The sequence below is a fragment of the Camelus bactrianus genome, chromosome 27 (assembly GCF_048773025.1).
Source record: "Camelus bactrianus isolate YW-2024 breed Bactrian camel chromosome 27, ASM4877302v1, whole genome shotgun sequence".
Classification (NCBI taxonomy): Eukaryota; Metazoa; Chordata; class Mammalia; order Artiodactyla; family Camelidae; genus Camelus; species Camelus bactrianus.
In genome coordinates this window covers 33,701,533-33,845,711 of record NC_133565.1, presented here as the reverse complement: position 1 = coordinate 33,845,711, position 144,179 = coordinate 33,701,533, and the positions used below count along the sequence as shown (strand labels likewise).

Here is a 144,179-nt window from a genome sequence, read left to right as displayed (position 1 = left end):
CCCCTCGCCTCCTTGGGGTTTCTTCCACTCCTGCTGTTCTGCCGGCAGCCTGTCCCCAGAGCCAGCTGGGGCCGCGAGCCTCTCGGCTCACCTGGACACAGCTTTGTGCCTCTGTCGACTGCCCTATTTAGGAGCTGCTGAACTGGCTGCAGAAACCAGGTCTGCGTCTGCCCCCTCCAGAGGTGGCCAGGCTTTGAGGTGGGGTGTGGGCAACAGTCCTCTGAATCTCTGGGCTTACAGGAAGAAGCGTGGGTCCTGGAGTCAAAAAAGACTCGCACCTCACCCTGGATCTGTGCTGCCTCGACAAATTGGCGAACCTCCCCAAAACTCTGTTTCCTCACCTGTAACATGGGGGGGGGGGAATGCCCCCCTACAGGGGAGCTGTGAGGAGTTACTGAGGCCACAGTTAGAAAGTGCCAGGCGCCCGGTAAATGTTAGCTGTCATCTGGCACAACTGGATCCAGACATTTTCTCTCCAGTGTCTCTGGCTGGAGGTTGTCCCGCTCTGCCTGGGGAGCTGCCACCTCCTGAGGTGGCCCAGCCCCCATCTGGACAGCTCTGACTGTGAGAAAGTCCTTACGTCACTCAGGAACTCTTTGAGTTGAAGTGACAGAAATCCAGCTCAAACAGCTCACCAAAAAAGGGAATTTACTGGCCTAAGAGACCGGGAAGGGCGGGAGTGGAGGCGGCCCCGAGAGGCCCCGGAGGACCAGACAGCGTCGTCGGGGCGTTCCCTCTCCCCCTCTGCGGCTCTTGGCGCTGCCTTGCCCTGTGATTGGGGAAAAGGCAGCCAGCACCTCTCAGCAACGTATTACCACACCTTAGTGAGCCAGCAGAGAGAGCTTCTTTCTGCCAGAGACCACGTATAAATTCCCGGGGAAGGATCAGACCGGCCACCCTTGGGTCACATGCCCATCCTGAGCCAATCACTGTGGTCAGGGCCATGAACAATTAAGACTGGCCAGGCCTCGTCACATGACCGGAGGATGGGAGACAGTGTGCTGTGAGCGGCAGCCTCGTTGGAACCAGGTGGAGTGTGGGAGGGTAGGATCCTCAGAGGGAGGAGAGCTGTTTCTAGAAGCCTGTGGAAAACCAGTGGATGTTCACTACTCTTCTTCCATTCACTGGGCCTGACTCTGCCTCTCTCAAGTCGAGTGCCGGCCTTAGCTCTGTCCTTCTGGGCTGCACAAGATAAGGCTGTTCACTGAGCTGAGCCAGCCCCTCGGAGTGAGGAAGGGTCACTGTGGCCTTTCCAGTCTTCTTTTCTCCAAGTGAATTTGTTCCAGCTCCTCCAGCTCCCTGACTACAATGAGTTTCCAACCCTCTTCTCCTCCACTCCTGGGCATGTGGCAGCAATCTGGTAGAAGTAGGAATGGGGGCCAGACTTGAGAAGTATCTTTTGGAATGCTGATGAAAATAAAGGGGGGGGGCTTAAGTACCCCTTTGTGCTGGCCAAGGATTTGGTGTTTCCCTTAGCCACACAAGGGAGTTGACAGGGGGAAGGACAAGGGACGGGGAGAGTGTGGGTGAGAGGAGGAAGGAGAGTGAAGAGGAGGAAGGAGAGAAGGAGGAAGGGAGGCAGAGGAAGTAGAAGGAAAGGAGACGAGGAGGAGAATGGGGAGAAAGCTCCAGCTTTCTAGACGCTCTCAGGCCTGGAAGCGCAATTAACTACTTTAAAAGATACCCAGCTTATGTGGCACAGACTGTACGGGCAGAAGGGGCACAAGGCTGGGAGCCATTTCCTGGCTAGTCAGGGGAGACTTCCTGGAAGAGGGGGCCTTAAAGGAAGAAAGATCCCAAAGCCAGAGCCTGGGCCTGGGAGCTTGCTGCAGGAAGTGCAGAACCTCCCCTGGCCCCATTTCACTGGTAACTGTTAGGGAGAAAGGGGCAGGCTGGCAGGGGAGGGGGCTTCTGCTGCCCCCAGCCCTCCCCGCCCCCCTGTTGTTCTCCCTTTCCCAGTTGGGCTGCTCTGCAGAGGTCACCCCTAAGCTAATGAGAAATCTTCTTGAAGTTTAAAACCAATTAAGCAACAAACGGCTTCTGATTAGTTATTTCTCTTGATGTGAATTTTAATGAACAGTCTTCTCTCCCCTCCCTACCTCCCGAGCACCCTGGGGGTTAACCAGTTTTTGGTCTGCCTTGAAGATCCCTCAGGGGTGTCTGGGAAGGCTAGGCTGGAAGGGGAGAAGGGCCAGAGAGGGGTCCAAACAGCTTTCCACAGCACAGCATGCTCTGCTGGTCAGCCTGCATTTCAGAATCCCACTGTGTCCTATGGCAGGGCTGCCCCTGGAGGGGAAAGGGTGGGGGCGGGTGCCCAGAGAGACAGTGGAACACAGCCTCGCACCTCTGCCAGCTCACTCTAGTCAGAGACTGAGCATAACCTGTAAAGAGTTAGCCCACGGCAAAAGCTAGAAGTGCTGAGTGAAGATGTGTGGCCAGGTGGGGAGGGCCAAGTTGCAGGCGGCACAGGGGACAAGGCTGCAGGAGAGGGCAGAACGGTGCAGCAGGGGGACCTCGGTTCCGTGGGGATGGGCTGAGCAGCCCCGAGCAAGGGAGCCTCCCGCTTCGGCTGCTTGTCCTTCCGGGAATGTGGAGACGCTGGCTATTCTGGGCCTTCCCCTGGGGACTGTACCCACCCTCCCCTGAGAAAACACAACAGAAAGTCCAGTGTAAACCAAAAGGAGAGGTAAGGTAGTGGGTGTGTGGGTGTTGGCGGGGCACCTCTTTACTGCCCTGAACCCTCAACAGGAGAACCCTACGCAACAGCTTTTGGGCCCTATTCAGTTACACATCACCCCCATTTCACAGGTAGCAAACGGAGGCCAAATTATTCAGCTCTGTCTCCAGCATGGGCAGGAGGGCTAGCTGCAGAGCCTCAGAGGCCGGCTCTCTCCATCCTGAAACGGCTTTCTCTAGGATCGTCCCCCAGGACCTAGGGCCCTTGGGGGCAGCTGAGACCCAGAGGGGCGCTCAGGGACCTTGTTGTCCAACCCCACACTCCTGAGCACTCCTTCCAGCCAAGCAGAAAAGCTTTCTTAAAAGGAGAATAAAGTCCGTGGTGACTGATAGAGGAAGGGAAGGTGGGGAAGCACCTCGTGGGAACTACTGACAAAAGAAATAAAGATGGATTTTTCTGCAGATTCCTCTTCTCTGTCTCCCTTCTCTTCTCCCTTCCCAAAGTATCTCTTTGTCCTCTCCCTCTCCTCCCTGCCTCTCTCCCTTGCCTCCTTTCTTCACTCCCCAGTCCATGTTGGCTCTGAGGGTTGTCCAGCTGAGGAGTTCCAGAGGGATTTGACCAGGCCCTGGACTCCCAGGAAAAGCCCAGTGAGTGTCACAGTGATTCCCTGAAAGTCAGCCCTGCTGCCCAGGTCAGAGGAAGGGCACCACTTCCGGCTCAGGCATCTGAGTGATGACAGATTTACAGCCACCTCCTCTAAGCCCAGCCCCTTTGGCTTCCATTTTGGGTATCAGGAGCCAGCCTGGCCCAGAAGATTGGCTTCTGACCAGGGCTCTGCAGCCCAGAACTGGGGCCAGCTGTTCCGGGCCTGATTCCCCTGCATTTGGCCCTATGTCACCATCAAGCACCTGGGCCCTTCTGGCTGGCTTCACTGCCCCAACTTTCTGGGACATGTTGGCTGTGTCCTCCTCATGCAGTGGTGATGGATGAAGGGATGGATTGGTCAGGTCCCTTGGTGGCAAGGGACAGAACCCAGTTCATACGAACTTGCTCACAAAAAGGGACTTTTTTGGTATATGTGCTGGTCCCAGATTGTCCCTTATGAGGATCTGGCTGGGGTCAGGTACAGGATATCGGTGAATACCTCTCTACCGAAAGAAGGGTTGGACAGTCAATCTAGAGAGAGCAGGAGTACCACTGGGCCTCAGGAACATTTGAACTCAAGTCTCAAACGCTGCCAGGAATCTGTCTTCCTTCTTACATCTCCATCCCTGTCTCTGCTTCTCTCTGGCTATAGATCAGCTTTCCACACCTCCTGAGCTTCACCCCTCACAACCTCAGCTCCCAGAGAGATGGGTTCTTGATCTCAGTACCGGTTCAAAAAACCCCAGCGAAGAAGTCTGATAGGCTCAGCTTGGGTGCTCCCGCCCTGGAGCTGTCAGCTACAGCCCGTGGACAGGGTAACAAAAGGGCCGCTCCCGTGGGAGCCACATGTGTGGAAAGGGAGAAGGAGCAGTTGACTAGAAGAAGGGGGGCTCTCCCTAGAAACTGAGAGGAGGGATGGAGAGGCAGGTGTCTACTTCAGCTGCCCTTTCACCACGAGGACTGTGGAATATATTTGCAGCTCCCATTACAGAAGCTTTGTGAACATTTCTCTCACCAGCTCTGGTTTGCTAGGGCCACAGACAGCGGGTGTATTTCCTTCCCTCCGCCACAGCTCCCAACTTTGTTGACCTGCCTCACGGACTGCTCTCACCTGTCACCCCAGCTGTTAGTCCTGGTAACCCACGCCTTGCCATCTTGGCCTGGCGTCCTCTCATCTTGGTCAGCTTTACGTTGACTTTGCAGTTGGAGTAAAGTCCAAAGACTGGAGCCTGGGATTTGAAGTTTGATATACCAGAGTTTGGATTAAGTGCCACCATTTACTACCTATTGGATCTTAGACAATTTCTGAGGTCTTGATTCCTCACCTGTGAAATGAGGACGATACTAGTACCTAGCCAACAGGCTTATGGTACAGGTTATAAGAGGTAGTGTATGTAAGCCCTTGGCATATAGTAGGCACTCGATAAGTGGCGGCCTGAATAAAGCCATGCCAAGGTGTACAGTCTTCTCAGCTCCTTTTTCAAACAGCAAGATCGCTGCCTGAGAGAAGCTATTTGTGGCGGGTGGGGGAAGGGTGGTAGGGATCGTCTTCTGATCCCAGGCTCCCAGATACAGGCTGAGGGAGGGAACCTCAATCCCCCTCCCCAGCTAAGTCCACAAATATCCCTTCAGGCTAGCTCGGGCAGCCCCCTGTTTCTGGGGAGAATGCCAAAGCCATGGTGACAGCCCTAAGCCATGCCATTGGCCTTAGGGGAAAGGACTGATTCCCTGGAGCATCTCCTGATGGCAGAGTACATCACAGAAGAGGGCCCCTGCATGGGACTCTGGCCACATCTGTCAAGAGGAAGCTGGAGCTCCCAAATGTTTCAGACCACAGGGAAAACCCTGAACACAGGGTCCCGTGGGACCACAGTCTGCATCTGTTCAAATCAGCCTTGTGTATCAGCACGGGCTGTCCCTTCCAAGGAGCTGGCGTTGGCCAGGGATGGGATATTGGCAAACACATCCCAGCTTCACGCCTTCTTGCTGGGCCAACATCCCTGAGGTCCTGGCTGGTAGGCATAGTAGCAATGGATGGAAGGGGGTGCAACAAGGGGGATCAAAGATGTGGGCACACACATGTCAGACGCGCACACACCCACACATGGCTGGCCCTGTGTGCAAAGGGAAACAGATGGCCAGGACCAGAGGCCCTACCTGAAGGCTCCCAGATGCCTAATAATAGTAATTGAGCTGCATTTACGAAGCACTTACGTGCCAGGCTCTGGGCTAACCTCTTCACCTTCATGATTTCGGTGAATCCTCTCCATCACCCCTGGAAGTGAGTGTCAGTACCCCTGTTTTACAGATGGAGGAATAGAAGCTCAGCGGTTAAGAAACTTGCTCAAGGTCATACAGAATGTGGCAGAAGCCAGCATTCCATCCCAGATCTATTTGATTTCAAAGCCCTGTTATCCGGCTGCCCACCTAGTACTGCAACAGACAGTTTTAAGGAGAGATTCAAAGGGGACAGAGGATTCTCCAGTCAGATGCACTGGTTCTTAGAGGGGGGCCTGGAGAGGGCCAGCCTCAAAACCCCCTGGGGAAGTTGCTGAAAGTGCAAGTTCTTGGGCCCCATATCTTCCCTCCATGCACCCCCTTCCTCCAGGTGTCTGCTCAGTGGTTTGGGGGGCCTGGCAATATGTGTTTAAGGAAGCTGTCTAACTCCCACAAGAACGTCTTCCTTTCCTGTTATAAAATAATAATGCTGCTCGTTGTAGAATCTTAGAATCCACGCAGGGCTCAGGACTCTGCTTTTTTAATACATTCTCCAGGAGAGCTCTGTGTTTACTGAAGTTTGAAAACACTTGCTCAGGGGTTTGAAGACAGGGCCTTAGGTTGGTCAGTCCCAGGGATCTACACAAAGGACCCTGAGGACTCCACAGTTTGGAGATTGGGAAGAGCGTGCCCCCCAGGCTCCGGTAGGCAACGCGGACCCAGCCCCACAAGGAGGGCGGAAGGAGCATGAGCTTCACCCAGAGAAGGCGGCTCAAGCGGGCTTCCCCATCCGTGGTGGGGACGCATCTACAGCTGCTGCAGGAGCGCATCCCCCCTCTGCTTCTCTGCCCCGGACCCTCCCCCTGGGAAGCCTGGGGCCCCTCGGTGGATCCCACCTCACTGAGCTCCTCCCACACCATTCTGCTAGACTCACAAAGCATCTCTTCCAAGAATGTCCTCCCCTGGGTAATTGGACCCTCAGGCCATTGACATTTAAAGAAATGTTCTTGACCTTTTCAGCAGTTCCATAAAATCACAAAATAGAACTCTAAATATTACTGCAGACTCCCACTCGCCCAGACTCTGGCAGAGGATCGTTTTCCAGGCCAACTCAAGAATGAGAGAAAATAGCAAAATTGCTAGCAAAAAAAGGGCTCTTCTCAAACACCTCCTTTTTGGTAATCATCCCATTATGGACTGCTGTTATCTGCATCAGCGCTCTGCCTTCCACTACCACCACCACCACCACCACCACCACCACCACCACCAACACATCCTTCCCACCATCACCACCCGTGACCACTGTTACTCGGTTCACCATCATCACCTCATTACATCATTCCATAAAACATGCAGGATTTATGCTCTTGAATCTCCACAGTGATCCAGGACCTCTCCCCACTTCTCTTCTTCCTTCATTGGTATAGAACTAGATGAAAAACGAGATAGGGAAGGACCGGCTACTGGCTCTGGAGGGAGACGCAAGAGAGGACAGAACCTGGGAGGAGAGAATGAATGTGTTAAAGATATTTTGAGAAAATCAAGGAAATTTGAAAGTAGATTAATTATTAGATCAGGACTATCCCTTACATTTACATATCTTGGGTTAAGAGTAGAAATTTAAATTATTTTTCCCGTATGTTTCAAAAAAATTTTGTCATCTGAAAAGTCCAGACTTCAGTCTGCAGGTCCAATTCAGCTTTTGGACTGTTTTTGTATGGCCCTTGAGCTAAAAATAGTTTTTACATTTTTAAGTAACAGCTTTGTTGAGATGTAATTCACAAACCATAAAGTTCACCTTCTCAGAGTGTACAATTCTGTGGTTTTCAGTATAGGCACAGAATTATACCACCTTTACCACTATTTAATTCCAGAATATTTCATCACCTCCAAAAGAAATCCACACCCATTAGCAGTCATTTCCCATCCCCCTGTCGCCCCAAACCCTGGGAACCAGAAATCTACTTTCTGTCTCCATGAATTTACCTATTCTTAACATTTCATGTATTTATATGAATCACACACTTGTGAATCACACAATATGTGACCTGTCCTACCTGAATTCTTTTACTTGGCATGTTTAAGTTTCATCCGTGTTGTGGCATGTGCCATATATAGAGCACGTATGAATGATCTTCCATTGTGTGGATATAGATGTGGTGTTTTTTTTTAATTGAAGCACAATTACAGTGTGTCCATCTCTGGTGTTAGATGTGGTGTTTTCTGATATCACTTCTGACTGAATGCGTGGGTTTTTTCCTCTGACACTGAATACGTGTCATTTTCCCACGGCAACAACAAACGGTTCTCAGATACCAGCTGCATGTCCAGCAGTTCAGCTCAGTCCTGACACTGGCTGTCCAGAGTCAGCACAGACCTCCCAGGTGGAGGGCTCAGCCCCACAAGACTGCCCTCATTTCAGACACCAGCCACAAATGGACTGCCCAGGATACCAGCACTTCTCATTGTCTGACCACAAATTCAGGAGCTTCTGTGAGCCCCCTCATTTGTTAAACAGTTCATAAACCTCAGGAAAATGCTTTACTTACAACTACTGATTTATTTTAAAGGATACAAATGAATAGCCAAGTGGAAAAGATGCATAGGGCAAGGTATATGGAGTGAGGCTGGGCGCTTCCATGCCCTCTCTGGGGGGCACCACGTTCTCAGCGTGTCAATGCATTCACCGGCTCAGAACTCCCTGAATCTCCTTGTTTGAGAGTTTTTATACAGCAATCTCTAGCTTGCCTCTCCTTCCCAGAGTCAGGAGATGGGGCTGAAAGTTTTCATCCTCTAATCATGTGTTCGGTTTTTCTGGTGACCAGCCCCTATCCTGAAGCTATCTAGGGACCCCCACCTTGAGTCACCTCATTAGTATAAAATCAGGTGTGGTCTAAAGGGCTCTAACGGACAACAAAAGCACTGCCATCAGTCAGGACATTCCAGGAGTTTTAGGAGCTCTGTGCCAGGAATGGTGGACAAAGGCGAATGTATTTTTTAATCATACCCCAATATACCACATTTTGTGTATACATTCATCAGCTGATGGACATTTGGGTTGTTTGCACTTTTTGGCTATTATGAGTAATGCTGCTGTAAACATTCCTGCACAAGTTTTTGCGTGAACATAAGTTTTCAATTTTCTTAGGTATACACGGAGGAGTAGAGTTGCTGGCTCAATGTCTCCCTTTTTAAGGAACTGCCAAATTGTTTTCCAAAGAAGTTGTGCCTTTTTACAAATTCCCACCAGCAATGTGGGATGGTTCCAGTTTCTCCACATTCTTGTCAACACTTATGATTATCTGTCTTTCTTATTTTAGCTATGTGAGAGGCTATGAAGTGGTATCTCATTGTAGTTGGCTTTTACATTTTTAAAGTGTTATGAAAACAAACTAACAAAACCAAAGAATATGGGACAGAGACTGTATGTTCTATGTACCCTATTAAGTATCTGGATCTTTACAGAAAAGGTTTGCAACTCTCAGTCTGAAATATTCTAAATTATCTATTGAATTAAAAGGAAAAATACATATCATAATTAGTGAATATCAGGAATTTAAATCCAAATTATTTAAAGCTGAAATTTTAATTAAAAATTTTAAATTACATCTTAAGTATTTTTATTAAAATATTCACAATTTTGGCATTGTCTTTCTAGCTGCCACGGTCAAGAATCAGCATTATACTTCAGGGATAGAACGTCTAGATCTAAGAGACAAGTTTAAGGGTAACACGAATCATTAAATTTTGCAAAATGTTCCTCCGTCGCTATATACAAACTATTGCAAATACTGTGCTAACTCACGAGTGACTCCAGGACCATGAACTAGAATATGAAGAGAAAAAATGGTCCCTTGGCACTACTGAGACAGGTACTTCATTATGCAAGAATCTCCTGCATTCATGCTCTCTAAGAGAGAGGATTTGACAAGTTAATTAATTTGTCTTTTCTCTACTTAAGTGCTTCTGCTGCTAAAATCCTGCAGGTTCCCGGCAGTGGACCCATCTCCAACCTCAAGGGCAGCACCGTTCAGATGCCTACTCAGTGTCTGAATGCAGACCTTCTCCCCAGAGGCCCCAGGGAGAGGCGGGTAGATAAGCCATTCCCTGGGGGCCTGAATTGTGTTAGTTGCCAGAGCAGATGTTAGGGCTGTGGGCCACTTGTGTCAGACCTCAGAGCTGTATCCAGAGTGGTCGAGGTGCCCAAGAGTTCCTTAATGAATTTTTGTTCTGTGTATTTGAAATACGTGGAACCTCTAAAGAACAGGGACTTGCCCAGTTCTGAAAGTAATACTGTATCATTGTATTAGAAAGTATTGAAGGATGATTATTAATTTTGTTAGATGTGATAAGGGTATTATGGTAATTTTTTAAAGTCGTCTGCTAACACTGAAGTATTTGTGGATGAGATAAAATGATGTCTAGGATTTGCTTTATGATACTGTAACCAAAAAAAAAAAAAAAAAGGGAGACAGATGAAATAAGATTGGTGAAGTATTAATATTAATAATTGTTGAAACCGGGTGGTGATATAAAGGTTCACTTTACCATTCTCTCTACTTTTTATATGTTAGAAATTTTTCATAATAGAAAGTTAAAAATAGTAAAAATGAAATAAAAAAGGACAAGAAGATTGTGGGGGAGAGGAGATGGTGCAGAGATGTCCCTCACCTCCTGGGAGGGTGGCCACATGCTTCTCCCGAGAGTGGAGGATAAAGGAAGCAAGGACACGCATGAAGGGAGCTGGGGCTCAGATGCAAGAACCTTGGCTATCAACCAGCTCCATAAAAATGGGGTGTAGCACCTGAACCTGACTGAAGGGAAGGACTGATTAAGCGTTCCCGGGATTCCAGCTGTGCATGCAACCTGCTGTCTGATGGTGTGGCTGCTTTGTTGTGGACTGTTCCAACCCTCCCTTCCGCAAAGAGGGGTCTGCTTAGGGTCAGGTTATACCAGGAAGATAGGATGAGGAGGAAACCAAGCGTGCCTGGGGTGACAGAAGTCCTGAGAACATATGGGCTGACCCCCATGATAGCTCTTTCCCATGTAATTTTAAAAACTAGGAGCTAGTTCAGGAATCCACCCTCCCCAAAAGTATATAGAATAGTTCAGCCAATATCCGTGTAAATACCACTCAGCTGGTCAAATCTTAACATTTTGCCATCTTTGCTTCAGACTTCTTTAAGAAATTGGAATAATTATTATGGATACAGCTGAAGGCTTTACAAAGGCTCTGCAATTCCCTTCTCTTTCCTTTCTCCTCACTGGTAACCTCTGGCTTGAATTTGGCGTTCATCATTCCCATGAATGTTTTAATACCTGAACTACATAGGCATGTATCTGTAAATGATCATTAGCACTGGACTGCATATTTTTAAACTTTATATAAATGGCATCCTACCTAAGTATCCTTTGGCAATTTTTTTCACTCGCATTTTTCAAGATTTAGTTATGTTGATCCTGATTATATCACAATTTATGTATTCATTCGTTTTCCTGTTGATGGGCATTTAGGTTGATTGCAACATTTCTCTATTACAAACTATGCTAAAGTGAAAAATTTTGTACATGGATCTAGCTGGAATTCTATGTAGCTGGTGGTAAAATAATTGTTTATTTCTGGGGCATACACAGCTTATATTTAACAGCTCCTTTCCAAAGTGGTTGTATGAGAGTCCCCGCTGCATCAGACTCCTTAATCTTTGCTCATCTGCTGAGTGTGAGCTGGTATGTCATTTTGGTTTAATTTTGCACATCGTTCACTTATTTGTGGGGCTGTGCGTTTTTCCCATGTGCTGGCCACTGAAGCTTCCTTTTCTGTGATTTCCCTGTTTGACCAGTTTTTCTCCTTTGCATTGCTGGTCTTTCTCTCGTTGACCTGCGGGAATTCTTTGTGTGTCCTCTACACTGACCCTTTGTTGGCTTTATGCATCACATAGGTCTTCTCCCAGTCAGCAACTTGACTTGTCAATAGTCATGTCTATTTTGTATAAAAGGTTTTATTTTTAATGTAGTTGAATTTATCTAATTTCTATCATTTTTGATGCTTTTTACCCCCTAACTTAAGACATACTTTCCTACTCCAAGGTCACATAGATATTCTTTTATATTTTCCTCTGAAAGTTTTAAGGTTTTGCCGTTCGTAATTAGGTCTTTAATCCATCTGGAATTTATTTTTGTGTATGGTATGAGCTACAGTTCTAACCTTTTACGTGTGGATAACCAATGTTTTCAGCACCACTTACTTCTGATTCAAAAATTCTACTTCCGTCACATGTCAGACATTCACGTCGGCATAGACATGTTGGTGGGTTCGCTAGTATGCAGGGCTTCCAGTTTGTCAGCGTTTATTCCGATAACATACTCTCTTGGCTACCATAGCCTTGTACTAAATCCCATCATCTCACTGGGGGAGTCTCTCCTTCAAATTTTTCTTGGTTGTTTTTCTTTCTTCACTATTCTATGTAAATGTGAGAATCAGATTATTCAGTGCCACAGAAAACCTTATTGAGATTTTGCCTGAAAATCTATTGACTGTAGATATTAATTTGAGCATAACTGCCATCTTTAAAATTTTGGGTTTACCCAAATATAAATATTATATGTATGTATATGTATGTATGTGTGTGTACACACACACACTTATTTAGGTCTGTTTTAAAATCTTTCAATAGTGTTTTGTAATTTTCTACATTAAAGGCTCTGAATATTTTGGTTAGGTTTATTTTTAGTTAATTATTAGTCTTGTTTTTGTTTTGTTTTGCTGTTTTACTTATATTTTTAAATTACATTTTATAAGAATTAATGCTACTGTATATGATTGAAATTGATATTTGAGTATTTTCATCTTCCCCTATTCTTAATTCTAGTAATTTTTTTTTTGTGGATTGTCTTGGGTTTTCCTATGCAAATAATTTTCTAATGCAAACTTCTCTGTAAGTAATGATGGTTTTGCTTCTTTACTTTTAATACATTTTTGACAACTCTGTACTAATTTCTTTATGCTTTATTAGAGGTTTTTTTTTTTCTTTCCCACATCTTTTTTTCCTTTTGTGCTGACTAGGACCTCACATTACCTTATTGAAAAGAAGCGGGCATCCTTGTCTTTTTCCTAATTCTAAAGGGAATGCTTCTAACACATTTGCTATAGGTTTTGACTGGTGTCCTTTATTGGGTTGGAGACGCTCCCTCCTAGGCTTACTGTGCTACAAGGTTTTTCTGGTTTTGTTTTTGTTTTTGTTTTTGTTTTTGTTTTTGTTTTTATCATGAGTGGATGTTGAATGAACTGCTTTTTCTGCATCTCTTAAGAATCTGCATCTCTTAAGAAGGGCACATGGACTTTCCCCTTTACTGTGTGATGGTTCTGAGTTTCAGCTTTCAGCGTAGTCTTGTCTGCAGGCTACTTTCATCAAGAGAGGAAGCAGCAGAATGGCGACCCCCACATCAGCACAGGGTGCGCTTCCTCTTCATCCAGCTGCAGGTAGAACTCAGGATGACACGGACCAGACCCCAGTGAGGCAGTGACCTCTGGCTGTATGGCTGCCTCTCTGATGAGCCGTTTTCCCTCTTTCTCTGAGGAACACCCACAAGCCGAAGACCCTCATCTGGGGGTCCTTCTGCAAGTGGAAAGCCCCGCCATGTCACAGGAGGTGTGCACCTTCGAGACAGTAGAGCAAACTGAGTTGGAGGAAGGCTGGAATGGTGCAAGAGTGGTGGTCAGTAGGTGGATGGCTATGATGGGCGAGTCAACACGCCACCAAGAACAGCAGTGCAGGAGGCATGGACAGAAGAAGTGAGAAGAACCCTGTTAACCACATGGGGCTAAGGACCAGGCCCCAGGTAACCCTTGGGATCCAAGTATGGCCCTATAGAGAGGACAACGGGATCTTTAAGGTAGACATGGTAAGCACTTCTTTATATGTTAAAGGGTTGTGGTGCTCAGACAGTGATTTACTTTGGCCTATGAGAATAAATGTGAAAATTCCCGCATTTGAGGGTCATGACTCTCATTTATATCGATCACAAGGGCAGGTATTTTGTTTCCTTTGTTCACCTAGACTGGCGTCTTAACACACAAAGGGCACTCTACCTTTCCGATGTTTGTTAAATGAATATTTGTTGACAACTGAGTGAAACCCATACACAAAGCAGGTAGCACAGGGCCCAGCACACAGTGATGCAGAAGCCACAATGGTGACTCTGGGCGCTGGTGGGAGAGATGCCAGGTGAGTAGAGGCCTGCACAGACCCTCCAGCCGAGTCTCAGATGGACAGTGTCCCCCTGACCAAGCCCGGGATGGGAAAGCGTGGTGAAAGGGCAGCTCCAGCCTCCCTCCCCTCTCCTGCTTCTCTTACGCACACCCTCCAAAGTGCGCTGGAGCCAGACAAAGGAGAAGCGACAGGAACATGTCAGCTCGCAGAGGCTGCTCTCCCTGGTGTGGCTTCTCCCAGCGCATCCTTATTTGTGCCTGTTTCACTGAGAGAATGAGACTCATATGAGCATGTGGTCCGCGTTACTCCTTTCCCAGCAGCTGTCAGCTTGCTTGTCAGAACTTATTCTTGCAAAACCATCAGTGATTAGAAAATACCATGGTTGGTGCTCTTTCTTTGGCACCTCCAACAGAACTGCAGGAAGAGCACAGATCTCATCTTTCCCTCCCTCCGCTCCTATTACCCATCTCCTCTGCTCCCTTCCCTCCTCCTCTCTGCCCCATGTCCCTTCTGGGGAAGAGTGGCCTCTCAACTTCCAGTCTACCTTCTAGTCAAAGAGGTAAAAATGCTAAGAGATTTGTTTCTTAGACTCCTTTGCAGCCAAGCTCCTGGATTCAAAGTAGCTTTCACCAGTAAATGCACTCAAATTATATTTGGAAATAAGAAGTGAGGGGGAGGCCATCTTACTGCTGCTGGTGGTAAGGAAGGTTGAGAGGGTTTGAAGGCTATGTTGGCAGCTAGACTCAGAGTTCCAGTGTCCAGTGTCCAGCTTTGTGAGATGAAAGTCCAGTCGTGGTGTCTGTAGAGGTGGCATCAGTAGCGGGTTCCTGATAGCTTCAGTGATGCGGTGTTTGTTTATTCAACAGCCTACTGGCAGAACCCTGCCTGCCAAACCACAAATCTCTTCCCCAGACATTCCTAATTCATCCTATTAAATCTCCCTCTGCACAGAATCCTCAGATGATTTCTGTTGACTGCACTGAACTGACTGATGCATCCGCCTCGGCTAGACCCCCTAAGTACAGGCACCCCTTAGAGACACTGCGGGTTCGATTCCAGACCACTGCCATAAAGCGAATACCACAATAAAGTGAGTCACACGAATCTTTTTGCACTATACTGTAGTCTATTAATCATGCAATAGCTCTGTGTCTTAAAAAATGTGCCTACCTTAATTAAAAATACTTTATTGCTAAAAATGCCAACTATCATCTGAGCCATCAGCACGTCATGATCTTTTTGCAACAGTAACATCAAAGATCACTGAACACAGATTACCATCATGAATATGATAATGATGAAAAAGTTTGAAATATTGCAAGAATTACCAAAATGCGACACAGAGACATGAAGGGAGCAAATGCTGTTGGAAAAGTGATCCCAATAGACTTGCTCAATGCAGGGTTGCTACAAACTTTCAATTTGTAAAAAAAGCATTAAAGCAAAGCCAAAAACAGGAATGCTTGTAAGTAACATTTTGCCCAGGAGAGACGTCATTTCGATTCAGTTCAACTCGGTCTGTACTGACTTCCGCTGTGGGCCAAGACCATTTTCTTGGGCTTTGTCCTCAGGAAGTTTCTAGTCTCTCTAGACCAGCAACAGACTCACACACAGGGGTCTGTAATAAAGCTGCTATTTACTGAACAACCAGCAAAGCAAAAGGTACTATTGGGGCTTTACATACACTGACTTTATTTTTTATCAAACCCTGTGGTGTAAGAGTAATAAGAGTGCTTTTGGCCATGAGCATTCGAAAACCCTACTGCTTACTCAGACAAGTAAGGGGTTCATTTTTTCCACATAAATAGGTATTCAGGTTAGAGAATTCAGGACTGTGTGGCTGGTCAAGGTCGTTACGAAGAACCAGATTTCTTCTAGCACCTGTTTCATCACCACTCGTGTGTTTTTCTTCCTTGAATAGGGTAGAATGGGTGCCGTACCTCCAGACATCCCATCTCCACTTTCCAAGCAGACAACAAAGGGGAAGGAGGGAGGCAAAAAGTAAAGGGGAAAAGCAACAGCCTCCTCCTTGTCAGGTGCTGCCTATTATTCTGGAATGGAGGGCCTCCCTGTGGACTTCTGCCTGCATCTCATCAGCTAGATGTGTCATACAGTGGCCACTTCTCTCTGAAAAACGAAAATGTTAAGCACTTCACCTGCCAGCCTCTGCAGTGAAGTAAGGTGGGAGACCATATGGCTGGAATGGGTGCTGAGTCAGCTAAACAGATGAGGAAGCTAAGGAGCAGTCACGTGATCCGCCCAAGTTTCCTAAGGGAATGAGGACCACAGACAGTATGTCAGTCTGCTCTGTGGAGAATTTGTGCATTGCACAAAGAGAGGTGAAGGAGTGCCCTTCATCAGCCCCAGCTCCGTGGCTTCAACGCCTCCTGCAGGCAGCCCCACACCTCGGCAGGAAATGTAGACGAGGCGACTGAATGTAGAGATTGAGAAGCTGACTTTTCTGATGCTGGAGGATTGCCCTGGTGATGCAGCAGCCACTGCAAGAAGGAAGAGAGGACTTAAGGGGCGCTCCCGCAGCAAGTACGGCTAACGTGTCAGGGCCACTTGCCGGCAGTTTCACGTTGCACCAGCAGGGAGCAGTGAGGCTCACAGAGAATGGTGCTCACGGTTGAGTTGGGGTAGAGATGGATTATAGCATCTGGGATAGCTTAAAAGAGAAATGGTGAAAAGCTAAAGGCCTTGGGAAGATGGAGAAGCTCAGGCTTGAGGGGAGAGTGGACCTGTGGACTGAGACGTGGTGGGAACGGCGGAACCAGGGAGGAGCACTGATAGTTCTGAGGTCAGCAGCTGTGGCGGCTGGTTCACTGCAAGACCTCAGTGAAGATAACTATCAGTGTTCGAAAGACTTAAGGAAGGCCTAAACAAACAGAGAGATATGCCATGTTCATGGACTGGAAGCCAATACTGTAAACATATAAACTCTCCCTAAATTGATCCATAGGTTCAGTGCAACCTTGATTAAAATCACAGGATACTTTTATGGAACATGGCAAGCTGATTCTAAAATTTATATGGAAATGTAAAGATAATCCATGACATTCTTATAAAAGAACAAGATAAGAGAGCTTTTTCTAGCAGAGACCAAGATTTACTATGAAATTACAGCAATTAAGCCAGGGTAGTCTTGGTGCAAAGACAGAAAACTGAGCCAGTGGAGTAAAATAGAGAAGTCAGAAATAGCTTGTGCATAGACAGACACTTAATATATGACGACAATAACATGGCAGGGGTCAGGGTATAGCTCAAGTGGTAGAGCTCATGCTTAGCATGCATGAGGTCCTGGGTTCAATCCCTAGTATGTCCTTTAAAAATAAATAAATAAACCTAATTACATCCCCTCCCTGCCCTGCCAAAATAAAATAATTTAAAAAAATAATAACATGGCAGATTACTGGGGAAAAGATATGAGAAATGAGAGGTGACCTTACATGGGTATCCATGTGGAAAAATAATCTGACCCTTAGGCCCACATCATCTAAAACAAATAAATTTTGGGTGGATTGGAACATTCTGGATAAATTGGAATCGTAAAAATTACAGCTAGAATCATAAAGTCTTTAAAAGATAATACAGGAGAACACCCTAGGACTTCAGGGCAGGAGACATTTTCATAAGACACACAAAGTGTAGCAGCCATAAAAGAGAAGACTGTTCTGCATTAAAGACCTTTGATTACCAAAAACACTATTAAAAGAGTAAAAAGGCAAGACACAGAGTAAGACACTCTTATATTTGACAACAAAGACCTACAAATCAATAAGAAAGCAACAGCATAATTTAAAAAATGGTAAAAGTACTCGAACAGACACATCGTTAAAAAAGGAAGTCAAAAGAGTGAATATACTTAAGGAAAAGGATTCAATTTTATTAGTAATCAAGGAAATGCAAATTAAAGCCACAATGAGATTCTATTACACACCCATCAGATGGGCAAAAAATTTTTTTAGTCTGGCAGCACTAGGCATTGGCTAGGGTGTGATGCAAGAGGAAATCTCTTACGCTGATGATGGGAGTGTAATTTGGCTCAACGACTGTGGGAAATGAGCACTTTCAAATAAAGTTGAAGATTTGCTAACCCCATGACTCAGAAACTCCTGAATAAGAATGTACGTGAGCAAGAATATTCATAGCAGCATTGCCAGCAAGAGCATCAAACTGGAAACAATGTCCATCAACAGTAGAATGGATAAACTGTGGCATATTCATACAATGGAATATTACATAGAAACAAAAATGAATCCAGCTACATTCAACAACATAGATGAATCTCACAAACACAATTTTGACCAAAAGAAACCAGAAACAAAGGAATAAACACTACATGATTCCACCCATATGACATTTAAAAACCAGCAACACTGAACTGCCTCACCTAGGCTCACGCTCTGAGGTGGGATATGATTACTGTACGTATCGGGATAGGGTACACCTCTTGGGGAGGATGGGGGTTGTGGTTAGAAAAGGGCACGTAGAGGTGCTTCAGTGGTGCTAGAAATACTCTTTCCTGACCTGTGTTGACTGAGTGGTCACTGTAGGAGAATGATTAAACCCTACATTCATGTTTTACATATTCCCCTGGGTATTGTATTCCAGAATTTCATTTGGAAGGGACTTTGACACCTTCTGATTTAGGCCTACTCCATCAAGTTTTTTTTAATTGAAGTATAGTCAGTTTTACAATGTTGTGGATTTCTGGATAGAAGTAGATGTGTTTTATCCCCATTTTTAGATAAAGCAACTGAATCTGAGAGCCTTAAATGACTCATCCAAGGCCATTCATTGGTAATCATCAGAACCAGGAATAGCACCCAGACCTCCTGCCTCCAGTGTAAGGACTCTTTTCAATCTACTTTATACTTCTCTCAGCCCAGACCTTGGCAGTTTGGTTCAGAAAGGGTTAACACAGCAGAGAGAAGACCTTTTCCGTGTTACCTGGGTCATCACTAGGGCAGGTAAAAAAGCCTCATCCTCTCCCTAGGGTCCCAGCCTTATGCTGATGGTCCAGGCAGTGTTAGGAGCGGGGGCTGGAGGCTTGACTCTGGTGTTCTTTAGGACTGAGTTCCTCTTGTTTTCCGGCTCTGCTCCGCATTCCCTGGAAGGCCCTTCTGGACCTAAAAGTCTTGGCTGGTGTGAGCAGCTCTTGTGATTTGTATGCTTTACTATGTCTCAGTCAAGAAGAGAACTACCTGAAAGATGTAGAATGTAAGCCCTGAGAGGACAAGAACCATACGGGTCTTGTCCCCTAAGCACTGTAATCCCGCTGCCCAGCACAAGGGCTGGCACAGAGAAACAGCTCAAGCAGTACTGATTGGTCAGTTGTTGAATGAAGGTTAGGTACTTACTAATTGAATGGCCAGCCCAGGAGGTTAAGAGGGACCTGGGATGAGATGGGGAAGGGGGGAGCTGAGTGGAGGTCCCCTTCCTCACCCAAGGCAGTCCGTGATCAGCACACGGACTTTGTAAGCCACCAAGGCTTGGGAAGGGAGAGATCAATGTGGGCTGTCTGGTGCAAGAAATCACACTGGAACTGAGTCTTGAACGATCAACAGGAACTGATAAGTGGGGAAATGATGGAAGCTATTATAGCAGGGGCAGTGGCAGTGATGTGGGGGACTCCACCCAGTTTGGGGGACAACAATTGGTTTGCCTTCAGCAAGTCATTCGGGTGGGAGGGTATCAGTTCAGTCAGTGTGTCTCTGCCTTTCCTGATGTGGCATTCGGCAGGGCTTTGCCCCGCAGGTCTCCCCATCACTGTGGGGGCTCCTGCAGGGCGAGGTCCTGCCTCCTCTGTGGAGCCCGGCCCAGAGAGCCACACTCAGTGGCTTTGCCAAACCCCCCTTTGATCCTCAGGCCCACTGTCAGCAGTGTTCTTCCCCGTGACCGTCTGGGTTCCAGGTTACAGTTCTCCCAGATACCCTGGCTTGCATTTTTTTATAAGCTGAAGTACACTATTCATCCTGGCTACCCCCAAAGCCCCAGTCCTTCAGCAGTTGGCCCCGTTGGCCTTCTATATTTTCAGCAACCAATGTAATTAATGTGCTGTCTAATTTGTTTTCCTGGAACAGTGATTATGCTCAAGGTATCTCAAAGCTTTTTACAGTAATTACTGGGAAAAGGCTTGGAGAGTATGAACTGTGCATGTGGAGTGAGCTGTAATCTGGCCCTTGGACACTTAGATATTAAAAATCTCTCCGACTGTGTCTGCCTTCATTTGCATTTCCAAATTTTTAGGTTAGAGGGCCTCTCAGTTGATTGAATAATGGGTTAATGGCGTCCTCTCTCTAATTAAATCCAGATTGTCTCTTTGTGAAAGTGCACACTTGATAGTCTCTATCTGGATCATTCTAATTGTGCTGTGAGAGGGTGTCATGGGGGCTTTGAAGAAGCGACTGTCTGGAGTGAGGGCAGAAACTCTGTAAGAAGGAGAGGAGCTGGTCCAGGAAGCTCTCTAGTTCCGTACGTTCAGTGTTGCTATAATGTAAGACTCAGGAGAGCGGGGTCCTGCTCTGTCTCGTTGACTCCCATATATCCTGAGCCTGGAACAACGGCTGTCACTGTCCTCAGTGCTGGTCCTCGATGCACGATAACTGGTTCTTGAACAAATGAATGAATGAGTGAATGCATGGATGAGCAATTTGCAGTGTTGTCATACTGACAATCCAGTGGGGGTAGTCTGGGCGGTCACTGGGACAGAGTTTTAATTCCCTATGTCATAACATGGTTTTAGGATACATTGAATCTACAGCACGAGCTGGCTCTGGCCATGGGAGAAGCTGGCTTTGAGCAGTCTCACGTGTCTCCAAACATATGCGCCCATAATGAGGGTTCTCTTGTGACTAGGGGAGGCCAGCTCCTCCACATCCTCTTGCCCTGCTAATAGCCGTCTCATTTCTATGCCAGTCATTCTGTAGGTCAAAAAATGTTACATGAAATTCTCTTCTGATACTAATTCTAACTAGTCTAAACATACTGCTCCCTCTAGACATGTATCTCTATGCTTAACTCTAATCTTTTTTTCCCTTAACCCTAATTATCCTTGACTGCAGAGAAAGACCAGTGTTGTGATGGGAAAAGTATTCTGGGTATGTGCACTACAAACACTGAGACATAAAATATAACAGCCATTATTTTTTTAAATGCATGCTCAAGCTTATAAGAAAGAAAAGTGAATCTTTCATTAGCCATCAGGGGAATTCAAATTAAAACCACAATGAGATACCATTTCACACCCACTAGAATGACTGTTAAAAAAACAAACACAAAATAACAAGTGCTGGTAAGAATGTGGAGAAATCAGAACTCTCCTACGTTACTGGTGAGAAGGTAAGATGGTGCTGCCACTGTGGGAAATTTGGCAGTTCGCCCAAAAGTTAAACATAGAATTATTATACGACCTAGCATTTGCATCTGAGAGAACTGAAAAACACATGTTCAAACAAAAACTTGTACACAAATGTTCATAACAGCATTACTTACAATAGTCAAAAAGTAGGAACAACCTAAATGTCCATGAACTCATGAGTGGATGAACAATGGCTAGTCACACAGTGAAGCATGCATACACTTATCTCAGGCTGCTTTTCCCTCCACGAAGGTTCACGATTAGAGCTCTCTCTACGAAGAGGTTTATGGCCTTGAGTGGAGCTGTAGTGGGTCAGTGGTACATTTTTGGCCCACAGCAAAAAATCAATGCTTTCCATACATGAACCAGACCCAGCTTTTTCTTTCTTCCTTTTTTTTTTTTAATTAGCTGGTCGTGCAGAACTCCCCATGAGGTCTTAGGTCTGAGCTGAGGGAGAGGTATTGGAGCAACAGAGGGAGGTGGTGTGGCGATTTGGAATACTGGGTAGTGTAAATTATTTGAACTCTCCAGTCTTGTCTGAGCTCAGTTCCACCATGCGATTGATTGCTGCAGTGCCTCTCAAGCTTCCGACTTGGCGGATGTGACAGGATCTGACTTATGAAGGTCAGATCCAGTTACATAGTCACCTGATGCCCCATGGTCATACAGTCATTTTCTACCAGGGCTCAGCGACATGCCAGGAGCGTTGCTGAATGATGGTCCTCTCCGCTCAGACAGCATAGCTTGCTCCGGAACCTCAAGGGTATGCGTTGCTCCCCCCGCCCATAGAGCTCCCCAGAGACTCCGCCCAGCACCTTTATCTACCTCAGATCCTCTAGCCCCACTGACTCTGTTGGGTTATGTGGCCCTGGAGTCTTTCGCAGTGGCCTGGACGTGCTGAAAGAGCCCTGTCTGACTCCAGGCCCCCCTGGAAACCCACAGCCTTCTGATCCATCTGATAAATGGGCTTGAACTACATTCCCAATCATGGTATGTGTCGTCTCTAAAATCCAAAAAGGCCTGCCAAGCATTGTGCCCTCTTCTTAATGCTAGGGGTTACGCGGCGCAATAGCCTCTCCTTTACTGTGGAATGGGAACGTTCCAGCACGCCCCAGGCTACGGGACGCCTGAGCACGTCACAGTGCGCTAGGCCCCCTAGACGTCTGTGGGATTTATCTGCCACTTCCCCGCACTCAGGTGTTTCTCTAGGGCTTCCAGGGCCCTTACCGTTCCCACTCACCAGCTCCGGTAAATATGACTTCGTCGGTAGAGCGGACCGTCATGAAGTTCCGCGGGAGGTCAAGAGGATCCAGGTCCCGCGGGGCTCCGTCGTGCCAGGGAGCAGCGGGTTCACCCGGCGCCGGGGCAGGGCCGTGGCTGTGCCCTGCTCTCCGCGCGCGCTGGGTAAACGCAGGCTGCTGCTGAGCTGCTTCCCTGACGGAGAGTAAAAGCAGCACATTCGCCAGCTCAGGCGACGTGTGCCACGTATGACAGGCTGTGCTGATCTTCTCAGTAAGGAGACCGTCTCTGGGACGACGGCTGGGGTTGGGATTAGAACCCGTTCAGGTTTGTGGTAGCCCACCGTCATTTGCCTTGATTCACTTGGCTTTTAGGTCCTTCAGCATGGCTCTAGTCTCTGCTGTCCCACTCAGATGCAGTAGTACTTCTGATCTACTATCTTGGTTGGGGGTAGGAGTTAAAGCCTTCCTTGCCATGATGACTCTTACTCCCTAGGCCAGGGAGCCAGCTATGCAATCAGAGACTGAGAAAATGAACCCGGACCAAGACTCCATGCGACACCTGGCCTCCGCATACCCCATCCCTAAGCATGGGGACCATCATGGCATTTTTGGGTCCCCATGGTATTAGTGTCAACTAAAACCCTGTATCCAGCAGCCTTTAGACCTCTGGCTGTTCCCCTGCACTCAGTGTACAACGGCACTAGTGAATGACTGGCGGTTCCTTTGAGGGAAGGGCTGGGAAAATACCCGCTGCACACACTTGACGTGACATTGCAAGGTTCTTCTTCAAGGGGGCTCCGCCCCTCCGATCACGTGCTCTAAAAACTGGCTCAGGTTTGGGAACTAGGTGAGAAAGCACATGTTCCCACTGCAATCAAACTGCTGCTCACTCTTTTGATCTCTTTTGAGCATAGTGGTTAAGCCACAGCTTCACTGGCTGTCCACTTTCTTGCCCTTTGAAACATCTTTGTCTATTAGCCATTGCCCTGATCTTCGTGGATCAAGGCTCTTGATTTCCATCTGGCTTTGACGTTCATTACGGTAATTACACCCACATTGTCTCTGGACTTAAGTGCTGGCCTCCTAACCTCTCTGTCCCAAAATTCTATCATCTCTCTGTCACCAGGGATCCCAGTTCTGCAGGAGCGCCCCTTGCCATCAACCCTGGCCTACAGAAGACAGATAGCAATGAGCTCCTCACTATCATATTCCTCATCGCCTTAATGAAGGAAGTGTCCTCTGGGCCTCCCCAGGGAACACAGTCAGCTGGAGAGCTCTCTTATTACATAATAAATCCGCTCTAACGTGTTTTTCTCTTTGAGATTTTTGACCTCTTCCTTAACACTCTGCTAAGGCAACTGCACCTTATTTCCTATGGACCATCTTTGCTTCCAAGCTTCAAGGAGCCATTCCAGCATATTAGGGCCAGCTCCAGGCATCCTTGCCATGATATTAAACTCCAAGTAAAGGAAGTATCTCCATATCATGAAATCTTCCACACCAGCCTTACGTTCAAGCATCTTTGTTTAGTAACCTTGAGATCCATCCCCACGTTTCCCCCCCACATATTTGCCATATTCTGTAGTTCTTTGGGGAATAATCTCTTTTATTCCTTAGAAAGGGCAATATTTCCCCATTAAAGTGAGGCTGAAACCTGACCCCGGTTATCAGTCTAGGGGTGGCAATGGAAGGCTGAGCTCCTGGAAGTGGGGAGGCCCCTGCTGGCCCAGAAGACTTCAGGTTCTCAAAGACGTCTACCCAAGTGCCCCTACCGCGTGTGGCAGGGTCCTGACTTTAGCATAGACTCGTTAGGGCTGTGAAGTCATCTTCCTTTGCAATCAAACCTTGGCCTGCCTTTTAGCACAATCTGTCCTCTAGCTGAAGGAGATGAGGGTCGATTTAAACATTGTCGTGCAGGCCCGATGGCTTTCACGATATGATTTGACAGCAGGCTGACATGAGTTTGCTATTTTATTTTTCTTCTAGGTTCTATGGCAGTTAACCAACCAACTCTGCTTTTAGTTGTAAGAAATGGAAGCCCCAGTTCAAACTGGCCTGAAAAATAAAAGGGACTTACGGGCTCACGTAACTGAAAAGGACAGAGGGGAGGCGAGCTTCAGAGCTGATTTCACTCAGAAGTTCAGCGATGCCATTCTCCCTCAGGGACCAGTTCCCTCCCCTCTTTCTGCTCTGCCTTCTGAGGCTTTGCCCCACGTCCGGCCCTCTTCATGGTCCCGAAACGGCTGCAGAAGTTCCGAGCTTTGCAGCTACTTACCGTGGTGTCCCAGGGAGACGACCCTCTCCTGGTAGCTCTTTCAGAAGAAGAGGAGATTCCTTTCTCGTGTGGTCCAGGCGGATGAGATTCGCATTTCCTTCGTCATATTGCGTCACAACTTCATCTCTGAAACATCTTGATTATCTCAGATCAAGCAGGGCCCACCCAAAGCAAATGGGCTACGATGGGGACGGGTAGATTTCTGACAAACAGCCTGGTTATTGCTAGAGTGCTGGCTAGACAGCTAACAGATAGCTGCGTTTCAGTGTATTCCACATGTTTACGATGAATTTGTATTTCTTTGGGAACTTTAAACACCATAAATGTAAAAATATTTAATATTCATAATACTACTACTCTATATGCAACAAAAAGTAGCAAACTCCTTTCACTAGACTTTTCTGTAGTAGAATGAGGCCAGCATTCTGAAATCTTCCTTAATAATTAAATTAACCTTAATAACACAATAATACAAAATAATTCAAAATATTTAATGAGCAGTATGGCACAATTATCAGTCAATCTGAGTGGTCACCCAACACTGCATCAGTAACCACTGCCACGTTGCTAGTCATTATTCCGCAGCCGTCACCGCCAACTCAGAGTACCCCACACAGCTGTCCAGTCTACTTTCAGCCACCAGTGCTGGGCACCCTGTAGCCAAGGGGTCCTCAGCCCATCACTGTCCCTGGACCGGGGATCCCCACCACCAGACTCACAGCTTCCAGGGAGGTCAGGACTGTCATCGTCAAACGCCAAGGGAAGCATGGACGAAACAGAACAAAAATAAAACTCAGCAAAAGCCTTCCTGGCCCTCTGTTGCTCTTAGTGAAGAGAGTCAGCTTAGGAGTCAAGACAAGCCAGTGTCAAAGTGAGCTTGGTCATGGGAGCTGTGTCATCTTGGGCAAGCCGATCCACCTCGCCAAGCTTCAGTGCTCACATCTGAAAACCGCCTTGAAAATTGGTTATGAACATTTTAGATGTAGTGTTAATAAAATGTTTAGCTCAGTGCTAGACACTTTAGGTAATCATTAGTTAATCGCTGAGTTAATCAGTAAGTATCCGTTACGACCATCTCGAAAATGAAAAGCTTCAGACAACCCAAGGGCTTACACACGTCCTTGTAGGAAGATTGGCTCTCTGATTTCTGAAGTAAAGAAACTCAGCCACAGGCTTCTCCATAATTTCACCCCCATTTTGGGCTTGAACCATCCATCCATCCATGCTGCCCCTGTCTATAAATATAATGGGCTGACAGCCACTAGTGCTGGAAACAGCTCTTCCTGAACTGGAATTTCTGACAGCTAACTTCCACAAGCTGTTCATGAGTTATTTCAAGGGACATTTTGCTGTCAATCACTTACCCCTGAAGTGGACTGCACAGGCCTGCTCTGCACTCAGGATCATGAAAAGGGTGGGAGCAACATTTGCTTCTTGGAAATTAACATACTAATTCATGACCCATAAAATAAAGTTGAGAAAAGGACTACGATGCTGAACAAGGAAAGGAAGCTATCCTCGCTGAGAACTCCATATATGTGAGGCATTACGTTACCTTGCAGAATCCTCGTAAGAATCCTGGGAGGCAGGTAATAGATTCTCATCTTACAAGTAGAGAAACTGAGGCTCAGAAACCCTAATTTGCCCCATCTGGTGAAGGAAGGAGCTGAGTTTCAAACCTAGGGCTCTTCAAACCTACGAAGTTCTTCCTGCATTTCTCTGAGGTATTGCTGTCAATATATGGAGTGAGATAGCTTTTTATTGCACAATGTTTAGCAGTTCTGATCACTGGGCATTAACGGTCAACAGCATGTCCAGGTCGTTGTAACAAGTAAAACTGCCTCCACACATTTTCAAACCTCCCCCCATGGAGAGGTGGGACGCCCCCGGCTGGGAACCACACAGACAGATAGACAGATCCATGACAGATCTGTCTGGAACAACACCCTGTTTCAGAATGGGATCCTGACAGAGAGTAAGGGGAGAAAGGGAGCTTTGCAGAGGTGGCTGTGAGGGCCCTCACCTAGTGTGGAAACGGATTTGTGAATCTGAGTGTGTGTCTTCCTACCCAGAGTTAATAATGCTCCTCCGTACATAGTATGTGCACAGAGATGAATGTGCGTGTGCGTGAGCTGTGCCCTTGAGTATGGAGTGTCAGGTCCCAGCCACCCGGGCCCCCTACTCATTTCCTCCACATTCGATCTCTTCCTAAAGAGTGGAGTCCACCTCCTAAATGCATTGCACACCATTCCTGCTGCAGTGCCCTCCATCACACCGCTTCATCTCTCACCTGGACCACTGCAACCACCAATGCATTCTCCGTGCCGCCGCCAGCTTGATCTTTCTAAAAGGCAAGTCAGACCACGTCACTCTCTAGCTCAAACTTCCTCAGTCACTGCCATTTTCTTTGCAGTTTTAGAAGCAGACCCTGTATCTAAATGAAATCTCCAAGTGGAAGTGCAATGTGTAGAACAGAGAAATGCAGGACTTCTCTGTTGAATTACGTAGACTCCTCAGCAAGGCGTACAAGGTCTTTCAGGATCTGTCCCCTGCCTCTCTCTCCAGCAACATCTCTTAGTACTGCAGAATGGGTGTGGCTTGGTGGCTAGCATCCATTGCCGCTTACTAGCTGTGCAAACCTAGGCACGTTGTTTCACACCTCTGTGCCTGGGTTTCCTTACTGGTAAAATGGGGGTGATAGCACTTCATGGAGTTCTTTTAAGAATTAGATTGGTTTGTATTTGTGAAGTATTTACAGCAGTCCTGGCACATAGTAAGCACTCAGTAAATGTTAACTCTTATGACCTTCCTTACATCCTGCCCAGAGTTGCCCTAAACTTCTACCAGTTCCCTGAAATGTCAGGCTTCCCACTCTACCACTTTGCACACTGTCTACGTGTGCGGGCAGTTGCACAGGGAATGGCTGCAAGACCTGGAGTCATGAAGCCACTCGAGAAAGGAAGGGGCTTTATTGCAAGGACACATGTGGGCTGAATCTAGCAGCAAAAAGCTGTCTAGGATCCAAGGGGACTCTAGGCACCAGGGGCTCTGATCATGTCCCCTCGTCTCTCTCAGCACTGGCTTCATCATCCTTCTACTCTGGCTGGACAGTTCACTCTGTATTCTCCAAACTTTTAAGAGATTCCATCTGATTGGCTAAATTCAGTTTCCAGTGCCTCCTAATTGGGTAAAGCCCTTTGTGCCCAGCTACTTTTTAAGACACTACCTACCTGTCAGGAGGCCACCTTCCATCCAGTCAGGTGTCACTGTACTGCAGAGGATGACTTTGCTTTTCCTCTCTGAGTCAGGTGTGTGGATGAGGCAGGGCTCCAGAAGGGGTGTTATGATCAGGCCTGTAACATGACATCTTTGCGACTTCTACTGGAAGAGATTTTTCTCGAATATTTGGAAATATTGTGAGTTTTTATTTGAAAGTGAGGCACTAGAAAGATCGACTGGCTGTGTAATAGGCTGGGCTCTAAAATGGGTGCACTTTGCTTTAGGTGATCAGAAAGGAAGTTTGCTTTTACTCCAAGTGGCCCCCAAATACAGGACACACGGGAGCTCTCTAATTTCTCCACGAAAGAACCTTCTGCTTGAGGAGAGACACCCGTGGCTACAGTGTTTCACATTCAAGTTGTGAGAAGGTGTTCCATTCACAGACGTTCAATTCATCCATCTGTTTTCTGCCCACATTTTACTCTGCCTTCTGGGGATGCATGCCAGCTCTGCCAGGCACGTTGGCTTTCTTCTAGGTTAAACCACCCTCCTGGTATTCTCCAGGCTGCAGCTGGCCCAACCCTCTCAGTTACCCGTCCTCGCGTAATGTTTTCTCTTCAGAGACTTGTTGAAGTCTCTCCTCTACTTTGCTTTGAGATAGTCTTCTTTCCCCCAGGTGAATTTGGATCTACATTTATTAACATGACAATACATTTGGTCTTTTAAGTTATTTCTTTGTTTTTAATACTTCTTTTTTGATGTTCTGCTATATCAATATTTCACCTTATAATCTGATTACTTTTCTGTGGGTGTACCTGTGAGGGTAGTATTTCCATGTGATAATCTGAACATTGTATATAGTCTCCTGTTCCAGTTGATAATCTTACAACTTTATATAATTAATTATAGCATACAGCCAGACTTAAAAGTACACAATCTGAACATCTGTGTTTTTAATGGGAGTATAATCTATTTACATTTTTGTGAATGTGTTTATGTTTCAATTTTCAGTACCAGGTTAGGCGTGATTTCTGTTTATTATTTTTTCTTTTTCTTTCTTTCTGTTGATAGATTTCTCTTTATTCTTGCTATAGTCTACTTTTTTTAGCCTGTTCATTTGGAAGCTATAGAATATACTTCTATTTCTCAGTAGTTTCTCCAATTTTTTGAACATATAATGCCTCACTTTTATAATAAAGTTAATGTTATTAAATATTTTAACCCTACCTTTGAACATTGCCATAATTTAACTAGTTTTTGGACACCTCCTGTCTGCCATCTTGTACTTCTTTAGTTTCAATTTTACATTTTTACAAAAAAATAATTAAATTTCTTTGCATTTTAAACAAATTTCCATGCTAGCATTAAATACATCCTCTAGTAATTATTTTGGTGAGTGTCTAGAAGTACAGACTCTTAGTTGTTATTACATTGAAAATGTCTGGATTGCTTAATACTGAATTAGTAAATACTGAACCATTGCTCCTAGGGGACATACAGGGTTAGGTTCCTGAGAGCCTCTGGCCACATCATTTCATCAGCTGATCAAAACATAACCTTGTTTCATGTGTGTTTCCATTTAAAGATACCATATTTAATCTACATTGTTAATTCATTCAAATAGAATTCAGAGCCAACAGCACTGTAACTCGTGTCTGGAGGAAGCTTGCCTAACACACACATTTTCTCCATAAGGCACATCAGAGCTTCTTGAGCTTAGGAACCCCAGCCAGCACGTCTGCATCATGCTTGGGAGCCATTTTAAACAGTGAAATCACCAACAAACAGCACAAAAATGTGAAAAACATAACACCAGGTAGACTACAAAAAGCACCCTTGTATGTAATGTGAGAGCTGCAACAGGAAGGCTGAACATCGCCTTGCTCCACCTCACCTGGGACCACAGTTCTGACGACTCGGAATTTCCCCCTCAAAGCATGTCTATGAAGCAGCACAAAGAGGTGGCATGTGTTGATTTGGGGGGTTACAAATAAATTTTAGTGAGTAGGCAAATTTGCAAATATGGAATCTGAAGATAAAGAGGATTGACTATACATGGAACACAGTGACTTTTCACAAAGTGAAGGCATCCGTGTAACAAGCACTTAAGGCACTCAAGTCAAGAAGTGAAAGATTTCTAGCAACCCTTTGGGCCCTCTTCCAAGGACAACCTCTGTCCTGACTTCCAACATTGTATATTAGTTTGTTTTTCTCGTATTACGTCACTATAAGCATGTGTTATGGACTGTGTCCAGCCTCTTTCGTTCAATATATTATCTGTACTGTTATGTTTGTAACATATAATCCATAGGTTATAGTCATCCATGTTGTAGGTCATGACAGTATTGGTCACTTTTAGGCATTTTTGTATTTTTGTCTATTTCATACAATTAATCTTTTCAGAAGCGAATTTGTATTCCTGTTGTTTTTGTTGTGTTTCTAGAATTATATTTCCTCATGTGTTTTTAGATTTTTGATTTTTAAGATCATTTTAAGCGGAAATCTCTCTGCTTTTTCCTCTTTACTTTACTTTCTTGTAGTGGAGAGGTGTGTTCTTTACCCTCCCAGGCCCCAGTCCAGAACCAAGTCTCATAGGGATGTTTCAGCACCCTTCTTCCACCACAACATTGGGGCTCTCCAGCCTCAGAGCCTGCAGAAGACTTGGCTCAGGTCCTGCTTGTGAGGCTGTGTCTGTCCAGCTGCCTCCTTAGGTTCCTATCAGCCTAAAAACAGTTACACGAAGTAGCAGAGTAGCAGCCTTGCTAAGCCCCCTTCGAAGGAGGGACACAGACTCCCACTCTTGACTTCACGCAGGGAGCCTGACTCTGTTCTGTGCCTGGTGTGGAGCTGTTTGGTCCCTATTTCTCTGTTGCAGTGAGTCTCCTTCCACCCCTGTCTGGGTCCAGACCTAGAGCCCACGTGCCCCTGGCCTCATCCTTGCTCACTGTTGTAGATTTCCAGTCCTAGGGATGCTTGCCTCGTCCTGGATCCCAGCCATTTCTTTTTGGTTATCTCTTCTTCTATTTGACTTGTCCTTGTTATGTGTCTGGAGATGGGAGAAGCTTCAGAGGAGTGAACTTAACTATATACTATGGTGCCTGGAAATCTGTATTGCTTTGTTTTACAAGGATAGCAAAGCCGTTTTTATTCAGAAATAAATAAACCACTGTTCTTGAGTTTCCATCTAGGTGGCGACAATGCAAATATCCATTATCCATTAAAAAGAGTGAGGTACCAACACATGCTATTACATGGATGAACCTTGACAACATTACGCTAAGTAAAAGAAACCAAATGTGAAAGGCCGTCTATCAGCTGATTCCATTTATATGAAATATCTAGAACAGACAAGGCCACAGAGACAGAAAGCAGGCTGATGGTTTCCAGGAGCACGGGAGGAGGAAAGGGGGTGTGACTATAATAGGTGTGCGGCTTCCTTTGCGGGTGATGAAAATGTTCTGGGACTAGACAGCGGCGTGTTTTCACAACACTGTAAACGCACTATATGCCATCGAGTTGTACACTTTAAAATACTTAAAATCATGGGTTTTCTCTTAGGTGAATTTTACCACTAGACAAAAGAGAGTCTCTACCCTTCTGCACACCTTTCCTACTGCTCCCCTTTGAATGTATCGCTCCCTTTTTGCACCAACACAATACCTAGTCTGTGCCTTTGGTGAGCATCTTCCAATCTTCTGCAAATTATACTGCAAATTATTTGTATTTGTGTCTGTCCCTTTGCCAGACTACAATCGTGTTCAAGAGAAGAGCTGTGTCCTGTTCAGATTTGTTTCTCCCTTACCTTGCTTAGTGACTGGCAAAGAGTAAGCCCAGCAAATACTTGCTGAATAAATGAATGAACAAATTAGTTGAACTCACGTGACATCCCCCCAACCCCCAACTTCCCCCCCACCCCCCACCTCAAATGCACTCTCTCTGGGTCTCTCAATTTATTGTTAGAATGATCCCCTGCGGAAAGGATTTTCATTTGGAAACACTCAGGGCTGAAGCCTTTAGCGTGAGAAAACTGCAAGCAGCCCTGACCATTCCCTGGGGTCCCCCTAAAACTTTGACCTGGCTTCTGCCAGTTCTAACCCACCGTCTGTTGGAGGTGCAGTTGCAATGGCTGCAGGCTCAATTATTCAAAATACTCCCAACAACTAAGCTCAAAAACGCTTGTGCTGAGTCACCCTCCGGCACAAAGCGTTTTCTTTACGATGCTCTCATCTGTCCTCTGAGGCGTAGATTGCAAATATCTCCGCCTCACTCTGCGGAGGTGAGTTGAGTGACTTCTCCTGGGTCAGGCAACAAACGATGGAGTAAGTGATGCATCAAACTGGAAGAGACTTCGAGGGGGCCTTCCTGTCCACGCGCCTGTATTTGACTGCATGTTTGTAGGCTTCAGGGTTGTAAATTTCCTGAACAGGCAGCTCTGAGGTTACGATTTTGAGATACAAAAATTTCTTCTTTAGCTTTAGTACCAATTCTTTATGATATGGCTGAAGGTGTTTCTTCTTGTTCCAACTTGTGTGGTGATAAAGACAGGAAAGAGTCGTTAACCATTTCCCCCATGTCAGTCCTTTGTACCCTCAAAATGATTTTTTCAATTATCCCTTTCACTCTTCCATATTAAATTTACAATCCTTTTGTCAAAAATAACTGAGGACCTACCACGCACCAGGAACTCTGAATTCCGACATAAGTAAAATATAACCCGTCCCTTCAAGGTGTGAGTTCATGGTCTTTCTTTAGGGTTTGCTTGAAATTCTTACTTCTGACTCTAATCCAGCTTCGTAAAAAGTGCCTCCAAATTTATCAGCAGGCAAACACTTTTACTAGCTTATTATTATTCTGTATGCTTTCAATAAATGGGAAAAGTCCATGTTAATCTCTTTTCCTGTTGTGCCCATGATCAGCGCAGGTTGGGGTTGTCTTTGCCCAGTCACACTGAAATCCTTCAGTTACCTGAAATGGAGCAGTTAGTTTTTGCAGATGAGAGAAACGGAGGAGAAACTTGAAAATAACTGCTTTCTAGCAGTGAGCGTAGAGTTCCATTGAAACATCCCCTTCTTACACAGCATCCCCAGGTCTGACATCATGGAGACACCTCACCTGGCTTAATGATGCACACAGGGCTTTTCTGGGAAACCCCACAGCCACCAGCAGAGCCCTGCAGTTTCCAGTCAGCCTGTGTGGTCCCTGGAGCTGTTGCTGAGGGACATGGCGGGCAGACTAAGGGTGCGTATTTCTCTATCATCTAGGAGAACCAAGGAGACGGAAGCCATCACTTCATTTACTGACTCAACATCCTAGGGAGAGAGGATGTATGGGGTCCCTGGCCTGCTCTGAAAGAGACATGCTAGGATTCCACAACTAGCCCTGCAGCCTGCCTCCAACAATGATGCTGACCACTCTTGCAGCAGCATTTCTCTGTCATCTGTGCCACCTGTGAAATAGATTTGAGATCAAAAAATGCTCAGTGAAATAAATGACCATTTTTTTTATACTTTAGGGCTAGGTTTAAAAAAAACTGGTAACAGTCTCCTAAGAGGGGGATGTAGTAACTCATAGCCACCTGTCACTCATTAGTCCTGATCACAATTGCAGTTCTGCTGCCGCTGGTCAGCACGGCACTGGAGGGTCTCTCTCCTCTCAGTGCTTTTCGTGCCATCTTCTTGTATGTGGACTACCTTATAGCTAAATATATGAAGGCAGGGAACTCTCTGCCTTGCTTGTCACTGTCTTTGTTTGGGTTCCCCCAGAAGCAGACCCTGGGACAAAAATACCAGTGGTAGTAACTCTGAGAGGTGATCCCAGGAAACACTGGTAGGGTATGGAGACAGGGAAGGGAAATTAGCCAAAAAAGAATCATTACCAAGCAAGTTACATCATGGGTGACTGCAACCTGATCCCATGAGTGAACTGTGGGAAAATGGGGTTTTACACAAATCTCAGATGTTGTCCCACTCGAGGGGTGAGGGAATTGGGGTATTTTTTTTTAACATTTTTTATTGATTTATAATAATTTTAAATGTTGTGTCAAATTTCATTGTAGAGCCCAATTTTTCAGTTATACATGAACATATATATATATATTCATTGTCACTTTTTTTCCTCTGTGAACTACCATAAGATCTTGTGTATATTTCCCTGTGCTATACAGTATAATCTTGTTTATCTATTCTGCATTTTGAAATCCCAGTCTATCCCTTGCCACCCCCCACCCCCTTGGTAACCACAAGTTTGTATTCTATGTCTATGAGTCTATTTCTGTTTTGTATTTACGCTTTGTTTTTTGTTTGCTTGTTTGTTTGTTTTTGTTTTTGTTTTTTAGATTCCACATATGAGCGATCTCATATGGTATTTTTCTTTCTCTTTCTGGCTTACTTCACTTAGAATGACATTCTCCAGGAGCATCCATGTTGCTGCAAATGGCGTTATGTTGTCGGTTTTTATGGCTGAATAGTATTCCATTGTATAAATATACCACATCTTCTTTATCCAGTCATCTGTTGATGGACATTTAGGTTGTTTCCATGTCTTGGCTATTGTAAACAGTGCTGCTGTGAACATTCAGGTGCAGGTGTCATTTTGAAGTAGGGTTCCTTCTGGATATATGCCCAGGAGTGGGATTCCTGGGTCATATGGTAAGTCTATTCCTAGTCTTTTGAGGAATCTCCATACTGTTTTCCACAGTGGCTGCACCAAGCTACAGGAAATTGGGGTGTTTATGTGCTAATTTCCATCAGTCATTGGTTGAGGGCTGTTCCTGTGCAACATCAATTGTATATCCATATGGAAAAAATGAACCTTAATTCCTACTTCACACAATTTAATACAAGAAGGATCATATGCCTAGATGTAAAAGACAAAACTATTAAAGTTTCTAGAAGAAAACATAGGAGAATATGTGTACAACCTTAGAGCAGGCAAAGATTTGTCAGGCAGGACACACACACACACAAACACATAAAAACCACCTGAAAAGTTAATAAACTGGACTTTATTCAAAATTAAGTACTTCTGCTCTTTCAAAAACATTGTTAAGAAAATGAAAAGGCAAGTCATAGAATGGGAAGAATATTTTCAATACATATATATTTGACAAAAGACTTGTATCTAGAATATGTAAAGAACTCCTACAACTCAATCATGGCAAAAGATTTGAACAGACACTTCATGGAATTAGATACACAAATGGCCAGTAAACCATTTGAAATGGGGCTCAACATTATTCATCATCAGGGAAATGCAAATTAAAACCACAATGAGACACCACGATATAGCCACTCGAGTTGCTAAAACTGAAAGGACTTGACAATGCAGATGTCAGCAAGGACAACGGGAACTCTCATATTTTGCTGGTGGGAGCACAAAATGGTACAACCATCATGAAGAACTCTTTGGCAGTTTTTTACAGGGTTAAACATCTCTCTCTCTCTCTCAACCAGCAATTCCACTCCTAGGTATTTATTGAATATAAATGACAGCACATCTCTACAAAAGAGACTGGTACAAAAATGTTCATAACAGCTTAAAAAGCCAAACAGAAAACAATTCAAATGTCCATCAACAAGTGAGAAACAAACCGTGATATAATTATACAACAGAATGCTATTCATCACTTAAAAGGAATGAACAACTGATACATACAACATGGATGAAGCTAAAAGACAAAATCACACTGAATAAAAGAAGCAGATATAAAAGAGTATATTTTGTATGGTTTCATATATATTAAGTCCAGAAACAGGAAAGCTAAGACACAGTGATTAAAATCAGATCAATGGTTGCCCTTGGGAGTAGGAGACTGACTGGAAGGAGGCACTTCGAAGGGAACTTGGGGCTTTTGGAAATGTTCTGTATCTTGTTTTGAATGGTGGTTACATGAATGTATATAGGTGTCAAAACTTGCCTAGCTGAACATATAAGATCCGTGCTTTTTATTGTATAAAATTATACCTTATTAGGAACAGGAAATGGGTGGAAGAAAAGCTTTTGAGTGATAAAGCCTCATGCAAGTTTGTGAGTCATTAAAAAAAAGAATGTATGTATATATACGCATGACTGGGACATTATGCGGTACACCAGAAACTTACACATTATAACTGTCTATATATGCGGTACACCAGAAACTGACACATTATAACTGTCTATACTTCAATTTAAAAAGGTAAATAAATTAATTAAATTAAAGCTTAGGAGAAAAAATTATACCTTATTAAGGTATATTACAGATTTATCTTTAAAAAAGAAAACACAATCGGCATTTAAAAAAACACGGAGTAATTCACACATCCACCCCGCCCCCTCCAGCACCAGACCGTAAGCTTCAGGAGGGCAGACGTCTCATCTGTTTTGTTCTCTACTGCATCCCCAGCACACAGTAAGGTGTCTGGGACCTCCTGAATGCTCAAATCACCTCTGTTAATATCATAGGTTTTTAGGAGCCTCTGTGCACTGAGCTGTGGCTTTATATCTCCCTTTGCAGACATGATCTGTTCTTGGCAGACGCTGGTGGCCCCAGGAGCTTGAGCACAGGTGCATTGTCTAGGAAGGGAGCTTGCAGGTGGGAGCCCAGCAGGGCTCTGGGTGTCCTTGGGCACTGACAGGGTCCCAACTGTGAGCACCATCTGCTCCTGTGAAGGGTGTCTGACAGCATCTGCAGCTCTGGACCTGGAAGGTGAGCGCCTCTGAGACTGAATGTCAGGCTCCCATTCCCATCCTCCTGCCTGTAGGGAGCCCACAGAAAGTCACTCTAACTCTGCAAATAGAAACCACCAGCACGTGCACCGCTGTGTAATTTATCAAGTATTTTCCCACATACGATCTTATTTTGTCCTCCCTAAAGCCCTGTAAGGTAGGTATTTGCTAACCCTATTTCACAGAGAGGTTAAGTGACATCCCAAGGTTACACAGCTGGCAAGGGGTGGAACTGGGATTCAAACCAAGTTTCTAACCATTTACTACTATATTAAATGCAGTACTGCTGTGTCATTTGAGGACCTTCAGAAGCCGTTTCTGAAATCTGACTCCTTCAAGCTCTGTTGGAATGTAAAGATAACAAATACCTCTTGCCTTGAATGCAATGTAGTCTATACGCCCCTGAGAGATCAGCCTGCCTGGACCACCATTATGATAGTGTCACTCTCCTATGCCAATTTTCCATGCTCCTCACCACCTACCAAGTAAAATTCATTCTCCTTAACTTCTGTTCAGTGCCCTTCTGCCTAACTCTCCTTTGCGGCTTCATCTTCTTTAAAAACCCTTGCATTCTGGCTGGTTATGTCAGTATCCTCATCTCTGCAACTCTGCTCCTCAACCTGCCCTCCATATGGAATAGTAGTTTCTTGCATCTTCCCTTTGGACACTTTCTCATCCTTCAAGTCGGGACTGAAATGCCACTGCCATTCCTGTTTGTAGATTTTTACTTCATCTGAATCCCTAGAGCATATGGTTTGTACCTTTCACTTGGCATTAACTGTCAGGTATCATGGGTACCTCTCCTTGTCTTTTTTTATTAGATTCTGAGGTCCTAGAAAGCAAATGCATGCCTTACCCATTTCTGTTACCGGTATTGTAACTAACATAGCTACTTACTGTATTTAATGGTGCTTGGTTGAGCGAATATATTACCACCTCTCCAACCATTGTCTATACATTTAATACCCTTTGACATGCATGGCTTTAAAAATTGTTTGCATTTTAACTTTATTTTATGTGTTTGGTTAACATAGCTTCCATCCTCCTGCACATTGCTTCTGATTTGAAACGGATGGATGGATACCCAGATTCTTTGCCAGCTGGGCAGACAGACACGTGAAGAGATTGTGGAATCTATAGTTCTATTCTGGCTGTTCAACCTTGTATAAATTGTTTCTATTCTCAGAACTTAATTTTGCCTCCATTTATTCAGTGGGGGTAATAACCTCTACTTTGCTTCCTTAAGTCACCGCAAGGTCATTGGGAGGACAGGTGAAATAACACGCAGAAGTGCTTTGTCCATTATAAACCACCCAGACCCGTCACTGAGTTGCACCTGCTGTTTGATTGAGGCACACCTTTCATTGTCAGCCCACCCATTTGCTCCTCTCTTTTAAAGAGAACTTGACTGGAGGAAATACGCCTCGGGACCCACAGGAAGATGGAGACAACCCCATTTCCTGAATGGTGTGTGGAACTGGGGCTTTGTCGTGGTGGGTTTGATGTGGACAGGGATGTTGTCATTTGAAAGGCTGCTATGAGGAAGGGAAACACAGTGCCCAGGCGGCCTCCAAGAGCCGGCCCGGACCCAGGCTGTAGAAGTCACAGGGAGTCGGTCAGTTTTCGGAAATGTCTCAGTGAGGGTGGCTGTACGATGACCTGGGCTGCCTGAGGGAACGTGAGGGCCCCAACGTGGCAGAAGCAAGGCCAACTACCACTTAGAAGCCTCAGAGCCGCAGTGCAGGTGGGAGTCACCACTTCGTCTACCAAGATGAGGGCGAGCTCGACGTCCAGAGCGACGCCCATCACCCGAGGCCCCGCTTCGCCCCGCTTCGCCCCGCTTCGCCCCGCTTCGCCCCGCTTCGCCCCGCTTCGCCCCGCTTCGCCCCGTGCTTCGGGACCTGTCCATTGGCTCCCACTCTGGGGGAGGGTGGGCCTTGCGTCATCTCGCTTCCTGATTGGTTAGCTGCCCTGATTGGCGGGTGCCGCGGCTGCGCGAGCCTGGACGCCCAACATGGCAGAGGCGGGAAGAGAGCATGCGGGCCTCGGGCTCTTCGGAAGAGACGCGACTCAGTGGCCTCTCCAGCGGTATGGCCGCTTCATGCCCTCGGGCACCGGAGAACCGCCTGGGCCTGGCCTGGAAGCTGGGACAGCCTCTTCCCCGACATGGAAGGTGAGGCCCGAAGGTGGGAAGGGCCACAGGGCGCTCACCCCTCAGGGAGGATGGGAAGACTGCAGCCGGTCTCTAGCGAAGAGCAGGCACGAATGAGGGGTGTCAGTTGGATTGAGCAACGTGAAGGTCGTTACAGTCTTTGCCAAGAGAAGTTTCAGTGAGTGAAGCGGGTGGAAGCCGGGTGGGGTGGGCCGAAGAGTGACTGGGCGGTGAGGAAGTGGAACCGGTGTGCGCGGTCAGTTCTTCCGGGAGACTTGGCTGTGGGTAGAGTTGGGGCATAATGAGTTGTTCACCAAATTCTAGAATATTAGAGCTAAGACCATAACAAATGCGTTAAATACTTCGTTGTACTCTTGTGGAACACCGTATCTTGAGAAATTATATAGGCTGCAAATGCAAAATGGGATGTATAATAGAATCTTGTAAAAAAAAATAATTGGAGATTCTTGACATAGTTTTTGAAACCACCCAACAGGTTCCTTGATACCTTCTCTTAACACCCTTTAAACCCTTTCTCCTAAGGCATCTTCGTTGGGTGCATTGCCTCAGGTGCAGCTGAGTAACTATTAGACTCCTGTCTTGTAACCCAGAGGCCAGGGACGTTGACCATGCTAAGGAGTTGTTATTACACTTTTCCCCCTTCTCTTTGCAAAGCTCTTCATAATTGCTTATAAGGAAGGGTACTTTTCAACAATTCTCAAATGTTTGGCATACAGCCATTGCTACAGCGACAAGAGATGAGGTTGGCTTTTGCAGTGCTTTTGAAAACTGAACATTTGTACCTTCCTTTGAATCCGTGCCGAACCACCCTACCTGCTGTGATCAGTTTCAGCCTAGGTCTGTCATTTTGGGGGGGGGGGGGATAAACGAAAGAGAAAACAAGATTTGTTCTATTTTATGTGCACTGTGACTACTGTGCAATAGTAATAAAAGATGAGCCATCTAAAGAACTGCCCTAAGTCCCTTGTGAATTTCTTATTTTAAAAATATGTGGTACCTGCAGTAGAAATATGTTGGGTAAAGCATAAAAATATATTATTGTGGCGAATAGAGTCACTCTGGTCTTTTTTTCTCTAGGGCACTTTCAAGTTCAACCTTGGTTGAATCTATATTGAGTTTTTTCACTTTTTCCTGAAATTATGGGGGAGAATCTGATTTCCTGGTACAGTTCTATATGGTAGTTTAATTACAGAGAAGACGTTCCTCTCAATGGCTACATGCTAAGGCAAAAATGTTGAGAAAAAAATGAATAGTACAATGAGACTTCTAAGACTTGAGGTCTTAGTTGAGAGGTATGGTCAAGTCTGAGACATCTTATATATAGAATACAGAATGTGTATGTATATTGATTTATTTGAACTGAATTATTGTTATGAAAAGTTAAGATCTGGAGATAAATTAACAACAATTTGGAAGCAAATAAACTTTGTAACACTGTTTTTAAAAAGTGTGGAAAAAATCAACAGTTGAGAGCTATGCTCCTCAGACTTCAGTGTGCACAGAAATCACTTGGGGATTTTTTTTTTTTTTAAATGCAAATTCTGACTTAGTAGATTGGGTGTGGGCAGTGGAGTTCTGTGATTCTGACAGGCGTCCAGGCAATGCTGGAGCTGTTTGTGCAAGGCCCACCCTTTGCGAGACAAGAGTTTAGAAGACCTTGAATGAAATGGGAAGCCTTATAGTAAAATTAATAAAATGAATTTGTGGAGTTATGAGGTAAGGCAATCAGATTCACAATGAATATGCAAACGTTTTATTAATAGGGTTAATATTTAAGCCATCTGTCACATAAGTAGAATTAGCAAATGAAATACATCTTGAATTTGATTTTAATTCCTTACATCTGTTAGCCCAGCCTTTCTGAAAGGATTATCATAATAACAGATTGGTCTGTTTTATGTATTTTATGTCTGAATGCAATTTAGTCTGCTAATTTGAGAATAATTTTGAAAGGTGATGTTAATTGCAGGTTGCTTTTAAATTAAAGTTTTACCACACTTTGCAGATTCCAAGGATTTCTCAGACATGCCCTAATTGGTTGAACCTGACAACTTCTTATTTTTTTCCTTTCAAAGGGGAAAAAAATCCTTTAATTTTTATGGAAGGAACTTAAAATAATTGCCCTACTTAGAAATTAAGAAATAGAATATGAAGTTTGTACTTGAAATGAACTTTTAAATGCATGTTCAGCATAAGATATACTTTGAGTCCTCTTAACAGTGTCCTTTTTTCGGTCTTTCCCTTGTGCCTACATACTTATTAGCATATGATAGGTGCTCAGTAAATGTTTGAGTGTGTGGTAACTTTTCTAAACTTTTCTTATGATAATGTGATAATTATGACATGATAGCTACTATTTATTATTTACTTTGGTATATTTGTTACAGCAGCCCTGTGAAGCAACCATTTTGTAGATAAGAGAACTAAAAGAGAGGTTCAGTGGCTTGCTCAGGAACACAGAGATGAGAGAGAATTCAGACCCTGTTTTTCATGTCTCTAAAGCTTTAACCACTTAATCACCAAGGTTAAAGCTTTTAACCACTATGTTGTTTGTCTTAGAAGTGTTAATATTTCATATGGGGAATAGCAATTCAGTTATATAGATGAGGAATTTTGAGATTAACACACAGGGTCAAAATGATAAAAATTACAGTAGGTGGGTTTTTGTTTTTGTTTTTGTTTTTGTTTTTGAGGAAAATTTAAGATACCCAGTAAAACCCCAGGAAAATTGTTTTTGAAAATAGTAAAGTAGTAGTTCATCTTTGCATGCCTGGTAATTTTTGATTGGATGCCTGATGTTGTGAATTTTAGCCAGTGGGGTGCTGGATATTTTTGGGTTCCTATAAATATTCTTGAGCTTTTTGCTGGGATAAGTCACTTGGAAACAGTTTGATCCTTTCAAGTCTTGCTCTTGAGTTTTGTTAGATTGGACCAGAGCAGCATTTAATCTAGGGATCAGTTTTCCTACTCCTGAGGCCAGACTCTTCAGCATACGTACTCTACCCAGTGCCCTGTAAATTAGGAGGTTTCTTACAGTGGCTGATGAGAGCAGGTGCTATTCGCTGCCCTGTGTGAGCTCTCTGGATTGTTCCCTTTTAAGCCCTTTCAGGTGGTTCTTTGCCCAGCCTCTAGTTGTTTGCTCGCACACAGGAACTTGGGGATTTGAGAAGGGGTCTCTGCAGGTGTCAGGGGTCCTCTCTTCAAGCAACACTCTCCTCTGTGGTATTCTGGCCCCCAAACTCTAGCCACACTGACCTTCCTGGGCTTGCAGTTCTCTCCCCTCCACTCAAGGACACCTCATCAGATTCTGCCTGGGCTCCTTCTCCTTGTACTTTGGCCTGGAAACTTTCTCCAAGAAGTAATCTAGGGCAAAGGTAAGGCTCACCTCCTTTGTTTCCATTATTTCTCGGGAATCATGTCCTTTATTACTTGATATCCATTGTCTTGAAAACTGTTGTTTCCTCTGATTGTCCAATTTTTTAGTTGTTTCAGGCACCAGGGCGAATTTAGTCCCTGGTACATTGTGTTGGCCAGAAGTGGAAGTCCACAGTGGGTCATTTGATTCAATTCCATTCTGCTGTATTCGGCTGCTTCCTACAGTGGTGTCTTCTATTAGGAAGATGTAGGGTATCATCAAGAGAGATTATTCTTTCATGCAGCTTGCTTTTTAAAGAGTTAACAGGCTATGTTTTTTATTAATTAGGATTAAGATTGGCTCTGAATAACAGAAAATGCAAAATAACAGTGGATTAAATAAGATGAACGTTTATTATTATTCACATAATGAATTGTACAGGGCTGGTATGACACTCCACAGCGTCAGGAAATGAGGATCCTAGTTTGTGCCTCTGCCATGCATGGCCATGGTCTCAGAGTCCAAGGTAGAACTGATATTCCAGACAGCCTGATAGAGGAAGGAATGAAGAAGTAGACAAAGGATGCACACTTAAGAAAGTTTCCAGTAAGTTGCACATGCTACTTCCTCTTGTAGCACAGTGGCCAGAACTAGGACCTGTGGTCATCTTAACTGCATGGATAGCTGACATATGTAGCCTGAATTCCATGAGACATGTGTCCAGATGAAAATCAGGGCTTCTATTACCATATAAGAAGGAAAGTGGTGATTTGAGAACAAGGAGAAGTCTCTTCTGAATCTGGAGACTGCTAAGTGAAATTCCTGGGGTCCCTGGTTGGAACTCAAAAGGCATTTCTAATAACAATAGCAACAAATTAAAAAAGTTATTTAGTGCATAGTTACTATCTGTCGGTACCTGGAATAGTGCTTGAGAAATGCCGCCCCAAGCTTTTTAAAGAGTCAAGGTCAGGCATTCTTCTAAGTATCTGATCTTGCATTATCCCATTTAATCTTTTGGATGATCTTATAAGGTAATCATTACTATTTTTATTTTATAGATGAAGAAATTATACTTCTAAGTGGCAAAACTAGGATTTGACCCTAGATCTATCTGACTCCAGATAATGTCTTGTATAAAGTAGTAGTCATTAGCATTGTTCACCAAAAGTACTAAGGTTGCATATCCTTGCTGTGAAGTTAGTTGTGTGTCATGTGACTGGTTTTAGCCAAAGAAATGTGAGCAGAAATGACCTATGTCATGGGCAGGAGTTTTAAAGGCCAGTGTATGGGCGGAGGTGGTGGTGGTATGACTCGGTGGTAGAGTGTGTGCTTAACATTCACAAGGTCCTGAGTTCAGTCTCCAGAACCTCCATTAAAAATAAATAAACCTAATTACCTCCCCCCAAAAAAAATTTAAAAGAAAAGAGCCAGTGTATGATTAATCATTTTCTTTCCCTTTGCTACAGTGTGGGCTACCCTGTCAGCACAGGTCTTACAGTGAGAATGACAGGCAGTGTGAGGTAGAACATGAAAACAGGTAGAAAGAGGATGAATAGATCGTGTGAGCGAGAAATAAAACCATTGCTCTTGGGGGTTGTTAATTTCTACAGCAGACTCTAGCTTATATCTGATTGATACAGAGATGATTTTTACAGTTAGGGTTATGTTTAATTGAATTATATGTCACATACATTGTACTTTGTAGATTGCTTGGCTTTTGAGAAGACCTTTCTGATAGTCTAACATGTTTTTCTGGGACAAAATCATTACTTGTTTCATAGCCCCAGATTATAAATACATATTTCCAACTCTGTTTTCCTTCAGTAAACAAAAGCTTAATTTTACTGTGTAACATAGTTTTCATAGAGGCTATGGCTTGACTTAAGGTAGAATTTATCTAAATAAATACAGCAAACATTTTTTTTTCAGTTTAATGGTTGAAGGAGTCTAAGAAATTATAGTCTAAAATGAGGCCCAAGAAAATTAAAAATCATTCACGTTTAGGATTTGTTCCCTGTCTACTATGTGCCAGACACTATTCAGGGCTCTGTTTAGAGATGATTAAGTCGTCACCACTGGAAGATTTAGCCAAGTAAGCTCAAATACCTGCTTATTTGGAATTTAGGGTGCTTTTCACCTAAAAAAATGACAACATGGCATCTGAGAAGTAAGTTAAGGTGTTTCTTGAACTCAGATTTAGAAATACAGTTTGGATATTGGAACTGTCACGGGCTTAAACAAGCCTTGGTTTTGAGTAAATAGATAGCACCTGTGAAGATAGCAAAGGCAAGGGCTTGAGTTGCAGAGTCCTCAGAGGGGTGTACCAATGGGAGGCACCACTTTCTGGTATGTTCAGTGGTTTTTATAAGAGTTATTAGTTTGGGAAATATTCAAGGGTTTTTTAGTTAGGATTGTGTTTTATAGAAAAAATAATAACCAGAGGGGCCTGGTTGATTGGTAATCAGGACATAAAGAACTTATTCCTCTGTAGCATGGGAGGTATTTTGAGTAAATATATTCTGCTTATGACTACGAATCAAGGTGATCAAGTTAGCTCCAATAGCTAGGTTTAGAAGAACTAGATAATTTCATGATCATTAATCTTATTTGGGATATATGTGGTAAAAGAAGGGAATCACATCTCATGCTTTGATGCATGAGATGATTTTTTTTTCCCCTTTGGTTCTAAAGAAAAAACAAATTCCCCCAGGTATATATCATTACATTTTTATTTTTTGATCTGGGTGCTATGCTCTTGGAATTGTGTTTATTATTATGGTTACTGTTAGCACTTTGCATTTCTGTGAAACATGAAAAGCAAAATACTGAATTTTAGAGTGTGGTAATGGGTATGTAGCGGGACCATTTTCATTAGCATAATACACCCTACAAGTTTGTTGAAATAATTTATGAGGCTCTTTAACTACCAAGAATAAGTGAGGAGGCACCTAATAGCCTACTTAGCAATTTTGCACATTTTTCACGTTTTATAATGCATAAATCAGCAGTTTGGGCCAATATGTAGAGCTATGACACTTCCTGAGCAGTCTTAAAAGCAGAGAAAAACTCTTTAAGTACATAATTTAATTTGTCACATCTGAAGAATAATGCTATTTTATTTTAGCCTTTCATATAGATGTAATTTATAAGTTCATTTGAAATACTTTACTATAGTTCTTTTAACCTTTTTTTCTAATTAATTTAATATTAGTCTTACAGTAAAGTCTTGCACAAATACATGAATATAAAACAGGAGGAGGCTCTCTGATCACTTAACCAGCGTATAACCTATGCTTGAAGCCAGTTGTGATAGGCAGGCTCTGTATCTCAATGTGTGCTGCTTTGTTGATGACAAGATACTACAATAGCCAGAGGTCAGGTTGATGTAAATCTTTCTTTCCCCAGTTTATTGAGATATAATTGACATGTAACTTTGTATGAGTTTAAGGTGTACAACATGATTTGGTATATGTATATATTTTAAAATGATTGCCACAGTAAGTTTAGTTAACGTCCACCACCTCACATAGTTACAATATTTTCCCTTGTGATGAGAACTTTTGAAATCTGTCAGCAACTTTCAAATATACAATACAGTATTGTTAGCTATAGTCTCATGTTGTACATTACATCCCCAGAACTTATTTATCATTTGTCTGGAAGTTTGTACCTTTTGACCACCTCCACCCATTTTACCCACCCCTACCTGTGTTCTTCACCAATCTGTTCTGTTTCTGTGAATTCATTTTTCAAAATTGCACATATGATCCAGTACTTGCCTTTCTCTGACTTGTTTTACTTAGCGTAATGCCCTCAATGTTCATCTGCATTACCCCAATTGGCAGGATTTTCTCGCTTTTTTATGACTCAGTAATATTCTATCACGTATGTGTATACATCATGTTTTCTTTATCATTCTTCTGTTGATGGACACCTAGATTGTTTCCATGTCTTGGCTTTTGTAAATAATGTTGCAGTGTACCTGTTGGCCATTTGAACATCTTCTTTAGAAAAATGTCTTTTCAGGTCCTTTGCCCATTTTAAAATTGGGTTATTTGCTTTTTTGCTATTGATTTGTAAGAATTCCTTATATTTTTTGGATATTAACCCCACGTAAGATATGTAGTTTACAAATATTTTCTCTCCTTCTGTAGGTTGTCTTTTCATTTTGTTGATCATTTCTTTTGATATGCAGAAATTTGTTAGTTTGATGTAGTCCCAAAGAGGCGACGAGAGCAGAGAGGTAATGGAGGGCTAACATCTTGCATGAATTCTCTAGATGAGATGGAAAGCTGTTGTAGGACTTTGAGCTAGAAATTACATGACCTGATTTAGGTTTTAAAAGGATCACTCTGGCTACTGTATTGAGAATAAACTGTGTAGAAAAGGGGGAACAAGAACAGAAACTGGAAAGCCAGATAGGAGGTTATTAAAATAAACCAACTAGAGATTATGATGACATGACTCAGACCAGACCTGTGAGAAGCAGTTAGGTTCTGAATACTTTGAAGGCAGTTATGAAGGATTTGCTGATGATTGTGGGCATGCAGAAGGGAGAGGACTCAAGAACGATTCCACAGTTTGGGCCTAACAAAATGGAATGATAGAATTATATTCTGAGATGGGAAAACTGTGGGAGTCAAAACCTGCAGCAGCCTGGTACACGGCAGGTGCTTTGCGTTGGGAAAGGTAGTCTGGTGCATGTAGTCTTGCAGCCCCGTCTTGGCCTCGGCTACGTAAGAATGGGCCTTGGGCCTGGAACGCTTATTTAGCAAGAGAGAGTTCTCACAGCCTGTGCTCCCTTGTTCTGCTCAAGCATCATATGACTTCTGGCCAGCCCCATTGCTGTATCTGTCTCCTGGGGAGAAGAAAAGGGGTCCTTGTGCTGCAGCCATGAGGGATAAATGCAGGCCAGCTGCCCTTCATGGCTGCCAAGAGGGGCCTGCTGGCTGTGGGGGAGCCGGCCGCCACTACTGATGCTGATCTTGCCTTGTTTCTTCTCCGTGTGAGTCAAGAGCTGTTCCCTCTAGTGCTTCACAGCGTTGTTTTCTATAGTAACTCCGGTACTGAGATGCAGTGGGCCGATGTGTTTGGACTTCTACTCCTGGTGACAGGCAACAGATGCCACTTGCCTGACACTTTGTAAATACTGAATGAATGAATGGGAAAGTTCAGATTTCAAGTTGGGGCTGTTAATTTTGAGATGACTGTTAAGTGGAGATGTTGAGTGAGCAATTAGATGTAAAGTGTGGAGGTCAGGGGAGAAAAATTACAAAGTAATTTGGAAAGAATTGGCATCTCCATAATGAGTGTTTCTACCCAACAAGGGACATATGTAAGAATGTTCATAACAACATTATTTGTAGTAGACTCACACTGGAAAACAGTATTCTTGAACAGAAGAATGAAAAAATAAATGGTAGTATTATCATAGAATGTTATTTTTCAGTAATGAAAACAAACAGAAGAATGAAAAAATAGTGGTATAGTCATAGGATGGTATTCTACAGTAATGAAAATGAATGAACTCAGGTACATGCAACACCATTGATGAAGTCAGACATGAATTCTTTTCTGTATGAGTCTATTCATATAGCTAAAACTATAGTGTTTGAAGTCAGGATGGAGGTTATCTTACAGGGAGGAGAGAGCAGGTAGTAATTGGGAGATAGCACTGGGGTGCCTTCTAGAAGGCTTCTGTTTCTTCAGCTGAGTGGTGATTATATGTTTGCTTTATCATCAGTCATTGAATTGTACATTTAAGTGTTGTGTATTATTTGGAATATATGTTATATTTCTAAAAAAAAAAATTGACCATTACGTTGCCTCCCAAAGAATTCAACAGACTCTAGATTTGATAGGTGTGCTTGACTCCTAGATATCCTTGTGGTTTTAAGTGGTTATGAAACATAGAAGACAATTTATTCAAACTATGATGGGAAGAGTGGCATACAAATAACTGAAATCCTACTATTGGGAAAGAGGCTGGATAACAACCACTGAAGGAAACAGTGCAGGGCTTAGTATGCCCTCCTTGACATCCAAAATGTTATTTGATTTTTAAGTTTGAAATTTAACGTGAATTAGGGAAGACTCATTAGGAAATCTGGAGTTTAAATATAGCATTAAAACTCCAAACCTCACATATGAAATTGTAAGATAGAACATTATTTCTCAATAGACTGCAGTAACCTTATAAAAATATACTTGAGTTAGGTATGTGTTAATTATTTTGAGCTTGAGCATTAAGATGAGTCTGTAATTTCATCTTATTATTTATACATGGATGTTTACCTTTACAATGTTTATTAATGATATTAAAGACACATCTACAGTGTTGTCACTTATTAAGACCCAAATCCCACTCTTAAGAGTCATGTCTTCCTTGACACTTTGATTTAATTGCCTCAACTCCCCACCACAACTATAGACCAAATCTAACAAGGTAAAATATAATGGGGATAAATGCAAGGTTTTACATTTAGGTTCAGATGAGGAAAGTAAAAGTATGATTTATCAACATAGGTGATGAAGGTTCAGGAGGTTTTATTGATACAAGATCACTCTTCAATGGGACTGCTCCCTCTAAAGGTTAACGTGATTGTAGGCTTCATTACTGCAAATAAAAGGAGGTTCTGGAGCATACCAAGAGTATTATGGTCAGTTTTGGGCACCCTATTTTTAAGAGTGACGTTACAAATTAAAGCTCATCCAAAGGAGAGCACCAGATTTTGAGGCTTTATGAATGGAGTAAATGGCTAAGTAACTGTGAGTCTGAAGTCTGACAGAAGTCCTGTAAGGCATCATCCCCATTGTGCAGAAAGGAAATTGAGGCTCAAAGATAATGATTTATTAAAATATAAGTGAAAAGTGGTTGGCTCAGGCCCCAAATCTTTGATTTTCATCTAGTATTCTTGTTTCAAAATACTGGTTTTAGTTACATATTTTAAAAGCTTGGCTGTTAACCCCTATTTGAGGAGAAACTTGAAAGTATAAGGGAATGACTATAGGTTAAATGGAGAGAAAGGGAACATTCAGAGTGTGAAGATCTGTATGAGAGAAAGTTTAGTCATAAGTTTGTTAGTATTACAGAAATGAATTGTCTTATACACATTTCTCTCGCTCTTTTTCAAGGTTTTTGACTCCAATGAAGAATCTGGGCACCTTGTTCTCACCATAGTTATATCAGGTCATTTCTTCATTTCCCAAGGACAGACGCTACTGGTAGGTTTTATGCGTATAGTTTAGTATGTAGCTATATTTCCTCATCTTTGTAGTCTTACATTAATTTTTTATGTTGAAGGTTCTCACTAAAATTCATCAGATTCTACAAATAAAGAATTTTTCGAAAGTTCTGTTAACAGTGGGAAATAAAAAACATACTGAATATTTCCTGCCCTAAAGGGGTTTAGGGTTTTGTTGGGAGTCGGATTGGATCAAAGGATAGAGATTAACAAGTATTATAAAGGATTTCTCATTGGGGAGATTGGGTTGAAGATAGGCTAGATTTGTAGAGAAATGGGTGGAGGGTTTTCCAGATAAAGAGCATATGCAGAGAGGAATAGATTTGAGGAATAGCTAAAATAAAACTTGAAGCATGCTATTATCAATCGATACGGCCCTCTATAAAACTCTAATTTTATAAAAATGCATGTTTTTTATTCTGAATACACACAAATTGTAGGAAACTTTGAAATGAAGAAATATATAAAGAATCAATTGCTTGAAAGTTAATTTTTTTAATTGAAGTGTAGTTGATTTACAATATTATATTAATTTCAGGTATACAGCAAGATGATTCAGTTATATATTTTTTCAGATTATTTTCCCTTACAGGTTATTATAAGATATTGAATATAGTGCTATACAGTAAATCCTTATTACGTATCTATTTTATATATAGTGGTGTGTATCTGTTAATCCCATTCTCCTAATTTATCCTTCCCCTGCCTTTTCTCCTTTAGTAACCGGTTGTAAGTTTTTTTCTATGTGAGTCTGTTTCTGTTTTGTAAATAAATTTATGTGTTATTTTTAGATTCCACATATAAGTTATAAATTCTAGTGTTTATCTTTCTCTGTCAGACTTCACTTAATATGATAATCTCTGTGTCCATCCATGTTGCTGCGAATGGCAATAATTCACTCTTTTTTCTGGCTGAGCAATATTCCATTGTATGTATATATGTGTATGTATATATGTTTGTGTATATCTATATATCTGTATCTATATATCTCACAACTTCTTTTTCCATTTCTCTGTTGACGGACACTTAGGTAGCTTCCATGTCTTGGCAATTATAAATAGTGCTGCTATGAGTGTTGGAGTGCATGTGTCTTTTCGAATTAGAATTTCTGTCTTTTCCAGGTATATGCCCAGAAGTGAAATTGCTGGATCATATGGTAGCTCTCTTTGTAGCTTTTTAAGGAACCTGCATACTGTTTTCTATAGTGGCTGCACCAATTTACACTCCTACCAACAGAGCAGGAGGTTCCCTTTTCTCCACACCCTCTCCAGCATTTATTATTTGTATATTGAAACCTTATGTTTGAATTGGTACTTAGAAGCAAATGAATGAAGAAACAATATAATCATCTTCTGATCAAAGAAACCGTACAAGAAAGGAAATGTAAGGGAAGGCTATTATGTCATTTAGCTGTGACTGATATCTACTAGACATAATAAATTTGTGCAAGTATTTACTGAATATGTAGGCATAATTTATTCATTTAACAATTGTTTATTGAGCAATTACTGTATGCTAGGCATTATTCTAGGTACTAGGGGTATAGCAGTGAACAGGAAAGACAGAAATCGCTGTCATTGTGGAGTGTCATCATTCCAGTGGAGAGAAACAGCAATAAACAAATAATATACATGAAATATATTTAAAAGACATGAATTTTCGGTGAACCCTTACACATTCTATTACAATATGATGGCAGCACCCCACAGCTGTGTATTGTGATGATTCATCTTTCCACATAAGTGGAATGTAAACTTATCTTGGAAGATGAGGTGACCTGCGAAGTTATTTTTGTGTTCCTTGTGACTTTTAAAACGGTCAGTTGTGCTTAATCTGCCACTGTTAGGGCTTGTATCAGTTGCCAGGAGATAAGATTTCTTCTTCAGCTTCAAATGTGGAGTATTCCAGATGGTAGACTGAGGGATGCCTAATGCACAGCTAATTCTCCCTGTCAGTGTTATGGGTCTTTGCTGAATGGTGGCATTAATGCAGTTCAGCTTCCTTAAACATAGGGGCTGACCCTGTACCTTGTCTCTGCTTCATTCTTTTGCATCAGTGGTAGATGTTGTTACAAACTTGGTATCATATGTGAAAAGATTTTTGCACTGCAGTTACAAAACCAAGTTTACCAAATTCCAAGACACCACTATTGAAAAATATTGTAGCTTCACAATTTGGTGCATGTTGTGTATACATATATAACTTGAGTAATATTTTTTAAATCTTTAAACTCTTGAAAAATCACCTTGTTGAGGTATAATTTACATAAAATAAAATTCACTAATTTTAAGTTTTCAGTTTGATGTGTTTTGATAAATGTGTGCAGTCATAAAACTACCACACATTCATGATATAGAACATTTCAATTAACCCAAAAACTTCCCTTGTGCTCCTTTGTCGTCAGTCCCATCTGTCCACCCTAGGCACCTAGCAAAACCACTGATCTGCTTTCTGTCATCATAATTTTGCCTTTTCTAGAATTTCATATAAATGAAATTATATAATAGTCCTTTTGTGTCTAGCTTCTTCCACTTAGCATAATTCAAATGTTGAGATTCAAATGTTGAGGAACTGTTGCTGGGTTATATGGTACATCTGTGTTTAACCTTATAAGAAACTGCAGAGCTGTTTCCCAAAGTTACAGTCCCACAAGCAATGTGTGAGGATTCCAATTATTCTGCGTCCTCACCAGCACTTAGTATTGTCAGTCTTTTTAAGTTTAATTGTTCTTGTGGATATGTAGTGGTATCTCATGGTGGTTTTAATTTGCATTCCCTTAATGACTAATGATATTGAACATCATTTCGTGTGATTTTTTTTTTGCCATTTGTGTATCTTGTTGGTGAAGTGTCTGTTTATATTTTTTAACCATGTTTGAGTTGTCTTTTTATATTTGAATTGTAGGAGTTCTTATTCTGCTTACAGCTCTTCTATCAGACATGCGTTCTGCGAATATTTCACCCAGTCTGTGGCTTGCCTTTTTGTTTCTTAGCAGTGTCTTTTGATGAGCAGAAGCCTAAAATTTTGATGAAGTCCAATTTTTTTCTCTTTATATGCTATTTAAGAAATTTTTGTCTACTCTTAAGATGGCAGTGATTATTTTTCTGCATTTTCTTCGAGAAGTTTTATAGTTTTAGCTCTTAACATTTAGGCCTATGGTTCATTATGAATTTATAGTGGTATTGAATAACATTAATATTATTTTGTATATAGTCCCTTCTCCGCTTCAATTAAAGTGATGCATTATTGAAAAATCACTGTATTATAGAATATAATCATGGATCTTCGGGATTCTACTTCTGGAACCATTTAATTGATTTTTAATGTATAGTGAGGGTTAAGGGTCTGGGTTAATTTTTTGGCATGTACTTAACAATTGTTCCAGCACTGTTTAGTGAAAAGACTAGCTTTTCATTGATGAATTACCTTCGCTCCTTTGTTAAAAATCAATTTGCTATGTATGTGTGGGTCTATTTCTAAACTCTTTTCTGTTCTGTTGACCTAAATGTCTATCCTTACTCCAATAACACACTGTCTTGCTTACTTTAGTTTTTTAATATATTTTTTTATTGAAGTATTGTCAGTTTACAATGTTGTCTCAATTTCTGGTATATAGCACAATACTTCAGTCACATAGGAACATACATAAATTCATTTTCATATTCTTTCACCATAAGTTACTACAAGATATTGAATATAGTTCACTGTGCCATACAGTATAAACTTGTTGTTTATCTATATTTTATATATTAGTTAATATCTGAAAATCTCAAACTCCCGAATTATTCCTTCCCACCCTCTTCTCCCCCTGGTAACCATAGATTTGTTTTCTATGTCTGTGAGTCTGTTTCTGTTTTGTAAATAAGTTCGTTTGTCTTTTTTTTTTTTTTTTTTTGATTCCACATGTAAGTGATTTCATATGGTATTTTTCTTTCTCTTTCTGGCTTATTTCACTTAGAATAACATTCTCCAGGTCCATCCATGTTGCTGCAAATGGCATTATTTTATTTTTTATGGCTGAGTAGTATTCCATTGTGTAAATATGCCACAACTTCTTCATCTAGTCATCTGTCAGTGGACATTTAGGTTGTTTCCATGGCTTGGCTATTGTAAATAGTGCTGCTATGAACATTGGGGTGCATGTGTCTTTTTGAATTAAGGTTCCCTCTGGATATATCCCTAGGAGTTTGCTGTAGTTTTTGAAATCGTAAGTTAATTCCTGCATGGTCTTTTTCAAAGTTGTTCTGGCTGTTCTAGGTCATTTGCATTTCCACATAAATTTTAGTGTCAGCTTTCCTACAAAAAAAATCTGCTGAGATTTCTGGGATTTTGATTGGGATTCTTTTGAATTTGTTAATCATTTTAGGAGAATTGACATCTTAATATTGTCTTGTGATCCATGAACGTGTTATGACTCCAGTTATTTATATCTTTTATCTATTATATTTATTTAAATACTTTCAGCAGTGTTTTGTAGTTTTCACAATAGGTCTTGTACATATTTAGCTAACTTTATTCACAAATACTTCATAGTTAAGTGATTGTAAATAGAATTTTATAAATCTCAATGTCTAATAGTTAGTTACTAGTATGTAGAAATACAATTGATTTTTTTTTTCATGTTGACCTTGTATCCTGGGATCATCTTGCTAAACTCATGTATTAGTTCTACAGCTTTTTTGTAGGTGTTTTGTAGGATTTTCTACATAGGCGATCTGCTGTCTGAATAGACAGTTTTATATTCCTCCTTTCCAAGCTGTATACTCTGCCCACCTCTCTGCTTCTTTTTCCCCAGGATTGCCCTGGCTCAGACATCCTTTACAACGTTGAGTAAAAATAGTGGGAATTGACATCCTTGCTTGGGTTCCTGATCTTAGGGGGAAAGCATTTGGTCCTTCTGCCAATAACTATAATATTAGCTGTAGGGTTTTTGTAGGTACCCTTTATGAGATTGAGGAAGTTACCTTCTATTCTAGTTACCTGAGAGTTTTTAATCATGAATACGAGTTGAATTTTATTGAATGCTGTTTCTGCATCTATTGAGATGATTTTTCCTTTTTTTTTAGTTTTGATGATGTAATAAACCTTAAAAATATTCAGTTCTTACTGAGTCAGTGTTTATTATAGGAATATTTTATTTTTAAAATTACATATATGTGTGTGATAAAAATAAGAATACATATTTAAAAAAAATTTTCCCCCCTAAATCAAAGAACAATTTTGTTAGTTTATGCAGTATATTCACAATATTTTCTGGGTTTCACAAGAACCAACATGTAGAAGAGGAAACATATTTGGATTATAGCACATTGCGGTTGTAATTTTATGTTGGTATTATATTTACACACCCTCTCCCTCCATACTAATCTGGCTTGTGATATATTTTTAGAATTTTTCCCATAAAAGGTAGTGACAGGACAGCCATGGAAAATTTTACCCACTTTGTTTTAGTATGAGAACCTTATTGTTGGCGTGGATTAAAATGTGCTATATTTGTACTATCAAATTTTGTGGAAGCTGCACAACCAAAAAAAAAAAAAAGTGCGGTTCTTTCTTTCAGAGAAACTGATTACTAGGCCCCCAAAACAGCTCCCTCTGTGATATTTTTGTAGAAACCCAAACAGGGTTTGGGCCCTCTGCTTGAATCTGGGCAGCTATTTAAACTTGATTTCCCTTAAACTTCTTAGTTCTCTGACTGCCACCTCCTATGAGGTCCACGGGATATTTTTAAACTGTAGAGTTCATAACTCCTTTGGGGATATTTCTCTGAATTTAAAAGCATTCCATTTATAATTGTAAATCTACAAAGATCTACCTTTTATCAGCATCTCCCTTCTCAACTCAGAAGTTACAGAATCCAGTCTTAAGCCAAGATTCTTAAAGATACCCAAATGGGGGAAATTACTTTCTCAGACTTTGGCCTCTATTTCCAGGCACTCCTTTTTGTCTCAGTTGGCTCTGATCCAGTACAAGCGTCTTCACCTAAATAAAATTATGTCTGAAACACAGAAGTTAAATGGCCTTGAGAAAATTTTAATTCTATTTTCTTGGGAAACAAGGGTCATCCTGGAAATGGAATTCATAGTTTCTGATTTGTCTTTCTTTTCACTTTTCACACCCAGCCCAAATATTTTTCCAAAATGATTAGTCTATTTACCAGTGAAAATGTTATATTCCTATTTAAGTGAACTCTAGAACACTAATTTTAAACACTGATTTTAATTCAGATTAAAAAATTTTGTCCCAATCATCATCTCAGTTTCAGAATTTAGCACAAACTTTATAAATTAAACTCTTCAGACTAGAACCAGTGTTTTCTTTGGCCACTTATTCAAGAAGCATCAAGGAAGACAAAGCTCTTCGTAACTTTATTATCACCACCTTCCCACATTTAAAACCCCAGGTATCAATTAATACCACTTTTCTGTGTTTTGTTGTCTCTTCTACAGAGCGTTGGGTTAGTGATATATAAGCATTTTGCTGCTCTATTTTTATACTTTCCCACATCTAGATAAACCTCAGCTTTTATGCATTCCTGGCATGAGAGGTTGCTGACTGCCCATCTGAGAAGCGTATGAGGGGGTCTTCTACCATTTCTCCTCTGTCTCCCCTGGCCTTTCAGCTCCCTTTGAGAACCTGTGATCATCATCCTCACCTTAGTGAGGTACAGTGAACTGTGTCTTAGACTGTCTTGTCTCTCCGCTTTTAAATCATCCGTTGGGCTCAACTTTTCAGAAATAAGAGAATAGTCTGTGAACTCCACTCTTAAGACTACTCCAGGAAAGAAGCTCACAGAACTGCTCTAAGCTCTCTCACCTCCACCCACGCTTCGTCAGGCAGCAGTCCTCTCACTTGCCTTCCCAGCACTCCTTCCAAACCTGTTTAACAAGCGTGGTGGGATGTCTGTGCCAGTCTCACTTTTGATGCAAGCTGATGCATTTCGGGTGGGTGGCAGGAGAAAGCGCATTCACACACAGTGGGGTTGGATTAACTTCCTTGCTTAATTGGCAAAGGCAACAGAATCTTATGAGAAGTGAGGTGATCACACATGGACGCAGTAGATACAGTGAATCTCAGCAGGGCTTTCCCTAACCCTGTTGTCTGATGACACTATTTTTGCCTGGCTCTGGAAAGGACCCCTTTTTCCTGAGCCATAAACTTTTATACCTAGGACTTATGTTATCATCCCAGAAGACTTTTCTCAGTTATCTTCTGACTAAGGAAATGTTTACAGGCATTGGATTCATATCTGCATCTTTTTCTGAAATCAAAAGTTGTCAGTCCTCAGGTGTTTCTGCAAGTTTCTCAGCATTCTGGAAATCCAGTGTGCTTCACGGTTTTTAATGGAATAGTGGGGTTTTGCTGTTGGTATTATCGGCATTCTCTCTCTGGAGGAAGACTATTAAACCTTTGAATGCATGTTGAATTGTATTTTTTCTCGATTTGTCATTGGCTTATTTGAAAATGAGTTATATTGGAGTATAACTTACACACAGTAAAATGTGCTTATTGAGTTCACTACATTTTGATAAATGTATACAATTGTGTAAGCCACCATCGCAATTATGGTAGGAAGCATTTCCCTTATCCCCAAAAGCTCCTTCGTGCCCACCCACTGCCATTCCCAGGCAACCACTTTTTCTTTCTGCTCTGCTTTCTGTCACCACAGATTAGTTTTGCCTTTGCTAGCAATTGCTATAAATGGAATTATATAGTACATACTCTTTTGTGTCTGGCTGCTTCTACACAGCATAGTGTTTCTGAGACTTGTCCACATTGCTGTGTGTATCATGTTCTCTTTTATTTCTGAGTAGAATGTCATTTTGTGGATGGTACCATATTTGTCTTATTTCCTCATGTATTGATAGATATTTGGGTTATTTCTGGTTTGGGACAACTTGAATAAAGCTGCTATGAACATTTGTATACAAGTCTTTGTGTGGACATATGTATTAATTTCTCTTGGGTAATACCCACAAGGGGAATTTCTGGGTTGCATAGTAAGTGGAGATTTAACTTTATAATAAACTGTTGTTCTCTTTTTCAAAGTGATTGTACTATTCTGCTTTCCTACCAGCTCTGTTTGATAGTCCATGTTGTTCTGTATTCTCGCTAACACTTGGTATTGTCAGTTTTTGTAACTTTAGGTATTCTAGTGTCTGGGTAATGGTTTGTCATTGTGGTTTAATTTTCATTTCCTGGATGACTAATGAAACACATCTTTCATATGTTTACTGGTCAGGTTAAGAAATAGAACATTTTATTGAGGTATAGTTGACCTATAACGTTGTATTAGTTTCAGCCATACAACATAATGATTCGATATATGTATATATTGTGAAATAATCACAGTAAGTGTAGTTAACATCCATCACCATAAATAGTTATCAATTTTTTCTTGCAGTGAAAACTTTCAAGATCTACTCTCTTAGCAACTTTCAAATATGCAGTGTGCTGTTATTAACTATAGTCATCATGCTGTACGTGACATCTCTATGACTTATTTTATAACTGGAAATTTTACCTGAGAAACAGAGCATTTGAGTACCCCTAAAACCTCTCTCATGTTCCTATCCAGTCACTGCTGTAGGACCACTGCTCTCCCGAAGGCCAACCACCATCCTGACTTCCAGCACTACAAGTTAGCTTTGCTTGTTTTTGGACTTTATGTAAAATGAGTAATACAGGCCTGTCCTCTGTATGACTTCTTTCACTCATTGTTCTATGTATAAGACTTGTATGTATTATTGTGTGCAGTTACATATTGTTCATTCTCATTTTGGAATATATCACAATTGCTTGTCCATTGTCCTGTTGTTGGGTGTTTGGATAATTTCTAATTTTTAGCTATTAGGAATGGTGCTGCTGTAAACATTCTAGTAGATACCTTCTGGTGAACACTTGTATCTATCTTTGTTGAGCATATAACCAGGAGTGGAATGGATGAGTTTGAAGCAAAATGGATGAGTTGTAGGGCAGCACTTCTCAAACTTCAATGTGCATATGAATTATTTAGGCTGTTAGTGAAATACTGATTGTGAATTACAGCTGTTGAGTGTGTTCTGAGATTTTGCATTTCTGATGGATTCCTAGGGATGTGTTGCTACTAATCCATGGACACTCTGAAAGGCAGGTCAGAGGGTACGCCCATGTTCAGCTTTGGTAGATACTGCGAAAGAGTTTTCCAAAGTGATTATACGCAGTTTACACTCCCGCTAGTAATGTATGAGAGCACTCCACGTTCTTGACAAAACTTGGTATTTTCTTTTTATTTTTGCATTTTGAATAGGTGTGTGGTGATATCTCATTTTGGTTTTAATTTATATTTTTCTAATTACTAATGAAATTGTTTACTTTTTCTTATATTTATTGGCCATCTGGATATCCTCTTTTGAGAAGTGTCTGTTGAAATCTGCTCATTTTTTTGTTAGGTAATCACTAATGTAATTTTTACTTCCGTTACTACGTTTTTTATTCTCCTGTAATGTTGTTCATTCTATTACATCCTTTCTTATTTCTTAGCTAAACCTCAGTCTGTTACCCAATATCTGATCTTTTATCTCTTGTTTCAAAATCCTGTTTTTTTAAAAAAAATTATTAAATTTCATACAGGCAGTTTTAATTAAAATTTGCTTCTGTTTCTAGGGTTGTTGTTGGTTTGTTTTTTTTTTTCAAAACTGTATCTTGAGTGTTGTATTTTCCTCTTTCATTTTTGTTGCAGAATGATTTCATAAGTGCAGTATGGTGACTTCTTTTTTTCTCCTCCTCCTCTTGTTCCCCACTTCCCATCCTTTCTCCTTTTAACCCTTCCTCCTCCGATTCCCCACCCCCACTTTCTTCTCCTCCTCTTTCATCTCCCTTTTTCTATGCTTATGCTTAGAGAAGCCTCATCTAGAGACCTGTGGGTGGATTCATCTGCAATAACCTCAGTGTCTTTGGATACTCATAGATTTTCCTTTGAAATATTTCATAACAGACCTGGTTAATAGAAACCTACATTTCTGTTCATCTACCCAAAAGCCTAAGAGGAATAGGTTAGGAGCCTGTCCTAGCAGGGGAATGATGTCTCTAATTTTTTCTATGAGGAATGGGTATTTTGCTAGCCACAGACCAGTTGAATGCTGTTATTCATCCACCTTCCTGTGACTTCTGCCCACTGTTTCTGGGAGAAATTCTTAAATCTCCTAGATCATCGTTTGGTGTACTGCAGCGCATGTCCTGGGGCACAGTTGGTTCCAGTGCTCTTAATTTAGTGGTAAAACGGATTCCAGATGGAGGGTTTCTTTTTTTTTCCCCCTGTGGCCCACCCATTCCCTAGCTCTTGCCCTTCCTATTAATGATTATTTTTGTCACTATCTCCTCTGCTTTCTGTCTGAGTCACAGCGAGGAAGATAAAGTCACTAGTTGGCTCTTGACATCTTTCTTCCATCCAGATCTACCTTACATGTCTTGCAGAAATTCTCCAACCGTTTTGTCATATGAATGGCATTCATTCCCAGTCTCTAGGATCACTATAGCACTCTCCTATTTTAGACTTGTTTTGGCATTGTAATTGTAATGGGATGAAGGTGTAAGTTAAATGCCTGCATTCAAGATACTCTCATTCCTGGAAGTATAAAACCTATTAGATTATTTTTCTGATTTTCCCCCCACTAAAAACACTTCCAGTATTCTACCAAAATGTACCTTTTCTCTCCATAGGGTAACAAACAGTTAAAGTTCTGCAGTGTTCTGTGAGGTTTGGTTGTTCATGGTATCTCAGATGAGATTATGTTTTAGCAGTTGGGTGATCTGCTGGCAGTGAGCTAGAATATCCAAATACAAATCAAGAGCATTTATGAAGATGAAAGTAATTCCCTTATTATAGTGGATCAAACAAATGAGGCCCTCTATTTGGGTGATCTTTGACCTAAGCCTGAGCTACTTTGTTATGCTAAGTGTTCTGTGGAAAGTGAGTGTATGTATCCAGCTTCACTGATATGGTAATGGCTCTGATAGGGAATTTAAGGGCTTATCTAGCCTGCTTTGCTTTTAAAACTATAATTATACTTTTGTTCTGTTGCATATCATTGTGGCCTTTCAGTATATTTCTTATCCTTTCTTCAGGGACTAATTACTGACAATAATTTTTCTATTTTGCATTTAGTATGAAAATCCTAAGCTATGAGGCTAGTATTATTGACCATTTAATTTCTTCTTTTTCTCATCTTTTCTCTGAAGTGAGTCATAACTTGGGAATAATGCTTTTGAAAGGGTATTAGCTACTCACAAAGAGAGTAGTTTTGACACTTAAAACCCAAGTGCCTCCCCCCACTCCTTTTTTCATTTCCTAACATCTTAGAGTCAAATGTATTTGCCAGATTCTTTAGATTGTGTCTTTATTTTTAGAGCTCCTATTTAGTTTACTGGACTTGTAGTTTGGAAGAAAAAGTGCCTTTTTGGGGCTAAACTTTGGTTGATTCTTATTGCCTGTGTGGAAAGTTTGCATCCCTATGTAGCTCACCAGTTATCTGTGCTGTTTTGCCATCAATGTTATAACTAAAACATTGTAAATACCATGGTTTTAAAATTTTTTACAGTACAAATATTTTAAAAAAAAGTTTTCTTCTCTTACTCTATTTTGAATGCCACAAACTAATTCTTGGTTTAATTTACGTCCCAATTTACCCTCTTAATCAAACTGACATGGCACAAGTTTAGTCATAGTTCTCAGCCAGGCTTCTAGATCCCTTCTCTTGTTCAGATGTTCTGAAATTTAAAGTCTTTCTGAAAACACACCTTTGGTATAAGATTTTTCCCACAGTCTTCAAGTCTATACTAGTTTCAATTGAATCAACTTTACTTGGATTCTTTTAAAATAGGAGATCTTTTACTATTATTGGAGAAAAGTCATTTTTTTAGATCATTAATACTAACGAAGGGGAAATGAGCAGATTTTACTTTGACTATAACTACTTGAACTCTTCTTTTTAAACTGATTTAACCCTTATGAACGTTTAATACTTCAGTGAGCTTATTGAGGATACAAAATTTATATACTTGAAGCCAAGAAAATGCAGTTCCAAATAATGAGGTTTAGATTATAAGCAAAGATCTTTTTATTTGGAAATAATTTCAGACTTACAGAAAAGTTGCAAAAATAGTACAAGGAATTCCCATATACCCTTCACCCAACTTCCCCAAACGTTAACACTGAGTGTAGAACAGTGATCAAAGCTGGAAGTTGACCTTGACACAATACCGTTGATGGACAGACCTTATTCTTACGTCATCAGGTATCCACTGTTCTTTTGTTTGTCCAGGATCTAACCCACGGCCCCACATGGCATTTAGTTGTCGTATCTCCTTGAGCTCCTCCGGTCCAGACAGTTCCTTAGTCTGTCATGTGTGACTTTGACACTTGTGCTGGCCAGTTACTCTGTAGAAGGTCTCTGAGAGAGATGTTCTCCATTTCTCAGTTCAGCCTCAGGAAGCACATGGTGTTGATATGTCTCATTACTGGTGATGATAGCCTTGAGCACTTGGTTAAGGTGGTACCTACCAGCTTACTCCATTGTAACGTAGTTGTAACATCACTGTTTTTCCTTTCGTAGTCGGTATCTTGTGGGGAGATATTCGGAGGTATGCCAGTTTCCTGTTTCTCATCTTGTTTTTGCCTACTCACGTTAGCATTCACTGGTGATTCTTGCCTACAACAATTTATTGCTCTGGTGTTTGTCAAATGGTAATTTTCTATTTCTATGATTCTTTCTACATTTATTAATTGGAATTCTGTTTAAAAAAGGGTTTCTCTTATTTCTGTATTCATTTATTTGATTATATCCATGTGAACTCATGGATATTTACTTTATTCTGTAGATTGTCATCCATTACTATTATTATTTATTTTGCCACTAGCACCATTTTATGAGTTAGAATCTCAGGGTTTTTTGTTTTTTAACTTCTTGAGTACCGTGAAATTTGACTTTAGACAAAATATCCAGCTATTCTTACCCTCAGTGCCCTTAGTTGTAAAATGTAAATAATATCTGCTCTGTTGTATATAAGGTAGATTTGCAAACTATAAAATGTGATACAAATAGTAACATTGCCACTATTTTGTTGTTAAATACTCATGGGTTTTTAGAGAACAGAGGCTGTTTTCAGGGGCAGGCCTGAGAATTAATTTTTTTAGACTGTTGAGGTATTTCTATGGAGAGAACCAAGAATGGAGGTGACCAGAAGAAAGCCAATAATAAATCATAGAAATACAGATCAGCATTCTCACATTCTGCTGTGTACAATGAATACTTTCTGAATTCCCTAGAATATTATGCAATATAAATGTATTTCTTTGACAATTAGTTTTGAAAACTCCCTTGTTTCAGGTAACAAAATATGTTACCAAATTAAGTGTGGCTTATAAAAACAACATTAACTTAATTTTTTCCTGCACCTCAAACTGTTGTTTGGTTTGGAAACCTTACCTCTGGCGTCCTTTATTAATGGATGGGTGACGCAGAGAGAACCAGAAGGGGCCGTGAATGTTACTGCTCTTGCCTTTTTTTCCATTTTGGTTTTGAGTCTTTTTAGGTACAGGTGACAACCCTGTGTGCGGTAGTCCTTGCTGTGACTTTCTCTTACTAAGTTTCTGAATCAAGACATACGTCCAGTGACCAGGATCATTTGTTCCTCCATCCTGTTTGCTCTAGGCATTTGGAGAGTCTATTGAACGCTAAATTTGTGATTTAAGATTTTATTTTTCTTTTGTCTTTGGGGATGGAGGTATTATTTCTTCCTGTCACAACGATCAGGCAAAAAATAGTAGACTAAGCTGCTAAGTAGGTTGACCTGCCTGAGCACGGTGAGGTGGCAAATTCTAATGAGATTCCCTGACTTCAGCAGTTACTAGTGATGGGAACAGGGAGTAGAAATAGCAGTGTCTGAACTGCAAATAGTCAAGGAAGAATAAATGAGTTTCCACTTTGTTCAGCGTTTGTAACTGAGGAAGATTTCACACCATAGAGTATTTTTTTCTATTTCATGTTAACAAATACGGCCAAAGAAAGGTGTGGAACCAGAATGGACTAAAGAACAGGTCACAGTAAATGATTATATTAATGGACGTAGGCTATTTTGGTTGGCATCTTCTGTGTTCTCATACAGTAAAAGATTAGACTTGCCTCATTGTTGTATATATATGTTTATAAAAGCTAAAGTGAGGTATTGAAGCTATCACAGGTTGCTGTTTTATGCCAGTTATTTGGGGATTTTGTAAAATCCAGAGACCTCAAAATGAACAAATTCTGTGAACTTCAAACTTTGGGGTTTAGCTTTAGCTTTTGGGTTTAGCTTGAAATTTCATCATTTTTGTTGGTCTTTGTTGACTTCTTTGCACGGTGACACTCAGCTGAACTTTCCCGTTGTCACTGCTGTTCTAATCTAATTTACCAAGTACCTAAAACTCTGCCCTTGACAGTGAGGACGTCGGCACTTGAGGAACACCTGCCCTGGCGTTAGCGCTTCAGAGTCAATTACTCTGATTCCTTCTGTTTAGTCCAACTGAAACCCATTATGAGGGGAAGAACTATGGAAAAATGTTTTTAATTGCTGCAAGGCCATGTGGAGAATTTTTAAATAGACAAATCAAATATTCACCAGAATTCAGTTTGACCGTTGCTGTATCGAATGCAGCCCCTTTTGCTAAATTACTCAGCTTGCTTGACAGAGAACCACAAGCTAATTTTTAGTAAATTATATTTAACAAAATACCTTTAACACTCGTGTTCCCTTCACCTTAATTACCATTACCTCAGGTTAGGCCCTCTTTATTGCACTTCCTTTTTTTTTTTTAAATAAAAATTTATTTTGAAGGAATTAATAGATTTTAGGCCTCCCTTATCTCCTGCCAGGGTTACTTCAGTAACTTCCCACTGGTCACTTTTCTTCTCTTAATTGTGTCTGTTCTGGTATCTGAGTGATCATTCTAAAGCTCAAGTCTAATCAGATCATCCTCTTTCAGGGGTTGCTTCAGTGGCTACCTTAGGACAAAGCTAAACTCTCTTAGTGGAGTGCAGGGGCATCGATAGTCTAGCCCCGTGGCCGGGCTTTTCTGTCTTTAATTCCTACACTTTCCCAGGTGACTTGTGGTTTCCTGAAGACTCTGTAGTTTTTCCTTCTCATTACTTTTAAAATTTCTCTTGTCTCATTGTCATATTGATTAGCTCCTATGCATGTTTCAAGACACAATGTAAACTTTTAATTATATTGTCAAACATACACAGAAGTGGAGAGAATAATGTAATGAACTCCCATGCACCTGTCATCCAACTGTAGATTATAAAGTTAGCAAATCTTTTTTTTTCCTACTCAGTCTTGAGTTTTCAATTTTTAACCAAGTCTTTATTGAGTCTTCCATGACCTCCCTAGGCAAAGTAAGCCACTCCTGTGCTATGTTTTCCTTGGCGCCATGGCCATCCTGCTCGTAGCATGCTTGTCACTGATGTAATGACTCGTTTATGTGTCTCCCCTCTAGATTATCAGTCTCTTAAGGTAGATACCAAGCTCTCTTTACCTGGTGTTCTCTGTTCCTGATGTAGATACTGACACATAATAGGTGTTTAATAAATGTGACAAATAATAAACCAACCTCATAGCTTCCTCATCCCCTGTGCCATTATCCCATCCTCCCCTGCTTCTCAGAAATACATACGTAAAAATAAACTTTCCCACCAAAGGAGCCAAATACAAAAGAGTACTTAAATTCAAGAAGAGGCAAAACTGATCTATGGTGACAGAAGTCAGAATAGTGGTTGCCTTTGGCAGCAGGTGCGGTGGGGACATTTTTGACTGAGAGAGGTCATATGTGAGCGAGATCTCTAGATATATTCTGTCTTGAATGGATGATGGTTAAATATGTATGTGTATAAAATGTATCAAACGGTAAACTTGTGTGCTTTGCTCTATGTAAGTTTCACCTCAATTTAAGAATTTAAAAAACCCTGCTCTCTTCAATTATTTCTTTTCTTTCCTGGTACCACCATTTTTTTGATTATTCAAATTGGAAAACTGGGAGTTTCTCCAGATTCCTCCTACTCCCTCCTCTGAATGAATAGCGTTTGAATCCTTCCCTTCCTGTTCATCCCCACCACCTCCATCCCCTAGCATGCAGGACGGCCTGTGATGGGCCCACTTTGTGTTGGGTGTCTTGAGGGAGGGAGTCATGGACTCACTGCCCATTAACAGGAGTTGTAGTTGGGGAGGAAATGATTCACTAGCCAGTACAGATCATGTGGGAATTTAAGGCATGTCCTTGAAGCCATTTTCAGTACTTAGATAAGAGTATCCATGAAAATGAGGTATGATGTTTGAAGTGAAAAAAAAAAAATCCCAACCACTCCTTTTACTAAGAGTGTATCTTATTGCAACACAACTACAAGGGTGTATAATATTCAGTCTAGTTGAGTAAATGTTAATTGAAGTTTTAAAAAAGTTTTTATTATATATAGTGTGAAGTATATAGTAGAATTTGAGGCAAGGTACATTTTACAGAAGTATTCCTTGTCCTTTTTCTTCTTTTGGACGAAGGATGGTGAAAATGAAAATCCATAGGAAGGTGCAAAAGAAATGGTGAGAGCTTATCCTGTGGGTCTTTGGCAGGTTTATTATTGAGAAAGGACAAAATTGATTCACTCTTAAGCAAGCTGATTTCATGTTTTATTTTTCATAATAGATGTTTCATCAGATAATCAGGTGCAAAGATGCAGAGCAACCATCGGAGCAGTAAATACTTAAATATGTACAGTTCAGGAATAGAATTTATTTTCTTGTGAAATGAGTTTTATTAAGATTATGTTTTGTAAATATACTCAGGATTTAAGAGAGTTCTGTTGTGAAAAGTACAACTCTTAAGAGTGATCTTAGTAAGGAGAGGAAGTAATCTTGGTCTGTACAGAATGCAACGCTTATATACGATGTGGTCTCCATGTCATTATTAAGTAAGAAATATGGAAAAAATGAAAATAAAATCAAGCTGAAGACTAAATCATCTTTAGTATTGAAAATTTGTAAAGGCATAAAAAGTTGAAAATTTCGTGTTGATTTGTGAAATTCTGGCCTGTTTTTAGATTACCATTACCTTCCCCTAAAATCTGTTTGCAGACTGTTATTTGCAAAAAGGATGATCTGTCTCTTTAAGGCATATATTGATACTAAAGTTAAATAAGTTTGTTTTTGCCATTTATAAGGAATTATAAATGAAGATTTAAAGGCTATTTAAAGGTACTTTATTGTGAAAATATTTCAAATAGAAACAAGTAGGGAATAAACAAACACCCTAACATCTACCACCTAACTTAAACCAATCATTAATATTTTTCTACATTTGCATCAGTTCTTACTGAAATCTGTTGCATTGATTAGAGAAAATGCAAATTAAAACTCCAATGAGGTGTCATTAATGTCTATTAGAATGGCCAAGATTAAACAAACAAAAACTACAATACTGTTTGCAAGGATGCAGAGTGGACGGAGTTCTCACACTTCGCTGTTGGGAATGCAAAATGATGCAGACACGTAGGCAGAGGGTTTGGCGATTTCTTGTAAAGTTAAATATATGCTTACCAGCAATATGTATGACCCAGCAATAAAGGCCCTAAATATTTACTCAAGTGAAATGAAAACCTATTTTCACATGAATAAATGCTTACAGCAAATGCTTTTACAGTACATTTTACAAATGCTTACAGCAGCTTTATTCAACACTGCAAACTGGAAATAACCCGGAGTCTTTAGATCAGTGAATATATAAATGAACTGTAGTACATTCATGCAGTACTCTTAGCAATACAAACATATGACTGCTGATGCACACAGCAGATTGGATGGATCTTAAATGCATTTTGCAAGTAAAAGAAGCCAACGCAGGACAGTGCCTACTGTGTCATTCCCTCTCCCTGGCATTCTGGAAAAGGGAAAACTATAGAGGCGGAAAAAAGACTCACGATTGCCAAGGGCTAAGGGTGTGCGTCAGGGTTTACTGTAGGCAGGCAGGAGATCATTTGAGTGGGGGAATGATGAAAGTATTATTTATCTTGATTATGGTGAGTACACGACTGTGGTGGTTTGTCAGATTCATAGAACTGTGCATTAAAAAGGTAGATTTTCCTGTATGTAAATTATACATCAATAAATCTGACTTAAAAATTTCCCCCATCTTTTAAGGATGTAACAAAAATGTCTGCAGAAAAAAAGTATTGTGATGCCTGGGATTCACTTCAGAATTATTTGGCGGTTGAACTGGAGATGAAATAAGATTGGCTATGAATGGATGGTGGTTGGATTGCGGGACGGGTTGCATGGGTGTCCATTTTGCTGCTCTACTTTCATATATGCTTGAAATGCCCGGTAATAAAAATTTTTAATGTTGATAATCTGTGGATGTGGAATGAGATCTCATGTTTTAAAATTTTATTTTCCTGATTATAATGAACTTTAGCCTTTTTTCATATTGGCGACTCTGAGTTGCTTTTTTGTTCCATGCCCGTTCTCCCATTAGTTACTTGTCTTACGCTTGTCAGTTCTAGACCTTTGTGTATTCTTGAACCTAGTCCTTTGCCGTTGACTAGTAGGTGGGTTGCAAATCTCTTTTCCCAGTGTGTGATTGGATTTTTCTAATTAGTTTATAATAGCTTTAGCTGTCCTTAAGTTTCTAATTTTTATGTATATGAATTTATCAGTGTATTTATTTGTGTTTTGTGCTTTTTATATCTTGTTTCAGAAATTCTTCCATAGAAATGTTTTCATATTCCTTTTTTTTTTTTACATTCATGTCTCTAATCTTCCTGGAATGTATCTTTGTGTACAGTGTGATGTAGGAACCCAGTATTACTTTTTTCCGTATGGGTGACCAGTTGTCCTAACACTATCCTTTTCTCACCGATTTGGAAAGCAACCTGCACTTCCTCCCTGGGCTGCCGGCTGACATAGGTTCCCTTCCTGAGCTGTGGTCCTGTTGGCAAGAAGAATCCGAGCCTTACTTCCTGCCCACCACTAGCAGTTGTTTCCCCTTCCCTTGAGTTCTTCAGGTAATGCAAGAGTCATACTCTTTAATTTTGCTTCCCTCCACTTTGGAAATGGGTCACTTAAAATTATTCCTCAGTAATATGCTTGGGGAGGTGGGCAGGGAGGAGCAGACTACTGCTGACTTCACATGTTGGGCTGGCCTGAAATGAGCTGTTTACGTTTTTGTTGTTATTTATTAAAGTGTAACATATGCTGTGTTTTGTTTTGATGGATTTTGTTAGAGAATATGAGCTTTGTATTGGATTCCGTTTTCATTTGGATTGAGAAACCCTGGACCTTGTGTTGTCTAAGTTTCTGCGACAACCAAATTGCATCTTTTTTTCTAGCCAGACTAAATGACACTCTATTCCTTGTTCGTGTCATGTTCCGCTACTCCTCTGTACATTTGTGTTTGCTCTCCTCTCTCCTAGAATGACTCCCCCTCTTCTCTGGGGGTGGGGAAGCTCCTTCATGTTTATCTTCCTCGCTAGTCTGTGAGTTCCCACTGTGTCATCTTTATCTTTTAATCCTGTTTGCCTTGCACAGCTCCTGCAATGTAGAGGGAGCCCTGTAAATGTTCATGAGTGGTCCTGCATTCACTGTGTTTGTGGTATTCTTCCCGTATCAAAGTTTTAAAATGTCTCTGTAATTTGATTTGACATTGGTTGATCTGAGTAAGTTAAATATGTGTGTCATATTGGTCAGGTCCTGCCTTGTGTACTCAGCCTGTTTGTCTCAAATTTTCTAAATCCACCAAGCTTCTTATGAAAATAGTTTTTTGTCCTATTGTTGTATATGTAAATTTTCTAACCATCTCTTTGGTACAGGCTAGTTGGGACCCTTTTATTATTATTATTTTTAACCAATGCCCTTTGCCCTAAATAGAGCATTTTCTTTTCTTATCCAGTGTTCAGCTCTGGTTCTTCTTAACCTGGTTATGGTTCATTGAAAATTCCAATTATACTTTGCTCTTTGTAGCTCTTTAAAATTGTACTCTTAATTTGAAAAGGCTTTCTTTTTATTTTTATCCTTACTGATGGAGCATTAGAGGAGGGCATGCCTGGGAAATGTGGTTTGTGCAGAGAACATCCTTTCCAAACTGACAAAGAATTAGCATCCACTGCTTTTTTCTTTTTTAAAATTAATGTTTTCATACTGATCTAGTCATTGTACACAGAAAACTTATAGTAGACCCTATAAATTAAAGGTAAAAAAAATTTTGTTATTTCTTAGAAGCTAAAAGCTTTCCTTTTTGCATTTGGTCTTTTGTCACATATATTTTCTAATAATGGAAGATAGAGAACTGAGAATTGGGACTCTGAATTATGACGCTTCTCTTTTTAAAAAGCTTTACCACGTTTTCTTGTTTGTACTTTTAATGTCACTTATTGTTGTCTAGGCTGTACTGAAATAGCAAGAGGTGGCATTATACCCAGCTCAGCTGGTTCACTGCACTGTTACAATCACTGCTACACATGAAACTAAAACTTAAAAGCTTGAAAAGATGCCTGTGGTGCTGATACAACATGGCTGAAGTGCCACTAGAAATGAATGCAGGTGGAAGTGCTGTATTTAAAATTCAGGAGTTAGATCAGAAATTGATATTAACTGTGAACAGTGTGAACGTACATGGTTTGATAAGGATTATAGTTCAATTCAGCCATACGTATTTCTTTATCAAAACTAAATTCAGTCATTTTTAGAAACGTTGTTATAAGTGTAAATCTTTGGGGTAGTAAATGTAAATGAATGAATGGGTTTTATAAATCCTGTCTTACAGAAGCCAGTGACCACATCACACTTAGATGCCCCTTGGAAGACCAAAGCAATACAGGTCTGAGAGAAGGTACTTATATAAAGTTATGTACTAACTTCATGAAAACCTAGAAAGGATTTTCTAAATTACCAAGGAGAAGATCAAGAGTTACTGACTTAATAAAAGCAGAAAACTTTGGTGTGTCCAATAAAATCCATAACCAAGCTAGAAAAATTTAAAGTGGAGTGAAGAAGGCCTTTCTAAATCAAATATAAAAACTGAGAAACCCAGAATCTATAAAAGAAAAGATTGATAAGTTTTGCTGCATAAAAAAATCAGTATTTTCTGCATGGAGAAAATACCATAAACAAAGTTTAAGAAAAAGAAGAAGGAAAAAAAAGATGACAAGTCAAAAAAAAAATTTCAAGTCAAGACGAAGTGTTCATTTCTTGAATATATAAAGAATGTCTACAATGCAATTAATAAAAATAAATTATAACTGAATTAAAAATGGGCAAGGGTTATAAAAAGATTATCCACAGAAATGGAGACTATGTGTGTAATTTAGATAAAAATACATCACGTGTGCATATCTGCTTGTTTGTGCACAGCGTGTGAGTAGAGGCTTCTCAGGAACATGGTGACAGTGATTGCCCCGGGAGGGGGCTGGGCGGCTGAGGGCAGAGAGGACTTAGTCTTTACTTTGAAATATTTTTATCTTTTGATTTTTCCATACATATTAAATAGATACTCTATCTATATGTATATGTACACATTTGTATATTTTTTATAAAAGTAGAGATATGGAAAAGTTTCCCGGGGAGGTAAGCTTGCCCCCAGGCTGAATCCTGAGGAAACATAAATTAAGGTAGATGAGCAAAACTTTGGAGATGATATTGATGCAGTACCCCATGCCATGAAAATGAGACCAAATTCTGGGCTAAGGCTTTCTCAAAGAGATGTTATGAAAGATGTTGATAGGCTCCAAAATTGCAGTCTTTTTCTGAGAATGCACCTGTGGATTCCACTGCTCCCAGCACCCATATTGGGGGAGAAGGTTGAGAGAACGTCACCAGAACAAAGGCTTCTTCTGTGTCTTTAGACTTTTGTCTTAAGAGATTTCAGGTCCTTAATTGTCCTTATGATTTCTTGGCAGCTTGTGATCTTCAGAAGTCTTCTATTTATAAACTAGAATACAGAGGTTCATAAACTTCACCCTTCCCGCTTACTCCTCTGCAGACTGTATGAAAAATTTGGTTTTTATCCTGAGAGAAATAGGACACTATTGAAGGATTCTAAGCAGGAGGGTGACAGGGTCAGCTGTGTTTTTTAGATAAAAAACATCTTCTCACAGTAGTGTAGAGATGAGGTGGGGCGGGCAAGAGGATACTTTAGGGATACAAGAAAGATGGTGGCTTTTACCAGGATGGAGAGAAACGGATTGATTGGAGAGATTTTAAAGCTAAATCAGTCACGAGTGGTAGTGTGCAGATTGGAGGAGGGGAGTGTGAAGGGAGACTTCTAGGTTTCCGGCTTACACAGCTCAGTTGAAGGTGGCGTCATTGACTGAGGTTGGGAACTCTAGAGAAGAGCCAGCCTGGCAGCAGGTGTGTGTGATGCCCACGGCTCTGTTTCTGGACAGTTGGAATCTGAGATGTCTTTGAGACACTCGAGCTGAGATGTCAGTTCCACAAGTTTTCGTTTACTGTTTAATAGTTACCCTCCCGGTTCTTTGAAGGTCAGAGAGAGGTCTGCACTAGAGATATGATTTGGGAATCGTAGGTATTTAAATAGTAATTGAGACTGGATGTGGTGAGGACAGCCTGGGGAGGGGATCAAAAAATGAGCAAGGGAAAGAGGAGGTTGAGCAGAATAAGATAGCAAAGGAGGTGGCAGAAAAGGAGCTGTCAGAGGAGGAAGAAAGCTAGGAGAGTGTGGGGCCATAGAAGCCAAAGTGAATGCATTTCAAAAAGGAAAAAGTGGTCATCTCTCGTTAACCTTCTTCAGCCTCAGAGGGCTCTTCAGTCCTCCTTTGACCTTCTTTACCTTGATACTTTTGAAGACTACAGGCCAGGTACTTTGTAGAATTCCCTCAGTTTGGATTTGTTTGATGCCACCTCCTCCTGATTAGGCTCACGTTGTGCATTTGGCAGGAATGCCACACAAGTGAGGGTGTCGTCTTCTCGTTGGATCTACCAGGTGGCGCATGACTTCCACGTGTCCCATTTCTGCCAGTGGTCACTTGATCACTTGATTAAGGAGGTGTCTGCCAGGTTTCTCCCTTGTAAAGTTACTCTTTTTCTATTAATAAGTGTTCATGAGAAAGATACTTTGAGACTATCTAAATTTCCTGTTTTTTCATTGAACTTTTGATTTATTCCATTGTTTACTTGTATCTATACAAACTCATGATTTTCAGTTTTATTCAGTAGGTTTTTTAGAATTTATTTTTATTGAGGTATAAGAAGCATTAACATTATATTAGTTTCAGGTGTACAACAAAGTGATTCAATATTTGTATACATTGAGACATGATCACAATAATCTAGTTAATATCTGTCGTCTTACATAGTTACAATTTTTTTCCTGTGATGAGAACTTTCAAAATCTATTGCATTAGCAGCTTTAAAATGTATCATTAATTATACAGTATCATTAATTATAGTCACCATGGTGTACATTACATCTCCATGACTTGTTTGTTTTAAACTGGAAATTTGTACCTTTTGACCCCCTTCACCTGTTTGAATGTCATCCTTGAGCTAAGAGACAGAGGTATACAGTATGGCCTTTGCTCTCAGGGGCTTCATAAATGAGGCAACCGCACAGTACAGAGTGGAATGCGCTATAGCAATGGTGTACACAAGATAGGGGAACACAGAGCATCAGTATCTCTTTCGGGATGGGCCAAGGTATAAAGAAAGTCTCCTTAGCAGAGGTACGACTGGAGTAAACTTTTTTTTTAAAACATATTAAAAAGTGCTCAAGAAGATCTAGACAAATCCACAGTCATAGCGGGAGACTTTAACATACCCCTCTTAATAGCCAGTAGTAGAGCAGACAAAATCAGCAAGCACATAGAAGCTGAAACAAAACAATGAACAGTGTTGGCCTAATCGACACATAGAGCACTGTACCCAAAATGACTTGACATTTTTTCAAGTGCATATAGTGTATGTGCCAAAATTGAGTATTTGTTGGCCTAAGCCGTGCTTAGAGAAAATTCTGTAGTCGTTATAAAAGCATATTAGAAAAGTTGAAAGACTGAAAATCAGTGATTTGAACATATCTTGAAAAGATGGAAAAATAGTAATAGCAAATGAAGCCTATAGGAAACAAAAATCAATGAATTAGAAAACAAATGTGCAATAGAAAAAAAATCAGCAAAGCCCAAAACCAGTGCTTTGAAAAGATTAATAAAGTTGGTGAACCCTTACAAAGACTGATTTTTTTAAAAATAGGGAAAATTTAATATTAGGAATAAAAAGAGGGATATCACTATGGAGCCTTCAGACGTTGAAGAGATGAAAGAGGACGTATTTAACATCTTTATATCCTGCAATTTGATTGGATGAAATGCACAAATTTCTTGAAAAAAAATCTTACCGAAACAGAAAAAGGAATAGAAAATCTAAATAATATGATGTTTATTAAGAAATTTAATTCCAGGGGAGGGGCGGGAAATAGCTCAGTGGTAGAGTGCATGCTTAGTATGCACGAAGTCCTGGGTTCAATTCCCCATACCTCCATTAAAAAAAAGAAAGAAAGAAAGAGAAAACTAATTCCATTATTGAAGACCTTCCCGCAGAGAAAACCTCAAAGTGTATAAATTGTCTGGTGAATTCTTTCAGATATTTAAGGAAGAAACAACACTAATTTTACACAAACTATTCCCAGACAATAGAAGAGGAAACTTCCTGACTTCTCTTGTAGGAAAGAAATTATGAGAATAATTTACAAAAAAAGGAAAATTATAGAACAGTTTCTCTTATTAACCTTTTTATGGATGTAAAAATTTTAACATAATATTAGCAAATTGAATACATAAAAAGGACAATATGTTAAAACAAAGGTTTATTTCAAGTATGCAAGGGTACCTTAATATGAAAAGATTGATGTATTTCACCACATTGACAGAAACTGGAAGAATTATATTCTTACTTTGATGGGTACAGACATTTTAGCCTAGCAGAAAAGGCCCTTTTCAAGGACTTTACCCATCTCTCTAGCCTCCTATCCTTGCCTGTTGTATACGCACGTGTTCCTTCAGCTGTATGTGAAACGTGTTATTTTTTGACTCTGCCTTTGCTCGTGTTGTACCACTTGCTTCTTTACCCAATAACTAAGACTTGTCCTTCCAAAGTCATTCTAGGATTCTGGGAAGACGTCGGCAGCAGTCTCCTGTCCCCAAATTATAATAAAAGGCATCTGCGTGACTGCTGCCTCCACATTCAATATGCAGAACGTTTTCTTACCCTCAGAAGGAGGACCCTTTTCTGTAAATACCACCCACATCTAACCCTAGACGACTACTGCTGTATCTGCTTTCTGTTAGTATAGATTCAGTTTGTATTTTCTAGAATTTCACATAATCAGAATTGTATAATATGAACTTACGTGTTTGGCTTTTTCCACTTAGTATGTTTTTGAGATCTGCCATCTAAAAAAATTTTTTTTCCTTCTTTTTTTCAAAAAAGAACCAGAAGTAAAAGTACGCAGCTCAGATAAACGATGAAAGAGCCTCTGGAGAGCAAAGCTTTTGGGAAGACCTTATTCAGACATCTTACGGCCAAGGGCAGCCACTCTTGGCAACCCAGGTTTTGAGAGTTGACCAGGGAGTAGCCTCGGCCATGATCTCGCAGTCCACAGGAGATTGGGCTGGTCTCCTCCTGTCCTAATGAGATCCTCCCTTTAGGGGAAAGTTGGGAAGAATAAAAAGGAAGTAGAAGTGGAAATGGCAGGGTTTAGAGAGGAAGGGGGTGCAGATACAGAAGGACAGGCAGAAGGTCAGAAAGAGCAAATAGAGCCGCCAAATGCTTACCTGGTCCAGTACCCCCGATCGATGAGCCGCGTCAGGAGGGAACGAAGAGGACAGAATGGAGTCCTAAGGGCGGCCGCACTGTTCTGTCCCATTTGCAGTGTCCGGTCCTGGGGAACCTTGAGCAAGCAGTACCCACAAATGTCCTGTCTAGGGTCCTGCCAGATTCACCATTTGTTGGCAGATAGAGGGACTCCTAAATTAGGAAGCCTACCACAGGGTGGGTCCTTGCCACCGGCTGTGAAGGAATTTGCACAGCAGAGGCAGAGGGACAAAGTGAACAGCTGCCTTATTGCTCAGAAGAGGAGAAGGAGAGAAAAGCCATCTAGTGGGGCGCTATCAGCCAGGCTGGCTGGGAGAGATAGCTCTCTGGTTTATCCTTGTGGTAACCCTTAATTATGACAACAGGGGCCAAGGTGAACATGGATAACTAAAATCTGGAAATGAAGTTCATAATTTATAATACTTGAAAACCAAAGCTTGAGGCTCTCTATGTAAAAGTGTGGTGTGGCGCTCCACCTTGGAGTCACATGGCATTCTGACCACTGCACCTCAGGGAGACTGTCCCAGGGCTGGAGAGCATGGGGTGAGGGATGAGTCAAAGGATGACTGGAGGAAATGGGGAGTGGTGGTGTCAGAGGTTGGCATTCTTTTTTTATTCAGTAGACATGCAAGATACAGAGATAAATGAAACACTCTTGCTCTCATGGAGTTTGCAATCAAGTGGAAACTAGAAAGGGAGTGATAGAATGGCAGTCACGCACACAGATGTCACAGTGCGTAGCACCCCCGACTGCTGAATTCAGCGCAGACTTTTAGCCCTTAGTTTTACTCCAAACCTTGGCACAGTACTGTTGACCATTCACTACTTGAAAGTCTCTCTCCTCTAGGCTTCCACACGCCTCTGTCCTGGACGTGATTTCTTGGTGGTTGGCTGCTCTTCTTTTTGTCTGATGGTCTACTTGGTATTTCCTAGAGTTCCCTCTTTTCCTTCCCACCAGATACTGCCAGTGCCCAGCCCCCCCCCCCCCCCGCAGCGCTTCCAAGGGATACGGTGGATTCTCATCAGTGAGCAGTGGGTTTTGACCAGGTCGGGGAACAGCTTCCCAGCAGCAGGGCAGGCGCTCCGTGGGGAGTCTGATGCTTACTGTTTTCTCCTTGGGCAGATTCTGTGTCTTTTTAAACACCTAGCATTTTGAGAAATAGGAACTCAGTGATGTTAAGTGAGTGGCAGCAGGTGCAGTATGCTGTGGGAGCACAGAGCAGGTCGCTTAACTGTCTGAGAAAGTTAGAAAAGGCTGCAGAGAGGAGCCGTCAGTTGAGCTAAACTGAATTTACCAGAAGGATACGCCTTGAAGGAGTTTCAGAGAGCTGGATTTTCAAAGATAGGGAGGTCAATTATTAAAATGCAGGAATATATGAATGACAAGTGGTTAGGTACACAGACTTTTTTTTTTTTTTTACTAAATCCCGAAACATTAGGATGAGAAAGCTCTTTCTGAATCTTGAACGAGATTAGTGTAAGTAAAAAAAAAGAAAAGAAAAAAATGTTCTGCATCACTGGACAGGTAATAAATTTGTGGATCTCTTTGTTCCCAAGAAATGATATTGGCATGAAATACTTTGTTAATTTTTATGAAGAGTTTTATTCTTTCATTCACTCAACTTACTGAAGCATCGTCTAAGTATCAAAGACAGTAACAGGTATTGTATGTACAGTAGTAAGCAAGACAGAGCCCCTGCCTGATGGGGTTATAGTCTGGTGAAAAAACAGACATTAAGCAAATACTCACTACAGACACATGTACAAACTGCGATAAATGCTATGAAAGAAAAAAAGTAGAATACTCTGGAGAAATGAAATAGGTGGCCCAGTTGAGATGAGGGGTGAAATGAACAGTGGTCAGAAGTTACTTAGGTGAAAAGCCAGTGGGAAGAGGCAGAGAGAAGAGATGTACAGAGTTCTAAGGCAAGACGGTCTGGACAAATTGAGGAGGCAGAGCCATGAAGCGGCTTAACTCAGATGCCGTAAGGAGGAAGGCCATACCGCTCCCGCGTGGCTGCTGCAGATCCTGAGCGGAGGGGCTGAAACCGACCCGGTGGCCTCTGGTGAACACTGTGGTAGTTGCCAAGGACACATCCTAGAACCTGCCTGGCCTTGCCGAGGGCTTCCTCCTCATTCTGATCAGGGAGAAAGAGATGTAACTAGTCTTGATAGGATGTGGTAAGTACAGCAAGGTCCTGAGAGCACAGAGCTCTGAGAGCCCGCCAGCCTTGCCTTGTGGGGAGTGCTGGAGATAAAGCAAGGTTTTAAAAGATGAGTGAAAGTGGAAGGCATTTCAGGAACAAGTGATACAACGAAATCAAGGTGTGAGGAGCGGCCTGATGCAGCAGTGACAGTGCGGGTGGGGAGAGTGGTCAGACGAGAAAGCTTTCTGGGGACAGGATCTGTAAGACTTGGGGACTGACTGCTGTGGAGGGGGGAGTGAACAGAGGGGCCAGCATGATACCAGGTTGATCACTAGGGGTGACTGGCTGGCGTGTGTGATGCCATTCACGGAGGCAGCACACATCAGTATGGCAGTGTGTGTGAGGGACAACTGTTGCGTCCCAGCCTGGGCAAGTTGACATGGAGAGAGCTGTGAACTGGCCACGTGGAGAGGGCTGAGGACTAGAGGGAGGAAGAGGTAAGATCAGGCCAGGACCAGGGGCTGTTCATTTCTTGTCTTTTTAATAAACTTTTTATTCTAGAATAGTTTGGGGTTTACAGAAAAGCTGTGAAGATAGTACGGAGTTAGTTCCCATAGTCATACCATTTATTTAGGTCCTGCTTTCACCTCCTTCTTGAGTTTATGCCATATTGGGATGGGTATCTTTGCACAAATATTCCCATGTACATGCACACGTGAGGCTTCATGTGGTTCAAAACCAAAGCAGTATAAAAAGACATATAGTAGAAAATCTTACTTGAACCCCTGCCTCCACCCCCACTGTTCATTCGCACCCCCTCCAGGTAACTGTCTGTTAGTCTCTTGTGTATTGATCTTTCCAGTTTTTAAAATGTAAATACAGGCAGCTAGTAAGAATGTACATTGTATGTTCCCTCCTTTTCTTATATAAAGGTACTGTGTTCTGGATGCTGTTCTGTAGCTTGCTCTTCTGCTGAACGACACACTCTGGAGCTCAGTACAGAACCGCACTGTCTGGGAAGGAGCTGCAGGCCATGTGTGGCTACTGAGCACTTGAAATCTGGCTCCTGCAGTTGAAAATCAGAATCTTAAATTTTGTTTAATTTAAATTTAGGTTTAAAGATGGAAGCATTAAACTCAACCCTGTTGTTTTAGTAGGATTACATTTCAGTTTAACCATTTAAAATACAACATCCAAATTGAGATGTGGTACAAGTGTAAATCACACACCAGATTTCAAAGACTTGGTACAAAAAAAAAGAATGTAAACTATCTTAATAATGTTTTGCAGTGTTTACATGTTGAAATAATGTTTTGATATATTAAGTATTCAAATTTTACTAATTTCTTTTTGTTTTCAAAATGTGACTCTTTGAAAATTTTAAATTACGTATGTGGTTCAAATTATACTTTTGCTGGACAACACTGATACAGAGCATCTTTTTTACAGTTGTGTGGTATTTCGTTGCATAGAGCGACATACTTTAATTAACCAGTCTACTGTTGGTGTGTACTTGAGTTGTTTCCAATCTCTTACTGTTAAAAATACAGAAATGCTTAACCTTGTCCATGCGTCACTTCGTATGTGTGCAGGGTGATCTGTGAAATGAATCCCCAGTTCTGAGGTTGCTGGATTAAAGAGTAAAAGCACTCATAATTTTGATACTGCAGTGTTGCCCTCTGTGCGTAAGAGTTGTACCTATTTGCACTCCTGCTAGCAGTCTGTGTGTGTGCACCAGTTTCCCCATATACTGCCATTTTAAACCACAGTATCTGCATGTTGGGGATATAATAGTGACTATGTTTCTTTTTGCTAATTCTGAGAGAGTTGTAAGAAGAAATCACAAATGATTTACTTAACTTCATTTTCTGTTTTTTTTTTTTAAGAAAAAACCTTTCCTATTGATGATAAAACTCATAGAATCAACATTTTAGAATGGACTCTTTTTTTTTTTTTAATGAAAATTTCAAGGAATTAACCCAGTTTTCCTAGACTACAAATTTCTATGAAGGTTGCAGCTTTCATCATGTTCAGATCTAGGAAGAGAGATTTTGTGAGGGTTCAAGTGGATAAGGATCTTTTTTTTTTTTTTTAAGAGCTGTTGCCTTCTCAGATCCCTCCAGCAGCCTAACACTACAAGGCAGAGGGCAGTCGCATGATTTTGCGTACTGTCAGCTTATCAGTTCCCTGGATGAGTGCTGAACACATTCTAACTAAATGGGCTACTTAATTGAAGAGGTCTGACAATGTAACTGGAGCTTATGAGTGGCCATAATCGTTAGAGCGTCCGTTCTGTTTACTTTATTCATAAGCTGCGGATAAAGTTTATCTTTCCACCTTCAGGATCCAGCTGCTGTCCCTCTTCTGAGACATGTGTGCCCTCTACTGTCCTCTTTGCCTTTTTTGTTTTTTTTAAATTGAAATGAAGAACTAAACATTCACCATCCAAAACCACATTGCTTCAATTTTTCCATTCATGAGAGTCTGAAAATGAGATTCTCATGAAGAGAATTCTCACTGTGTAGTGAGGGATATGGCAGGTAAGTTAATAAATTAGTGTAATATAAACTCATTTTGGCAAATCCTGGAGGCATAGAAATGTATTTTTATAGTATATATGACGATGGGCATTTTTACTATCTTTAGTATTTGATTGATTTTTCCAATATGAGCATGTTAAGCAAAGGAATAAAAGCTGAAACTGCTGACAACGATGCAGGAAGAACACTAGGACACAGGGACTCACTGGAAGGGTCATCATTGGCAGTTGGTGATACTGAGTCATTTCTGTTGTGCTTACGTTACAGAATAAATAGTCAGCTTTCTAATAGGAAGCAGCTGTGCCATAGGGATTCTTCATGTCCCTGTTTGCTTCTGTTGCTAATCTTGCTTAATTATTTTGTTTCAGGAAGGGTTTTCACTCATTGGTAGCAAGAACTGGTTGAAGATTGTAAGACGCGTGGATTGCCTGTTATTTGGAACAACGATAAAGGCAAGATGCTATGTGGCCAACTGTTTTTAAGCAACTGATCATACTCTTCTCATCTTCTGGGTGGGGGCGGGGGTGGGAGCTTCTCTTTGCAGGTGAAATGGTCCTGGGAAGAATACACATGTTTAAGAAAGGTTTGCATCATGAGCAGAACATGACACAAGGACTGCCGAGAGGCAGAGGGTAGTTAGCAGGAGGGTGTTGCAGAAGAGCCAGGGCTTTGATTGGTCTGTCAGTACCTGTCTGACAGAGCCGTGCAGCCATTCTCCATCCCCCAAGTGCAAGTTGCGAGGAGGTGAAGTTTCATCGTTTGTCTTGCTATTTAGATGATAAAAAGGTGTGTATTTTCAAGTGCTTCACTGAATGTCTCTTCTTTTTTTTCTCTTTAATATTAAAAAATAGAGTTTTATTTGCTTTCTAGCTGTATTAGACATAAAGAATAATCCTCATCAAAGAAATATGAAGATTAATCACCTGGCTTATTTTCTTTCAGAAGTAACTCTAAAAACCAGTCTATTAATACTCACTAAGTAGATAATATTGAAATTTAGGTAAAAGATCCTAATTTTTAATGGACTTATAGACTGAGAATTGAAAGAGGTCTTCCAGGGCATCTAACAGGAGAGTCTTTATTAAACCCTCCAGAGGGCCCTCAGAGAATTCAGAGGGTCCATAAGCTGCATGGATTTGCACTGACCTCGAACTGAAATTTACCATTTCCCTCGACTATGAATGCTGGCATCAGACCACAGTAATTTCAGACCTTTGCACCTGTGGAAATCACAGGTATTTTCGTATCGTTTCAGTTGTTTCAGACCTTCAGGTGTTACTCATGCTCATCACTGCCCCCAAGCTGTGGTGGCTGTTAGTCCTGCTGCTAGATCGTTTTATTGAGTACGTTAATAAGGGCATGTATACATTATTAGTTCATAAATTAGTGTTTTAATATTGTAATAAACTATTTCATTATAATTGGTTGCCTTTGTTCTCTTACGTATTTTGTATTAAAAACATGGTTCTGAGAAGGAGTCGTCTGGCTTCACCAGATTGCCAGAGGGGTCTGGAGCACATACTGAAGACATTCAGGAGCCCCGGTTTTCATTTTGCATGTGAGGAAACTGAATGCAACATAGGCCAACGGCCGCATTTGCAGCTAGCTAGCAGAAAACTGGGCCACCCACTGGTCTTCTGACTCCCAGCCCAGGACTGTGTCATGCTGAAGGAATGTGCATGTCTTTTAAAAAGTTGCACAAGGCCATGTCTGATATTTGAGTCTTAATTTTTCCTGATTATGTGTTATTATTAAAATCTTAACTAACTATAAAGAGAAAAATAAAAATCAAATAACTTGACCATTCAAAAATAATCATTATTAATATTTTGAAGTTTTTATTAGGCATGTATATTGCATCAGTTAAAGACAGTATTCAGATGCATGTGACAGAAAATCCAGGTATACTAGCCCCAAAATATAAGGGTTATTTTTTTTCCCACTAAATAAGAAATCCAGAAGCAGGCGGTTGCTGTTGTTGGCTCAGCAAGTCCCCTGGCCGAGCTCAGAGCCTCTGCGGTTCCCTGGGCCTCTCCCTCACATTTTCGGAATGGATGCTGCAGCTCTGTTACATTTCCATTCATGGGAGGCCAGCTTCATCTGTTCCTTTTATAAGGAAAGCATAAGCTTTCCTGTTAGGCCCTCCACCTCCCACAACCCCTGGAAGATGTCTGCTTGTGTCTCATGGACCGAAACAGTGTAATGTGACCATCCCAACCTGCCAGGGCCAGCAAAATGAGTGTTTGACTTTTCCAGCCTCTGATGTGGATTGGCTTCTGGCAATGAACAGTGTCTGCCATATAGATAATTCATAAATTTGGGATTGTGGTATACAGAGTGCTTTGCATCCTGCTCACATTTGGAACATCGTATGAAGTCATTTCTTAGTCTTTGAAAACATGATTTTTCATGACTACCTAGAATTTTTATTGTTTGGATGCGCCATGATTCAGTTACCTAATTCCCAGTCTTTCACTGTTGTAAAAGTGTTTTGATTTTCATATGAATTTATTTACAGGTTGCTTGAGATAGAAGTGCTAGAAGTATGAATATTTATTTTGTAAAGGTGCCCTCTAGATAAGCTGTCCCTGTTTCTGCAGCAGTAACAATATGTAAAAATGGTCACTCCAGATCCTCTCCAAGAGGGTGTTACAGTTTAAATTTAAAAACTAGTTTCCAGTTTGATAGGCAAAAATGAGCATCTTCCTTTATTTGCGTTTGGTAACTGATGAGGGTGAACATTGTGTGTGTGTTAGCCATCTGTATTCCTTCTGTGAATCACGTGTCTACTGCTGTTGCCTAATTTTCCTCCTCAGAGTCCTTAGACACTCTGTATAGAGATTGCATGTTAAATGCATGTATAGATTACGTGTTATATAGAAAAAAACGTATTTTATGTAGTTAAATAATTTTATCGATGTTGTGTACATACATCTTTCATACATAGATTTTTAAATACTTAGTTTAGGGACCTTTTGCCTATTGTGATTGTAAATGGTATTCTTTTATTTATTTATTTATTATTTTTTAATGGAGGTACTGGGGATTGAACCCAGGACCTCATGCATGCTAAGCATACACTCTCCCACTAAGCTGTACCCTACCCCTGTGAATGATATTCTTTATCCCAAAGATATTTCTAGCTGCTTATTACTGGATTTTTTTCTGAATTATTTTTAATTAGCTTTCTTATTAAACTTTTATTAGCTTTTATAATTTAATTTTTTAATTTTTAGGAAAGTAATTTTATAATCTGCAATGATAATTTATTTTCCATGGTTTATACTTTTTACTTTTCTCACCTTACTGAATTGTCTAGACTTTCCAGAACACTGTAATGGGATGGATATACAGCCATCCTTGACATCTTGCTGACTTGAACGAGAAGTAGTGTTTTGACATTAAGAATATTTCTGGCTGTTGATTGGATATTCTTTACCATGTAAGGGAGAAATTCTTTTAGTTACAGTTTATTAATACATTTATTAGAATCACATACTAAATTTTGACATTGTCAACATCATGGGTTTTTTTAATCCTTTGATTTGTTGATTTGATGTATTAATACCAAGCCAACAGGTTCTCTTTTGCTTTACCTGGGAAGGGTACACGTCTTTGGTCTTTCTTGCTTTGGATAATTTTTAGTTAACCAAGTATTATGTAACAAACATCACTGTTTAAATTGACGAAAAGAAGTGTTTTGAAATAAAACTTTCATTCCTCTAACAGAAACTTAAATTCTATGGGTAAAAAAGATTATATGTCTTTTCTCTCTGGCCGGAATAAATAGATTGTGTAAGTTCTGCCTACTTGTAAGTTGGGCTTCTTCTTTTCCAGCAATTGTAACCAAAATGCTCTTGGCTGATCGGCTGGCAGTGGACGTATAATTCCCTTTCGTTCAGAGAAGTAAACCTAAACCGCGGCCTCATCCCCAGGAACTCACTGAAGACTTTTTTCATGGTTGTGTTTGGCCTCAACCTGAGTATCACCTCTTCGTTTCAAAGCAGAGAATCAAAGAAAATGCTGAAGTCCCTTCTCTGGTTGTCCTTTTTCCGTATCCCTCCACCCCAGTTTCTGCAGCAGAGGAATTCACTACTAGTGGTGGGGGGCACTGTGTCAGGTGGGGGCCTAGTGATGATGGGACACTTCTTACAGCTCTGGGAGATGCATCTAAAACCAGCAGGGAAATGTGGCCATGTTGTGGGGCTTCTCATGTGTCCTGGCTGCCTTGCCATGTGGTGCTGACTGGGCGCCACTCTGCCATGTGCGCTTGCAACGTTAGCTCTAAAGCCTGCGGCTTAAGGTACCTGCATGGAGATGCTGTTCACCTGAGAGTCAGCATTTGGTGGGACCAGTGCTTCCCCGAAGGTGAAGCCTGATTTTTGTGTGTGTGTACACGAAGATTAGTGTGAAGAGACACGCGCTTGTCCTTAACTTTTCTTTTCCCAAGGAGTCATTGTAAAAGGGAGTTTTCTAGTAGTTGTAATAACTTTAAATTGTTTTGAAGTAGGGTAGGCACAATTTAGCATATAAGCCACCATTTAAAATATAGTAATTTTGAACTAATCTCCTTAGATGGTAGAAACTGGAGACTATATATTTGGGACAGTTCATGGCTGTTGGTATATCCTTGAAAACTTTTCATAATTAGGAGCTCTTTCTGACTTTTAATCAGGGCATAAAATAAATCTCATCAAGATTTTTAACCTGGGAGTCCTTTTTGTTAACCTGGTGGCAGGTTTTCTACTGTGGTGCACCACGACACTGAGGATATAGGATGAAAATGTAACCCATTTTCAGACTTTTCCTGGTGTACCTTGGCTTTATCTTGAGTCCACATGCATTGAAGTGGTATTTCTGTTTTCAGATGATAAGCTCAAATTCTGTCTGAGAATTTTACAGAAGCAAACATAGAGCAAGACAGCAGTTAACGCTACCAGACATATAACCTTCTCCGTCGTTTCTTGAAACTACATTCCAAAGAAACCCTAACTATCCAAACTCATTCTTATGTACACTTACATATGTATAAATACTTCTAGACAAGTGGTCTGAGATTTGTGCCCGACTTACACACTTAATAATTATGTTTCTACATACAGCTTTCCTCTAGCTATGAGGCACAATTTTTTATGTGACTGCTTCTCAAAAGATAATTATAGGACCATCATGAAAACAGCGAATGCAGAGGTACTTCGCATAGAGGTCCTCGTGTACAGTGTAAACCAGGGGGATTTGGAAACAGCTAATTAATTGTAAACAAGAAATCAGCTCGTTTTTACAGAAGAAGATTCATAGAATTACCAAAAACTAAATGTAGAGTTCTCCTCTCGGTTCTTTCCCCTTCCTCCAGGAAGGCTAGCTTTCAGGGACCCTTGATAATTTGGGGAGTACTCATCCAAGAGAAAAATGGCTAAGGAAATGAGTAGGCAGTATACAAAAGGAAAAATACAAATGACTAATACACATAATAAAAGTAGTCAACCTCACTTACAATCAAAGAAATAAAATTCTCGGATATAAATCTGTATTAGCCTGGTAGATTAAAAAAAAAATTAAGAGTAAGAATCTCCAGTGTTGGAGGGTGCTGGGAAACGGGTAGATAGACTCTTAGGAGCAAATTGGTACTTTCTTGCCCCAGGGCGGTTTGGCATTAGGTAGCAGCATACACGAATCCTTTGAGCAGGTCAGTCTGCTTTTAGGCATTAATGAACAAAAATGTATGTATAAGAGTGATATCAAAGCTTTGGGGTTTATAATAGGGAAAAAAAGAGGTTGGAAATAATTATTTCTCAGTAGGGAGCTAGTTAAAGGGAACATTCTTTAGTCATTAAAAGTAATGACGTATACTATTTTTATACTTATTGTGAAGTTAAAGATTGTGACAAAACAGCAGTGTAGTTTAAATTGTATACATGTAACACATATGGTCTATATATTTTTATATACTATATATGTATATAACCTATAATATACATATATTTATCAGTGTATGTATAGGTTCTAATAGACATATATATGAAAAATATTTCCTTTTCATATTTTTCATTGTTGGAGTGGGCAGTAATAATAGATTACTTTTACACTCAGGGAAAAAATGTAAATGAATTAAAAAATGAAGAGAAGCCAACAGAGGCCGTAAAGGGGCAATGGTGTCTCTTCTAAATGTGATGTCTCACCAGTGCTTAGCCATGCCAAGTTCTCTGTAACCTAAAGATGTGGCTTTGCCTGGTGGTGGCTTTATCTAAAAATTTAAATAGTGTAAATTGTGAACAGGAAAATCAAGAATTTTTGCTTATCGGAATTTACAGGATTTTCTTAACTGTGCTTAGAAGCATTTTCCAGTTAGCAGGGTGATTTATGTACTTAATAAATGAAAAGTGTTGTTACTATGTTAGGTTAGCATGTAAATTTCTTCACAGAAGAAATTGAAGGCAGGTACACAAGGCATGGCGCCCCTGGCTTCCGTGTCCACTGACAGCGCTGAACCGGGCAGAACAGCCGACTAGAAAGAGAGGGAGCTGCTTCCATTCAAATAATGGGCTTGTTGTTATTGTTACAATTCAGTTTTATTTTTAAACTCACAACCAAATAAATTTGATGTTGTTGCCACATTTAAAAACTTTAATTCCATCTCTCCCACATTTGCTGATTTGCCAGGGATTGTAACTCACACAGTAGATTAAAGGCAGCATATGATCTGTGTGTGTGATTTGCACAGGCGTCTGACCTCTTGACGGATTAAAGGGCACTACAGAGATACATTAGCTCTTAGCATCTGCCTGTCGCCTGATCCCCAGTTTTGGTTTTCAAATTCGCTGGCTTGTTTAATGCGGCATGTCCCTGGTTAGCTCTTATTTATACTCAGGTTTGGAAAATCTTGTTGAGCCAGGATTGTGCTCTGTTGTTTTCACTGATTTTCTACCTGAGGAATTAGACAATATGAAATCTTTGTTCCAAAGACAGAACATGGATCTTTTACTGCAATCAGTGTAGCAGCCGTCCTGGTCTTATGATGTGGGCTGTTCCATTTTTTCTCATGGCAGTTCCTTTAAGGAAATGAATTCCGTGTGAGGAACTGCTCCCAAAAGGAGGAAGAAAACTAGTTGTTGGCTTTTCTTTACCCGCATCAACAATCTGGGGTAACTGCTCCCCTGTGTGTACCTCTTTCCCTGCAAACAAAGGGAAGACCCCCAGTAAGTAAAGGTAAAGTGATACGACAAGGCTCACTGAGGATAACTTTCGACTTGTCAAACAGAACAAGAGCCGTATGTTCCGGGTGCAGTTTGGTGGAGACTCGAAGGCGCGGGCGCTGGAACACTGCTGCGGCTGCGTGCAGGCCCTGGCCCAGTACGTGCCCGTCCAGGCGCCGGACGGAGTCGGCCCGCGGCTCGGGCCGCATCCTGACCCCCTGAGGGCAGGCCCGGGCCCGAGGGAGGGCTGTGTGTGGAGCGTCCCACTGCAGCATGGGGTAAGTAGGCAAGGGTGCTGGCGGGGTGAGGCATCTGGTGGCATCATGCTCTGTGGGGGCCCAGATCACCCCATTTAGTAGGTTAAAAGATATCTAATGTTGGTTATTTTTAGGAAGTATAATTGACTTACAGTACTGGTTTCAGGTGTTTCTGTACACTACAGAATCACCACCACAATGTGTAGTCACCACCTGTCACCACACGGCTATCACGGTGTCTCTGACTACTTCCTGTGCTGTGCCCTGTTTCCTGGTGCCTTGCTTTTTGCAGGTGGAAGTCGGTGCCTCTTAGTCCTTTCACCTGGTTTGCCTGTCTCCCCCCGGCTCCGGTGCAACCACCGGTTTGTTCTCTGTATCTCTGAGTCTGTTTTATGTTTGTTTTGTTTTTTAGATTCCACATACTTCATTGTGCGTGTGTGTACCTCATTTCTGTATATATTCCGTTATGTGTGTAGACACACACACACACACCCATCTTTATCCATTCATCTGTCAGTGGACGCTTAGGTTGCTTCTGTAGTCTGGCTGCTGTAAATAATAATGCAGTGAATACAGGGTTGCATATATCTTTTTGAAATGGCGTTTTTGTTTTCTTTGGAAGAATACCCAGGAGTGGAATTGCTACATCGTATGCTAGTTGTTTTTACTTTCTCTTCAATAAGTGGCGTTGGGGAAGCTGGACCACTTTCTCATACGATATACAAAAATAAAATCAAAATGGATTTAAGACTTAAATGTAAGACGTGAAACCGTAAAACTCCTAGAAGAAAACACAGACAGTATACTTTTTGACATGGTCTTAGCAATAAGTTTGTGGGTCTGTCTGCTCAGGCAAGGGAAACAAAAGCAAAACCAAACAAATGGGATGGCATCAAACCAAAAAGCTTTTGCACGGCAAAGGAAACTGGTTACAGAACGAAAAGGCCCCCCCCGGTGAATGGGCCAAGATACTTGATGACGATATATCTGAAAAGGGGTTCATATCTAAAATATACAAAGGGCTCATATCACTTGACATCAAAACAAACAAACAGTTAAAAGGATGGGCAGAGGACCTGAGTAGCCATTTTTCTGAAGACGGCATGCAGACGGCCAACAGACACAGCTTAGCGTCACTCATCATCAGGGCAGTGCAGATCAAAGCAACGAGGTGGCACCTCACGGCTGTCAGAAGGGCCGTCATCAAGAAGACAAGGTGTGGAGGGAAGAGGACCCTTGTGCACTCTTGGTAGGAATGTAGGAGTGTTGCAGCCACTGTGGAGAACAGTGTGGAGATCCCTTGGGTCAAAGGACTTTAATGCGACAGTGTGAAGGGTTCATTGCTGCAATCTCATGTTCGGTGTTGCAGGTAACCTTTAAGAAATGACCGCTTGCTGAGTTGTGGTGTCGTATCAAAGAATTCCTGCAGTAACCTGGAGACACTCTTCAAAGAACTCTGCCTTTTCCATCTGTATTATCTATGAGCAGCCAGGTTTTCTTCATGTGCTGCAGCCAGAGCAACATGTGTCAGCAGCTTGAATGCAGAGTGGACAGGAGAGTCAGCTGGACATTAAAGAGATTTGTAAAAATGAGGACACTTTTGTGTTAGGAAATAGTTGTTCTTCAAAAAAAAAGTTTTCACTATTGACCTATATAATGGGTTTATTAATTTTTAAATGAATTAATATTTAAATTTTTTGTTTTAATTTCTAACATATAAATATCAGATGTAACTCAAACAAAAGCTGTTTTAGAGCCTCAGTAATTTATGAGAATGTCAAGGGGTCTTGTGATAAAAGTCTGAGAATCGCTGTTACAGAATTGCTCCTGGAAGCACACACTCCAGCCTGCCTTTGGCATTGTTCCTAACGACGTTAGCATGAGCATCTGCGTCCGCTCTGGGGCGAAATTCCCCAGTTTCAAGCTGGGTTTTTTATTTTCTACTTTAAGCAGTGATTTTCCAAACCCAGCTTCCGTCACTTCATCCTGTTAGTCCCCCGTCACCTGCTGGGCCAGGACAGTTCGTTTTTGCTGTTTCATCACCAGGTTTCTTGTCGTTTGTAGTTGACCTAGGGCGAACACGGATTTTACATCATTTATGATGAGATATTTTTATTTAAACAAGTGCTAGATGATTTCTTCTAGACTATGTTTATTTGCCAAATCCGATTTTAATGTTTTAGAATGCTTTTCCTTCATCTGTTTCTGTGTGGTTTTTTGTGACGATGTCTTAACACGAAAGCTGCTTGCTTACGAAACCCTAGGTCTAGTTTAAAACATTTTCGCCTCATCAGCTCCTGCTGTGTTCTCTAAGAGTCCCCTCTCTGCAAGTGAGGTGGAGTGGTTTATGACAAGGTGCTTCGTTGCCTATGATGATGTGCGCCTTAAATGGATCTCCTTTCTCTGTGGTTTCATCGACTAGTTGTTAGATTCAGGTTATAGTGCCCAGTGCATGGGGTGCCACAGGAGCCACAAAGGCCCCAGGATTTGGGAGCTGGGTTTGGAGTGCCTCATAAAGGTAATGGTGACACACCAGGCTAGAACTAGACACGGTTACCCGAGTACGAAAAGAAGAAGAGGTGTACTAGGCGGTACCAGGTACAGCCTGGGGGCTGTGAGCTGCAGTGGCCGATGAAGGCTCCAGTTCTCTGAAGAGCTGGTCGCAAGAACTGAGGTAGAAATAGCCCCACAGTGGCTGGAAACCTGCCGTGTCTGTTCCCAGTTCCGTATCGAGGGCTGCTCTGACCTTTGGTTGGGCGTTCTGAGTGGGCGAGAGCATGGTGGTGTCCACAGACGGCCGGCTTTGAAATCAGAACAGACCTAGGTTTGAACCTTGGCCTGTGAGTAGCTACCTGATGTCATGCAAGTCACTGAATGTCATCTGTGAAATGGGGAGACTGCGGTTCTGCCCGTAAAGCCCCTGGCGCGGCCCCTGGCAAACATCTAAATAACACGGGCCTTTATTACTGGGTCGCCAGTGCCGTCCCCTTTCAGGTCCGCCCTCCCCTGCAAATGAACACATGTGCATCCTGGTCAGTTCCAAGCAAGGGTCAGGGCCCCAGAGCCAGCAGGGCCGTGACAGGACGGAGTGGCTGCGGCTGCAGAGCAGAGGGCAGGGCAAGGCTCCTGCGTTGACTCCTCGGAGTGCAGGCGTGGTGAAGCGCACTGAGAACGCCTGGTCCGTCCCCCCCCCCCCCCCCCCCCCCCCCCGGTGACAGCGTGCGCCCAGGGTCCCCTGGCTGCGGCCGCGCGAACCTGGTATCGTGCTCCCGTCCCCGGACTCCAGCTCAAGGGGCGCACGCTCTGCCAAGTTCTCATCAGCTTGCTGCTCTCCTAATTCAGGTGTATCTTTTCCCCAATACCTGTCTTTTTTGGGTCTAAAACAGTTCTCTTCTTGGCAAATAGAATTCTGTGTCTTTCTATTTCAAGTTGAGTCATTTCCTGGCTCGTATTTTGTTTTTACTTCTCTTCAGCCTTGTAATTTTCCTCACTGTGGCCTAACCTGGTGCTTCTCTACCTGAGGGCTCCTAAGGCAACCCAGCCCACCCGGGGACGGGGGCAGCGCCTGTGAGCACCGGAAGGCCAGAAGCAGCAAGCCGCCGGGAGCTCACTCCTGTGCGCCTGGAACCTTCCGTGTCTGAGCATTGGGGCGGAGGACCGTCTGTCCAGGAGCCGCCCCGCCAGCCTCCGGCGCTCCTGTTGCGCTTTGCTATAGCGCAGCGTGAGCGGCACGCGGATTTGGTTGATGTCTCCCTCAGTTGTGTATAGAACGCGGTGTGAGCTGGGCTGACGCGCACCCTAGGGGAGACACCAGACACCAGAGCTGGAAGCGGCACTGGCAGCGGAGCCTGACCCCTCTAGGTGAGGGAACTGGAGACGTGGGCTTGCCTAAGGGCTCCGCGCTCATTAGCGCCCCTCCTTTCGCTCATGTTTATTTTGGTATCTTGACTGGTTTTCTCTTCTCTTTGTTCTTTCCCTCCTCTCTGCTCCCCCCCCCAAGTTTTTGATGCTTCCAGGTCTGCATTTCTGCTAATACCCACTAACTAGCAACAGCCAGCCTCCGTGTGGGACAGGACTTCTGGCAGGCAGAACTTGGCTCACGATAGACACACCTTCCCAGGAGGGCCTTGGTTCCTCCCTGTGCGACAGGACCAGCTCACACTTGGGGTGGGAACACCTGTCGGAGGATCAGCACCACGTCAGCTGCGGGCACCCAAGACGGCCAGGCCTGCAGCCCTGCAGCTAGGACGAGGGGTGGGGGAGCGGCTGTGGAAGTTGTGCTTTCAGGCAGAAGCAGCCCTCAGAGCCCTTTACGCCTCCAGGCCTCCTCCTCCACCTTGTTCACCATATCTGCCTAGAAAATAGACCGTGCTCTGCCCGAGAACCACCCCTCCTGTAACTGGTTCCTCTGATACCGCGTGGGCTCCGGGGCATCCCTGCACGTGGTGCTCGGCACGTGCACCCCTCCTGCCTCCCTCCCTGTGACCTGAAGCCCCACCTGCATTCCAGCACCTTCTGGGTTGCATTCTCATCGTCGTCTTGCTTTCTGGGTTCTTTCTGGGCTGTGGGTTCTTGAGGGCTAGACCTCTACTTTGTTCTCTGTGGCCCCTTCCCTTTATCACCCCAGTGTTTAGTATGTAGTAGCAGAAATATTGTTGAATGAAGATATCCAGGAATTTTACGAACAGAACTCATTCCCTCAGAATGTCGAAAACGAGGTTTTAAGTTTTACCAAAAACATATGGTTCATCTTGCAACTATAGGGTTTTTTTTTTCCCATTTTGCTTTTCTGCAATGAACATGTATTACTTGAGTAATAATTTTCAGGAGGTGACAAATCATGACCATCAGAAGCTCGGCACTGCCCCCCAGTACTAGCACATGGTCCTGGGCTGGGCCTCTGAGGACAGAAGTTAACACTGCGGTGCCAGCCTGTCGGACACCGACCAGGTACAGGGCAGGCGCCTCTGATTTAAATTCTGTCTGTACCTTGACTGTGGTAAGTCCAGTAACAGCCAAGCTTAAAGTAGGATATATTACACCGATGATGATTTTCCCAGCTTTACCAATTTTTTCTTACTGTGAACATGAGTGCCTGTGTCTCCATGCCTGTAATGTGTACGATCATGTTCAGCCAGTCTCCTGATTCGGTTGTTTCACTGCAGTCACACGGGCACCCGGAGCAGCAGCAGGGGGCACCGGCCGGCTCGAGCACTCCAGGAGGAAGGACCTCGCTCACCTGGTTGGCTCAGGTAAGGCCTGTTTCCATGTTCAGTTTTATCAGGAAAAACAGTGATTCTAAAGAATCTGTATCCCTGTGTCCGCTCCTTTGTTCTGGAGCAGTGACTTCCAGTGTTCCCTAGAAGGCGGTTAGAGATGGACAGGCACTTGGCTACCCTCGTGTGGGCTGCGGTGGCACACGCTGGAGCGCCGGTCTCCCGAGGAAGTGAAAGAGAAAGAGTGGTCTGCAGCGTCGGCCTCTAAGTGTGAGAGAAGGAATTTATTCACCACTTTCCCAGAAAGAGGAATAAAGGGAAGAGTTTCTATTTACTTTTGGAAATGAAATTTGGGAACTAGCCTAAGACAAGTATCAATTTGAATTTGGAGCCGGATCACTGCCTAGGCACATAGTCAGTGGGAGGCTCTCAGCTAAGGCTGTGGGCAGACCCGAGAGGATTCAGCTCTGTCGCTGCAGACCCGGTTTCAGGCATGCCCCCCCGCCCCCTGCAGCCCGCCGTTTCCAGAGAATCCTGCAAAACTGTCCACTCAGGCTCAGGGTGCCGAGGCCTGCCCTGCCGGGAGCGCCTCCACGGTGGCCTCCCCCTCACTGTGTTCCCTGCAGACTCACAGTAGTTTATGCTTTCCACAGAACTCTGTGGAATTCCTCAGTATTCAAGGATGAATTGCCTTTTAAATTACCTACTAAACTGTGCCAACAGTGGTGTAATTAAGAAAGGAAATATGGGTGTTTTCTTCTGGCTCACCACTCACTCAAAATAAATGGACAATCATAGATTAAAACCTTGAGAGGTAAGAAGACTAAGAATTCATGTCCGTTTCTTTAATAACTCAGCAACTATGACAGAAAAAATTTTAAAGCCTCCTTGTCCAGCAGCAGGGCAGACTTCATAGTGCCCAGTCCTTAGCTTCGTATCTGCACTGGGGTTAGAGGTTAACTGAATCAGAGTGGCTCAGCCACAAACAACATGAGCAAGGCAGGGTGTGATGTCCTTATTCAGGAAGTGTCCGTTGCTATAAAAGGTATACCTTAGCCCAGCTTACTAACATCCTACAGAATCATGGATCAACAAGAAAAAGCACCAGGCTAGGAGCTCAAGTCATTCTATGAATATAAATTGGTAAACCTCTGAAAGCAATTTAGCAATACAGATAAAATTTAATGTTGTATCTTATTACCTATAATTCCATTTCATCTGCACAAATACACATATAAGGATGTCTTCCCGTGTTCTTTATAGGAACAAAATTGGAAACAACCTAATTGTTCACTTGATTGGATGCTGAGTGGTTAAAGAGCGCTGTGACCACAGTAGGATAAACATGCAGCCAGTAAAAGTGACACGTCTCCACCTGTTGACATGGAAAGATGCTCATAGTACATTAAGTTTTCAAAAGGCTACAAAGCATGTATGCTTTGATTTCCGTAGTAAACACACACACACAAAGTAAGTTTGGCAGGAAATCCACTAACACGGTAACTTTGGCTCTCACTGGGGAACAGGGCTCAATTTCACTTCATTTTCCTCTTTCTACCTTTAGATAGAGTCTGAAAAGCTGGCTTGAGTTTAGAAAAGTCAGTTCTATTCTATTCTATTGTAGATCCCAGAGAAAGGTCAGTTGTATACACACACACCAAACCGTGCCGTCCACAGGAAGGTTAGAAAACCGCCCACCTGACAGTTACTGGGAAGGCTGGACAGGATGACTGGAGTCACAGCCCCACACAAGGTGGGCCACACAGCCGGAGGCCGCCTCCCTCACGGCAGACTGTGGGCCCGGTGCCGCAGTATCTTCCAAAGTGCCAGGCGCAGTCGGACTTCTGTTTGGACTCCCCTAATATTTAAATACTGGACTTTAAAATACTACTGGTTACCAGAGCAGACAGACAGATGGCAAAGAAGCTTGTGAAAAATGCTATTATGTGACTTCATTTATATGACACGCTGGAAAAGGCAAAACAATAAAATGTGGAGAACAGATCATGGCTGCCAGGGGTTGAGGGTTCAACAACAGGAGCACGCAGCACGAGGGGATTTCCGGGGGATGATGGAAATGTTCTGTCTCGACTGTGGTGGTGATTCTGTGCCTCTGTGTGTCACACCTCACGGACAGGACCAGAACAAGGCCTGGTGAGCGAGTCATGTCCTTGGGATGGTCAGTTTGTGACTCTCTTTATTACATTCAGAGCCCAGTTTCCATGTGGTAAACTGCTCACATCCCTTCCCCCACCTATGAGGTGGGAAAGCGGACTGAGAGAGGGGAGTTCATTCACTTGATAGGCTTATCAATCACAGACTTTCCAGCACCGCATTCTTCATTAAAGCAGGATCTTAACCGTGCAAATTATTTCACTAACATACTTGTATCCTTAAGTATTTCAAATCTTTCTCACTTCCTGGATGTACCTAGAAACATCATGTAGCGGGACTCTGAAAAGCCAGCACTAATTTCGGTGTCTGTTTCTTCCTTCTGTCTCCCGCTGTTCGGGCTGTTCGGGCTTCCTCCTGTACCTCTGATGACCAACTCTTCTGCAATCCCCACAGTCGCTGCTGGCGTCAGAGGAGCCGGCGCTCGGTTGTGCGCTGTCTGCATGGAATGCAGAAGAGTTGGGCCCCTTTCTCCGCTTGTGCCTCTTGGATCAGAACTTCCCAGCATTTGTGGAAGAGGTGGAAAAGGAACTAAAAAAGCTGATGGGCTGAGGAACTAACGTTCTGTGTACATACGGGACTGAGGAACTTGAGAGCATTGGAAAAATGCTTCCTCCTAAGGTTAAAGAAGATACCAGAATAAAGAGAATTATTCCAACACCTTTTATCAATGGTTTATTTTTAAAAACAGGTGAATCCACTTTATTATACATCATTGCACTTCAACAATTACACAGAACACAGTACATGCATCTACCGTTACGTACCGCGTGTGAGCACCCTGCCGGGTGAGAAAATCTACACTCAGCCGTTAAATTAATGAAAAAAATACAGTGTCAACTCCAAAGTGTAACTAGTTGCATAGAATACCATGCTATATAACATTTCAAGGTCATTGAAAACAGAAGGTAAATTATAAAAGTTTGCCTTAATTGAATGTACAGTAAGATTCAACACATCAGTGCAAAAGGATTTAGGAATTTACATGATTTAACAAAAGAAAAAAAATCACTTAAAAAGCAATCATACATATATATTGCAATTCATTATATCCATTCAGTGGACTGTTCCAGCTTATCAAAGTCATAGGTTAAGCCCTTAAAATTAGATTTCAGTTTATATTACTCATCTCTACGTACCAGAACTGCACAATTTCCTCATCTGACAACATACAATAAGGAATGAGTATCAGCAGCTTAAAAATGAAACAAGCATCATTTTATTTTGGATTTCTCCCATCCCAAAAATATAAATATATATATATATATATTTATATACTGTATATATCTGTAGGTTTTGCTGTACTTTACAAAAATGTATCACTAGATGGCAGCAGTGCATTTTAGAGCTTTGCCAATTGAACAGCTGCATTAAGTAAAAAATGGCGCATGCATGATCTGATGATCCTCAGAGGAACTTTTCACTTCTATTTAAATATTTTAACAAAGGGGGAAAAAAAGCAACATTCACAGCACATCAAGCCCAAAATAGTTTACACCTTCTACACCGAAGCATTGTTTAAAATGTACCTGGCTAGGTCACCCTTACAGGAGAGGCTAAATAAGGCATGCTTTAGACAGTCGTCATGGTGCTGCTCACTTGAAAGGGGAAAGAACCAAAGAGTGGTCCAAGCAGAAAATTTAGCAGGTCATGTTGCCACCAATTTCAGGAACCTAAAGACCTGAAAAGAAATAGTACTTAGAAATTAAAAGAGAAAATGCAGTGCCATTTTAAGACTCTGCCAAGTACCACATAAAACCAAAGCCCTGGTTCAAACAGCATGCTCAGGGATGTGGTGTGAAATTCTGATCTCCATGTGCCTGACCAGAAGGTGCTCTGGCCCGGCGCTGCCTGGCCACCATCTTGCTTTGCCCTCAGAAGTAAAGTGGGACCAAGTGGTCTCTGGGGACAATCCACCTAAGAAGGTGACAATTTAATTTTTACCTCTTTTTAAAGATACGTTAGAACTGGTACAAAATATTTATTTTGAAACATACATATTCTGAAATCGCATTTATATAAATAAGTGAAACTCAGCTGAAAATGTTCCTTTCCAGCTGCTACAACTGGACAGACAGAACTCGTTCCATCATTATCAGCTGCTCTGAAATGAACTAAAAGATCTCACAACGTAACACCAACTATCAAAGAATTTGTAACAAGGTCAACAGGGCACATTCATTTGAATATAATTTTTAAAACTTCTAAAGGCCATACTTACATTACGAGCAGTACTTAGTTTGTGTTTCTCTGGCGCAAGTTTTTATCTTTGTGATTGTTGGTAGAGTTGGTTTTCCTTTGGAGGAAGAATTGTATTACGAGAGTGAAACTCAAGGGCAGCAGCAGCTTTTGAAAGTACAACCCACGGAAATACAGCGACTCTCACTTACTGCCACCCCTGGTGTAGTCAGCAACTCTACTGCACAAGATTTACGCGTAAAACTATTCCCGCTGTGAAGTGCCTGCGCACCTGAAACCAGCAGGCCCTTCTGACTCCCAAGGCAGATGATACACAGGTAGCTTGACTATAAAGGTGAGACAGTAGTTTCTCTACTAACCACCACTGTCGAATGATGATGAATTGTATACAGACAGTGCTGTGCCCTCTGGCATTTAACTAATGTGGGCACTGTTTGCTTGCCTCTGACTCCTTAGTCCCGAGCTCTCAGATTCTGCTAATCTTGGATTGATTCAAACTTTGCAGTCTCGGATACATGCGATTGTTAACGGAGCCAGTTTATCCAGCTTGGTATTAACTTTAACAAAACCTGAAGTCTCAAATATACTGGTCGTATCCCCAATTTAAGCAATATGGGATGTGCAAAATTTTAAACTTTTTTTTTGCATGGTATTCCACTTTATATTGCTGCTGAAAACAAAACTGTACAGCCTGTCCTGGGAATCAAATGGCCGTCAGTCAGCTCCATGTTTGGCTACAAAGTCTACGCTGCAGCATTCATTTCCACTGTCCTCCCCTACAATCTCAGCTCCTCCCTTTGATTAAACTGCAAATACAAAATAACTCTACTCAATCAACATCCAATAAAGTACTTACATTGGCCCAGCTGGTTCATCGTCTACACAGGTGTTCAGTTTTTTAATAATCCATTGAGAGACAGGAGGAGAAAGGAGAAAACTGTGAGACTCTGCATAAGGATTAATAGAAGAGCATACAGCAAGTGGCAAACATGGCTACTCATAGCATTTATTCAAGGCCATTCCGTCTGGAGGTGCAAAACACTCATGGAGTTATTTCTAGGTTCAAGTTTTTAATGGCAGGTATGTTGTTTCAATGGTTTTAGTTAACACTTTGAATGCTTGTCATGAAAAACTGCAACTGTAGCGGACAGATCGGCTGCAACGTCATTATACTCATCCTGTCCCCAAGTTCCAGTGGTTCACTCTTAAATAGATGAGAAGACAAACCAACATTTCAGTTGTAAAATCCTGCTGTTTGTTTTCTTGTGGTGAATGCATGCAGTTTTGGCTCAGCCCTGCAGTGTAGATGGATGTGTATGTTCTATACATTTAGCTACACATCCTCACTTCCCCAAAGGACACTGTTCTTGCTGTTTTGTAATGTTTAGGAGAGTCTTTCGTCTGGAGAATGAGACAGAGGAAGCCACAATAGTTCAACCTAATGCTGGGTCAGCCAGGCTGGGCTACACCAGCCACAAGTGTACACATACCAGAGGATGTTCTGGGACAGACTGGGGAAAGCTGAACAGTGGTGTCATCCCTCCAGAAAAGACTTCAGACAGAAAGACAGGCTCACTCTTGGGCCTTGGCCAAAACCAGAACCCAAACCCTGATGAGCCACAAGTTCTCTCTCTTTTTTTTTAATCAAAAAGCTTATGTTATCTGAGTTTAGGTGCCTTCTTAAATTGATTATTTTATGATTCTGATTTGTAAGTTTTTCTTTCCTGTTTCAACTAAGGGCAACTTGGTCCCCTTTAATCAGGGGATTAAATTTAATATATATATATTTAGAATGTTGGGTTTTTTAAGAGCCCACAAAAGGGAGGGAACAAGTAAGTGCTCTTAGTTCCTTTTTATTTTATGGAAGTCAGGTGGACTAAATGATTCAGAACGGTTTGATTTTACTGAAGGCTTCTAGAAAAACTCTCAGCAGGATTCCACAAGGGGCTTGGTGCACATGAAGCAGTCATGGAGATCACAGCCTCGTGTAGGCATCCGCGGGGCACGCGTCAGGAGTAATGTCTGTCAGAGGGAGACATTGCTCCACCTGTTCCTTCGAGGCAACGGAGAGGCAAAGCCACCACCAGCACACACAAGTGACTGGAGCAAAATAAGATTTCAAAAACAAAAACAAAACAAAAACAAACTAACCACGAACCAACGACTTCTCAGCCAAAACAACAGGCTAGCGACACACCAGTGTCCACAGGATTCTACTACCAACGACAGTGCACTGTCACACAGCACAGAGGGCAAGCTAGGACTCGGGGACACCCACGACACCTGTGCGCTGTGCACACAGTGCAGGTACACGAGGACATCGGGCACCGAGACACACGAGCCCAGCCTGCATCGTCCCTCACCGCAACACCCTAATGCTCTCAGCGTCCCAGCCAAGCCAGCTCAGCTACATGCTAGCAACTAAGCACTTCAGGGACTTAAAGGAAAACACACAGGAGCAAACTAGAATATTTTTAGTGCTCCGAAAATACAAAATTCTAAAACAAGATAGTAGATTCAAGAATATCATCAATCTACTCCCAACTTGATGAGAAAAAGCAGGGGAGGGGGAATCGCAATAGCCAAGCTAATCTTTTCAAAGCTTAACGCGGTCAGCACCAACCCAAGCACTTGGCACCGCGAGCTTTCCTTTCTTCGGTAGTGGGGGGACATGTACGCCCTGGCGCCTGGCGGGTCACATCATCTTCCAGCCCAAAGAGCCAGTAACGTGCAAAGGGCTATACGTGAGGGTCTGAGCGACACTGGCCCTGGTGTAGCTGCCATGCCTGCAGGTGGGAGCGGCTGCTCTTCACGCTGGGGTCTGCACCCCAAGAGCCACAAGCCCCTTCCTCTCTCTCCCCAAATCCATTTTCACATTTACAAGGAACAAAGAAAAGAGCCTGGCGTTTCCCACTCTCCTGGCCTGCATCGCCATCTGCATCAGCACTCTCCCTTTACGGGTCAAACAAAAAACAACTTGACCTCCAACGGGGAAATCAGGAGAGAGAGAGAGAACAGAACTACAGAAAAAAGGTACGAAAATCAAAGTAAATGAGGATTAAACAGCAAACTGAAATCCAAATTAGTTGTGAAAGTGAATGAAGTAAACTTGAAGAAAAGTGTTAACATTATGAACTGTGCATCGTATAGACTGAAGCGGAGATTAAACAAACTCCAAAAGCATGCATATCGCTCACTTACCACCATGTTTTAAGGGTTTGATGCAATTGAGGGGGAAAAAAAAGAAGTCATAGTAACCGACAGGTATCAACATACTCCCAAACCCTCAGGCCACAAGACAGCCACTTAAACGATGACTGTTCTCTCCACTGGGTATTGCTCACAGCCACTGGCTCGGTGAGAGGAAGAGGGCTGGGGGAGAGTGGGGACAAGATGCTCTGGAATCTGTCTATGAGTGAAGTTCCTGGTGGAGCTGCTGCACACCCTGATCCACCTGAATGTTTGTCTTCCCAACCGAAGGCACTAGCGCCCTCACTCCACTGAGCTGCCTCAGACTCTGGAAGGGCGCTCTGCGATGCCTTTAAGTAACAGGATACCTGATACAATACCACCTCCAAAGAGATGGCTTTGAAGTCAAAATGAGTTGTCTGGTCAAAGCTCCTCCTTCTCTGCCTTATCCTACTTAGGGTGGGGTTTTATGGTTTCTAAACCCACTTAAATTTTGCCTGATCTCAGCAGAGAAGCAGTAAACCCAAAAGAGATTAGCAGTTACTTCCTATTACCTTCCTTGTTTGGTCCTACTGTATTTTCTTCATAAGGTAACTTGTTACTGACGCAGAATGACCCCTGGTTAAGAAACAACAAATGTGTGTTTTGCTTGTCATTTTAAAAAGTCACATTTCTTTCCCAACATTCCTAGCCTGTTGTAAAGCTTCATCTACTACCGATGTGTTGACCAGCTAATCGGTTTTGGACTATTGAGAATAGCTCTTAATTCTAAAGCGTCTAAATCAGGCTGGAAACATCAGAGCTACTAAGAATGGTTCCCACAAAACCTCAGATGCTTCTCCACCAGCAACTTGAAGAGTCCCCTTACTTGCTCTCAGAAGTTACTCCCCTAGCACGAAGGCAGAAAGCTCTTTGATGCCACTGCTTCTTTTCTTAAATCAGCGCCTGTTGTTTTCATTCAGGGTCACTAAAATGTACAGAACTGAAGGCCCCAGCAACTCAGCAGGTTTACGCCCCATCTCCCCGGGGGCTCAGTCAGCAGGGAACCAACACTGACGGTGTGCTCCAAGCATTACGTCCGGCAGTGAGATGGACGGGAAGGCTAGAGGGATCTGAATCTTGGTCTTTTTAGAGAATTACCTATCTAACATTTTCAGTGTATGCAGTCAGGAGGTGAGTAAAGTGAAAAAACAAAAAAAAAGTGAAGCCCTTACTTGGCTCCTGTTACTGAAAACACTGAAGGTAAAAGGTGTTATGCAGATGACCTGCCTACAAGACAACTCCCCGGGGCACGATCCTCAGAGACCGGAACAGAGGCCTAAACGGTCTGGATGTGAATTTCACTGACAAGATGTCCTGAGTATAGGCCGGGAGACAAAAAAGTCAAGGGCCTTTTTTTTAAATCCTGGAAGCAGCTAGCCCTTAACCCTAAGTACCATCTGTGTGAGAAAGCTACAGCAGTACGTGCTTTGCCAGTAGAACACGCTCAGGCTGAATCACACTGTTTCCGTTCGTACGTTCTGATACCTTTGCACTGTCCCCGTAGGGCTTTGTTGGAGTAAGGGGCTGAGTTACCAGAAACTCACAGGGTGCCTGAACATGAACACGGTGGGTTTTATGTGCAACTTTTTCATTAAAAAAAGTTCAAGGATTCAGAAATAAATCACTGGTGTATCTTGATAACAGAATACTCATTTGGCAGAGAAAAAGCATGTCAGACCCATAAAACCACTAGTTTTCACAGTGGTATAAAGAAATCAACACAGAGCCATAAATGGTTATCTGACAGATAAAAATCATCACCTCTAAAGCTCCAAACTTGCATCAGATACAATGTGCTGCTTCGTCCATTCCAAAAAGGAGAGTACACGTTACACCTGTGTGTAAACCTGGGGACGGGCACGTGGGAGGAAAGCCTGTGAGGTGAGTCTGCTCCTAGGGGGCCTGCGCAGGCGCTGAAGGGAAACTGGCTAAAGGAAAAAAAAGACGCTGCATAAGGAAAACTCACAGAAGAACAATCAACTTTTTAAAAAGTTACTTCCAGGAGAGGAGAAGCAAAAAGGGCAGGTTGGAGCGGGGCACAGGAGTCCAGAAGAGTCTGAGAGAAGGAGGTGGAGAGACAAAGGAGCAAACTATGGGATGGACTGCTCGAGCAGGAGCAGGGATGTGGTGAAGAGTGGCTCCTGGACCATGCTGGCTGTCAGGAGGGGCGGAGAGAAGGCAGACACTGCAGTGACTCCAGCATCCCCGGTCGGTCACCTCGATTCAACAACAACAGCAAAGTGGAAGCTGCCTGCAGTACAGTATTCTTCTAAGACACTAAAGCATGGAGGCTCTACTTCGCACTTACCCTGCAGTCATCTCTTTTACGTAGGATTCATTCACTGTCTATGATAATTTAGCTCAAAAGAGGTATTTTTCCTCCAGGAAGCTGTTCAGATTTGCTGGCCACAGATGTCTCCTGTAACAAACTGGTCTCCATTTGTGTTCAACAGCCTTGGGATTCTTGAAAAAAAAAGACAGCTGCTTCCCGGGGCAGGTGCCTGCGCTTGCCAGACAGAACCAATACTAACCAGACCTAACTTGATGGCATTCCACATACACTGGGATAGCAGCCTGGTCAATGAAGAAGCTTCTACAAAGACCGAAACCTCCAACAGGGACAGGCTAAGCCAGTGGGTCACTCTGCCAAGAGAGGGACAGGCAGCCTTGTCTTAAAATAAATCAGGTTTTGAAGCGCATCCGACCTTTTCCTGACTTTTTGCATCTCAACCTTTCCAAAGGGAAAGCTAAGAAAGGTGGTATTTAGCAAAGCAAAAGCATTCAGAGGGGATGGAAAAGCTCTTTTCAGAAGTGAGGCATAACTGCTCCTAAAAAACATACACAGGAAACACTGACAGGCAACTCTTCTCCTTTACTCTCAGATCTAAACATAGGTCCTCTGCCTTGGGAACCAATTTGTAGCAGGAAAGAGAAATTTAGAGAAAAAAATGTTATGCATATAGTGGAAATCTTAAGAAAGCAGTTTCGCTCCATAGGATAGCAGTTCTGTGGACCGAGGAGGAGGAAAGTAAGAATCCCAGGATGCGCTCACGTTTCAGGGAATGAGCCCACTTATCTACAAAGGCCCACCTGCTTCCAGCTGACGTCCATCCCATTCCTGTCTAGTTCATTGCTGACCTGCACATTTGGATGGAAATCCACCAGGTCTCCCCAAATACATCGTTCGTTTCAACAAAAAACCTTTTCACCAGCCTCACTACAGCACTCCCTCTACCTAGTACAGACAAAAGATTTAGGAGCGGCTGAAGGAAAGGAAAAGAAGGGGAAGTGACTGCTGCTCTCAAACACGTCCTTCCGGAGAATCTGAAGCCACCGTCACGGCTTCCGGGCTGCACCCTTTCTGCGGGAGCACCAGACCTCCCTTAGCGTTCTCCACGGACACACACAGCTGGCGCTGCCATCCTGCTGGCCAGCCACAGGCACACAGGCAGCTCACTGGGGCAGGGCCCGGCACCACAGTGCACAACACAGGCCCAGGACGGTCAGACTGGAGCTGGCATCCTCCCATCTCCCAAGATTGGCCTCCACGGAGCTTAGGTGCACACCCTTCTAGACCAGTCAGTGACAGGCAAGTGGCCGTAATGGTCAGCTGACCAATTAACTTGTTTTTGCTGATGACGTCCTAAGGCGGGAGGTGGGGAGTGGGGCCCGGTTAGGGATCTGAAGGACTACTGACGCAGGGCTCCATTAGTAGCTTCCCCAGTTGCAATCACAGGGTTAGAAACGGGCCATCCGTAACAAAAACACAGAAAACTTCCAGGACCTCTTCTAACTCTTAAGCACGTCCAACAGCCTGAGACTCCTGTTCTTCCCAGCGCCTCACAGTTCACGGTGGTGCTGCTGCTGCTGTCAGCTGCTTCTCTGACCCTCGGCCAGCCTGGGGGTGCCGCCGTGGGGCATGGACTCCAGACGCTAGTGCTGGGCCATCTGTCTTAAACTGGGCGTGGTGGACCCATCAGGTGCTCTCCACCATTCTTGTCTGTGAGACAGGCAAAAAAGCCAGACGGCCGGGGCCTGCTTCACCAAGACCCTTCAAAACCTTTTGATCGGACCAACCAAGGGAACCAAAGGCTGACTTTTGTTCCAATGGCTTTTCCCAATAACACTCTGGGATGGGAAAGTTACCTACAGGGGCTACACCAGGCAACCATGTGACAACCAGTCAGATACCTTAAATCTGCCTGAAAGGCCAGGCGGCCTGCGATCTCGGGGTGGCTTCTAGGCTTGACTTGGATTCTCCTCAAGCTCAATCTGCCTGATGATCTGTATTGAAGGAGGACAGAGCTGAACAAAGAGACTTGACAGCTGCCCATTCCCCACAAGGGGCCTGAAGGGCAGATGGGACTGGGGTTTGGAGGACACCCACATGGAGGGACTGAGCTAGTAATTATAGCTCAAGGTGGCTAATCTTAGGGGGAGAGGGTGAGGAACCAGTGTAAGAGTATTCCTTCTCTCCTTCTGGGCCTGAATCCCAGCACCCTTACAGTCCCCTCTGGGCGCCTGGGAACCAGCCCAAGGAGCCGGCCCAGCAGAACAGCTGTTCTGTAGGGATGCTCTTACCGTCAGGAACTTCATCTGGTCTCTTTCTCTTCTCATACACGACAATGATCACCACGAGGATGATGATTTCAGCCAGAATTCCCAAGAAAGGCCAGAGTGGGGCCAGGTGGCTCCGTACCCTGAGGACGGTGACAAAGGAGGCAGAGCCAACGGAGTTGGTAGCATTACATTCATACTCGCCAGGGTCTTCTGTGATCTGCAGGTTCATGATGCTCAGCTCCGTGTAATTGTCCTTGTTGATGATGAAGAAGCGGCCAGAGCTGTTGACAATCTCCTGTGCAGGAGCAGAGAAAGCGAGAGAACACAAAGGTCAGAGCAGGCAAATCCGTGCCCGAGACGGGGTAACAGGGTGCTTGTCCATCCTCAGCAGGTTACTGGCTGGGACCAAGGAGCAATGTCTAACACCGTCTTTGTCCAAGGAACTTTAAGTACTTCATCACTCACTTCCCTTCAATCTCAAAAACAGCAAATCAACAAGCTTCTAATAAAGCCAGGGCAGAAGCCTCCCCTACTATTGATCCTCTGAACTCCGCAAACTTCTGTGAAGTGAAGGGAGGTCCTACCCTATGGACCCGGAAAGGAACGACTCAATCTAGAAAATGCTGCTCCAAACACCAGGGAAGAAACTGTAACAGGGAAGGATGGAGAAGGAGGGCGCAGGACCGCCTTGGTCAGGCACATATCTGGTAGCAGCAGGCCTATCGATGACTCCGGAGTCAGCACATCTACACGACACGCGGTGAACTCTGGGAAGTCTCCCTGAACTTCTTCTAGAAGCAATGCTGAGAAGTCAGAGTGGGGAAAATTCATACCTTTCACTTCCTTTCAGAATGACAGGGTTAAAGGAAAGTTCATCCAGTCAGTTAGCAAATATTTCCTAATGTATGCCACATGTTTTCTGTCCTGCTGAGGGGGAGGTGAGACAGAAGGGGAGAAGTATGGCACAAAAATGAACAAGGAGACTGGCCTCGAGGGGAAAGCAGAGCTCCAGAGGGGTCATCAGAGGGATGTGGTAGAAAGCCCCAAGGTGTGAACGGAGCACTCTGGGCCATGGAGTGAGTGGCCACAGCTGGAAGGAGTCTGGGAAATCTCCATAGAAGAGCTAACTTTCAACTAGACTGTGGGGGAGGAGAGCTGACAAAGCAGGACAGGAAAGCTCCAGGCACACGTGGGAGGCAGAGGTGAGACGATGACCAGGGCCTGGGTGGAGCGGGGACAGGCTTGCAGCACTGATCTCAGGGGACACTAGCAGGGGAAAAAGTGACTCATGGGCCAGTCCACATGCAACGACTAAAGCGTAATTGGAAATAGTAGAGGGGAAAGGGAAGGACAGTCCCCAGAATGATGCCTGACTATGCCAGAAATCCTGTCCACATCTGCATGAGAGCATGGCTGAAATGCGAAACTCACGGCTTTCAAAATTAGAGTCATTCTGTGAAGCTTCAACTCTAGGACTTGGGAAGCTGCCAGTTTCTCTAACCCATGCTCTGCTTGCTCACTAATTTTATGTTTTTCACTTATGACCTGAGGTGACTGGTGTCATCTTTGGTCCACAAGGCTTCAATGGGTATTTTTAAAATACCATCATACGTAAGAGACTTCCACCTTTCCAATCAATGCATAATAAGATACTGGGTGGGATCTGTCCTACTGTCACAGAACTGATGAGGTATCAAAAGTACCCCATATTCCAAAAAAGAAAAAATGGCTCAAACAAAGATGGGGACAGAGTCCTTCCAAGGGCTTATGGAAAGGGAGCCCCATAAGGCTATCTCATCCCCAGTCATCACCTAAACTACATTACCCCAGTCAGGCTCTAAGGCAGAAGGCAGGATTGTAGATGACAGGAAGAGAGTTAACACTTGGCACTGTATCCTTCCACCTGGCAGCCAAGAGAATCACTCAAAGTTTGGGGGCGCCAAAAAGAAAACATCTCTTTCCACTGGGTGTCTGTTCAGGCAGGCGACTGGCTGGTGCGCCCTGTGCCCCTGTCTTGGGAAGGAGTTACCTGGAGTTGAGAGGCCACAGCAGCCTACACTCCCACCACCTGAAAGCCATGATGTTCAAGCTCCCTCCACTCCAGAGGGTCGCCTTCAGGCGAGCAGACTCCAGCGGTGAGAAGCTCAGGACAAGATCACCCACGGCTAGAGCTCAGCGGGCATCGGAGAGGTCCACTCGGCAGACCTCTCATACTGAGGGCTGGCACCCGGAAGAGCTCACACAGCTCCCAAGAGACTGAGCACCTGGATACCTGCTGCACAGAGGCCAGTCTCTTGAGGCCACAGAAGAAGCAACAACCAAGAATGGACTACAAAAGCCAGAGAAGTGAATACTTGTCCCTTCTTCCCTCCCCACACAGGAGAGAGAAGCAGCCAGAGGACAGAGCAAGGACACTCCTCTGCTCTCTTTGCAGGCTGCAGGAGAGGGGGCAGAAGATAAACTGGAATGTTGGATTGGACTCAACTCTTTAACAACAGAGAGGTCCGAGGAAGCTGTAGGGCCTGTCCAGAAGAGGAAGTCAGAGAACTGCTGAAACCAGCGTCTAGGAAGACATGAAAGCATTTACCTCAGCACTCAACCAAGCTGAGGCTGTTCAGAAACTGGCTTTCAAAAGCATCAACCTAGAAATAGCTTTTCTTCGTCCTGTCCCTCTTTCGTTAAGTCTTCTGTCTACCGGGGGAAGAGCAGCTCGGTGGCAGAGCACATGGTCAGCACACACACGGCCCTGGGTTCAAGCCCCAGTCCCTCCACAAAAAACAGATAAATAAAAACCTACCTACCTCCCCCCACCAAAAAAAAAAAAAGTCTTCTGTCTTTCAAATGATATATAGCTTGAAAACAAGAGGAAGTAATAATGTTTTATTTTCAATGTCTTCCAGAATACAACAGATAATTAGAAGTCTGTGGGCATGAGAACAGGAGAACTGATAACACCCACTGAGGACTCCCAACCGGCCCTGGCAGAAGCTCCAGGGCCCCCCACCAGGACCAGTAGAGAGAAACGGGCAGTTCCTTGCTGGCACCTTAGAGGCCCGCTCTGAAAATGCCAGCCAGCAGCAGTTTCGCCTCTCCATTCCACCCTCATCCCCTCATGAAGGGTTCCTCAAACCTGGTCCTCACTGTTCGTGTGAGCGTCCTTCTCACCACTTGACATGTTATTACTGGGAGGCCACCGAGTGGGAATAATAACGTACTTGAAATAAAAAAAACCGGAACTGACCCTTTAGTGGGCTGGCCATCTGCCTTGGTTAGTAGGTAGGTGATGGACTAGATGCTCTCCAGGGTCCCTCCGATTCCAAAGGCTGCCCGTCAGGAGGACGCCTGAAGGGGGCGGTGCTGGGCTCACAGCACCGGGGAGGGCTGTGTGACCCCCCCCACCCCCGGCAGACATCCATCGGGGGGGAAGCAGGAATCTAAGGCTCTGACTCCGCCAGTTTCATCAAGAATCATGCCACGGATTAGAAGAGCTGTTCCTTTGACCTCTTGTGAAGCAAACACTGTCGGATTCCCAACGTCTACGTTGCCCGTGGGCCCCGTCAGACTGTCCACTTCTAACGGGTGTTTCGTGTGCTCCAGGAATATACTAGTAACCGCCTCACTGCCTTGCCGTCCCCAAAACGAGAAAGGTGCATTAAGACCACTTCAAGACCAGCATTTTCTTTAGAACAAATGGACTGGAATAATAATTAAAGTTTAAGATTGGCACAGGCTCTCCTGGTGTCCTGTCTTGAAGGCAAGCAGCCCTACAGCTTTACTAAATCACATATAGGGCTCCGTGCTGCTCAGAGTCCGTCAGTGACTTCCAGGTTCATGACGCAGCCGTCCATGACTCTGGAAAGGGTGACCCAAGCCACACCAGCCAACGTGGCATGCTGCGGAAACTGGTCTAGATGTCCAACCCCCCCACCCAGGAGAAACTCCAGCAGCCACGGGGACCAGGTCCGGAGAGCCAGCGCTGCCTCCTACTCACCACGAGCATACCGTTCTCCTTCTTGCGCCAGATCCACTCTGGGTGGGGGTAGCCAACCGACTTGCAGTACATCATGGCATCCTGCCCTTCGTTCTTGTTCTCGCTCCGTTTATGGCCAGTGATGTCAGGAGCAGCTGTGAGAAAGAGCATTGAATATAGTTACCATGGGAGCCTATGCTGAACAGAATACAAAGCCCCCACCTACTGGCTCAGAGCCCTGCTTCTAATATACTCTGGCTTTAGACTCACCCTCCCATTCAGCTTTGATAGCATGCATTTCAAGTCAGAACAGAGCAATGGAACCAACCCTATCCCCTACCTCCAGGCCACCAAAGCAGCCCAAGCAGACCCCAGGATTACAATGTGTGAAGTTCAACTAATAATACAGGGGGTCCTCCAACCGACTGTTAAGAGGGCACAGGCTCAACTGCCTTAAAGCAAGCCATCCTTTGAAGAAAATGCAAACAGCAGTTGTTATCATCTCTTCTACTAGTCATGATATTTTCTTAAAACACATGAACAATAATTCTGGACTGTGAAATATCATACATGCCCGTAAGGAAATGAGAGATCCCTGAGAGCAAACAAAACAGGACTAAAAATCAAGTCCTACTGCAAGGTGTGGAGGAGCAGCAAGTGCGTGGAGAAGCTGTGTGATGAGCCCCATCGGCCAAGGCTCTCCCAGGAAAGGGGATCCAGCAAGCGGGTCCTCACAAGGGAAGAAAGGAATGAACGGGAAATTCAGCCAGTGTCCCAAGAGGTTTTATTAGCAGCTTAAGAATCTGACTTGTACATGTGAGATGCAGTCATCTCAATGAACTCAGTCCTGGGGGAGTTTCTAGACATGCTTAAGGCGACTGGTCTTCTCCACTTTCAAGAATCCTTCAGGAAGAAATAGACAGTGCCCATGGTTTAAATGTTAGTTAAGTTTAGAGGATTCAAGACGCCTGAGGTAAGGGCTAACTCTTGGAATCTGGCCTTCTTTGCTCTTAACTGGATTTCCCACCACGCCTCACCAGCTGCACTGATGGGAAAGCAGTGAAACTCGAAGTAGGCCGGACGTCACCTGGCTAAGTCGAGAAGGGGAAGTGACCCGGTAAGCCTGGTCCAGGCCCCACTGTTGCCGGTTCCTCAGTTATCCCGTGCTTCAGTTCTGTACTTATCATCAAAGGGAGTAATCCTAGCCACTGCCTACATCCAGTGTGCTTGGACAGAGAGAAAAGTGAGAGGTCGAGACGTACGAGCCTATGTAACTGTTACATCGTGGGCTGACCGCATGCTTCCCCTACGACTGGCAGGCTTGGTGTGGCTTCAAAATACTCCAAAGTCCTGCTACTCTCAGACCGTGCATCCCAGACCACCTCCTAGGGCACCTGGATAGTAATGGAATGAGCCAAGATGCAAGCTGCCTTTATAGCCACTGCCTACCAGACTAAGGCCTGCTTAGTACTGCTCAGTGTGAGGTGTTTTCTGCGTAGCACGTTATAAAGGAAATGTCTTTTTGCTTTTCCAGGCATAATTCCTCACTCCAGAAAGGAGTGGGTCACGCTGGCTCAAGTTCCCATCACAGTCACTCAGACTCTTCTCAGGCCTACTGTTCAACCTGGTCACCCTTCCTCGGGGCTTTCTCCACTCAGTAAATCACGAAGGACCACGTTAAGCATGCCAAGGAGTAAGCTCCAGAGCCGCAGCCCAAAACAGCAGCCAGGGTTGGGGAGACACACAAGCAGAGGAGCTGCCATGTCTGCCCCTGGCTCGGTCCCCTTCACCTAACAAGCATTTGCTGAGCTCTCACCACCCACCGCGTACGTCCCAGGGTAGGGGTGGGGGCCCATTCTGGTGAGGGGAATTTCAGCAGTCGTGGAGATAAGGGAGCAGGCCACTCATCTGCAGGAAGAGCACTCCAAGCAGAGGGAAAGGCAAAGGCCTTGAGGCAGAAGCGTGCTTGTTATGCACAAGAACAGCATGGAGGACTTTAGTTGAAACACAGTAAGCAAGGGGGAGATGGGAGAAGATGAAATCAGAGAATGTGCCCAGATTGGATAGGACTTTACAGGCCAATGAAATTACTTTGGCATTTACTCTTAAGTCAGCTGGGAAGCCACTGGTGAATACTAGGTGCAGGTATGAAATTATCTGTGTGCTTTGACCGGCTCCCTCTGGCTACTGTGTGGACAACAATTACAGAGAGACAACAGCGGAAGCAAGGCCAATTAGGAGGCTTTCAGAGCAACCCAGGCACAGGAGAGGGTAGTGTGGACAAGGGCAGGGGCAGTAGAAGTGAGGAGATTCTGGATGTATTTTAGAGGTTAAGTTAATGTATTTGTTAATGCACTGAATGTGGGATGTGAGAGAAAAAGGCAGTCAAAGATGATGCCAAAGTTTCTGGCCTGAGTAACTAAGAACAGAGTTGCCAGTTACGGAGATGAGGAAGACCACAGAAGAACTAGCACGTTTGCTTGCCTGCTTGCTTGTTTTTACTTTGTTTTGTTTGAGGGTGGAGCAATGCTGGTAGTAAAATCCAGTTCAAAGGTTAGGACATGTTAAGTTTAAGAGACTTATTTATTTAACATCCAAGTGAAACTGTCAAGTAGGCAGTAGAATATCAGGCCTGGAGCTCAGGGGAGTGGTCTAGGGTAGAGATGCAACTTTCAGAAATCAGCCTGTAGGTGATACGTTTTTGCACTTTCATTCTCCTTTGCCCCACAGAGAATACCCAGTCTGTTTACTCTGGTCCAGTTATCCGACTAATTCCAACAGTACTGTGAATTCACTAACATTAGTTTTTGCTTTAGAAGACTCATCCCTAAGAATACACATGAGAACCATGTAGAGGCTTAAGGCTGAGTTGGTTTATGGTTCCAGAGCCTCTAAAACGCTACTGCTCTTGGAGGCCACGACCTGGGGAGAGGGGTGGGGATGGCCTTCACCACTGCCTTGGTGCTCGGGCCGAGGAGAACACTTCTTTCCCCTTCCATTCATCTGCTCCAGATTCTAGAGGCTTCTACTTACAGTGCAAAGGTGCCTTAGAGGCTACTGTGTGCAGACACTGCACAGGAACCGAGGCCCCCCCGCCGACCCCCCGCCCCACTTTACTGGCTGTAGTGAAGCCTACAGGAAAGCCCTGTCCATCTTCTAAGTTAGATCTACTGCTGCTTTCTCCTCAGCCCAGCAAAGAACACGGAGTGAAGCTTAGGAGTAATATCCTTTCTACCTAATGTACTCAAAAGAATATTGCCCTGACTCTTCACCCCTGGGACGGTGGAAGTATGGCTAGTGTACTAGGCAGGGAGGTGATTAACCCAAGCCACACACCCAGCTCTTACAGGGAGTGATTACAATGATCACTTTAGCCTCTGGGTCATTGAGAAGTTTTCCCACTTCTATCTTTATGGCCACTGCTCAATCAGAAAGTCTGTTCCTGCCCCACCAGCTGAGCAGGACAGCCAACCCCCAGCACGAAAGGTATAGGCTCTCAGAGCACGTGTCAGTAGTGGCCAGGGAGGGCGCCCCTCAGGGGTCAGAGTCCACCTCTTAAATAGCCCACAAATTCTGGTTGTTATTCTCTCCAAAAGGTGGAGCCTAATTTCCCTCCCCTTGAGTATGGGCTGGACTTAGTGGCTTGATTCTAAAGAATAAAATATAGCACATATTTTACATATACATATAAATATGTATTTATAAAATGTATTTTACACATAGAAAATATATGTAAATTTATATACATAAAAATAGAGGTGTGGAACTTTGGAAACTAGCACACAAAATACAATGTGGCTTCCTCCTTACACACACATGTGCACTCTCTGTCTCTTGTCTCTCTCTGAGATCACACACTCTGAAGGAGGCTAGCTGCCACGCTGGGAAGGCACTCAGCCTATGGCTAGGCCCACATCATGAGGAATGAAGGCCTTCTACCACCAGCCACTGAGGCGGCCATCTAGGAAATACATCTTCCAGCCCTCATCAAGTTTTCAGATGACTGCAGACCCAGCCAACAGCTTGAGAGACCCTGAGCCAGAACCACTCCACTAATCTGCTAATTCCTGCCCCACAGAAACTATGCTGTAAAAAGTATCTGTTGTTTTAAGCCGGTAAGTTTTGGGGCAAATTATTATGCAGCAACAGATAACAAATACAACCACCCAATGAAGCAGACATCACCCCATTTTTATAGACCAGAAAACTCATGTTTGGTAAAGTTACTTAACATCTAAAATTACACTGGGAGTACTGGAATCCAGATTCAGGGCTGACTCTGGAGATCATGCTTTTTGTACTTCATCATATAGAAGAGGAAATAAGCCAAACTGGAACAGAGTCCATAAACAATAAAAAATATACAACATGCATTACTGGTAATTGCCTAAATGGCCTCTCTGCTTGTGGATGTACTAGAACACTCTAGGCCTGAGGTGGGACTGATCCACCTGCCAGAGTTTAAGTACTTCACGTACTATAATGTAAAGAGCTCTGAACTTTAGGTCACAGAAACGCAGCTCTGTTGCGACTTCTTGCTCATCAGCTGAGTAAGCTAAGGCAGGTCATTCCCCGTCCTCTGAGTTTCAGTATTACTTTTGTAAAATGGGAACAAAATACCCACCTACATCATAGAGGTCTTATGGGGATTAACTTATATCTATCAATCTAGCACTTGATTGGAGCACAGGGTCAAAAATAAAAATTTACACTGCGCTATGAGGGAAAGGAAAGGTTGGGCTAAGGCATTACTGAGTTCAGAGAAATCAGAGATACTGATTATTATGTTTCTCCTGGCTTGCTGCTACAGACAGGACCTCTGTAACTCTAGTAAGGTTTACTCAGGTCAGATACTGACAAATTATAACGATTAATGGCCTATTTATATTGGTTTCAGTGCCTCGCCTCGCATGGGCTTGCCATTTAATAAGGAAGTGCTTAATCAGATCCTGCTGGTCTGCAGGCAGGTCTGAGGAGTAGGTCTGAGGAGCGGGACAGAGCAAATACTGCCTACTTCCACTGACATTCTCAAGGAGGCACAGACTGGGCAGCAAGGAAGTAACAAAGAGATTCTTAAAAGAGATCACAGACCCACTTTAGAATTAACTGACCTTGTTAGCCACATACTCTAATCACATGAGTTAATGGATAGATCCCTCCAGTAAACTAGTGAATGGCCGAAGCCAGGGTTCCAGAAGAGTCTCAGTTGCTCGCCAACACCTGACCCAATTTCACTGCCTGGGCCTTTGGCTGAGGACAAAGACATGTTCCTCAGCACCCTCTGCTGCCTGACCTGCAGGCACTCAGAGCGGAGCCTCCAGCTCCTGTGTGGCTGCTGGCTACACCAAGTGTCACCTTGGGCAATGGAGACATGTTCAGCTGAAGCGGACATTAAATAAAGTTAATGCCACAGAGTTGAGACAGGGATCAAAGTATGGGGCCTCTTACCTGGACTGCTTATTTGGTGCTCACTTTTCAAAGCAGATTCATAACCTTTTCAAATTTTCAAAGAAACTCCATCCTTGAAGATACTGTACAATGTCTCATCGTACAATATATTGAGACTGCAGAGGAGGTCTCTTTGCTTCCTTTATGCAACCCATCAAATCCCAGAGACGTCTCTGCTACAGCAAAATAGAGGCCTGGCTTAAGGCAGAGGAGAGCTAAGGCCTGCTGCTAGCCAAGGGCCGCGCGAGCAGCAGCACGAGCAGCAGCACGAGCCTGGCCAACGCGGAAGCAAGCAAGCTGCTGGCCCCCGGCTCAGGAATTAAACTGAGGAGACGCATCAGTGGCTGTGAAGAGCAGAGCAGCCTGTACTCTGCAGACGAGGCTCGCCCTCTCCTGCAGGTGGAGCTACTGAGTAGGACGCGCTGAAGTCTCCCCTAAGACAGCGATTCTAACCCTGGCTGTAGACTGTCATTGTCCCGAGTGCTTTTAATAAGCCTGATGCCCAGGCCACATTTCACACACATTAAATCAAGTTTGAGAACCACTGCTCTAACACCTTTCCTGGTGTGAGTGTCCGAGATCAGTGGACTATGAGGAGGGAAGGCCCCTTAAGACAGGGAGGTGAATGAGTGGAGGTGTGGGGGGCACTAAGGTGACATTCCCGAAGCTGAAACACTGACAGTCACTACCACTAGGAACAGAAGCTTAGAAATCATTTCCTTCAATAACCCAGCCTCTCATCTGTGTCCATATACGGGAACCACAGCCCTTCAGCGCCTTACAGAGCCTTCAAGACCAGCTGCCTCGACCTGCTTCGTCACACATCTGGGGCATCTGAGGCCCAAGGGAGGAAAGTGACTAGTCAGGGTCATGGTGAGTTTTTAATGGGAGGGCTGGGAGTAGAAGCCATTTCTTCTAACTCTCAATCCAACACGTTTTAATTGTTACATGCTAAACACAGGGGTGTGGCTCAGTGCCTGGGAGCACAGGCCCTGGCACTGGAGTGCCTGGGTGAGAACTCTGGCTCCACTGGTTAACTCTAGTCACACTGAACAACTCATTCAACTTCCTCAAGCTTCAGCTTTCTCACCTGGAAAGTGGAGATAATAATGGCATTTCCCTCAGAGAGTCGTGAAGACTACAGGAAAGGGACAGGTAACGAACGCATCCAGCACGGTGCCCGCACACAGTACATGTGCAATGACGTTCGCTGTTCTTATTCTTACTAAGGGAGGGCAGGGTAGCACCCTGAAGAGAGGAGAATAAAGAACAGGTGGTTACTTGGGCTAAGGTTGATGTTCAGAATGATCAAAAGCAGCTTCAAGACATTACTGTTATGCTTTCAAAGACTTTTCAAATTGGGGCAATTCTGACTCAGAATCAGCTTTGACATCAGCTCTGACCTAAACTATGTCACAACCTCTAAACATCTTCACCTGTCAAACTAGCTGCCTGCTGAACGAATAAATGAGTGTAATACTGCATGCTGCGGGTGCTGCCCAAATGCGAGATGCGTGTTATCACTCTTACTAATCATGTTTGTCACCATCACCAGTTTGACTCAACCGGGTGACTTTTGATACATCGCTTGTAAGGCCGTGCAACAGAGTATGAAACAGGGATGCAGGGCAAGGTCACTTCTAGAAATCCTAACACTTCATCATAATATTCAAATAGAAAGAAAGCTAGGAAGTGGGGAGGAGAAAAACAAGATCAATCTTGGCTCTCACAGCCACCAAAAGACTGAAACTCACCTGAAATGTCCAGCGAGAGGGGGTGATAATGACAGGCCCAAGAGGACACCAGATCCAGCCCTTCGTGGGGCTGGGATGTGCCTTTCACAAGAGGCAGTGGCATTTTTGGTGCAGAGGATTTGACGACCTCCAAAATCCTTGTCTAAAAAGAGCAATAAAACTCAAACTCTCTGTTTCTTGGATTAATCAGAACGGCTGAGGAGTAAAGATAGGATCTGGGAGTCATGAGGGGGACTTTCTCTTTATAACTTCATAAATTACACAGAAAATTTTAATTTGCTTTATGAGCACTTTTTTTAATTTCAGAAAAGGAAGAAGGGAAGAAGGAGGAAGTAAGGATTAGAAAGGTTGAATAATTACAGAGAGAGAAAATTCAACACTATTCATTCAAGAATGCTGTATAGTAAAGTGTGGAGTCTCTGAAAGACACAACCTCTGAAGAATCAAAAAGCTCAAAAAGGAAAGAGATGCCTCCCTAGAGTGACCTAAGCTGCCCCCAGAGAGGCCGGGCTGTGGGGCAGAGGTCCCATGAGGTCTAGTCATTGCCGTCTCCTGTCCCCTAGCCAGCCCTGCCCCGCCTTCCACCCCCAGTGTCTGCTCAGGTCACCTGCCTAATACCTAAGAAATGTAATCCTCAACAGTAATAGTATCTTCCTGTTTACACTGTGCCTCATTCTTGTCCTTGAAAAAAAAATAAAACCCTCCTTCAGCGGCAAGGCCTTCCCTAATACATGTACATATGACATCCTCAAAATTCCTTTCTTGACAGGGATCCATAGGTTAGGCTGGAAAAGCACTGCCGCCTTAGGTCTGCTCCCAGACATGTCTCCCTCCCTCCAATTCCTTCAGCCTTCTTTTCTTTCGTACACTGCAAGTAACTCAAGATTTGTCACCAGACACAGACTAGCCAGGGAGTGGGCAAGTCCTGCATTCCCAACAGTGTTGAGCCCAGAAAGCAGCTTGGGGAAGTTCTCAACTGCAGGGAAAGCCAGATGGGGAAGAAAAGGGCTGAGTGTAGAGTTAAGTGCTAAGGGGTGTGTGTGTGTGTCTCTCTACGTACACGTACGTACACGGTCTGAATTACACCACGCTGGAATGCCGATTTACTTAAAGCCACTCCTTTCAGCAGAGGTCACTTGTTTCCTGAATCCCCTGAATGTGTCTGTTCTTGAGTACAAACCATCTCTTACCTCTCATTACTCAGCCGAGTTTTCAGATCATTACAGCTATAAAAAGATAACTGTCTCTTACCTGGCCCTAGGGGCACTGAGGAAATAAAATGAGAATTTATGTGAAAATGCTTTGGGAATAACACACACACAGCACTCTAAATTCAAGGCAGTTTTCTACCCCAACCACGACTGGGAGCCAGCTTAGAACATGATCCTGGGCCTATGGCAAACCTTTTTAAGCTTATACAGGAAAAGCCAAATGTTCAGTTTTTACCAGACCAAACTCTCTCTAACCTGAAAGACACTAAGCATTCAGCTGTCTTTATCCAGGTGTTAGGGGCTAGAGGGAAAAGACAACTAGAATTTCTAGAAGTCTATATGAATTTTCTTGAAAGACTAACATATCTGTGTAAGCTAGACCCAGAATATGTTTTAGGATTATATAAAACAGAATTCTCTTAAGGTCTACTTCTTTAAAACCAGGGTACTGCCGCCTGCCCAGTCCTCCTCGCCGGGCGCCTTCGTTATGGTGAGAGAACTGTGAGCATGTACCTTCCTCGGAGGACGCTCCTGCCTGTGCCCACCAGACCACCTTAGCTGGTAAAGAGGGTGTCAGGAAAGATGCCTCTGGAGCCAGTGAACCAACCTCACCTTCTCTAGTAGCCAAACCAATGGAAAAATGACCTCTGATTCCCCTCCTGAAAACGCTTCTCAGAAATCATTAACACCAAATCAATGACGAGTAGGGTTAGTCAGGACTTGCAATTGTCCGTAATTATCCTTCAGGCTTTGGAGAGCTGACTAACTAGACACACCACTTTCCCTCCCTCATCCGTCCTGTTCCCTCTGCACTTGGACTTTGCACCAGAGGCTCAGCCTGGAAGCGCTGCAGGGCCTCAGGTCTCACAGGGAGGAGTGAGACGTCGCTGTAGCTCAGCTCACCCAGGCGGGAGGGGCCTCAGCTGGCTTAGAGACGATGTGTTCTCACACCTTCACCCTCATCCTGAGCAACTGTGGCATTCTTCAAGAACAGACAGAAACCCAGATCTCTCCAAGAAAAGCTACTGAATTAATCAAACCCCAGGTCCTCTGGCCTGTGTGGACTGTAACCTTGCCATCATGACTCAGCGCCCTCGGGCATTAAGAATTCAAACTGGCAGCCGGGAGGCACTGGCCGTCCTTTCGTCAGCTCACAAGTTAGGGCTGTGTCACCAAGACATTACTTTCATTTAATAACATCATATATCAGAAACTTTGAATGTATCAAAGCTTTCCTTGAATCTGAATTTTCAGTCTTCCAAATATTTTAAGAAAAACCTGCATACCTGCTATAGAGGCTGTTCCCATTTCCTAAATTTATCCTTCCAGCTTCTAGGGAGCTAGAGGACAAGTCTGTGTCCTTTCTAAGTAAAATGAAAAGGACTGGAAAAACCCCTCCTCTCTCCAGTCTAACCTCAAACAGTAGCCCTGCCTCCCCATGATCATTTTATAAAATGGAGAAACACGGGAATGGGAGTCAGGACCCGGGTTCTGTGCTAAGTCGGCCACAAACTGTGTGACACAGAGCCAGTGGTTTCACTGTTTTGGGTTTTGGCTGCTTCTTTGACATGATACAGGAAAGCTAGGTTAAATGATGTTAAGTGGCTCTGACCCTACTGGCCTGTCCTGGAACTTCCAGCTACACCCTCATCTGTAAGGTGCCATGCCCCCAGAGTTCCTGTTAAAATTCTAATGAATTATCCACAAACAGCTAATGTTCACACTGTCCTTTGCCAAATCCTGCTGGTCCACTGGAGACACCTGCGTAATAACACCTGTAAGGCACTGTTCTACGAGCTCTATGTAAGGCCAAACCATGTGAAGCTGCCAACATTCAAACATTTTTTAAACTACAAAAACAGCAACTGCATATGGCTCAACCTACTATATTAATTTATTTACTCTCCCTAACTAACCCATGTGCCATGCAGTAGGTTTTACAAGTGAGGAAATGGAAGCACAGAGAAGTTCACAGCTCGCCACGTCACGTAGCTAGATGACGGGGTGTGGATTTAAACCCGGGGAGTTGGACTCCTGAGCCTGTGGTTCTAACCACAGCATTATATTGCCTCCCGTAACGGAAACAAGAAGAGCTTGAAGACTGAAGTCCAGACCAAGGCAGTGTCTTGGAAAGAAAGTGAGAGGCTCACGCTGCAGCCTCTGTTGGGTTGTACCTTTCACTTCAATTGTGGCATTTGCTTTAGGAGCACTGACAAAGTGATATACACAGTGGTATTCGCCTGAATCCTCAGCTCTCGGCTTATTGATCCTGCAGAGATGAGAAGAAAAATCAAGTGAGGAAGCTGGGAACAGTCAAAATATACAACAAAAGGAGAATCGAAGGGGCAACCAGGGACCCTGCTCTACAAATTAATGCATGAATACAACTCACCTCCTCCTAACTAAAAGCAAAAACCTCCCTCTGTATATCCCAAAACATTAATGTTTTACTCCTTACTGGGTGTCAGGAATACAAAGATGGTCCCTAATCTTCAGGTGCTCCAGTCTGTTGGGAGAAATAAGCTGCAAAATAAGTGATCAAAACGGCAGGCTCTACAAAGTACTATAATCTATATTTAGACGCGCAGGACGGAGCCGTCACCAAAACTTCTTGCTCATCTGGTGGTTCCAGACAAATAAATGAGAACAAAAAAAAAGCAAATCTTTTCCTGTGCGTAAGACTTTGTTTTGGTAGTACTGTTCTTCCCACCCTGTATTTTAGCAGCATGCCTTTCAGTAAGTCTACTCACTAGCAGGACACAGGAATAGTTAAAAAAAAAAAAAAAAATCTGCCATCAGAGCATCAGCCACAGAGATGCAAAGAAGCCTTAAACTTTTAAAGCTTTTAGCTGCACCTAGAACTCCAGGGCCCTGCGTGATCTGGCCCCTCCCTGGCCTCATCTCAGCCACTTTCCAGCCCTGCTGGTCTCCAGTTTTTCAATGTGCTGAGCTTATTCCTTTCTCAAAACCCTGACACAAGACGTTCCTTTATACACAGTGCTCTTCCCGTCACTCAGCCTAACGCCCTTCCATCAGCCTTGGCTTGTGTGTTACTTCCTCCCACCCCTAATCCAAGTGCCAGCCCCCTCCCTGACGTTCTCTCTCAGAGTACACTGAAATTCTTCACGGTACTCATCACAATGTGTAATTATGTATTTGTGGGACTGCTTGATGAATGTCTGTTTTCTCAACAGACCAAGTTCTGTGTGGACAGGAACTGTTTATTTGGTGCACAGTTCTATACTCAGCACACAGCCTGGTGCCTGGAATATAGCAGAAAAATGAGCAAACAAGTGAATGAACACAAACTTAAGAGTGCACATCTGTGCACAGATCTAAACCAAGTCAAGCAGAGTGAAAGGAAGGACTGTAAGAAGTATGTATGACCAGAACAGCATTTCCTCTGAATCCCACAGCGCGATCTTGAACAAGCTTTCTTGCCCCTGAAGATCAGCTTCAAGTCAGCTCAGTTCACTCTGGTGCAGACACACCCCACACAAATACATGCAGAAAGACTTGTGTGTAAATACAGAAAATAGAGAAAAACAGCTTCCAGATCAAAAAACAAGCTTACTCAGCTCCTGCTCTTTTGCTCAGTGGTTAAAATATGATACTTATGATGGTCAAAATCTCCACTGTATTAGTTAATGTCTGAGAAAAACTCCTAACCTCAAACACTGACTGGCTAAATGCAGGTATCCATCTTACCGTTCATCTTAAAAAAGAAACAAGAGACTATGGCTCAGGAGACACAGCCCATCCTCAGGACTGTCTCAGCATATCCACGGCAGCATAATATTCTGAGGAGCTGTCAAGAGTCTTCTCAACTTGACACAAGTGCTGCTTCTTACATCAGTATGCTCCCAATAGGAAAACAGACACAAGTTAGCTGCTCCTGGCAAATGTTCCACAGTTTGGAGGAGCAGCTGCAGCTAAATCTTTAGGGCTTAGACCAACTGTAAGTTCCTTGAGAAGATGACTCTCAAACTTGAGGCCATGCCTATGGGCTCAAAATCTCCCCATATTTCTTTCATCTGGCTACTGGGAAGCAATTAAAGCAAATCGAAAATGTCCCTGCAGGCTAAACAGAAGCAGGGTCTTGAGACTGGCTCCATGGTTGACTTATTAAGTGGCCCACGGGACTTACCAGTTGTTACTCTACAAAATATGGGAGAACACATTCCCTCAACAACTCTGACAATGCAGAATGCCCTGGAGAATTTCACGTAGGCTGAGGAAAAAGGAAGAGGTATTTTATAAATGCCTCAACTTTATATGCTCGTGCTCAGACTTTATATATAAAGTTATAGTTCAAAGCTTTGTAGGTAACACAGTACAAGACCCAAGAGAAACATGATTGGATGTCTGGTAACCTGAAAGAGGTATTAAACAACAACAACAACAACAACAACAACTTGTGAAACTAAGGGACAGACCGAGAAGAGATACCTTTTATTCCACCCAGTATCTGTTTGACTAACCTTTACAATTTATGAGGATATAGCTGAGGCTGTACTTCCAGTTTTAAATCAGAAGAAACTACAGTGGAGACAGTACCCTGCCACTAAATGGTATAATATAGCAGGGGAAAAAATGACCTAGGTTCTAGAAAGTCCAAAGACGTGGAACCTAGACTTCGTTCTGCAGGATGGCCTTGAAAGCAGTCAAGAGTTATTATTCTTTGAGTCTCAGTTTCCTTACTCCCCCCAAAAAAGAGGAGGGTCCACAAATTAATGTGGGCCCATTAAATAAAGGGTATGAAATGACCTCAATTCTGCAGAATACTGCAGAATGTCCTTGCTACAACTGGGTACACAGGTTTTCCTGGTCTCACTCTAGTGAGCTCTTTCTTTGCACTGCATCATCCTGACAAATAGGATTATCCGGTCCTTTTCAACAAGGAACAAACTACTCTGAAAAGTAAAGGGCTATATGTTCTAAATATTCCAGAAAAGCATCAAATCGTTGGGTGCTGGGTGACTTCAGCCAGCAAATATCCCCTTTCATCCAAGGATACTTCCAGGCTACCATCCTTTTCCAGATCACTAAAGAACCCTGTATCCACCAGTCCTGATCAGGTTATGGTCAGATTAAACACCCCTAAAAGGAAATTTACTAGGAAATCTACTCAGTAGAAAGATCACTTAGGGTGACCTTGCTCTAGAGTCCTGATTTCAATTTCAATCTGATTCCTCAAACCACTGGATTAAGTCCAGAGACCTGCATTTAACTGTGGCTTTTTTATTGACTAGCATTGTTACCCTAATCAAATCACTCCCTATGCCCTCAGCCGCTCTATTATCATAGTGAGGGGATCTTTTATGGCTCTCAGACCTGGCTGCTCACTAGCATCATTTGGAAATCTTTTCTAGATTCCTGGGCCCCACCCCAGGCATACGGGATTAGACTCTCCAGGGGAGGACCATACGTATCTCATGTCTCTCCCACATGCATAATTATAGATTATAATTGTCAAGTAAGCTCAACGATGTTCCCCCCATCTTCCCAGAAGCTGCTAGCCCCTCTCTCACCTGTATTCCATGTTGCTGGCATTCTTACGAGCGGCGGTCAGTTCTACCCCATTCTTTGTCCAGTAGCTGTATGTAAGGGTGTGGGAGTTGGAGGTGAGGTTACACTGCAGGGTGACAGGGGGCGAAGAGCTGTCTCGAATAACGACCTCTTCACTGGTGACAATCCTTGGCTCTGTAATAAGAGTGCACAATGATAGGGAGCCACAGTTTCAGCCTCTGCAGACCTGGCCTGAGAGTTGGATGGGGCAGGATGGGGAGACTAGAATAAGAGGGAGGGCAGACAGGACCACATGAGGAGTTTCACTTTATCACTTTGGAGGAAGTCAAGAAAGGAAAAACAATGATTATAAGCAAATGACCACTAGCGCAGACAACAGCCTGAAGACCAGTTAGCCTAGACGTGAAAAGAATGGGAGTATTATGGATGCTTGTACTGGCAACACTCCACTTACGCTTTTGAATACCACCATTTTATGAGATAAGAACCACCAACTAATCGGCTTCAGTTAGAAAACCAGGTTTCACCTTGCAGGTCTGAAGACAAAGGCAGTATCATTGAGGTGACTAACAAACTCCCTACGGAGTCACTAGGCCTGGAACAGTAATAACTATAATTAGGTAATACATGTATGGCTTTTCCCACATTTAAATCTGAAAAATCTATGGCAAACAAGCCATGGCCATTAATTATGCAGAAAAAGACAATGTAGATCCTAGAAGCAAATTTCCTGTTGGAAGTCTACTGCATTTTCCAAATTTTGCCGAGAGAAAACTCCTAAGGAACCGTCAGTTCTTCTCTCCAGCCCGTATTTATTCCCAAGACAATTTTTTTTTTCAGAATTGCACTTTAGAACACTTTCCATCCTGAGATAATATAACTAGAATGCAGTATGTGTTGCTATTATGGGCTCCTAGAATTTTAGAGCTGAAAGGCCCTTAGAGTTCAAGGAATCCCACTCTTAAAGAGCTAGAAAGGTAACATGACTTGAGCAAGGCCTAATTACTGTTAGTGGCAAAGCTGGGCCTAGAAAACACGTCTGACCAAATTATTTGTCCCTCCCCCCACAACCCCAAAACACCCCCCATACACTTCCACCCCAGGGCAAGTTACATACTTCGTCTTCTGGTTCTATCCTGGGCTTAGATAACCTGGGATCACTAGTTTAATATCTAGAAAAATAACCTATTTGAGTCAAATACTATAACACACTGAGCGTAAACTTTCTAAGGCACGGTATCAGCATCCTTCCTGGAAGGCTCACCCTCTCAGCACGTGCAACTCCATCACTGCAGCAAAGGCAAGATGTCTGCTGTCTTTCACTGTTGTCGTTTATCTTTACCTTTTCCCAGGGTTAGTTCTTTTTCTACTTTTGGCCAAACATTTTCAGGTAAAGTCTAAACCAGCCATCTTTTCCCAACCACAATTAGAGGTGTTTACCCTTTTATTTTTTTTTCTGACTCCTTCTCAGAAATCCTTGACTAACTTGCCATTTCCCTGCACCTGGCTACTTCCTGTCTACACTCTGTAGCAGCTCCCTGACACCATTTTGTTCAGTATAATGCTGACTCAACTCTTGAGGACAAAACTCTCTCCCTTCACTGAAACGAAGCTTTGTTCATTGTGCAGAAAGGGGGAGAGGATGGAGAAGTCATGGGACACTTGAAAAATGTAATGCCCAAGGACCTCCTAAGCAGTGTGACAGTTCTGTCAAAGCTCATACTGTCAAAGGAACTTGTGACAAATACAGCAAATCCTCAAGTTTGCTCAAATAAACTGGTTCTCACTATTTTCCAACTCTGGCAAAAGGATAGTGGTTATCTTCCATTCAGCACTGGTCCTTACTGGTAACGTCACACAGGGGCTCTAGTACAGATAATGGAGGCATAGCAGCCACTAAGACAGAAGCAGATGCATGTCAACACGTTAGCGCAGTGGTGTCCCACGGTTTCCAAGACACACTGGACAGAAGCCAAATCCCTGGGCCTTAAGTCGAGCAGAACGGCTGCAAATCCTGCAATGGAAGGCGCACACATACCATCAGCAGAAAGCATCACAATTCCAGGAAAAACCAAAACCAAGCAAAAAACAAGAGATAAAAAAGAGAGAACCAGTACTCCACAGAAATTAAAAAATATAAAGGCAACATTAAAACCCAAGCACACTTTTAGGTTTTTACTGAATTTTTATTATCCAATTTTATTTTCTGTCCCAGTTGGGACTCTCCTTCTGGTTCTTCCTCTGAGACTGCGCTGAGACAGGGTAAACTCTGAGAATGAGGCCAAGAGCTTCCAGATGTTTAAATACAAGGAGGCCACAGCAAATGCTGCTCTTACCTGTGGTGATGCAAGCGACCACTGTAGCTCGGGGAGAGTAAGAGGCTGATGAAAGCAACCTGGTAGACTTTCTGCCAAGAATTCTCAGAAGGCAAAGGAAAGCACTTTTTCCCTTAAGTGTTAAAGATCCAGGAGAGAGTCAGCTGGGAGCAAGTTGATAATTTTAATAGGTTTAAATATGATTCTGCACCACAGAAGGGTTGCGGGGTGGGGTAACCTCCCTCCTGTGATTGCTGTATATGGAAACCAGCGCTAGACCAAGCTCCTGGGCCATGGTACCACATCTGCATTCTGCACCAGGATGAAGGTGGGACACTTATTTCTGGTCAAATACTGGTGGTTGAGCATTGCCCGTGACAGTCCAAGAGAGATGAACATTTAGGAGAAACTCAAAAGTTCTTACCTGCCACTGACTCTTACTTAGAAGCAGTGGCTAGGAGACCCTTAGCCTAGCCATCATTCATATGCAGAACATGCTATGGGCAGAGATAACCTAAAAACTGGGCACATTTCTCTTCCTGGCTTACATCACTGCCAGGAGTCCATTCTTAGGTAGAAAACTTCAACTTCCCCTGGGAGACAAATGTCCTGGAGGATGCTGAAATCATAGAACAATCCAATTAGAGTGGAATTCAGGGTGTTTTTTAAAAAAAGAAGCCTGGCTCTCTAAACAGTTGACTAGATTACTGACTAGTAACTGACTAACAGGAAGTCTGAGGAGCGTCTGAACTAACCAGGGTTTGGTTCAATCACAGGCAGACACCCTTAAGTCAGGAAGCCTATTTCTAAGTAAACTGGGAGAATGCTACATACTCTCGGGACTGATAGGTAGGTACCCCCAAAGCTTCGTCTTCTAGTTCCAAGGCATGACCTTCCAAGTATGAGCCTACTTGAGTCAGGCTCCTGCAACTACAAGTACCAAGTGCGCAGCCCAGTCCATGCCTACAGACTTCTGCAGAGCTTTGTGGCCATTTGGGTAATTCTGCTTTTGTAAGGAAAGGAGCAAGGCGGCAGGAGAAGGAGGCGTGCAAGGGAAAAAATTATTAAATAAAAGAAAAATCACTGGGTTAATGTTCCCCATTTTCACAGAGACAAGGTTTTCTTTTCCCCTTTCCAGAAGCAGGTTCTCTGATTCAACAGTGCCCACTGCAGCAGCCTCGCTTCTCTCTCAAGTCCTCTTCTTCACAGGCATCTTCTGAGTTGCTATAAAGAACAGACAACTAATTTGCTATTTCCATGTAAGTATACAGATTCAAGGCCCATGTCATACTACCTCCTGTTATTACCAAATTCCTCATAAATTTACTACTTTTACTTACTTTCTCAAAATCAATCAGTTCTTTAAGCCAAAACTGGCAATAGGAGCTCTTACTGAGTCCTGGAAGAAAAGGTAAAAAACCCAGAGGATCTTCCCATTAAATGGAGAATGGTTCCTCAGTTATAACCAGGTCAGATGTGGGAAAAGAACTCTTTCCGGCCAGAAGCACTGGCTCTGCGGTGGCTTCTCCCTCCTGGCTTCTGACCATACAAGCAGCAAGATGCTGCCCAGAAGGACAGAGGGCCACAACGCTCCTGTGTCTGGAGTCTTACTTGTATCCGCTACAATGGATGAAGGGACGGATTCTAAGCCAGCTGCTCAGCTCATCCCTCAGAGGAACAGGGTTGGAATTTAGTGTCCTCTTTTATAAAGACACAATAAAATGCCAGTGTGAATGGCTTCCAAACTATTTCTGGGGTTGCCAGCCTCTGGGATGAGGAGCCCTGTGCCAGTAGTCAGTCATCAAAGTCAAACTGTCTGTCAGCAGGTCCAACTCTGACTTCAAAACAATGTGATAGGGGGTTTTAAAAAACACTCTGCAGTTTGGTGTCACCTGGCTCCTAACAGAAAGACATATGGAGGAAATCCCAGGCTGCTGCTTTAAGAGAACAGGAGACTGGATGGGCAAGACTAGTGAGGAGTATACTGCTGCAGTGGAGGGCTGTTATCAGAGAAGCACATGCCACTGTTTTAGAAAAGAAAAAGAGCTGGAACTATGGAAATATCCAAGCTTACATGCCACCCAACAACCAAAACACACCACCACACCGCACCCATGGCAACATTCCCATCACAGAACAGGATGACACCAAGTCACAGTGAGGGAAGAGGCTGGGCAGACATAAACTTAAAACCATAGAGGTGAAAGCAGCTACTGAGAGAGCTTCAAACAGATGAACAGAAGTCAAAATTGTTAGATTCGGGAGAGCAATAAAAATAGAAAGGCACCAGCGGATAAATCAGCAAAGGGATAGCAGGAAACCTACTACAGAATTAAAGGGGAGGGAGAAAAACAACTCAACACTGCCCTGGATTGACTGCCTGGTCTTGTAAGTTTTAGGTGTTTTTTTTTTTTTAGCCTCCCCAGCTCCACCTCCCCACCTCTTCCCAGTGTAGATGATTTTGGACAGTCACGGATTTCCCCAAGTTCTTTGTTCCTGAGGAGAAAGACACAGAGAAGGGTTGGGGGATATGGGAAGGTAAAGAGAATGGCAAAGAAGAAAAAAAAAAAAGTTGCCACAGATATTTTCATACACTACAACCAGAAGGGTCGTGGGTTTGAAAAAACAAAGACAAGGGTGGGGTGAGCGATCATACTGGGGAAGAGGGAAAGGAAGCAGAAGGGGAGGGTCATCGGGCCACCTCTAATGGCTACAGTACTACTACTGTAGGGTGCTGGACTCACTCTGAAGGACGCTTATGGTGGCCTGGGCTCGAATCCATGTTATGGAGGGGTTTTGCCTCAAGTCATTCCTCTTGGGGTCGTTGCTGGCCCTGCACTCGTAAGTCCCAGAGTCCTCCAAGGTGAGCCGGGTTATTCTCAGCACACTCACGCCGTTTGACCCGTAGGCGGTGTTTACGGTGACACGGCGCTTCCGAGCACCGTCCCACAGCTGTCTGAAAGACTCTGCCCGGTTGACTTCTGCGTACCACCACTGGATCTCTGGCGTGGGGCTCCCGACCACGTCACAGTACAGCTCAAACGCGTCCCCAGTGAGCTTAGTTTCTGACATGGGCGACTTGACAAACCCAGCTAGAGGGAGGGGGAGCAGGAATGCAGTGACAGGCCAATCAGAAAAAAAAAAAAAAGAATCAACAGGTGTTAATAGTAATTTAAAGAAAAGAAAAGAAAAAAGCAAATGAGTTGCAAAGAACAAAAAGGATTCATTTTTAAACTATAAAGAGACAGTAAATAGCATTTCATACAAGCTTTTAGAAGAAGAACCACCCTGGGAAGCTCATCAAGCAAAGGCAGGCTAATTACAAGCTGGGGCAGCCCAGGTGCTGGCCAGGCAGAAGCAAGCCCACTGGAAAGCATTTTAGCAATGGGCCCAGCTGGTAGGAATGAGAAAGCCTCAGGTCTCAGGGAAGAGTCTCTTTCCTTGGAGCACAAACCATTACCTTTTCAAACAGGCAAGTGGTGAAAGATAACCAGAAGTGGCAATAGGTTTATATGCCAAGTCAGGATCTCTCTTTCGGATGGGTGAGCACGTTGTCAGAGATGCAGTGTCTTTTATGGGTCTCAACAAGAAGTATTGACTGACCTGTCGACACCTTCTCTTGGGAGTCAGAATCAAATTTCAGTTGAAAGGCACAAATTTCTCTCTCATGCAGGGTCCTATCCTCAATTCAGGTTAGACTTTTCCCCACATCCTATTCTTTGCTGGGCCTATGAATAACCCAGTGACCTGTGATTAAGCAGCCTCTATTTGAATGCAGACCTTCAGGCACAGGAGAGCAAGATGGTCTGCACTTCAGCGTGAGAACTACCATGGGGGTCAGCTCAGGAGTGGAACCAACAGCAACAGTAACCCCATAACTGCCAGTGTCTGGAGGGACCGTGCCCCCCATAACCCCAGAAGTTTATACAACTAGAAATATCTGAAAAGTCAGTTGTGAAAGTACCCACGGCACTTGACAGGTTCTCTTCACTTAGTTTAGTTGCCTGGCTCCTAGAGGCCAGCTCAAAAAAAATGAGAAGCAGACAATGATGAATTAAGCTAAACTCTATGGTGAAGGCTAGGCCTCGACAACATTGCCAGGTATCACCAGGAACTACAAGTTGAGGCCTGCTTCCACTTGTTCATAACTGGCTTTAGTTACACTTCCGTAAGACAAAGTGGCAATGGCAAAAAGAGTTTAAAAAAGAAAAAAAACACACACAACCCCGACTTACTGGAAGATTTTGGAGAGGGGTCCATACCACAGTGCGAGCATGCTCTCTCTCACCCAGTTACTCCACCGAGAGTTCACTCAGCATTTCTACTAATTCAGGTTAAGGTAATTCAGTATCTAAGGTACCAGGCAAGAAGCTAAAAGAGGGTCCTTTCAGTGGCTGGGCAACTTCTCTTGGGACAAAGCCACATCCTGTGCAGTGAGCAGAGTGGGGCCAGTATCTACCAACATCAGGTTGAGGGCATTCCAGAGGATAGGTATGAATTAAATCGAACAGTTTTCATATAGTCCAGAAGCCAAGGATACAATGGGGCTAGCTGAAAATGGAGGTTGTTAAGAGGAAATTTTTCCATTTACATACAAAAAAGTACCTACTCTTGGAGATAAACTCTACCCCATGGACCTCAGAACCCTAAGGGAGGTACTACATTTACTCAAGCAGAGATGAAGATCTCCAAATTCATACTAGTTTTTCAATTCACAAAACATTCAGAATCTGGCAAGGACAGGAAAGCAGTAATTAACAGCCTTAGGTTGACTGTTCTGCCTTCAAAATGCCACTCTAAACTATCTCTTGAGATCCACTGTCAGTTCCTTGTAACGAACTAGCTATGAGAGGCCCCCAAAAGCCAACAAGGTGTCATTCTCAGATGCCGGGGGGAGCTTTAGAATTCCGGAAAGGAAACACCAAGCCCCTGCATGAAAAGCTGAGCTCACTTCCAAATAAAGTGGTGTCCAAGGAGCCATGTTTTAGTCTCACAAACTTCCACCTGCCTGCCTGTCAAAGTTAATGCTAATACAGAGGGAGAGGTAATGGAAGATGGTTTCGTTCATTTTACTACTAGTTCAATCACTAAAGAAAACTGTTTCAGTAAGTCTTTAGAGAGCAGTAAAAAGTACTACTGTTTTAATCATATTCTTGATCTTTAAGTGGAAATCACAAATGCTCTTATTCTCAAATTCTCTCGACTGGAGGAGTTTATGTCTTCTCAAATGCTGTGATTATGTGTGGGTTATGTGTGGGTTTTTTTCCCTTCTTCTGAATTGCACTTCAAAATAGGCTTAGATTTAAACCTATATGTCCATCAATCTACTGACCAGACTAATGTAAAAGGAATACCTGCAAGTACGTCCAGAACCATCAAGAACCCATCCAGTTCCAGTGTAATCACAAATCCCAACACACCACAATTCAAAGGCAGCCGAGAAACAGCCTGAACACGACTCCCGCTGCACAGAACCAAGCAAGTCACTCAGACTGACACTGCCTCCCTTGGACAAGACTCACTTCTGAGGAGGGAGGAATGCTGATCTGATTTAGTTTAGTTTTCTACTTGCATACAGGAAACGGGGACCAAGTCAGAAATGTTCTTTGAACCAGTAAATAATGATTTATATTTAAACAAAGTTATCTAAAAACAAGAGTAAAAATCCCCTAAAACACTGACAACAGACCAGTGCGCTTTCTTATCATTTATTATTATTAGACATGTATATCAACAGGTAACACTTTCTAAGTATGTGTTATATGTTAGACAATGTACAAAGCACTTTACATTATCTCATTTAATCCTCACAACATAAAATAGGTGCCATTATAGTCCTCTTAGAGTTGTGGAAACTAAGGGCCAAAAAAGTTAAGTATTTTTCCCACAGTAAGAAGCTAACAGTGTGCGTCTGGACTGATCCAGGGGTGGCCAAAGCCAAACATGGTCTCCTAACATTTTCCACAACTGCAGTCAATGTGCCTTACGAGGCCAGAAAAATTTCTTGTAGTTATTGAAAACTTATAGATATTCTGGTCACCCTTAAATATAATTAATAATTTCTGCCTATGAAAAGCCAGGATTCCTCCAGGGGAATGTGCAGCTCGCTATGATCACTAACTCTTTAAGATTATAATCCCATTACAGAATGGGAGTTCCTAAAGCAATAATGGGGGGGGGGGGACAGAGTGAGAAAACAAAGGAAAAGATGGTTCAGAAACAAACGTCCCCTAGTTCTGATGCTTCCGTCACCCCACTCTTGAGAAGGCTGGCTTCACAGGAAGGTGTTTAAAAGACATTACATGTGTTTCTCCGGTGGTGTGGTCAGTGGCCAAATTAATAAAGGGCAGCACCTGAGATTTTTGTAAAACTTAACAGTTTATACAAAGTGCTTGCACACAGCACATCTCATTCCGCTCATGTAATTTCACAAGGCAAGTGCAGAGACAGGTTCATGCCCTGCAGGAGATCACTCAGGCAGTAATCCTGAGTGGAGCCGGGATCAGAACACAGGCTTCAGCTCTTAAGTCTACAGCTCTTTCCAGTAAACCACACTGCCTTTAAACAAACCAATAGGGCATTCCTTGATAGCTGAACACTCATCAAAAAACTCATGAAAACAGATCTATTTCTCCTCCTAGCAACAGGGAAAAGAAAAAACAAGAACACCCTCTCACACAGTACTGTGCAATCACAGCGAGGGAAAGTTATTAGCAACCATTTACCTCATTACCCATCCAAAATTAGCTCCAGTTCAGGAGAAGAGAAGAACCAGCTCGCAGCAGCAGCAGCAGCAGGAGGCAGGCAGCTCAGAGCCTGACTCACTGCCCTGCCTTTCATTACCAAGGGCTTTCAAACAAATACGTGCTCTCACCATGAGAACACACATTCCCTAAAGCCAGGAGGCCAGCAAAAGTATCTTTTTGATCTCCAAGTCAAAGCTCATCTAGTATTTTGGAAAAAGCCTAAGTTTCGGAAAAACAACCTCCTGCCCCTTCCACATCATCATCTCCACCCACTGTAATACGTACCCGGCTCAGATCTCTAGCAGGTCTGACAGAGTGCTGGTATCTGCATTCAATTCAAAAATGATAAAAAGGGGAACAGAACAGTGGTCACTGCTTTGCAGGAGGGAGGGACTAGATGCTGAGGGTGGAGGAGAGTGGCAGGCAAAGTATAAAAAATGAAGACAGTAATACCAGAAAAAGCATAATGTAAAATTGCATAACTGGGGATGGGGGATGGGAGGCAAAGATGACAGCTGGGGCTAGCAGCCGGAGAAAAGGAGGAGCTCTCTGGCAGGAAAAACTGGATGTGTAGATAATGTAGCAGAGGGTGAGAAGGAAAAGGGAACACAGAAGAGCAAGTTGAGCCCAATCCCAAGAAACTGCTTTTACATATGCCCTAAGGAAGCAAAAAAGCTAGCCCTGCCCCACAGAGGAGGGACCATCAGTGATTTTTCACAGCCAAAATTCTCATTTACCTCCAGGGCAATCACTGAACAGGTAGTAGGACTAACTTCTGTCTTCCTCTCTCAGCTGACTACTGCCAAGGCCAGGCCTTTAAATCTGGCCTGCTTCTGTCACTTTTTTTTTTTAAACAGCTGTTCCCTTCAAGCCCCTCTCTACTACCAACTCCCTGTGGGAGGCTCATGCTGTCCTCTCCTTCATGCTTCATAATAAAGAGGAAAATGACAGCCGAGGACACAAGCACTCGCCTCCCCCTGCCCCCCCCCACACTCATCATGCACCTCAAAAAGGAAAAAGACTGATATCCAACTGCAGTTACAGGCATGATGCAGCCTGACTAACCTTACTGCAGTGTAAGCAATGAATTAGCAATCACATCACTATTCCTCAACACCAAAGGCAAGTCATGAGCCCATATGCACTCATTCTGTGTGTACCAACCAAGGTTAAGACAAGCCTGAGGCCCTGGGAGTGGATGAAAACAGGGTAACCTCATTCTCTGCGGCAGGAAGGAGGTATATGGGTCTGATCTCATGAATCAGTCTGATCTGTAAGTAGAGTTGGCAGCAATTACAAAGCATTTTCCAAATTCAAACCTGTTCTTTTCTACCTCTATTAAGCAGACATGACAATGGCTTGGAAATTAATATCCACACTAGCTTCTAAGCCAGGGCCTATCCTTTACTCTGAAATTATAGCTTCCAAATGGCTAAAGGAATCTGCTTCAGCACATCTTCGCCCGCCTTCTGCTGTGGAGAAACAGGGAGATCTAGTTCCGAGACTGGGGAGTTCAGTGATTAGAAGCAGCACTCTAAATTCACATTGCCTGGAGATGCTGTCTCTAACTGTATGACCTTAGGCAGGTGACCTAATCTCTGAGCCTCTCCCTAATCTGTAGAACTGGGCTAATAATAGTAGCGATCTCAGAGGGTTTTTGTGGGGATTATATGAAATTGAAATAACAGCTAAAAGTGCCTGGCACATAGTAAGCACTCAATAATGTTAGCTATTATATATCTCCACAGAAATCACGCTGAACAGGCCACATGCAGTAGCCTTCAAAACTATCCTACAACAACAGTTTGGGACGCAGAAACTTTATGTTCAAAATGAGTTCCAATTTAGAATCCAACTTCTTCAATAAGCGACAAATTAATTTTAACCTTTAAAATAAAATGAGAACCAGAATGGAAATATTAATTGCAGAAGGCAATGAAAAAGATAGGGATTCTTCATTTCTTCTATCCTTAGAGCAAACTAAAATTGGGAGAGTGGTTAACAGCAGTGCGGACTCAAGGAATTAGCACATGTTATTACAGGGTTACAAGCCATTAAACCAGAGATTCTATGAACAATATGGAAAGCCCAAAAAGTAATGAGAACAAAAAGAGGCAGTACAAGATTCTTCTTTAGAAAAAAAAAAGTAAGTAAACCTACCTACTACAAATTAAGCTGCTTCTTAGCAATGATATAGGGGAAGAGACTGGATATTGGTTAGGCCAAACTGTAAATTCACAAAATGCAAGACAAGATGGCAGTTACAGGATTTGGGATCATGTCAGATTAGCTTCATTTCAGTCTAAGAAAGTGTCAGCTTTTGAGTCAGTATCTCCACAACTTAAATTCTCTTTGAGCAGTTTCTTCAAACAGGAATGATGCAACTTAGGGTAGCTGCAGAAAGCATGTGATACATACATGGAAGAGCTCTGTAAACTGTAAAGCTCTATACAAATGTTAAAGTCGCTTTAGGATAGATAAGGAATAAGCAGTACGTTTGATATGACTGATCTTCAGCAAGGATTTTCATTCAGTCCTGTCATCAATTCCAACTGACAAGCTAAACAGCATGATCTCCTTAGATTCATGGGTCTAAAAGTCTGTGATGGGGGAACAGAGGATAATAGCTCTAGTGGTAGAGTGCATGCCTAGCAGTGCGGGAGGTCCTGGGTTCAATCCCCAGTACCTCCATTAAATAAGTAAGTAAAATAGACCTAATTACCTCTCCCCACAAAAGGAATTTTTAAAAATTTTTAAATAAAAAAAAGTCGGTGGACAAAAAAAAAAAAAAACAACAAAAAAAAAACCCAGGTTATAAGTATGATAAAAAAAAAAAAAAGAGCCATGTGTATATTTTCTGGGATGGGAGAAGCCCTCTCATCCCAGAAAATACACACAGACAAAAATTTGCATAAAATACAGGGGTGTCCTAGACCTCAGGTTAGACACTTGAGTCTTGACTGCACGACTACAGGATGAGTGAATAGATAAGGGTCTCTCTATTAAACTGAGAGCTCACCTTACAGGGAAATGAGCCATGGCTTACATCTGGGTTGGTTTCTTCAACTTCTTCAACCTCAGTCTCCTCATCTGAAAAATGGGGATAATAATTCCTACCTTCTTCATAAGGTTATGGTGAGGTTCACAAGAATAATGTATGTAAAATTACTTTGTAACCTGTACAGCTAAAAATGTAGTAATACAAGATAGCCATTTTATGCAAGCATTCTACTCTGTAACTTAAAGGATGACGTAAACAAGTCCTGGGTATTCTGTTGAGGTACCTCAAAAACACTGTGGGTCAAGAGAAAGTTGGGAAGACAGAGCTCAGAGACTCACTCATGCAGGATGGGAGCTGTCTACCATATTTTCTGAATTTTTCAATTTTCCAAAAGAAAAAAGTATTGAAAACCAATGACCCAAAGAATTTCAATGTTTCAAATAGAAAGTGACATTAAATTAAATAAGGTAAGGTTGCCAGCATTACATTTTAAAAATTAGAACAAATTCTGGTTAAAAAGGGGGGGGTAGCTTATAAAAAGAGAACTTGACACTAGAGCTGAGAAACAAAAGGGACTGGAAGTTTTCAGTAGAAGAGAGAGCAATCAGCTCAGAAATGACCCCCTTCTACATTTCTTCATGTCTAAGATGCTCCGGGCAGGAGCTCATTAACACTTGCCCATGACCTTGAACATCCTCAAATGGACTGTAACAGATTGAAAACTCTGCTTATACATTATTTATCATAAAATCCTAGCCCCTTAGTTTACAATTTTATAGTCCTAAAGTAAACAGCTTCATTATTAAAGACACTCCTTGAGACTAACATTTCTTCCTCCCCCCGGGGAGGAAAGAAGCATTTTAATTTAATCTTGAGCAAAGAAAGTAAAGCTAAATATAGATCAGGTCCTGTTTTAACTGTGACATCAAAATGACCATAACCTTAGTTTTTAAAAACTAAGGATGTGTCCAAGGGGAAAAAATACAGTAACCTCAAACTGCTATCAAGTTAGTTTCTTTAGGAAACTAGAAAATCTACTTTCTTTTTTTTATTATTTTAATTGAAGTACAATTATAATGTGTCATTTTCTCCTGTACAGCACAATGTCCCAGTCATGCATATACATACATATAGTAGGAAATCAACTTTCAAGCTTCACAAACTGTACTCAAGCTGTGAGTATACAAAGGAAAAAGCTAGTTTTGCTAACCATTAAAAACCGAGGATGTCTCATCCAAAGGAAACAGTGCATACAAATCAGCTGTTATCTCATAGGGTGTTCTTAATAAAAAGTTTGGTTTCCAACAGTGGAAGGCTTATATATTTAAGCAAATGCTAATAAAAGCTCTTATCCCAAAAGACTGTCAAAAATAGCTATGGGCCAATCTAGAACTACACCCAAATGGAACTTTGAAGCCAGAAATAATTATTTGGGCAGGAGGGGAGGGGGAATACAGTTACAGAGCATTTTAAGAGTATAACTCCGTTGACCCTCCAGTTAGGATTTATTAAAAGCAAAATAAAAACAATACTCTAGAATAGTTGGCAACTCCAGTTAAATAAACCATTCTCAAAAACCATAAGTAATTACTAATCAAGAACTAACATCCACTAATTACTTTCTCTGTGACATTCACTTGTCTATAGACTCAGTATAACTTTGCTAACCAGTTACCTTTCTTGTCCCTGACAATGAACACAAAAAGTTGGAGTTGATAGTCTGGATTTAATCTAGAAGACATCTTAACTGAAAGAGGCAGGAAGCTTCCTCGCACACCTTCTTTTAAACAGCCATTCCCAGAAGCCACAGAATCAAATACTCTGCACATAGGGAAATTCAATCTTCGAATTGCATCTTAGGGTATTAGGTAATACAGTCAGTCCCAGTGTTCTCAGCTGATGAATTATTTCCAAAGCATAGAACAACTTACAGTGGAAACCACATGGAAACTTTGTTATCAATATACTAAAGGCAACACTTTTCTTAGATGGCAAAATCCTAGAGCAGAGATTCTTAAACTACCAACGTCAGAATCTCCTGTTAAAACACAAATGCTGGGCCCCATCCCTAAAGACCGATTCAACAGGTCTGGAGCGGGGCTGGGAGCATGCATTTCTAACAAGTTCTCAGGTCATGCTAGTGTTGCTGCCCCACAGGCCAGACTTCAACAACTAATGTCTTCAGGAGTCTGAAACTGTTACATTTTTCAGCTTTTCAAATAGAAGAAAATAGGGATATAGGAACTACACAGATGTTTCTGAAACCATATACTCTCCTAGCAGCTGAGTCTGTGATTCATAACCAAAAGGGAGAATGTGGCCAAAATGGTTGCTAAAAAATAGTGTCACTATGCATAATAATGACTTTTATCTTGTATTTGTTCAATTTATCTATAAATTGAGAGCATGCTTTCAACTCAATTTATCATTTATTGAGGGCTTATTTACCAAAGACTGTGCACAAAGATAAACTTTGCTCCTAAAGAAAGCTCATCTTTGCAAAACATGAGACAGAAAAATAATCGAAGTCCAATACAATTGATAATGGATTATCACTTATATAACAGATGTATAAAAAACAGCAGAAACTAATTTTGCTAGGGGAGAAGGCTGATGTATACACAGGAACTTTATGCATAAAATCTGCGTCTAGCCTTGTCAGCTGGGTGAGTGGGGAGATGGCCCTGGTCTAGGCAAGAGGAAACAGTTATGAGCAGTGTTGAGAAGTGGCAGAAATGAGCAGTTCATGATAAAACTGAAAAAACTCAATTTTTTGAGTGCTTTTATATGCCAAGCACTTGTTAAACGTTTATGCTACTCAGAAAAACAAGACAGTCTGTAGCCTCAAGACCTCACAACTCAGGGAAGAGGACAAGCAGCCTGCAGCCGAGCGGTTTGAGCTGCTTCCACAGGGCAAGTGATGAGACGGATCTGACTGGCGGCCACATGAAGGATGTGTCTGAAGCGAGAAGAGAGTCAGAAAGCTCCTTCAATCATCCAAATGAAAAATGAGTCTGAACGAAGTAAGAGTAGCTGTGGGAATGGGGAGAAGGTGATGGATGTGAGAAATGTTTACATGATGGAATCAGCTGAAACTGTTGATCACAGGGTGGAGACTGATGCTGCAAAGGGAATAAAGGCAGGCAGGCTGAGAGTTGGCTCTGGAGGCACATGCAGGATAAGGCTATACTTGTGAGATGTTCAGATGTAATTAAAACTATGGATCTGGTATTCAGGAGAGAAGTGGACATAAGAAATATGCACTGGGGCATTATCAGCTTAGGTTGAAGCTGAAGCTACGGGAGGAGGTAAGATCACTCAGGGAGGATGAAAAGGGAACTGCGTGGAACTTTCTACATAATTATACTTCTTTTCAAATGATTCACCACTGCATGCAACGCACTTTTACTAGGATAAAATACACCAAAATAGGACTTAATCCCTTCCTATATCTGAACAACATTTTTAATAACATTAGGTAAATAATTTAATATTTTGCTTTGGAAAACTTAAAGAAGGGGCTTCACATGTTCTTGCTGTCAGTCACTCAGGTAGAAGGCATAGTATCCATGCCAGAAGCTCCCAGAGCAGATTTTACTTGAGTAGACGATGTAATGCTGAGTCTTTTACAAAGAATCCTTAGCCTTTTATAAAAATAGCACCCATCTGGTCACAAAGATTATCTTGGGAAATGCTTTTTCTTGGGAAAAAGCTAACACTTAATCCCAACCAAATTTTCTCAATTTGTAAAAAAAAAGGAAAATGTATGGACTCTCAGCCTAAAGCCCAAGGCTGAACCAACTCTCCTCTCCCCCTTACTCTGAAGTAGAGACGAAAAAGAAATAGCGCTAATACACCACAGACCAAGTGATTCCAGAGGGAAAAAAATCAACAAGAATAGTAGCTCCTATTTTAGACAGTAATAAAAGTTCATGAAGTTTGCAATGTTTATGTTCCTTTTCCTGCCTTCTGCTCCTCTTCAATATTTCTATAAAGATTAACCAGGTATTAATTTGGAAAATAAGGATAGAAATACACAGGCAAGTGACCAAGAGATTCTCCACTTTAACAATGGCACGGAATGGGAAATTCCCTTTGCCACTCGGGGCCCCAAGAGTCTCTCAATTTAAAAATTAGAGGATACTCAACAGAACTATACTGAGTTTTATTTTGAGTTTGTAAAAATGGCTCATGAAAATGACTAATTTGACTCTTAGACCTATAAACCATATTGACAACGTGCTGAAACTGCAACTTTCCCACTACTTAAGTTGTGATAGTGGCAAAATTATTTATATGATGAGATTAAGCAACAGAGTCCAAAGAATGTTTGGTATTGCACACTGTTCATGAAGATCTGCATTTCTTCCCAAATTCAACAATTTAGTTCATTCCAGGAATTTCACTTGCATCCCCCAAAGGGGCAGTAACATGAAGAAAGTTTTACATTTAAATGGGGGGAGGGGGGGAGAAAGCCACAGAACAAATCATTCTTAAAGCAATAAGCAATTTCACCACCACCACCTCCCCAGAAATGAGAATTTAACATATATTCCATCTATTGTTAAAAGAATTAAGGTCTTACTTGTGCAATATAGTAAGCCTACCTAGAAAGAGACTACTGATAACACTTTCTTAAAATTAAATATACTTCCAGACAATGGAATATTATTCAGCACTAAAAAGGGGGGGGCTGCCAAGCCAGGGTAAGATGTGGAGAAATCTTAAATGCATATTAGCAAAGTGAAAAAGCAAATCATATATACAGTATGATTCCAACTGTATGCCATTCTAGAAAAGGGAAATCTATGGAAACAGCAAAAAGATAAGTGGTTGCCAAGGACTAAGGAGGAGGGAGGGATGAACAAGTGGAATACAAAGAATTTTTAGGGCAGTGAAACTATTCTTTATGATACTATAATGATAGATATAATGCATTATATACTTGTCAAAACTCACGGAATGTACAGTAACAAGAGTGAACCCTAACATAAACTATGGACTTTGGGTGGTAATGATGTGTTAATGTAAGACCATTAACTGTAACACACATACCACTCTGGTAGGGATGGTGTTAGTGAAGGAGACTGTATATGTTGGTGTGGGCAAGGAATACATAGGAACTCTCTACTTTCTGCTCATTTTGCTGTGAACCTAAAACTGCTCTAAAAAATAAAGTTATTTTAAAAAGTAAATACACCAACTAAAAAATACTTAGAATCATGTATTGAGATATATTTGTCCTTAGTATTAAGTGTATCTGATTGCAGATAAAATGTTTTACGATAGGTAAGTGCAAAACTACCTTCATGCAATGAGAATTCATTTTGACCAAACTAAGTAACATCCACCCAATCTTGTGTTTCAGACGCAAGCACAGAAAATGTAAGGCTCTTTTCTAGCCTTTAAATCATCTTAAACCTTGAGATCATCCAAACTTCCACTAGACTATCTTTATTAATGCCCTCCTAACTACACTAAACAGAAATCTCCCAGCTAAGGAAAAGAATCTTACCCAACATAGGAGGACATTTCATAGGCCTTCAACACATTAAGTACCCAAGGGCAGGTGTAACACTGACGGGCAAAGTGATGGCATAATTTATCATCAAAACCAGGACACTTTTAAGAGGGTAAGGGATGCTATGAATAATTCTGATGGAGCAAGAGGCACATACTGAGAATTATGATGACCCTACCTGGGGGAACCTGGAGGTTGTGTTGTGTAAGATTAAACAATTAGAGTGAAGCTATCCCAGAATAAAACTCTAGGTCAATTCATTTCCAATTCCAAAATCAGTATGCTTGTGATTTACAGACTCTTTCCAAGAACTCTGAGCAATAATTGTCTAACAACTCCTTTGACTGTTAAATAGCTATGCCTCAGGTTTAAATGTATCTAATTCTATAAAGCACCTCCAAATTCCTGGGTTTTTTCCTCTATCAAAACTGATAAATCCTCAACCCTATTCTACATTCATTATCATCTGGTAGCTGTACCACTCTTGGTTCAGATAACTTTCCCATGAACCAGAACCTCGTGTTATACTATAAAGTACACAGAGTATCATCAAGCCCTACTGCCTTGATTTCAAATGACAGTATATAAAGATCAGTAAACCCCAATATTTGCAAAAAGTAGCTCTCTCCTTAGTAGTCTGAGAGCATTATCATAGCTAGTAAAATTGTAAACCCCGCTACAGAATAGGCCAAGACTGACTCTAAAATGTTTTATCAGATACTCTCTGGTAGTGTTTCAGAAATGAATACAAAACCGCATGATAATAAAATGCTAGACTATCAATTTATATTGTGACTTTAAAAAAGTATAAAGCATAGAAATCGTTCCATTTAATAACATGTATTATGTATAACACTCTATATAAAATAATAAATTATGAAAACTTAGTTCCCTTCTGTGTGTTATCAGAAGACTGGAATAGATGATTTCTAAGGTCCTTTCAGCTCAAATATTCTGTAAATCTATATATAATAAATGGCCAATTAATTGAAATGCAGTATTCTATGAATCCATGAAAATGCATCAAGCAATATCATGTTTGTGAGAAAGAGTATATTTTAACAAATTATAAATTATTTAGAAATCAGAATATGTCTCTAATTTTATATCCCTACAATGCCTTGCTGTCCATATTGTACTCAATTATATTAAAAGAATGGTGAGAAATACAATTCTCATTAACCAAGGATTAAGGATAAAAACTTTTCATTAAATTTCAACCTATTAACAACTTAAAATGTACTAGTAATCATTAGTATGTTAGTGAACAGTATAATAAACAAAACCATCTTTCTTTGATTAGTGGAGCTTTTCATGATATCAGAGACATCTTTCTGACTATTAACAGAATCATAAATTCTATGAGACTACACTATGGCATATCTGAATTTACCAGATGCACTAGAAGTTACTTTTTATTTAAAAAAAAAAAAAAGGGTCAAATCCCTAATGTCAGTTTGTTTTCTTGTTATCCAATCATTAATACTAACAAACAAGGAAATAAAAATTGAGTAAGGAAATAAAAACAGATCTCTGATTTGAGATTTTACTTTACAGTCAGAATGCAGCTTTCTCATTCTTTTTTAAATTAGGTGCTACCCATCATCAACTCTTAAAAAAAGAAGTTTAGATTCCCTGTAAACTTCCTAGAATCAAAAACAAACCAGCCTAGAAATCACCTTCTTTAAAAAGATAACCTTTAAGAAAACTATCTGTGGGGGGAAGGGTTTGGGAGAAGGGACAGGGAGTAGGACACTTTCTAATTACTCTTTAAAGGAAAAAAAAAATTCCAATACTAAACACATAATTGAAGGTCTCTGAAACTAAACTATTATAATAGCACCTAAGCTTTATTGATCATTTACATATGTCAGGCATGGTGCAAAGTACATTATATAATTTAATTCCCTACCCCTTAAGGTTGTATTGTCATTCTACAAATGTCCGGAGGCAGGATGCACACCCAGGCAGCTATAATTCCAGAGCTCAAAATGAGAGAGGAGGGAAGGGAGCAGGGCACAACCGTTAACACGTTAATTGCCCACTGTGGATCGGGTGCCCCCGAGAAAACACAACTGTCACCCAGGTATGGGTGACATGGTGATGAATGTGTTAAAAGAAGGACACAGCATTGAGGGTACACAGAAACTGATTAAAACCAACTAGGCCCAAGATGGCAGAAGATATGACTTCCAGTAGACCTTGAGCCTCATTATACACTCATTGTAATTCATTAGCATGCTAAGTGGCACACCCCTAGGCGCCATGACAGTTCTGAGACTGACCATAAAAGGCCAAAAAGTGGGCAGTGGCCCAAATCCTGGAAATTCCTAGCCCGTCTCCAAAATAATCCTCCCACTTGTCATAAGAAATTACCCAGCCCATAAAAACTAACCAGCCTACACCTCCACCACTTACACCTTCTGAGAGGGCTGAATTCTGCCCAGGAACGTGTAGCCTCTAAGCAAACTCACTTTCACTTTACTGTGGCTCGCTCTTGGATTCTTTTCTGCGAAAAGCCAAGGACGCTTACTTGGAAGCTCGTCCCAGAAACTTGCCCAAGATCTGGGACATAACCATCCTCTTGTGCCCTCATTCTCCTGCCACAAAAACTACATATACTGCCTCACTGATAGCAATGCTTTGTTTACTATGGATAATTAGGACTAAAAATATCCTACATAATTTAATTCAAAAACATTTTATCTTAGAATGACTGTCACACAGTGTGTTCTATTTCTCTCTCATCAGTGTTACCAGTTCAGGCCTTCATCACTACACAGCCATCCCCAATTATCTAAGTTACTATATGGAAATTCTATATGGACCTGTGAGTTTAAAAAGTATCTGACATTACTAACTGTGCCCTACTGTTTTAAATTGGCATTCCTAGCTAGTAAAGTGGGACTCAGTAGATCTCTAGTTCTTTCTGGCAGATCTCCAAGGTGGTTGCTAAAACCACATACTCATAAGACTTTCTTCTCACCAAGGGATAAAAACTAATAACACTTTCGATCCTTTTCCAAGCAGGGCCTCAAAGGCACACCTCTGCACTCTCCTACTGTGCACATTCTTAGATTTCAAAACTCTAGACAAATGACAGGTAACGCTCTCTCAAAAAGAGGCTGACAAACTTTGCAATAAAATTTATTTTACCAGGTCCATTCTGCATAGGATGATTTTCTTTGTGCTATTTGGAAGATTCTGCCTTAAAGGGATCATCTTTTCTTTTGGTCTTATTTCAACCATAGACAGGAGTATTAGCATAAATATTTTAATCATCTACTGTGCGAAGTATCCATAAGACCTCTTTCATGTAGATACCAAGACTGCCCAAGTGGACGGTGAACCAAAGGTAAGAAACTTCTTTTTTTTTTAATGTTTAAAAACAATTTTAAAACCCTGCTCCTCAGACCCTATGGATTCTTTGGAAAAATTAGGGGATCCCTTCTCCCCAAAACAGCTCTACATTTATCTAATTAACAAAGAGTCTACTTAATTTTTAAAGAAAAAGAAAAAAACTTTCTGCTACTACAGGTTGAAAATTCCTAAATCTAATTCTTGCTGTAATCTAACACTTAGATATACTGTGGTCCAAGGAGGCTGTAATGTAGTTGTGAATCCTTACTAGAATCCAAAATTCCTGAATCCTGTTCACTAATGTTTTATAGCTACTAAAATCAGCTCACTCCTCAATTCCTCAGGAAATCCCCAAATTCAGTTAACAATCCAAATCTATTCCGTCCTTTCATAGTTACTTCTCATTTGTACTCTCATCACCTTGTTTCAGGTCATTATCTCATAACTCCACGATTAGGTAGTACTTCCACCTTCACAATGAGGTGGAGGATCAGTCTATGTTACCTACCTACTATTCCAAACATCAGCAAAAATTATTGCTGTTTCTCTTGAAAATAGATAGCAAAATTGTATCCAGAATACTTTCATTTAAAATTAGGAGTTGTCCCA

The 144,179-nt window shown here is 42.6% G+C and overlaps 2 protein-coding genes across 3 annotated transcripts; one reads left to right on the top strand and one right to left on the bottom strand.

Moving 5' to 3' along the window:
• The first annotated feature begins 38,545 nt into the window (after positions 1 to 38,545).
• Positions 38,546 to 95,307, top strand: REC114 (REC114 meiotic recombination protein). Its single transcript, XM_010955368.3, has 6 exons — positions 38,546 to 38,723; positions 49,213 to 49,302; positions 80,256 to 80,339; positions 87,146 to 87,358; positions 92,503 to 92,589; positions 95,122 to 95,307. The coding sequence occupies exons 1-6, from the start codon at positions 38,565 to 38,567 to the stop codon at positions 95,275 to 95,277; spliced, it is 789 nt and encodes a 262-aa protein (XP_010953670.1). The 5' UTR covers positions 38,546 to 38,564; the 3' UTR covers positions 95,278 to 95,307.
• Positions 95,308 to 95,383: 76 nt separating this feature from the next.
• Positions 95,384 to 128,029, bottom strand: NPTN (neuroplastin). Of its 2 annotated transcripts, XR_012502744.1 has the most exons (9): positions 127,687 to 128,029; positions 122,630 to 122,801; positions 119,273 to 119,367; positions 108,707 to 108,840; positions 104,737 to 105,010; positions 104,347 to 104,439; positions 97,781 to 97,802; positions 96,947 to 97,021; positions 95,384 to 96,406 (listed from the first exon to the last, which is right to left on the bottom strand). XR_012502744.1 is itself a non-coding variant. In XM_010955367.3 (8 exons), the coding sequence occupies exons 1-7, from the start codon at positions 128,012 to 128,014 to the stop codon at positions 96,961 to 96,963; spliced, it is 1,086 nt and encodes a 361-aa protein (XP_010953669.2). In that variant the 5' UTR covers positions 128,015 to 128,029; the 3' UTR covers positions 95,384 to 96,406; positions 96,947 to 96,960. The 2 variants fall into 2 exon arrangements, 1 of the variants encoding a protein (XP_010953669.2); XM_010955367.3 differs by lacking the exon at positions 104,347 to 104,439.
• Between the last annotated feature and the right edge of the window lie 16,150 nt (positions 128,030 to 144,179).

What these genes read in the sequence shown, in the direction of transcription:
- NPTN (XM_010955367.3), bottom strand. Translation starts at nt 128,014, where the DNA reads ATGTCAGAAACTAAGCTCACTGGGGACGCGTTTGAGCTGTACTGTGAC. An exon ending in CACCATAAGCGTCCTTCAGA is followed by an intron (nt 122,802 to 127,686) that starts GTGAGTCCAGCA and finishes CTCTTATTACAG; the next exon opens with AGCCAAGGATTGTCACCAGT. An exon ending in TGCCACAATTGAAGTGAAAG is followed by an intron (nt 108,841 to 119,272) that starts GTACAACCCAAC and finishes TCTTTCTCACAG; the next exon opens with CTGCTCCTGACATCACTGGC.
- REC114 (XM_010955368.3), top strand. Translation starts at nt 38,565, where the DNA reads ATGGCAGAGGCGGGAAGAGAGCATGCGGGCCTCGGGCTCTTCGGAAGA. An exon ending in GCGTCCCACTGCAGCATGGG is followed by an intron (nt 87,359 to 92,502) that starts GTAAGTAGGCAA and finishes GTTTCACTGCAG; the next exon opens with TCACACGGGCACCCGGAGCA. An exon ending in CGCTCACCTGGTTGGCTCAG is followed by an intron (nt 92,590 to 95,121) that starts GTAAGGCCTGTT and finishes CAATCCCCACAG; the next exon opens with TCGCTGCTGGCGTCAGAGGA.